We start from the raw sequence: 144179 nt of genomic DNA, 5'->3' as shown, positions 1-144179 counted from the left end.
CTCTGAGCTGGAGCATTTGCTCGTTCTCTTAAAGGGGAAGGGGCAGGCCTCTTTAGGAAGGACCACTGCTTTGGCCAGAAATGAATGACCTTGCACACCTGAGCAAGAAGCCATGACTAGGAAGCGATCGAAGTTTGCTGGGGTCAAAAGGGCTTTGGTCTAGATGGCAGCCTCATTCTCCTGAACCCAAGTGAGGACCATTTCAACATGAGCTTTCTCTCGCTCCGACAGGTCAACAACCATCGATTTGTCATCTGGTACTCTATGCCAATTGGTACGAACAGGGAATTCGCCCATTAAGGCTTCATTACTAGGAAATTGCCATTCTTGGCCTAAAATGAAGACAAATTTATTTTGCCATTGTTTGGCATTAAAGTAGCGGGACTCAAATCGTGCTAGGCACCCAGAGCGCGTGCGGTCAAATTGAGGTACTCTTCCTTGGCAGGTTCCAATACCATCCGCCAAATGATGCAGCTACACAAAAGAACTCACCAAGCATGAGAATGAAGTTAGGCAGGCACCAACTTCAGGAGGTCAAGAATGTTGCATAAGGGGCATATGAAGGGAAGGGAAGTCTTAGGCCATGTGTAAAAGCACAAATTGGTAAGGCTATTTTCTCGATGAAATCTTCTCCGTCGATGGCACCTTGATGGGGGAGTTCAAGAATCACATATTCAAGGATCCTTTAGGAGCTCCACAACTTGGGAAGGTTCTAAGGGGCTGACGAAGGGGTGCCCTGAGTGGGAGGACATGAAGAGCTTCGTTGGGCCACATTGCAAGTCAATGGAAAGCGAAAGGGAAAGAAGATATGCAAAATAAAGTGCAAAAATAGCAGGGACTAAGGGAGAGAGGAAAGAATTCTAATGCAAGTAACGGGAAGAAGGGAAAGGAAGGTTATGAATGAGTAGGGGTGACGGTTACACAATCGAGTAAAGGAAATCAGAGGGGACTAACAACATCATCATTGCATGATCTGGTGATGTAAAAGAAAGGAGAGGTTGGCTAAGTAAGAGTGATGTGTGTCGCTAAAATGTCATTGACATTTGAAATCTCCAAGGCCATGGAAAATGAATCGATAGGCCGGGTGTTTAATAAATTCCCACCCAGAAATGGCATCGGTCAGGTGCCCACTAGATGATCGCCGCGTTTGTCCAGATTTAGCCGTTGTAGCCCATGTCTGAGGTAGATCAACTGGCAATCGGGGTAGCATCGTCAACAATTTAATTCTCTCGCGACCACGCAAATGGAATTAGCAGGGTAACTGGAGGGACTCGTTTAGCCCTTAATAAGTAGCGGGCCCAATTTAGATGTCCAACCCAACAGATGGTAATAATCTAGTCGGTGGAGTTTTAAAGACTCAATCACTCATACAACCTCCATATTGTAACCTCCAAATAAGTTGAAATGGATAACTAAACCAGGAAGTTGGGATGAATCCAACATTCTCGGGATGAGCATCAGGTCGAAAGAACATGAAGATAAGACCCAACGGGATGATCATCGTTACTGTTTATAAACAACCACCTATGCCTATATACAAGAAGCAGGCAGCATGTTCAAGTAACACAAATTATCTTGATCACTATCTTGATGATAACTTATTCTACATATCGTTAACTTAGACATCATAAGTGCATTAGATACACCAGGTCACCTTCTCTATTTGTTGCAAGCAGTGGATTCTGGCATATCGTGGAACACGTTTCTATCATAAGATGCCGAATCTTTGAAAGCTCCAAAGATATTAAACGTGCCAGGGAATAAACTTACACCATATCAGGTCCATATGCATTTAAATTAAACTTTTCACATGCCACGTGGCCAAATTTAGAAAAAAAAATACAAATAAGCAAAAATTATATTCTTAAGAATATCACATATATTATTTATAACTTCTATTGACCGGAATTTTTTTTTTTTTTTTTAATGAATATATTTTGGTTGGTAACTTGGTGACCTAGATATTTGACCCATTTGTGGAGGCCAGACTTAATAGACCATATCTTACGTACGCACGTACAACAGCCACATACTCTAAAGTACTTGCAGAAAAATCTTACAAATTCTCTATGTTTCTTCACCAACGTATCCTTTGTGACGTGTTATTAGTAGTTTCGTCCAACATCTTCTTCCTTTTCTCCAAAAAACAAAAAAAAAAAAAAAAAAAAAAAGACTTTAAACTCTAATTCAAGTTGTTGGTCATGGATCATAGGTAGTTGATCCGTGATACTAGTTGGTACCATGGAAAATAGAGAGAGATGTTTACACAGGGATCTGATAAAACTGAAAAACTAAACCTAATTTGATAAACTAAAAAGCACTATGGATTCTCTATCCTATCATTTAAAATATATCATCAAAATTTATTTTTTCCTATCTTACATAATGACTTTTATAATATATCATACATCAGATCATCTATTTTTTCTTCATATTATTTAAATATTATATTTTTTATTCATTTCAAATATTTTATTTAAACTATCAATGATATCCCCATGTCTTTTGATATTTGTAATATCTTCTCATATACAGTATTATATAATTATGTTTTATTTTAAATTAATCTAAATTTATAAGCTAAACTAAAATATAAATTAATTCAAAAAATAAAAAGAAGAGATTATATAATAAAATTAATCCAAATTAGAGGGTCATTTCTTTCCAGATAAGAGTATATATATATTTAATTTTTTTTTGTATAATTTGTAGCAATTCTAATATATATATATATATATATATATATATATATATATATGTATGATATTAAAATTAACATTATTGATGAGAGTATCGGAGACACGCAAGTATATTTGATATTAAAATTAACGTTGGAGATGCAGAGTGCGTAAGAGACAAGTAGATGAGATAGAAATGATTAAAAATTTATTTACAGCTGTAAACAGTTACCGCTAGATATAACGATAAATTATAGTCAACTAGAAATTACAAATGAAATAGATAATCCAGCAGATGCCACTTTTAAATTATTTTCTTCAAGTTATACAGAAATAAGAGTTCAACATAACCCGTTGGGGGTGCTTTATTCTGTGGACGAAGCACATTCCTTACATAATCTCACAGAAATGATGGAACTTTAATGAAAAATCGTCACAAATCTAGGAGCGAATTGATAAAGTTTAAAAATAAAAAAAAAAAACAAATTATAACATAGGAAAGATAGACATGAAAGTGGTTTTGATTTAATTTATGTTCGAATTGTTTATATATATAATTGACGACTGGAAATCAAAGCTGAAAACAGACATGAAAGTGGTTTGGGACAGTCGTAGGTCCGATTATTGAAAAGCCTGGAGAGATTCCGGTTGATATGTGAAAACAACGCCGGTGTTTAGCTTTGCTGTGACTATCAGACTGACCCGACAATATCTCTGCAAACGTAAAAGGCTCAAAGCACACTATGGTGGCCGCTAATGGTGACTCAATGCTTTGGTGGAAGTGGAGGGAGCATTAAAGGAAGGAATGAAACGGCAGCGTAATAGGGTGGCTCTGGTGGGTACGGTTGGCGTGCTTTTACCTGTCCTTTAATCGTTTTCAATGCAACTGCCAAGCCTCCTCTTTCCCCTCTCTGTACCCCACACTCCCTCCATATCTTCCAGCTTCGTCCCCACCACAACTGATAAAGAAAGTAATAACGTAAGGCATTATTGTCTCTGGTCTCTTTCCATCTCTCTTTTGTTTCTTCTGCTCGTCTCTAATAATCTACCCCAAGATCCTTTTTTGTTCGTCAAGGTTAGGTGGGGCTGCTCACCTTCCTTTTGGAAGGATTCTCTTCTCAGTCCCTTTTCAGTACTGCAAAGCCATGACTAAAAGGCCAAGAAAAATTAGAATAAAATCAGCTCTCTGGATACTATAAACACAAGTGAATCTGTTTCTTATCTTTTTCTCATGGCTAACTCTCCGTAGTCATCACTTCATAGTCTTCCCCACCAATATTGAGGAGTTTGCCTCTTATTGGTTCGTTCACTTGCCCAGATGAAGCTCGTCACAGCCAAGAGTATTCCTCATGACTGTTCTTTCTCTTTCTCCAGGAGATACTTCCACTGGAAAAAGAAGACTGATGATGAGGATGATGAGGAAGAAGTACTGACCTTCAGCTCGTCTTCTCATTTCTGTGAGGAAGGGATCAAAGATGAAAAGGTTGGAATCCCCCTGCCTGCAGAAATCTCTTCTGTATCAGCACCAAGGAATAAGCAGTCAAATTCTAAGCTCCGATCTGCTCTCACTCTTTTCAGTAAGAGCAGATCAAGCACCCGAGTGATAGGTACCCTTTTCGGATATCGCAGAGGGCATGCCCATATTGCATTTCAAGAGGATGCCAAGCAGGACCCAGAATTTTTTATCGAGCTCGCAACGCCAACAAGCGTCTTGGTCCGGGAAATGGCATCAGGGCTGGTCCGCATTGCGTTGGAGTGTGAGAAGAAAATGGACAGCAAGAAAGGTAAGAAGTTAGTGGAGGAGACCCTGTGGAGGACATACTGCAATGGTAAGAAATGCGGGTTGGCGATGAGGCGTGAGTGCGGGGCTGAGGAGTTGAAGGTGTTGAAAGCTGTGGAGCCAATTTCAATGGGTGGTGGAGTGTTACCAGGGAGTGCTAGTGGGAATGGAGCTGGGTCCGAAGGCGAGCTCATGTATATGAGAGCCAAGTTTGAGCGTGTTGTTGGATCTAAAGATCACTCGCAAGCCTTTTACATGATCAACCCTGATGGTGCTGGTGGTCCTGAACTTAGTGTGTATTTGCTTAGAGTTTAGGCTGCCCATGCAACAGCACCACTTCCCTGGTGTTTGTTTCTCCTTCATCTTTTTTGCTACAATATTTTGGGAAATGGGCTATGGGCCGAAAGTACACAAAATGCGTCATATTCATATTTATCTTATATTTGGAAAAGCCTATTCAGTTTTGAGGGCATAATAGTATTGAGTTTTGCCATTAATATGACGTTGTAAGAGCTTCCTGAGCATTGCTGCTTCATCGTGAAGATCATAGGGTCAAGTTTTTGTTGGATGGGTACTAATACCCTTACGACGTACCCAATATTTTGAATATCGTACCGGACGTCGTACCGGTCAAGGCACTGTAACGAAATATTTCGGTACCAATACTGTTTCGGGATAGCGTTTCGGGATAGTCGATATATAAATAAATTATATATATAAATATATATAAAAATTATATTCCAAAATAATAGTCTATATATAAATAAATTATATATAAATACATATATATATAAATTATAAATAGTCTAGTCTGAATTGGGAGTTAAAAAATGTGCTTGTAGTTTGACAAAACGAAAAAAAAAAAAAAAAAAACACAGGCCGAAATATAGGCCGGTACAGGCCGAAATTGAGGCCAGTACGACCGGTACGAAAAATTTCGGCCGTACCGGCCGGTACAGTACGAAATTTAAAACACTGCGTCTACCCCTTTACTACGCATCTGACGTGTATTTGTTTTTTTTAATTTTTTCTCTACAGCGTTGCCTACTTCTTTACGCAAGTTTCCATCAACACCTTTATGTGTCAGAAGCTTTCAGTGAGACACTTTATTCAAAAAAAAAATTATTTTAGTCTCTCTCAAAGCCCTCCCGTGAAAACTCCTCGAAAGGCTACACATTTTCTTCTCTGCTTCCCACATGAAATAGGGAATAGGAAAATAAATTACTCTGATTTCATATCTTTTGTGCAATCACATTAATTATAGAGGCAAGGAATTGTAAACATGGATTTTCAGTAACTTTACTTGTTTGTCTTGTAATATTTTCAGGATCATGGCTTGTTTTGTAACCTCAACTTCGTTTCAGCGATTATAAAGAAAGAAGATATGCAATTGATATCAATGAAAGCTCAACTATCTAAAATTAGTGCAGTTTTTTATTCTCTTGTAGTCATGTGCTTATGTAGAATCTTGTTTATAAAGAAAATGGGGCTATGCCTGACCCCACTAAGTGGGATGTTTATGTACCAGAAAAAAATTATAGAAATTTTATTTCTTCACTAATGAAATCCCATAAAAGTGTTATTTATGATTTACTTGGGCAGGTCATTCCCATTGTACATTTGGTAGGATTGTGTACAAGTCAAATTGTGCACAACTTTTTACAGCATTACAATGATGAATCCTTGATACATCCCACATACATATTTGGGTCATGAAAAATGGTGATTACGTACAAGTCATATTGTGCAAAACAATCCTTAATACACAAATAAATACTGCATTGACACTACCATCAAATAACAATCCTTAGATTAAGTCATCTAGTAAATATTGAGTCATAATATTCATTCCAATTAGATACAACATTACAATGCAGCTTATTACAACCTTAGTCATAATATTTCATTCCAAGAATAAATGAGAATCCAAGATTCTAATTTAAGTAGTCTCATTTTCTTATTTCCTCCACTGTTGCATACTTTTAGCACCAATCTGGCTTTTCCTCCACTGTACAAAACATCAAAACCACCTGAAAATATCACAAGATAATGTAAATAAACTTGGTATTCTAAAAATATTACATTTAGTGCAAGGATTATTAACCTAGCATAAAGCAAGAAATCTAAGCTTAGAAACCACATAAATGTCCACCAATCCATGTACATAGATGAAAAACTCCTTTCAAAGAGAACTATGAATCTCATACTTACGGTTGTCCACCAGCTGTAAAATAGATCATTAGAATTCAACTATATACACCATCTTAGCAACCCAATGGAGGCCTCATAGAAATGGTTTACAACACCTGAAACCTAAAGACTTCACGTGGGAGATCCCTCAACCATCCCAATCCAATCCAATGATGTTCCAGGGAATAGTTTGGTAAGATTATCATGAAACCAAAATTATATTCTCTACACAATTGGATTGCATACGTGATTTTCTCAGAAATGAACCTCAAAACCAAGACCATGAATCGATATTGAACATGGCTTATAGATATGTAAGTGGCCATATCAAAGTATAGGCCTCATGATAATCTAACTTCTCAATGAGGAATTATTGATCCAGAAGCAACCTAAGCTTATAGTTCTTCATTTTTTGCTTTTCTATTGAGCTAAGTTGCAGCATAAGTGACCACTCATAACTTCCCAATGATTCAAACTAGATCTTTTCCTCAAGCTCTAATCCCCCTATAACCTGCCATAGCAAAAATAGATTTGATTCCTCTATTTGTTTTGATTGCCTTCACAGTATCATCAAGATGAATAACTTCAAGAAAACTGCCCCTCACTAACCCTTCATCTTCTTTTCTTAATTGTAAATGTACCAACTGTATTCCGACAAAACTAAAACAATCGAGTACAGGATGGTTTAAAAGTTATTTCATTTTGTGTAAGCAAGTCTAAAATTTTCAATTTCAGTGGTGCGGCGACAATATAAAAATTCAATTTATTTCATATTGCGTTACGAGAATCTGTCTACATATCAGATTATATGTCAATGGAAGGCAAATGAAAAGAAAGACACCAAAAGAAAAGTTGTTGAAGGGGTGAATGACCAAGCACCTAAAGGAAAAACTGATGTGAAAGGAATCAGAGGACCTGGAGGCTTGGGAGGGGGGGTTGTGTGAGGCGACGACAGTAGCAGCACCCTTCTGTGACAAATAGCCCAAACTCGAGATAGATAGAAATACAAGAAGAGAGTTAGAGAGAGAGAGAGAGGCAAAGTAGATTTCTGGAGAAGTATCCTCACCTTCGAAGGCGCCCGAGAGAGGTGGAGACGAAAGGAAACGAAAATGGGTCTCTCTCTGAGATTTGTGGTTTTGAAACCTTCGACGGCGCCATTGTTCCCACACCGGTGGAGGTCTAGGCTTTCGATGGAGGAGGTCTGAGTTGGGTGGACCGACACATTGCACGGTGGCTGGCCACTAAAAATGAAAGAAGACAGGCAAGCTTCTGAGGGAGAGTAGAGGAGGGAGGGAGGGAGAGAGAGAGAGAGAGAGCAGAGGAGAGAGAGTTAGTCACGGGGCGCTTTAGCCTTTGAGAGAGACCAAAATAATTTTTTTCTTTAATAAAGCGTCTCAACTGAAAGCTTCTAACACATAAGGGTATTGATGGAAACTTCGGTAGAGAAGTAGGCATCGTAGAAGTAGGCAACGCTGTAGAGAAAAAATAAAAAAAAAATAAATAAATACACGTCAGATGCATAGTAAAGGGGTAGTATAACGTCATAAGGGTATCATTACCCTTATTGGATTGTAAGAGTCATGTTTGTTTATCATCCATTAAAAAAAAAATTACAGCTAAATTTAGGTGAAGATCATAATGAAATCAAGGCATTGTCATTGCAAAGAAAACTCACCTATTCTATTTTCCGATGTGGAGAATAAAATAAAATAGGAATTTGATTCATACAGACTAAAAATGTAACAGCCCACTAGAAATTCACTAGTGGAATTTCTATTGACTTTATGAACCTCGTGAAAACCCCATAAGTTTTTACAAATCGACCAATCGCACAGGTTTTAGTCTGTCAACATAGCCAGTGTTATCACTCACTATGGTGCTAGAAATATAAGTTTAATTATTTGAGATAGTTAGAAGTGTCAAAATGTGTTTTGGTCTACACCATTAGACTCAGTTGATTATTTAGGATTTTATGTTGCAATAACTCATTTTCATAATTTCGGACGAAATGTATGTTCGAAATTGTGAAATTATTTTTAGGGGCACTTCGGAGTTGAATTTCGGTAAACGATTTTCATTAAAGGTTAATATGAATATTTAGGATTTTTCAGTACTAAATTTATTATGCATTTTTTTAGTGAATAGTAATCTCGAAAAGCGCACCAAGTGTAGTGTTTTCAAAATCACAGTGTAGAATGTCCAAATTAGTTTAGAGAAATTTTATTTGGACACTTGGCAAGATCTTAGCCACACATAGTGAATAGTACTAGACACTTTCCACCATAAGGAATCATTAGATGGATTTGTAAAGGAAATCAAGATGTGAGATCATGCCACCTAAGCAAAACTTTATTTTATCTGATCAATCAAATTGTGCCAGCCCAAAAAGGGTTTCAATTTTAGCAAAATCTTAAATGGTTGGAATCCAATTGAAACCCCAAAAGCTTGGTTGAAACCGAAACCCTAAACGGTTTCCCAAACCCTAAAGTTGGCCTCCAAACCCTTTTTAATCTGATTTCTTGCATTGTGTTTAATCACTTGATTAAATTACTTCCACATGCTATTAATTAATTAAATCCATGTTATGACATCATTATCCAACCTTTTAAACCTTAAAAATTTGATTGGGCTAATAAAAATTAGATTTGGGCATGATAGCATCCCAAACCCTAACCAAACCCCATTTAAATCCTAAATTGAAGCCCACTTGGTTGAGGCCCACCAAGGCCCAAGAATTTGGCCACTTTGGCAAAGATTCTTGAAGAAGTTTCCTCCCCTACATTGCAGACCATCCACTGCTCTTGGCTACACCCAATAGTGTCTTGATGTGAAGGAGAAATCCACCACACCAACCTCCATACCTCACAGCTGCTGTAGGTAGTCTTTGCTCCTCATTATTCTCCACTTTATATCACATAGCCACCTCCAATCAAGAGTCATTCAAGCCCATAACTTCCTCCTCCAGTAGTATAAAGTCGTGCAAGACACATTTCACTTCCTTTCATCACTTCTTCACCCCGTTCTTAGAGAGAAACTCAAAAGAGCTCTCTTGGGCAGATCTCTAGGTCTTCTTGTGTGGAGATTTTTCACCATTTGTAAGTATTTTTGTACGATAACTCCTTCATAAAAGTTGTTTGTCTTTGAGTTTAGTTTTTGTGGATATCTTATTAGTCTTATTTCATGCTTATTGGATCGGTCAAAATTATTTTTAACCATGGAAAGGTCATTCTGGGCATGAAACTGGAGAGTATGTTATTTTTAGAATTTTTGACCAAGCTAATGGACATATCTTGGTCTGAAAATTTAATGGAGTGTTTTTAACAAGTGTTTATGATTGTTCATTGAGGTTTTATTTCAGGACTAAAACTTTTGATGATAGATTTCATTAGATCTAGAAACTTGAAAAATGGAAGTGGAAAAACAGTTTTTGTTTTGAGAAAGTTTGAATATTTCGTGGTTTAATCTTACTCCAAAGGTTTTGATATTTTTATGTAATGCTCCTAAGCCTCTTATATACTTGTTAGGATGTTATTTTGAAGATATTTAGTATTAGTTTTAAAGATATGATTTTTCTATGCAAGAGGATTTTGGTTAGGCCTAAGAATTGATGTTTTGGGTTAGATCCATATTTTATTGAGTTTTAGCCATGTGATTTTAAGTTTTATGGTTGGATATTCTTTAGGACACATCTTTAAACCATGTGATGTTTTAGTTTGAAGATCACATGTCTTTAAACCATGGATCAAGAGATTGATCAAAGTTAGTTGAGAGAAAAGTTTCTGTTTTTGGACTAAGTGTAAAACCAAAAGCTCCAAGTGTTATTTTGTGATTTTTGGTGACTTTTGTTTGATCGTTAAAGCATGGTTGATCTTAGGATAATGTTATGAATATATTAGAAGTAAAATTTGATTTTTTGGAACTCTTGGAGATGTTTTGAATAAGATCAAAACTTGTGATTCAAATGTTTGTTTTTAGTTAAAAAGTTTAGAATTTTTTACTAGAAAGTTTTGGATTGATGATTAGTAAATTCTTGTTGATGTTTTAAGTATGTTTTTAAACTTAGGATAGGAAGATCTTTGTTGCAAAAAATTGGTTTGATCATGAGTTTTGAAATTAGAAAAAGTGCGACAAAAATCAAGGGAAAAATCATATGGATGTTTCGGTCATAGTGTGTTTTCTATAGTTGTGATTTGTTTTAAATTTTTTCTGAGTTGATATTTGAGTTTACTACAAAATTTAATTAAGGAATGTAAATTTTAGAAATTTTTGGAGTTAAGATGTGAAATCCTTACGTTATGGATAAAATGGTCATTTTCTCACATGTAGAAGATTAAATGGTAATTTTACTCTAAGTTAGCTTGTTTCATGCTTCTAATTGTTAGTGATTAAATTTTTAATTTTTAGAATTACTATGCCTCATGTCATTTTCCCACATCGAGGTAAGTTAGCTCTTAACTTACTATCAGTTTACTATGTATGTGTGATGGGTAAGGAAACTACAATTTATGTTCGTATGTTGTTATATATGCCATGTCATATTATTACATGTTTATCTGTTATAAGTTGCAAGTGTGTCATGTTACGTTATGTCATCTGTAATGTATACCACGTCACATAATGTTCACTGTTACATGTATGTCATGTCACGTAATATTCATTATTACATGTTATATCATGTTATGAAATGTTTTCTGTCACATTTTATGTCAAACTACAAAATATTTTATGTCAAGTATGTCATGTCTTTCAACTTACGTTCATGTATGTTTTTGTACAGTTAAGTTATTGTGAAATCATGGTAATCCCATGAGATAAGAATATTTAATCATGATAACCCCATGAGATAATAATACGCAATTATGATAACCCCATGAGACAAAAATATGTTTCAAGTTCATGTTTATGTCATGTTATGTCCAGGTTCATGTTATGTTCAAGTTCACGTTCACGTTCATGTTATGTATGTTCACGTTAATGCTATGTTTCAAGTTCACGTTCATGTCAGGTTATGTACATGTTCATGTTATGTCATGTTCACGTTCACGTTATGTTTCAAGTTCATATTATGTTATGTTCACGTTTACGTTATGTTTCAAGTTCACATTTATCTTATATTATGCTCAGGTTTATGTTACATTCAAGTTCATGTTCAAATTATATATGTTCACATTGATGCTATGTTCCAAACCCATGTTATGTTTCAAGTTCACGTTTATGCTATGTTGTCAGTCCATATGTTATGTTTTAAGTTCACGTACATGTCATGTCACGTCAAGCTAAATTTCAGTTTCAGTTCAAGTTATGTCATTTATGTCATGTTATATGTCAAGTTATGCTATGCTTACTTACAACTTTGATTATGCATTCAAGTTTTTACTGTCATGCATGCATCTTAACCTATGTGGAAGTTTCCTACTAACTTGTTGAGATTTATAATCAAATCTCACCATGGTAGTCCCATCTACCATTCCTGTCGATTGGTAGGCGATGTGTCAGGATCAGAACAGGGAGCAGACACTGGCAAACTGGAGGAGGTTGATTAGACGCCGTAAATGCAACACGGAGCTTGCAGCCTCTATAGTTAGGTCTTCGGATAGTATTCCGGTATCGTTAGTCGAATTATGCGAGTTACTCAACGAACTAGCCCAATAGTGTAGTTTGGAAATGTAATTATGGAGTCAGGTCTCCGTTGTTTTGAGATTATAGTCTTCTGAGACCCGTGCTGTAATTGTGGATGTTTATTTTGTTATGTATGCATGGATTATGTTTTAACTATTTGAGATATTATAAGTTTGGTGCATAGTATTTTTAAAAAAAAACTATCCGATGTGAATATTGCATAATGCTAGATGCATATTAGGAATATTGCATCTTATATGTCATGAGCGAGTTCAGGTAACGTTGTGTTGCATGTCCCGACACCTCATATGTCCATTCGATCACAAGCAAAATCTGGGAGCGTCACAAATAACCTTGTAATAAAATCAATAAATACAAATATAGAGGTAAATTTCAACATGTTCGCCGTACTAATTATTTGTCATCTTCCTAGCGAATCTGGTTACATTTCGAATACTCCTTACCCTTCAAGTCAGCTCCTAATCCTTGTTGAGTACTCATGTGCCTTATAAGGTCCAACTAGGGGGTTACCCGTCCAGTGTTGGATATATTTTATAACCAAACCGAAATATACCAATTTTGAGATTTGAAAAATCGATACCGCACCGATTACACCCCTATATCGATACTTCTAATTTTACCGGTTCAGTCCAATTTTTCCGGTATATAATATATATAATATGCTACATATATTATAGTGTATAAAAATAATATTTTGTAGTATATAATTGCCTACCCCAAGAAATGTGCCTTGGGATAGGCAATAATGGGGCTCCAATATCACATGGACTAGGTTAAGTTAAGTTATTTTGAAGTTAAATATTTTTGGGTTGGGCTCCGGTTTTAAATTATTTTTGGCCAAGTAATATTTTATTGCAGTGACTTTTCATTATTTTAAGTGGGTTAGGTTTGATTTCTTAAATGGACTAGGGTTTGTGTTGAAATTAGATTAAGTATATTAAGTGGATATTGATGGATTTGGAAAATGATGGCATTTTAGGAATATGAGAATTTTAAGTTTTGAGGAATTAAAATAGGACGATTTTTAGCATTTCAGGTTTAAATATCAGGATACGTGTTCGGTTGAAAATTTATGGACATTACGTGACAATCTTATAGGTGACGATTGATTTTCATAGTAAGCGGGGTTCCTATACTAGATTTGCATAAAAATAAAATTGACTGGGGTCAATTTTAAAAATATGCATATTTGTTATGAAAAGATATCTGACAACAACCTCAATTATTTATTCTGCATTACTCATGAAATTTTATATAAGAATAAAGTATTTTCTGGCATGACTGGTGTAGACATGAGATATTTTGGTATTTTGTTTCTGAATTATGAAAAAGATAATGAATATGAAATTTTGTGCATAAATTGTGTTTTTGTGATCTAACTATGTTCTATTCTGAAGAATATTTTGTACTCTGATATGATATGATGTGATTTTTGAAAACCTCTGACATGACATTCTGTTTATGTTTCTGTTCCATTCTGACATTACCACGGGTGCTAAACTGTGGCATCTATTCGGATTGGTATCAAATTTTCTGTTTCCGGTACACCCACTTTGGAAGCAAAATGGTTTTCTGCGTGGTCTTTCCTATGTGCACACTAGGAGCTTCGAGAATAATAAAAGGAAGATTCATATTCTGTTTCTACTCGGTTGACCGCCCGGGTTCACATTACCCTACCCACGGGGGTTAAACATGGTCTCTGTTCTGATAAAATAAGATGTGATGTTTCAGTTTATGCTATACCAAAAAAATTTTGAATAAGAGTATTTTTTTATCTTTCGCTCTGATATTTTTGATAACATGTTCTAAATCTGCATTCTGAAAATAAAAAGTATTTTGTTCTACATTATGAATTCTGTAAATGATCGTGTTTGCATACCAGTATATGTTTTTTTATTACTGAGTTGTTGATGACTTACCCATTATCTCCAAACATTTTTCAGATAATATTGATAGTTCTGCTAAAGATCAAGAGTAGGCAGTGTTAGAGAGGTTTGATGTTCGTAAAGGAATAAGTGTTCGATGGTACAAGTACTTATTTGAGAGCCATAGTTAGTAAATTGATTATTTTTTGTTATTTTGATATGATGAGTTAAATATATTTTCGAGTCTTTGGGGAGTTTTTAATTTATTTTATTGAGAATTTCATTGTTATCCCTATAAAAGAACATGGATATTTGGGTTGAGCAAATTATTTAATATTTTATAGAGTTTTTTGGATTTTATAGTTGTGGTATTGGAGTTAATTTTTAAGTATTAAAAGCTAACTCTCCAAACTTCCAAGAACGAGGCGTTACAATGAAAGTACACATCATATATATTCCTAGACTATCAAATAATTCATCTTGTCTTCTTTTTATAGCCCTAGCCAAACTAAAACATTATACATCATCCGTGCTTGATCCAAACTCAAACGTGAAAATTTTCTACTCAAATTGACCTCAAAAAATTCCAAACAACTCAATTCGAGTTTCAAATCAAGTTCGACCTTTATTTAAACCAATATTCAAACTCAACTCAATTGCAACCCTAAGCACATGAACCACTACATACCAGCAAAGTGTTCCTAAAATCTTGATATAAGTTTTTATACCAGTATGTGAATTTGGCTACATATGCTTTAGGGTTGTGCAAAACCATTGTTGTTCCAACTCTATCAGACGCCCGCTCTGATTTAGATTTCATTTAGTCAAAAAATTTGGAATTCAGAGTCGAAGTTGAAGTCCTAATCTTAAAATGGTTGGAGTCAGAGCCCAGAGCCCTAGTGAGCTCCAATGCTCAAATTCCAACTCCGATAAAAAAGAATTAAAACGACATTGTTTTGAGTATAGGGCTAACACAATTGTTAAATAATAGAATCAAATGTCGTCGTTCTATTTAAATCATAACACCGTCATTTTATTTGGTACTTAGATCTAAAACAACAACCCCCCCCCCCTCTCTACCCCACAATTACACAGAGTCTAACTATAATAGCCTGCCATAAATTCTGTGGATGAATTTCTTTAAACTTTATTAACGTCGTGAAAACCACATAAAGGTCTTACAAATCGAGCAATCGAGTAGGTTTTAGTCTATCTTTCTTACCCAATTTGATGACAAAAATGAGATTTTATTTATTTGAGATATGTAGAGTATAGGATTGAGAAACGGTTTGTACCATTTGTCTCGGATGAATATTTAGAATTTTACGGTGCAACAAAATAATTTTCGTTTTCCGGATGATAGTTATTCAAAAACGCATTTTGGTTTTTGAGGCGCTTAGGAATCAAAATTCGTGAAACAAATTTCATGTCTAGTTTAATAGGATTATTTATGAGTTTATGGTGCAAAGTTATTTTCGCCATTTTCGGAGTAAATAGTAACAACAGTGTTAGCACTTAGTCTAGTCTTTTTCAAATCACAGTGTGGATTGTCCAAATCAGTCTAGAGAAGTTTTATTTGGACACTTGGCAAGATCTTAGGCCCACTTGGTGAATTGTTTGCTACAATTGACATCAAGAGGAACCATGAGATGGAAATGTGAAGGAAATGAAAGAAAATAAAGCATTGTGATCATGCTACCTAAGCCAAACACTATTCTATCCAACCATCTATTTTTGTACCAAAACAAAAAGGTTTCCAACCCTAGTGAAAATCCAAATAATTGAGATTCAATTGAAAGCCTAAATACCTTGTGAAAATCGACATCCTAAAAGGTTTCCCCGAGCCACAAATGGTTTTTTAAACCCAAAATGTGGCCAGTTTTAGCCTATTGTTTAATCACTTGATTAAATCACTTCTACATGCTATTAACCATTCAAAATCATATCATTACACTTTCATCCATTCTTTTATACCACAGTATTTTTATTGGGCCAACAAAAATTAGATTTGGGCTTGTTAGAAATCAAAACCCCAAACTAAACTCTATTGAAACCCCAAATGAGGCCCAATCAGTTTAGGCCCATTAAGGCCCACCGAAAATCTCCACCTATGCAAGGCTTCTTCAGGATGTTTCCATGCTACCATGAGTGTACTTCCACTGCCCATGTCACCTCACTACTTACAATCAGCCACCTCACAACCACCCCATCACACGGCAACTTCAAGGCTGAAAACCGTGTGTTGTATAGCCCATGGTTTTTGTTGACAACACATCATTAAATGTCACCCTCACATCCCCTATGAGCACCTCCTTCATTATATGAATCATCCATGGCTTTTCCCTTGGGCTTTTTCCACTTTTGATTCACTTTCTTAAAGAGAACTCAATGAGAGACTTCAAACAGTTTTTCTGGCCATTTTTGCTTATTTTTTTGAAGCCATTGTAAGTGGATTTTTAACTCACTCAAAAATAAGCAGCACAAAGGTTGTCCCATGTGCAGGAGGGTGTCGCGCATAATAATTAGGAATAAAATTCCTAAATTATCTCATTGGGAAAAGTTGCTTAAAATCAAACTCGTGTAAAATTGTGAAAATATTCATAAAGAGAAAATAAAAGTGGTGATATGTGTAATGAATGAAAGAGTGCAACAAGAATGAAAAGGGCACTGATCATGGACCATATTCATATTTTTGGACTTTTAAGTGTTGCAAGGAAAAGTAAAAGACTAATATACAAAACAGTAAACTAATAACTAAACTAAACTTGCTGAAATTAATTAACCAAGAAGCAACTTACTAAACTAATTTAATTAATAGCACATTAAATATTAAATCCAAAACTAATTAAACACCAAATTATAAAGCAAGCTAACTAATCTAACATTAACCAACTAATGAGGCAAAACAGAAAATTGAATCTAAATTACCCACCTACTAATAAACGAAAATTGCCAAACTAATTGCAAGACTCAAAATTAACAATTAAATCTAACAAATTGAAATTAAACAATCGAGAAACCAACTAAGCTAAGCAATCTTAATTAACAGAAAATTAATTACCAAAATTGAAATTAATTAATCTCTAATTAATATTTAATCAATCTAATGTCTAATGGAACTAAGAGATTAATAAAACTAAGCTAAGAAATAAGCTAGATTAGAAAATAATTGATAAAATATGAGCTGAAAATTGAAAAGCCCTAAATCAAAATTCTAGGATTCATCCTTGTATTCAAATCACAAAATTCTCAAAATCAATCCATAACAATTGTAATATCTGTCAAACAGAGGCTTAAAGGAGCAAGGAAAACAACTAACATCAAAGTCAAATAAGCATGAAATAGAATACCCAAAATTGAATGGTTCTAAGCCAAAAATCTCAAAAATACACGATAAGATTGAAACTAAAACTAAATAGAAAGTTAGGGAATGGGAAGAGTAAGCAAGATGGTTGGAGATGGAGACGGCAGGCGATGAAGGAAGGTTGGACAGTGGTGGTTTGGACCCATTGTGGAGCTCTTCAAGCTGGCAGCGCTAACTCTTTTTTTCCCTTCCGCCTACGTGTTTTTTTTCCCCAGTGTCGTTCATCTTCTCTTTTTCGTGTGCATCAGTTCCACTTTTTTTCTTTCCACGTGAGTTCCCCTTTTTTCTTTTCACGTGCCACCTTTTTGGTTCCAGCCCACATGCATTTTTGCGTATGTGAGTTATTCTCCCAACCCGCGTGCGTGAGTTTTTCTTCCTTCCGCATGCATGTGTTTTTTTTCTAGCGATGTGAGCTTTCCTTTTTCTACCCCCTTACATCAATGCATTTCTTGGCCTATATGAAAAGTAGAAATCAGAAAAAAAAAATTAAAAGGAAGAATAAAAATCAAAAATGTGTTATGCATGTGAATAAATATTGTCCAATTAAATCACAAGTTATAAAATTAAGCCTAAACCATGCTATCAATCAATTTAAATCACAACTTTGATTTATACCTCTTAACCTTTTTTTCATCTAAAACCAATAATAATATCATGAAATATATTAGTTCTAGATGTATAAATTATGCAGTAATTCAGCTTAATCAGTTCTCACAAAACTCTCTGCGTATAAGTTGTTTCTCTTTAAGTATAGTTTCCATTGATATATTTTGTATATTTTCTATGGGCATTTGATTGGTGAAAAGTCTATCTAAGCATGCAAATGTCATACTGGACGATAATCTGTATAGTGTGTGATTCTTTGATATTTTTTATGAAGTTCTTGCCAGGATATTGGTCCGATCTTTTTATGAATTAAGTTTATCATGTTAACATGCAAGTTTGATATGGATTTGTTACATGTTGAAAGTTTTTAGTAGGAGTTTTCTATGAATCTAGAAAAGCTATAAACTGGAGGTGTAAAAACAGTTTATATTTTGAGAAAGCTTGGATCGTTTGTTATGGAAGCATGCTCCTATGGTCTTGATATTCACAAATGTTACTCTTAAGACTTTGATCTATGTGTTAGAAATTTATTTTGAATATTATGGTTGTGATCTTGAGAAAATTAATTTTTATGCATGCTAAGGTCTGGTTAGTACACAAACTTGAGGTTCACGAATTGTGTTGTGTTTCTATGCAATTTTTTCCATGTAATCTTGAGTTTAATATTTAGATAAATTTTAGGACTTGAATATAAAGCATATTATGTTTTTTCGTGATGGTTTAATTCATGAAAAATTCAGATCTATTGGTTTGATCAAAAATCAAAACATGTAATACTCGATTTTGGAGTAAATGTGCAAACCGATTGTGTTAGATGATATTTTGCGACTTTTGTAGTCTTTGATTTATTTTTTTCAAGCATGGTAATCCTTAGGATTGATTTATGAACACGTTAAGAGTATGTTTTTAAAATTTTGGAGCTCTTGGAGTTGATATGAAAAATGATAGACCAAGAACATCAAGAGTTATTCTTTGTGGTAAAAAAAACTTGATGTTTCAACATGAAGGAAATTGTGATATTTATGATATGTGTTTTCTTAATGTCCTAACATGATATTAAAGTATAGGATGTGGTTTTTGTATGTTGCAGTTTTAGCTTGAAAGTTAAGAGTTTGAAAGAATTACAACAAAAATCAAAGATTTTAACATTTGTATACAACAAGAATCAAAGATTTTAACATTTGTATGTTTCGGCCTATACTTGGTTCTTATCGCTATGTTGTGTTTTAAATTTTCTAATTAGATATTTGGATTTATGACAAAAGTTCTATAAGGAATGTAAATTTTGGTGAGTTTTGAAGTTAGGATGCGAAATCCTTAAATTGGGGGTAAAATAGTCATTTTCCACATATAGAGGAGGTAAAATAATAATTTTTCCATTATCCAATGATTTTATATTTCTAAGTATGTTAGTGAAGAGTTTCTAAAATTTAGAAATATTTCCTTACAGTTCCTGTTATTTCACGCTTTATTATGTCACACTATAATCACTGTTAAGTTAGCTTCTAACTTACTTTCAGGGTATCTATATGTGTATAGTAGTAAGAGAAACCATCATTTATGTTATTTATGCATATTTACATGTTACGTTAGCTCATGCCATGATTTACTTACCATACATATTATCTATTGCACGTTATGCCACGTTGTGTTATGCTTAACTATTGCTAGTCACAATTATGCCATATTTATCTATTATGCATCATGTTATGTCAAATCACTATTCTCATATACACATCACACCTTGTCAAGCTATGTCATCTATCGTTTCATTTCATATCAAGTCATGTCTCGAGTATAGAGTATGTCGCGAAAATAGTATTTCCAAGTCAGTCAAGTCTTTTGCATTTGTCACGACCCTAAGTGCTATGATGAGATAATATCCTAATAGAACTCCATTGTTCATGCTAGAGTGTTTAAACTAGTGTGAACTTATCTGGGTAGATAAAGTACCGTCAATGGTCTTGAATGGGGCCTAAGTAATTAGTCGTCAGAGCGAAGTCAAGCACCAACGTCGATGGTGCCAACCACAATTCACGTTCATATTATACATACTCAAGATACATGTTATGAGATGAGTACATTACGTATGCAGAGAAAGTGCAGATACTAGTGGTGTGATGCTTATGTTAATGTACTCACAGCTGGTGCAGATACCTATGATGTGATGAGGTATCAACAGGGTCACACGGCTCAAGGGGACCTATGTAGCATCCACAGTTAATGTTTAATTAATCAGTTATTTATATACAAGATTCCAAGTTCATGTTCAGTTCATATGCAAGGTCATCTTCAAGTCTCAGTTTGCATGTCACGTTATTTCATGTACAGTTCAGTTCATGTCAATTTAGTTCAGCTCATGTTAAGTCAAGTTATGTCAGTACATGTCATACTATCTACCAAGTCACGTCACGTCTATTCATGTTCACGTTAGCATTTATATTTTCACTATCATGCATGCATCCTTATACTGTCAATTTAAGTTAATTTTTAACTTACTGAGATTTATAATCAAATCTCACTTGGTAGTGCCAACTACCATTTCCCCGGAATAGTAAATCATGTGTCGGGATCAGGAGATGCAACAGAGAGTTGACTAGAGGAGGTCGACTAGGCAGCAATGCAACAACTCGGAGCTCATCGCTTCAATATTCCATTTTATCGATAAGCTTTTGGCTACCTTGGCTGAGTTGCGCGAGCTACTCGATGGGTAGCCTAATAGTTATATTAGTCTTTGTATGTACTTAAGGAGCGTTATCTCCAGTACTCATGATGTTACAGATCTTTTGGACATACACTGTAACTTTTGAAACGTCTGTGATCTTAAGATTATGAAATATGTTTAGACGTTTGGGATATATCTTATCTGGTAGATAGTATTGCTCAAAGAAAAAAAAAGTATCCGCTCTGAATATTGTATATTATCAGATGCATGCGAGGTGCATTGCATCTGTATTTTTTATGAACAGGGCAGGTAACCTTGTGTTGCATATCTCGACGCTTTAGATTCCATCCGATCCCAAGCTGAATCTGGGCCCATCACACTAACCCTCAGCCTCGACTTCCCTTTTCCCTTCCCCTCTTGCTTTTGTCGCTACCCACCTAATTCCACCCTTGAGTGTCGTACCTATGCAACTATGCACCCTATATTCCATTTCGTCGTCAATCCCGTGATGCCTTCAAGTAGCCATGCAGCTTCAGTCTCAATAAAATCATTCAAACAGCTACTCCGACTTGAGACCCCGAGTTTGATCATCGAACTAATCAAGCAATAGGTAGACTCCTAAATTTACTTACTAACTTACACAATTAGTCAATTTCTCTACTTAATTTTATTAAATGAGCATATGTTAGTTACAATAGCCTAGGGTTTGATTTTTAGGGTTTAGTGATTTTATGTTTGTGGCACACTTGCACGCACGCACACACACATATATATATAGAGAGTTTGCACAATTGAACAGTTGTGTGCAATGCAAGATTAGTAAGGACTTGGTGAATAGTGATCAAAAGAAGTTGAGTTGTGAGCAACGACTATGGAAGATAGTACGAAAACTAAGAGGCTAGCAACCCCTCTTGAGAAGAGAGTGAGAGAGTTTATTGCAACTATGATTTTATCGGATGACATGCCCTTTCCAGTTGAGAGAAAATGATTCATAATTTAATAGAAAATCCTGAGTCTCAATTTTCCATGCCTTCACAATATACAGTCATACCAAATTGTTTAAAGACACAAGCAAATGAGTAGGCCCATATGAAGGATATGTTTATGCCGAGTGGGTAAAGAGCTTCTTTTAGCACTGATACATGGATCTCAATTTAGAACTTAAGATATATTGTATCACAACCCATTTTATTGGCAGTGAATAGAACTTGAGATATATTGTATCACTGATACTAATACATGGATCTCAATTTAGAACTTATAAGATATATTGTATCACAACCCATTTTATTGGCAGTGAATGGACGATGCATAAACGAATTCTCTCATTTTGATGATTTCAAAATCACTAAAGGGTAAGTATTGGAAGGAAGTGGACGATTGCATGAGCGAGTGGGGATTACAAAATTTCTTACCATCACAATCGACAATGTGAGTGTCAATGACACCACAATTGAATGGTTGAAGAGGAATCGATGGTCAATGAAGATACAATTTGTGATCACTAATTTATACATGTTAGGTGTTTTTCTCACATTATCAATCTCCTAGTCAACAAGTGTTTGAAAGAAGTTGATGAGTTCATCATCAAGGTCCACAATATTGTCAAGTACATCAAGTCTTCCCCCCAAAGGTTTCACAAGTTTAACTTGCATGTCAAACAACTAAAAATTCTTTGTGATAGTATGTTATCTTTGGACATTCCTATTAGAGAGCCTTCTAGAGGATGGAAAAGGAAGATGGACAACTCTGTCATACCTTGTTTGAGGACACACCGGGGAGAAGATGGCTAAGGCCAAAATTTCATAATTGGGACAATGTGAGGTGTTTTGTTTTTTGAATTATTTTATATTGTACTGACAATTTATACTTTGAGAAGCCATCGGAGCTTTATAAGCAAAGAAGTGAAAGTAATGATAGGTTGTTGAAGGGTATGGCTATGAGGATGAAATCTAAGTACGATAAATATTTGGATAGATGTTGCGAAAATAAACAAGTTATTACTTGTGGCTTTGATTCTTAATCCCTAATATAAGTTGGTTATTCTAGAATTTTGGATTAGAGCTATCCTTGGCAGTAAGAGGGATAATGAGTTTATTACAACCTTAAAGAAGGATATTGAAGAATTATATTGTCATTACAATAACATTGGTCGATCTTCAAGCGAAGTTAGGAGCCCCCCAAGTGTTGGTGGATCAACCAAACCTACTTCATTAGATGACACACATACCTTGAGATCATTAGTTTTGATGCGAAGATATCATCTAATCCAAGCATCACAGAATATCATAAAGTGTAAATATGATATTAAATGATATTTTATGGAGGTATTCAGGCACCAAGTGATACATTTAATATCTTAATTTAGCAGAAGGTTCATTCCACCAAATTTTTAGTCCTTTCCCAAGTAGCCTAGGATGTGTTTGTCATTCCTTCACAATGGTTGCCTCCAAGTTGGTATTTAGCATCAAGGTCATGTGTTGGATGCTTATCGGAGTTCATTGGCTCCGAGAACTATAGAGGCCCTTATTTGTTTGCAAAGTTGACTAAGGTCTACGCCTATTGGGATGATGTTGACAATTCCAAGAGATATAAGCTTGAGTTGAGTAAGTAACTAACTTTTTGTGATGGTAGTTTACTAGTTTTAATGACTAATTAGATAAATTTATATTTTCTTTATTCTTTAACTTATATGAGATTAATTTATTGTTTTATAGTTTATCTTATTTTGTAGAGCTAACTATGAACCCCATAATACTTTATAAGGACTGAGATATTGTTTTAGTTTGCTACCGGTCGATCAATGGTATCATTCTCTTTAATAATTAACTTACTTATTATCCTTTAGTTTGGTGGTGTATTCTCAAATTGGTTTTTTTTTTTTTTTTTTTTTTTTTTTTAACTTGGGAAAGTGAAGATGACCTATCTTATAGTTACTAGTTGTGGTAGTTTAACTTTAAATTGCTTAATTATGATACTTTTGTAGCTTTTTTTACTTGGTTGTGTACAGTGACTATGTGGTGGATTGTCGTTTGATTGTGGACTGTGTAGTGGTTTAGTGATTTACAGTCTAGTTGTGGGCTATGTGGAGGGTAGTCAAAGTTGTCGAGTTGATTTGTTGTTGGAGTCTGATAGTAGGCAAATGGGCTTATGGTCCATTGATCATTTGTTATATTCAACTACAAATAGAGTGTTAGTGGGTGATGTTTGCATTGTCATATTATGTTGCATAATTGTGTTCTAATAAGTTAGTACTATATTTAATTGATGGATTTAGATTATGGGTTTAGAATATCTTTGATGACTATGGACTAATGAATTTCATCATGTCATATCAGTCCTTACGTCTACTGTAGTTTACTCACATTGCCAACTGAGATCACGTGAGATATTTCACGACCTGCATTGTAAAATACACGTTGCAAATTATATGGCCAGACAGTTTGTATTTCATTAAAATACCTTGGAACTATATTCAATTTGATATACATGATCGAATTACTAAGGCTCTGTGTGGTGCCAAATTGTTGGTAACACCAATGCTCTTCACAATCTCGGTATTCAACAGCTCACAATCATAAATATAAAAGAGCTGCCAAAAGACGAGGAGACAATAAAACCCTTTACACAAAAATTAAGATTATCATTCAGCTTTTCTTTCTCTTCCACACTTCTCACGTTGTTAACATTACCGTCACGATTTCTAAAGAAGGAAAACAGAAAGGGACCCAAAAAGTATTGAGATAACTCTAACCCATCTAACTCATCCTTGAGCTGTTTCTTCTTCCCCACCACTTTCTTTTCAAGACAGTACCATCTTCATTTCCAAGCTTATGCAAAATTACCTTTGTTTCCCTTAGTCTTGCCCCATAATCCTTCTTCCAACCTTCAAACATCTGCTTCAACCTCCTAAGCTCCCGGTCTGGATTCAAATTTGCATCGACTTGACCAGATTTTACCTCCACCAAGAACTTGGCATCATCACCAAATACTCGACTCCTCTGCTCAAATTCTTCAGACAACCGGCTTATTACACTTAAACTGGCACTCATTGGCCTCAGCCCATTACTCTCAACTTGCTTATGATTACTACCCATTTCCGAGCTGTAGTCTCTGTCATCACTTGCATTTACTGACGCATCGGAGTTTCTTCCAGAATCATCAATGACTAGGCTCCTCTTTGCAATGGAGATGCTAGATTGTAGAGATCTCATTTGCTTCTGCCACACTTCTTCCATGGATTTCATTTTCAACTCATATTCAGACCACCGACTCTCATACTGTTGGAGACGCTGGTGAAGGATGTCATTCTCCTCTTCTTTTTCTCTTAGAGCAGCCTCGGCCTTAAGAACTCGGCGCTGCAATTCAGCAAGGAAAGAAGACTTCACCAGCACCTTGTCTGACTCATTATCCTGTTTCGGATTCGTACTTGTAAACTCTTGAATTAAGAAAAAAACATGGGGTACTCCAAAAAGCATTTCATGCAAAGTCTTATATTAAACTAGAACACCATCAAGAGCCAAGCTGTCCATACAATATTAGCAAACATTTTTATGCAGAAAGTAGTGATTCCATATGATTTTCTTTCTTAGGGATAAAAAATTGATCCATATAAATGGGATCTTACTATCAAGTATTTCCTTTGGGGAACAACTTGGTAGCGTAAAGGGAGATAAAGAATGGCAAATACAGCGTCCAGTGATTTTTTGTTTTGTCAGGAAAAAAAGAGTAATGATTCTGATTCTGGCAAACCGGTCCACTAGAGTAGAGAAGTTATAAATATAGTTCAGAAAGAGAATAGAGTCAATGAGTAAGGAGTACCTTCATCCCCCCCGATTTTAGTAATCCTGAATCTCTTGAGCATCTTCGGACCAGCCAGCCACGAATAACTGCCACATGATCAACAAAAGCATGAATAATCTTTTTTTTTTATATAAGTAATCAAGAATATATTAATAAAGATAGGCAAAGCCCGAGTACACAAATGGTATACAAGAGATAAGACCTATCTAGGTCGAAGTAAGGGAAACTAAAAAGTCATGAAAATTCAGGCCATTAAAATCTAAAGCAATGGCCCATAGACATAAAGTGCTGAAAAATAGAGATCGAAGTTCCTCTTGAGACTGCTCCTTGTTTTCGAAAGTCCGATCATTGCGCTTTTGCCATATACACCACATAATACAGATCGGGATCATTTTCCACACCGCCTTGATTTGTTGAACTCCACTTGGAAGTGTCCAGTTGGCCAAGAGATCTACCACAGAAGCAGGCATAACAAAAGATAGTTCAATCCGGCTAAAGACTTCCACCCACAAGGCTCTAGATGTCTCACAATGTAACAAGAGGTGTTCCACTGTCTAGCCAAATCTCTTACACATACAACACCAGTCAAGTATAACTATCCAGCACTTCCTCAAATTATTGGTCGTCAAGATCCTCCCCAACACTGTTGTCCAAGTAAAGAAGACCGCTTTAGGCGGCGCCTTATTTCTCCAAATTCTCCTCCGTGGGAAGGGAATGTTTGCGGCTTGGCTTATAAAAGGATTGAACTGAGAAAATGCCCTTACCCGTTGGAGTCCACCACATCCTATCACCTTGTAGTCTATTGGGCTTCACAGAATATAGAAGGCTGAAAAAAGCCTCAAAAGTGTCCACTTCCCAATCTTGCGCTGCTCTACTAAACGTGACATTCCACTGCACTTGGTCTCCTGATAGAGTCATAAGGTCCTCTATTGAGGCATCCTGGTTACGTGCCACTTGGAAAATAGTTGGAAATGCATCCTTTAGAGCCTCATTCCCACACTATATGTCTCTCCAAAACTTAATGCGAGAACCCCTCCCTAACACCAATATAAAATGGCTACTAAAAGCCCCCCACCCCTTCCTAATGTGTTTCCAAACCGCCACACCACTGACCCCAGATATCTCTTCAGTGCACCAGCCCCCCAGCATGAATAATCTTATGGTAATATTGAATATGTATGGCAGTTGAAATTTAGAAGCCACAACTCAAGCCAGTAGAGGCTAAACGGGGTTCAACTTTCACTTGAATTGACAAACATAGTAGAGCAGACTCCGCTACAGTTATTAATTTCGAATATAATAAGGTACTCTCAACCAACTTAGACCAGATTAACTACCCAAATTGAACCCATTAGATACTTCTCTAATAAGAACGCTATCACCATGATTGAGAACATAAAATAGATTGCATTACTGAAACACACCCATGCAGCAGGGTAGATTCTTCCTTGCTCGGGCCTACATCTCCAACCCCGATGACGTCAGAGCATGCGGAGGTATAAACGTAAGTTTTTATACTTCTATTTTTCTAAATTTTTCAATGGAAGCGTTATAGATTAATTTCATGTTTTTGTGGGGTTTAAAAGCACAGAGGTCCTTGATTTAACAGAAACAAAGTTTATATCTTAAAAGAAAAAGCCCAAAACACAGGTTATCTATGTAAATGCGATCAATGATGGCTTCGAGGACCAATTCATGGCTCTTCTTACAGCCATAGAGTCTGGTCAAACAAACTCAGAAAATGAGTTCAATTCAGCAAAGAAAAGAGCAAGAGAACCAAAAAGACTCGACTGGACAGTTAATTACAAAGCTCGAGAGAGATGTTCGGGCCGTGCAGGATTGAAGGGAAGGGCAACGGATGTAGTTTTATGAAGCCAAAAACCATTTCGTGGAACGTAATGGAACTGAATGAGATTAAAAGCACCTCAAAATCAGAAACCACCTTCAGAAATGGAAAGTAGACATTGTATGTTTACAAGAAACGAAATTAAAACTCATCATATTAAATGTAGTTGTGGATGGATTCCAATGGGCCGTTGCAGGTGTTTATTGTCCTAATATAGACCATGCAAGAGAGTTATCATGGGATGAGCTGGCTGGTGTAAACAGCATATGGGACCTACCTTGGTGTATTGGTGGTGACTTCAACATAACAATGTTTCTGAGTGAAAGATCGGGTGGCTCTAGTCTCAATTCAGCAATGGTAGAATTCTCAAACTTGGTCGAACACTAGGTCCTACGCTTGGTCTTCCTCTTGCAGGTGGCTCCTACACTTGGTCGAACAACCAAGAACACCCCTTGGTCAAGACTCGATCGATTCTTGGTATCACTTGAATGGGAAGCACACCACCAAAACCTTATATAGAAGAGACTATCCAGGCTTTGCTCCAACCATTTTCCCATCCTCCTTGAGTGTGGAGGTAATCCTGGAGGCCCAAGGTACTTTAGCTTGAAAATATGTGACTGAAATCAGAGGGATTCATTAAGAGAGTCTGACAGTGGTGGTCTTCATACCAATTTCAGGGACACCCAAGCTATGTCATGGAAAGTAAATTGAAGGCTTCGAAAAAAGACCTAAAGGCTTGGAATGAGCAGGTGTTTGGCAATGTGGAGGCCAAAAGTATACTCTGTTTGAAGCACTCAAGTGAGGGATTGGAGGGTGTGGAGGAGGTTAGGGAACTATCCGAAGAGGAGAGAGCTCTTAAAGCCCAAGTGTCTACAGAACTTGAAAGAGTTTCATTATTGGTGGAAATATCTTGGAGACACAGATCAAGAGCCTTGTGGTTGAAAGAGAGGGACATATGTACCAAATGTTTCCACCGGGTGGCAAATTCACATACAAGGAACAATACCATCGAGACATTGTTGGTGAATGGGAAGGCTACTTCAAATCAATAAACAATCACGAGCCATATTGTAAAGTACCATGAGCAATTGCTTTTGGAAGAATTTTCTTGGAGGCCAAAATTAGAAGGACTTACCTTTGATGCTTTCGAGTCGCAAGAACTAGCACGGTTTAAGCGACCCTTCGAAGAGATGGGTGACAAATCTAAAGGTTCAGACGGTTTCTCTATGGCTTTTTTTCAAACTTGTTGGAAAGTGATCAAAGATGACATTATGAGCGTCTTTCATGAATTTCATTAAAATGGAAGGTTTGAAAAAGACTCAATGCAACTTTTATTGCTCTCATTCCCAAAAAAAAACCAATGTGGTTAAGGTAAAAGATTACTCATTAGCTTAGTGAGTGGGATATACAAGATCATGTCAAAGGTGTTGGCAAATAGATTGAGCCTGGCGATGGAGAAGCTAATATCCAAGTCTCAACATGCCTTTGTTAGAGGTAGGCAAATTTTTGACTTGGTACTTATCACAAATGAATTGTTTGGATAGTAGATTCAAGTCGGGAGAGCCGGGACTTTTGTGCAAACTAGACATGGAAAAAGCTTATGACCAGGTCAATTGGAGCTTTTTGCTTTACATGCTCAAGCGATGTGACTTTGGTTCAAAATGATGTTCATGGGGTTTAAGACGAGATCCTCTTTCTCTGCTACTATTTGTTTTTGTAATGAAAACATTTAGCAAGATGATCTTAGGAGTTGTGAAGGCCGGTTTCCTTTGTGGATTTTCAGCGGGGGAGGCAAGTATTTCTCACCTACTATTTGCCGACGACACACTAATATTTGTGGGGCCAAAAATGATCATATTCATGCTTTGAGGGCCTTTCTTCTTCGCTTTGAAGCTACTTCGGGATTGAAGGTGAACTTGACCAAATCAAAAGTAGTTCCGGTAGGAGTTGTTACTAACATGGAGAGAATGACTTCCATCTTGGGATGCAAGAAATCTCATTTGCTGATGAAATATTTTGGCCTCCTCTTGGGTGCACCATTCAAGTCGAAATCAATTTGGGATGATGTATTAGAGAAAATAGAACGGAAACTGGCTAGTTGGAAGATGATGTACCTATCCAAGGGTGGTAGGATTACTTTAATTAAAAGTACTCTATCCAACTTGCCGACTTATTTCTTATCACTATTCTCGCTTCCTACCAAGGTGGCCCAAAGAATTGCGAAACTTCCGCAAGATTTCTTGTGTGTGTGTGGAGGGGGATATGAATGATGAGTTTAATTTTCATTTGGTAAAATGGGGCACAATATACTCTCCCATCTCAGAAGGAGGTCAGGGTGTCAAGAATTTGCAAGTTTTTAACAAGGCTTTGTTGGGCAAATGGTTGTAGAGATACAAGCAAGAACGGGGGAACTTGTGGAGAAATATAATAGAATCGAAGTATGGTGAAGCATGGGAAGGTTGGTGTTCAAATGAGGTAAGTGGGCCATAAGGGGTGGGGCTTTGCAAGCACATAAGAAGAGGATGGGATGCATACTTTAGAAATACTTGGTTTGAGGTGGGTGACGAATTCAAAATCAAATCTTCGCATGACATATGGTGTGGCGACAGGACACTCAAATGGTGCTCCTCAATGGAACGTCACTTTCTTAAGAAACGCACCTGATTAGAAAATCGGCACTATCGGAGTTTTAAGATCTCATATATTCCACTCGCATGAGGAGGGAAGTTGATAACAAGATTTTCTGGCATCACTCCAAGGAAGGGAAGTTCACTGTAAAATTTTCTGGCTTTTGCCTATTCTTATGATCAATACCGGAGATTATCAAGATGGCGGCTGGCATCAAGAAGAAAGGACCAACTGTCAATTCGAGCATCTATCACTCTTATGCTCATTTTGTGGGAGATTTGGATAGCTAGAAATGGTCATTATCACAATAAAAAGGAAACAATGGCTGCTGTAGTTATTCACAAGGTCTGTCAATGGATATCTGAGTTGAATATGTTGATAAAACCACCCAAGGTTTTACCTTTTGATGCAAATCTATCCTTGCAAACTTTGGGTTTAAATTCCATACGAGTGATGGTTAAAATGTCTATTTTACTCAGTTGGCAGCACCCATCTTCTGGGATGCTTAAATTTAATATAGATGGTTCTGCTTATAATACTCCTGGGAAGATAGGGTGTGGAGGCATTCTCAGATCTGATACAAGTAATTTGGTTTTTGGGCACTAACACATGCAGAACTAATGGCTTTTAGACAGGGTTTATTATATTGTCTACAATTTGGTCTATTGGGAGTGTGAAACAGATTTAGCAGTTCTTGTACAATGGTTTACAAATTCTATTTATCCTCCTTAGAAGTACTATAGCATATGGGATCACATAGAGAAAATAACTCAGGGGTTGATGCTTTGGCTAAAATAGGGGCTGCAGGTATTTCAGAAATTTATTTCCTAGCTTCCCAACTTCCTAAGGCTGCATTGGGTGAGTTTAGGATGGATTACATGTGCTTCCCTCACTTTAGACATTAAATACATTTTGTTTCATATAGTTTTCTAAGCTGTATACAATCTATAATACCTGATTGATGTTTGTAAATATGAACTTGTAGTTTTTTACATTTAGATAGTTTACTTTTTTAAAGCCGTAGTTTTGGGATTTTTGTGACCCCCAGGCTTTCTATTGTACATGGTATTCCTCCACCAAAGTGAGGGCTATCAATAAAATTGGGTGTACCATCCCTCTTCTCTACAAAAAAAAAAAAAAAATGTGGAATTCTTCATTGGATTATTTTGGTATGAACATACTTATAAACTAAAAATTATTTTGGTATGAACATAATTTTGGCAATGTAGAATATCAAATAAATTCCTTTGATATTAGGTGTACTTAATGGAGGGATTGTTCATGAGTTTTTGTTTTCTTTTCATGATCCTAGAATGTAATTAGGTGTTTCTTTCGTATACTTCATGTGTACATGGGCTTCACCTATTTCATTCAATGAATACAATTTTCTTACTTATCAAAAAATTAAATAAATAAATAAATTCCTTTATGGAAGAGCTGCAAGCAATTGATAGTGTGGAAGAAGCGAGAGTTAGTGCTGAAGAGAAGATGAAGAAAAACCCTAGTGATAAGTGATATGAAACGGACTACATTATCAAAGAATGTGTTGGAGGCAAAAGTTTTAAATGCATCAGTTTACTCAAAAAACTACTTCTAAGAGACCATTTTACCTTTGAGACTTGTAATGAATCAGTTTTTCCACCGAGTGGCTAACATGAGTAGGAGAAACAACTCTATTGAGATTCTTTTGGTTGATGAATATATTTCTACCGACCAAACTAAAATTCGGAATCATTTTGCACAATTCTATGCCAAAAATTTTCTGAACAATTTGCATGAAGGCTTAGTTTGATTCCATTGGGGCATTGGAGGCATCCTGGCTTGAAAGGCCTTTTGAGGAAATGGAGATTCTGAAAGTTGTGGAAGCGTTGAACAGTGAAAAAGGCATTGTGTCCGAATGGGTTCTCTATGGCTTTCTTTCGAGCTTGCTAGGAGGTGATTAAGGTAGACATAATGCGGGTGTTTCATGACCTTCATACAAATTGCAAGTTTGAAAAAAGTATTGGTGCCACCTTCATTGCTCTCATTCCCAAGAAACCAGGGGTTGTGGACAGTAAAGATCACAAGCCTATTAGCTATGTGAGTGGCTTACACGATCATTTCTGAAGTTCTTGCTAATAGATGGGTATGGTGGAGAGAAGATTGTCTCAAATCCTAAAATTACCATTGTTACAAGAAGAAAAATCCTAGATTATGTTCTTATAGCTCACAAGAACCTGGACAGTAGGCTTAGATCTAGAGAACAAGGGGTGCTTTACAAAGTAAACATTGAAAAAGCCTATGATCATGTCAATTGGTGTTTTCATTTTATACTTGCTGAGGAGATATGATTTTTGGGAAAAAATGGTGATCTTGGATGCTCCTTCTCTCTCTACAGTGCGACTCCGGTTTTGGTGAATGGAACCCCATCCCTTTTAATCAGTAACTCTTCTGTTTTGCAGTAGAGAGATCCTGTCACCTTTGCTTTTAGTTATTTTCATAAAGGAGCTTGGAAAGATGCTGTCCGCTTGTATTGATGGATGTTTGTAACAACGCATTCCCAAATTGGGAAAGCATAACTCACATATGGTGGGTAAGTTAGAAAGGAAAGGGTGACAAGTCTCACATTCACTATTTACTTCTTTTATAAGATAATTTTGTATGAATATGAAAAATGGGTGTTAACCTAGTACATAGGAAGTATACAAGAGATCCACCTGGTTAGCAAAAGGAAAAGACACTATAAATACTTCAAACATTGAAATAGAATGAGCTGCACTATTTCAGATTACTATCTACTAATAAAGGGTGATAAGAAAGGATAAATTTCCCTTTAAGTGATTACAGGGAAATTTCAATTGAAGTGTCTTTTTGGGGGTTATAATGCAAATGTGGTTATCAGATTAGCATTTTCCTAGGTCGTTATATTTTTTATTGGATCTTTTTGTGGGTGCTCAGAAATTTGTGCCCTTGACATATCAAATCTTCAGTTTAAAAATGATAATTTGTTGTTTTGTGGGGTTAACCCAAATCACCTACGCTATGTGCATGGTTTACTCTTGTGTTCCAAAGTAGTATCCAGGTTGAAGGTTAATCTAGCTAAACTGAGTTGGTTCCACTGTGTCAAGTTATCAATGTGGAAAGTCTAGATGGCATTGGTATCTAGGGTGCAGGGTCTCCTCTTTACCATAAAGTACCGATGCCTTCCTTTGGGAGCTACATTCAAGACAAAAGACCAAGAGAAACTACAAAGTGACATATTGTGGAGCGGGTTAAATGAAGAGGTCAAATTTCACCTAATAAATTAACGTATGTGTGATTTGTTTTAACCACTTTAAAACAACACAGGAAGGAACATCCACTAGAATATCAACTTCAATCGGGCAGCACAGGATTAGGAGATGGGGAGTTTTGTAGATTTTTATAGTCTTTTGTATTCTTGTCGCCCAGATACCCAGCATGCAGATGATCTGTGGTAGAGACCAACAGGGAAAGGGGTGTTCACTGTTCGCTCTTTTTACAAGGTACTCACACAAGTTACTGAGATACAATTTTCCTGGAGAAAGCTTTGGAGTAATAAGGCTCCTCCCAAAGCTTCCTTCTTTGTGTGGACAGCGTCTTTGGGAAAGATTCTTACTATGGATAATTTGAGGAAAAGAAACATAATCATAGTAGATTGGTGTTGTATGTGTAAAAGAGGGGGTGAATCGGTGAATCATTTACTTTTACATTGTGAGATAGCCAGGACTTTTTGGGATGAGGTGCTCAGCAGAATGGATTTAGCGTGGGTTATGCCGAAAATTGTGTTGGATGTTTTGGCTTGCTGGACCTCGATTCAAGGTGTGCGACAGATCAAAGCGGTTTGGAAGATGATTCCAATCTGTATTATGTGGTGCTTGTGGCAGGAGCGCAATGAGAGGATTTTTGAAGACAGAGAGATCTATGGCGGAGCTAAAAATGTTATTTTTTAGGACCTTTTGTACTTGGGCCATTGCTGTGGACTTTAATGGCATGGACTTTCATGAGTTTTTAGTTTCTAATCCCCCTACATAAGTAGGGCATATTCTGATTTTATAATTGACAGTTGTTTGGATGAATATATACTTATTTTACTTATCAAAAAAAAAATTAAGGTATGTTCTCTGGTCCATGAGTGTGGGTTGGGAGTGCAAGACCTGCTCCTGTCTAATCATGCACTCTTGGGTAAGTGGTTTTGGCACTATCAGAATGAGAAAAAGGCCATGTGGAAAGTTGTAATAGATTCTAGGTACGGATACATGTGGGGTGTATGGTATTCTAACGAAATCCATGGACCTCAAAGAACTGGTTTATGAAGAGACTGGGAGGTAGGAAACGGATCCAAGAATAGATTTTGGCATGATTGGTGGCGTGCAGATAGGATTCTCAAGAAAACGTGCTCATATATAATGTTGTTCATGCCAAGGATGGTTCTCCAACGGATCATTATGAGAGCTCAAGACCGGTAGATACATGCCTTCATTGATGTTTTAATCAGTTGCATTCCACTTGCTTGGGACGAGGAGTTGAACATTGAACATCCTTCTCATGGAAAGAGCCTAAAGAAGTTTCAGTCTGTTCTTTCTACAACATCCTCATCCCCCATGATAACCATCCCTTTCCTTTGAAAACTATTTAATGGACTAAGGCCCCTTAGAGAAGAGCAGCATTGTTTGCATGGACATTAACTCTAGGAAGATTCTCACGTAGATAATCTAAGGAAGAGATGCATTGTGGTGATTGATTGGTGATGTATGAGCAAAAGGAGTGGGGAATCTTTTGACCATCTTTTAATCTATCCAAGATGGTTAATGTTTGGGTAGTGACTTCTTCAGACGGGTTTGGTTTGGCTTGTATTATACCCAGAAGAGTAGTGGGCCTTCCTTCACTAAAGCAGATGGTTAGGAGAATGCCCACAAATTAAAATAATGTAGAAGATGGTTCCCACTTGCCTAGTATGATGCATTTGGAGGGAAAGGAATGACAGGAATTTTCAGGAGCTCAGAACCTAATTTTTTAGGAGCTTGTTCTTAGCTACAACTCCTATATGATTATTCTTTCATAACCAAGCAGCTATTTTTTTTTTTTTTTATAAGTAACCAAACAGCATATAATTCGATCGGAAACGCTTGAAGGGGGAGTTTTGGGTTTTTGCAGAGCCCCTGAGATCTTGATCGGAGAGCACAAAAATGCCAAGCAGCTCAAGCCTTTTTTTCATTAGGACCAAGAATATTGAGGTCGATTTTCACTTCATTCTAGATAGGATATTAAGCAAAGATATTTATACACTAATTGTTAAGTCTAAAGACCAAATGTAAATATGTTCATAAAGATTTTGGATCATAATTGGTAAGATATTTTTTTTTTTTCCCAAGTTGGACTTATATGATATTTATGCTCCAACTAGAGAGTGGACTTATATGCCTTGTTGCAATGAAGCACGCCCTAAAGGACATAATAGTCTATTGCATTACTTTTGCAATCTATACAATTCAACCCCGGGAGGTAGAAGGGTGACTATTCCTCTCTGATTTAGTAAGCCCTGATCATAACATCATTCATTAAAGGAATTGGTTTGACAAATTAAGAACTCTAATATTCTTACCTGATTGTATCACAATTGAAGCATCATGCATACTCTTCAATTTCCTCCTACCAATCTTTGCTTTCAACTGCTTTTGTATTACAATAGCAGCTCTGTGTCTCTGAAGCAATACTGCATATTCCTTTCTGCTTTTGTCTCCACGAACAACTGCATTGATGGATGTAGCAATATCAATTCTAAAAAGCACTTCAAGTTTCTGCTAAACAGATGAATCATTTCAGAGAAGCAGAGTATATGGAAAGGGGACTACATGACTGAAGAGTGGCTATTCCTCTCCCAAGTTCCTTAATGTATTGGCGTGCTTGGTGCCCTCTGAAGCAGCTTTGAACCCGTAAAATGCCATGGAGGGTACGGTTTCTCGTGTCCTCCAGCACCCCAATCTGTAGCATTGTCCTTAAAATTGTCATATTGTAAATAGTATATACATGGATTCATTTTCACAATATCGTACCAGCCAAGCCAATGTTGAAGTCAGCCCTTCAATACCAGCTAATGATAACTAAGTTTAATTTTTAATTAATTCAAGTCGGCTTCATGAATCATTTTAAGTATTAATGGAATTCATCTGAATTGGCTGCATGAAATCTCACCTTCATATTATCCAAGTAATGAATAACTTATCTCACCTTCTAGATATTTTTTTTTTTTTACAAGTAAACCTTCTAGATATTTAGGGTGTTTAAGAAACCTATCTGCCCAGAGATCAAGGGTGACAACATGACCTGTTGCTGCATTTAATTCCTTCCCACTTGCAACAATCTTCGTATTGTCCCAAGAAGACAACCAATGGGAATGATCTACAAGGTGTTGTTTGAATTGGAGGAGTGCTTGTTCTTCTTACACTATGCATCTGACTTTAATCATGCAAATTGAAACTAAATGATTTCTGTTGCCGCAATAAAGAGTCCAAGTAGAAGCAAAAATCCAACATAACAACCTCTCATTGTTTTACTCTCTATTTGAAATATAAGAGATGAAGCTGAACCAGATAACTATTCTTATTGATACTCTTGGTTTTGATATCCCAAGTGAACTACTTGATCCATTTTTATACCAGTTTTATGCAGTCTGGACTTTCCTTCAATGACGTAACTATGTTATTAAAAGTGGGGTAGTTTGAAAAACCTAGTAGTGCTTTTGGTGAGGACCATTTCTCATTCCTCTTTTTCTCAGTCTCCGCTGGGCAACTGGCAAAAAATTTCAACAAGCGGGTTTTTGGGATAGGATTTTCCTCCTTGAGTTAGTGAGATGGTGACAGAATTCGTAAAACCTCGGCATGTAATGTATCTATCTAGTTCATGGTAATGGTAATCCATGCCACATCTGCCAAGTTCACCAAGATATGTTCCTAAACCGCATTTTCTATCATCCACCTAAGTAGCTTTGTCTAAATGATCTAAAAAGGAGGCAATAACAGATCTTTTTTGGTAAGTAAAATATGGAGGCAATAACTGACTTAATTCTGGTACTTCTTGTGGTGAAGGAAAATAAGCTGATGGGGATGACTGATCCCAAGGGGAGGAGGCACTTCAAGCCTAGATCGAAGATCAAGTTGAAAGACAAGCTTAAGATGACTCAATTATCTAATCAAGATGATGTGACTTCAAGCAATCAAGCTTTTCCAACATGTTTTGAGATGTATTTATTTTTTAAAATATATAACTTCAATAAGAAGCACAAAAGGTGCAATCCATGTACACAAGATGGATACAAGAGCGAAGTTTATCTAGGGGGAGAAAAAGATACAAAACAATCATTAAAGTTTCCATTTGATAAGATAAAACAATCATTGAAGTTTTTTTTTTTTTATAAGTAATAAATTATTTCATTGATAAAGAAAATAGGCATAGCCCAGGTACACTGAAAGTATACAATCATTAAAGTTAAGCCCAATTAAAGCCTACAGAAGCTGTTCAAAGGAAGAGGGTATAGAAAAAGAAAGTTTTGCACTCCCTTCAAGATTCGTTTGGAGCTCAAGAAGAAAAAATGTCATCTGGCTTTGTCATCTCAAGAAGAAAAAATGTTATACGAGAATAAAATGCAAATCTGATGTAGGTTTGATGCTTATTAAGCTTAAACTACACCAGATCTACGCCGACGAAACCAAATGAATGGTTTCCTGAGAAAATCCTCGTCGCCAGAGGGAGGATTGACGCCATAGTGCCCTCAAAGGAGTCACTGGAGCCCGTCGATCTTGTCTATGGCGGTGGCAATGGCGAGGTGTCTTACCTGAGTGTCACATGCCAATCAGTGCCTTAGGGTTTGAGTGAAGGATGACGATGGGGTTCTCTCTCGCTTCAATAATTTATGAGAACTTATAAGCTTATGGGTTATGCAACTACTACTATTATTAAGTTTTATTAATAAATTTTCAAAATGTTTCTTATGTTTATGGAATTCTCTTATACCTGGCTCATGGAGTGATAATATTAGTAGCATCTCTAACACTAGAGAAAGGGAGTGTTACACGCCCCACACCTTAAATATAACATGGTTAACAAACTTTCTTCAACCTTTTCTTGTGTTCTTCCATAATCCCACCCCATGAGGCCTTTGGACCTAGTTAGAACACCACCCACCCAGTGATATCCATACTTACAATCTACTAAAGTTCTCTATAAGGCCTCACTCATTCTGAAACCACCAAAGCCACTTCCCCAAAATGCTTTTGAGATGCATCATGTATTAGAACACATAAATGTGTTCACACTTTAGATTCCAAATGAAATTGCAATAAAGGGAATATGCAAGTCACAAGTATAAAACAAAAGAATTTAGATGATTTCACAAAGCTTCTCTTATGTCATTTTGATCTTTTATTTTTTTTATAAGTAAAATAAGTATTTATTAAACCACCAACTGTCAATTACAAAGGTAGAAACAGCCCTAATTATGTAGGCGCATTAGAAACTAAGAAATCATGAAGGTCCATGCCATTAAAATCCACAGCAATGGCCCAAGTACAAAGAGTCCTAAAAAATAACAGTTTTAGCTCCGCCAAGGATCTTTCTTTGTCTTCAAACGTCCTCCCATTGCGCGCTTGCCATAGACACCACATAATATAGATAGGGATCATCTTCCAAACCGCTCTAATCTGTCTCACACCTTGAATTGAGATCCAACAAGCCAATACATCCAAAACAGTTTCCGGCATAACCCATGCTAAGTCCATTCTTTTAAACACCTCATCCCAAAGAGTCATGGCTACCTCGCAGTATAAAAGTAAATTATCCACCGACTCACCCCTGCTTTTACACATACAACACTATAATGAATATCCTCTTTTTTCTCAGATTATCCATGGTGAGAATCTTGCCCAAAGACGTTGTCCACACAAAGAAAGAGGCTTTGGGAGGAGCCTTATTGCGCCAAAGCCTTCTCCATGGAAACTGTATCTCAGGAACTCTTGTGAGGACCTTATAGAAGGAACGAACAGTGAACACTCCTTTTCCTACAGGACTCCACCACAAATCATCTTCATGCTGAATATTTGGACAACAAGAGTACAAGAGACTATAAAAATCTTCAAAACTCCCAATCTCCCAATCCTGTACTGCTCCATTGAAATTAATGTTCCAATGAATGCTCCTACCTGACACTTCCATAACCTCCGCCAATGTAGCATCTTTGGCACTTGCAATCAAAAAAAGAGTAGGAAACAGATCTTGTAGAACACTGGTACTACACCAAACATCCTTCCAAAATCTGATCTTGGAACCTGACCCCAATTGCAGTCTAGTGTGTCGATGGAAAGCCTCCCATCCTCTTCTAATATATTTCCATAGCCCAAATCCAGAGGCCCCTCTAACTTCTCTAGTACACCATCCCTCTCCTAAAACACCATATTTGTTCTCGATCACAGTCTTCCATAAAGCATCTGGTTCCTTGGTATATCGCCACAACCATTTCCCAAGTAACACCCGATTGAACGACCTCAAGTTTCTAATACTCAAACCACCATTAGAGATAAGATGGCACACCATCTCCCACTTGACTAAATGGAATTTAAACTCATCTCCTAGACCCCCCCCCCCCCATAGAAAATCTCTTTGTAGCTTCTCAAGTTGACCCGCCACACTTACCGGTAAAGGGAATAACGAGAGGAAGTAGGTGGGTAGGTTAGAAAGTGTACTTTTGATTAACGTGATCCTGCCCCCTTCGACAGGTACATTCTCTTCCATCCTGCCAATCTCCTCTCTGTTTTTCCAATCACTGTATCCCAAATCAAGCGTACCCTCGATGCTATACTCAGTGGTAATCCCAGATAAGTCATAGGAAGAGACGCTATTTTACAACTCAATGTGCTCGCCAACTCTCTCATATTCTAAACTTCTCCAATCGGCACCAACTCGGATTTATCATAATTCACTTTTAAACCAGACACTGCTTCAAAACAAAGCAACAGCGCCTTCACAGCCCTCAACTGGGCTTGATCAGCCTTGCACATAATAAGCGTATCGTCAGCAAACAGCAAATGAGAGATAGTAGTAATACCTCTACTCGGCAATCCAATTTGTAAGCCACTAACAAACCCATTAGTCATTAAAGCCGATATCATCCTGCTTAATGCCTCCATAACAATAACGAAAAGTAAAGGAGATAGCGGATCCCCTTGTCTCAAACCACAAGAGCTCGGGAAGAAACCCTCTGGACTGCCATTGATCAACACAAAGAATCGTACCGTAGAAATACACCAACTGATCCAAGACCTCCACCTTTCTCCAAACCCACACCTACCCAGTAAATATAGAAGGAAATCCCAATTAACATGATCATACGCATTTTCCATATCTAGCTTACACATAATCCCTGGGTTGCCAGCCTTCAATCTACTGTCCAAACATTCATTGGCAATTAGAGCCACATCAAGAATTTATCTACCCTTAACAAAAGCATTTTGCGGCTTAGTAACGATCTTCCCCAAAACCCCACTTAACAAGCACTTTTGCAATGATCTTATACATGCCATTCACTAAACTAATGGGCCGAAAATCTGAGATCTCAATGGCCCCTACCTTTTTAGGGATTAATGCAAGAAAAGTGGTGTTGAGACTTTTCTCAAATTTTCCTACTGAGAAGAACTCCTGAAACACCTTCAAAAGATCTTCTTTAATCACCTCCCAACAATCTTGGAAAAAACCCATTGAGAAACCATCCAGACCGGGGGCCTTATCTTTGGCCATCTTCCTTACTACATCATAGACCTCTTCCTCTTCGAAAGCCCTCTCCATCTTAGCAACGTCCCCTGGCTCAATAGTATCAAAAACCAAACCATCCAAAGTAGGCCTCCACCCCTCTTGCTCGGTGAGAAGCTTTTCAAAGAACTCGATCACGTGGTCCTGAATAACCTCTTCATCTCTGCACTCAACCCCCTCAATTTTCAGCACTTCAATGTTATTATTTCTTCTATGAGAGTTTGCAATTCTATAGAAAAACTTCGTGCTTCGATCCCCTTCCTTTAACCAAAGAGCTCTTGATTTTTGGCGCCATGACATTTCTTCCTACAGGATTATCCTCTCAAGATCTGCGACCAACAAAGTTTTCTGTGCTTGCTCCTCCACTGTAAGTGGCCTCCCTGCTTGTAGTCCTTCTAAATCTTGTATTTCCATCCACTTAGTGTTTTTGTTCTCCTCTACATTGCCAAAAGACTGTATATTCCACTCCTTTAAGTCTCTTTTTAAGGCTTTCAGTTTATTCGCGAAAATGAAACTAGGTGTACCTTTGAAGTGATACGAAATCCACCATTGTTTAACTCTTTCCACAAAACCTTCTAACTTCAACCACATGTTCTCGAATTTAAAATACCTTCTACCGCTACAAATACCTCCACAATCAAGTAAATTAGGCCAATGATCCGAGGCTAGGCGTCCCAAACGCTTTTGCCATACATTCGGAAAATGGCTCTCCCACTCAGGGGAAATTAAGAACCGATCCAAGCGGGACCAAGTCTGACTATTTGACCATGTGGCTGAACCCCCAGCAAGCGGAAGATCTATCAAATTCAATTCAAAGATACACTTTGAGAACTCCAAATTTGCTGGCCTCAATCTTCTACTTCCAAAGCTTTCACTCTAGAAACGAACCACATTGAAATCCCCCCCAATATACCAAGGGAGCTCCCACCAGCTATGTACCCCTGCAAGCTCATCCCATAATAATCTTCTATCGACGTCTAGGTTAGACCCATACACCCCTACAAATGCCCACAAAAAACCATCTGACACACATTTAAAAGAACATGCTACCATATATCTCCCTATATAATCCTCCATTTTCTCCACCACCTGCCTATCCCACATCACCACAACTCCTCCCGATGCCCCTAAAGAGGCCAAGTATACCCAGTCTACATAAATATTGCTCCATAGACTCCGAACAGTCTTTCTACTGATCATCTTCAGCTTCGTCTCCTGTAAGCATACAATGTCCGCTTTCCACTCACGGAGTAGATTCCGAATCCGAATACGCTTCGCTACCTCATTTAGACCCCGGACATTCCAAGATACAATCTTGGGTTTCATTGGGGAACAAATAGCCCCTTCCCTTTTGCCCTATTCCTGCTGGAGCTACCTCCGAGTTCATTGACCACGTTAATCTTTTTAATTCCCGACTTTTTTTCGAGTCCCACTTCTTTTTTTTTTGTGATGTCCAGCTTCCAAAGTAGTTAACAAAGCTATGAACTGCTCTTCATAACCATCACAGTCAATTCCCACAACATGTTGAATTTCTTTTGCTTTATGAATTACCCAATCTGAGGCTTGATCTGGAAAATAGTAATTTAATGGGATAGGATTCCCCATTTTGTTGTTCTGGAAGTTCTGAAACTCACTCCCCATCGAGAAATCCTCCAACCCGCAAGCCTCAGAGATGAAAAGTTCGTCCTCCACAGAATGCATCAGATCATCCGAGTCATCTTCTACCTCAACCAACTCAAACTCCTCCAAAGCTTTCGGAGACACTATCGCCGGAGCCACAAACACCCCACCACCACTCATCGGCAAGTTCTAGGCCTCCCTTGGAGGAGAAAATGTGATTCAAGACCCATCAGAGCCTATTGCGTACATAGCACCAGCGACACCTCGTCGGCAACCTCCACAGCCTCCATCGGCGTCGTCTGTGTGGTCGCCTCCTGACCACTTGCCGTCGGCACGCTTTCTGGCACGAATCCGAGATTGAGAAGCTCATATGAGATTATAGGGTTGGGACTCGGGTTTTCGGCACCCTTGTGCGACACAGGTTTGATGACCTCGGGCTGAGACAACCCGGGTCCTTGCTCGCGACTTTGGGCCCTAGGCTGAGACAGCCTAGCACCACCCGGGTCCTGCACGTTGGGCCGAGATGGCCCATCCATCTTTCTCCATACATTCCAGCACTTTCCCCTTTTAGCTCTCTGTTGAGCCCCTTTCTGAGCATTACTCGGCCCACTACCCATATCCTTCATCTTGGCTTTTAAATTAGAAGCAAGATCAGTTTCCTTAAACAAAACCCTAATCCGCTTTTATTGTATCGTGTTCGTGTTGGGTTAACAGGTCGTGTTACATATTTTCACCCCTAATTCCTACCATATTTTCAACTCTTGTTGAGAACTTACAATTAAAAGAAAAGGTTAAGTACATTACTCCCCATGAACTACCACATCAGTTTTTAACTTACATCCATAAAATTTTACTCAATCAACTCAAAAGCTAATTTGAATTTTTTGTCAGTTAAGCCCTCCTCAAAAATTGATGTTGAGTCAACCAGAAATACATAAGTTACACTTAGATATATTACTCTACAAATTAATGATGGTCTTCAATGGATGAGGCAAACTAATACCAAAACCTTAAAATGGGACGTAAGTTACACTTAGGCCTCGTTTGAATTCAAAACCCACTTCAACTCATCTCATCTCATTATTACAATTTTCTCAAATTCTCATACAAAATATAATAAACAATTCAACTTTTTCAAATCACAAAACAACTTTCCCAATTTCTCATACAAAATATAATAAACAATTCAACTTTTATTCTACTATTCACAAACCATCTCAACTCATCTCTGAATCCAAACCACTCCTTAGATATATGTGTAAGCGAGAGCTATGGTAGTTCATGAAATTAAATGTAATTAATCCAAATTGAGAATCAGCAACGTAAAACCCATTGCACCTATTGTGGAGATACAACTTGTAATCCCAATGGAAGCAGGACCTGAATAGCTTTATGAACCTATGCAACTTCATCTTCCAAAAAATCTACACATGGATTAACGCAGAGAAATGCTTCCAAAAATTTTGTGAAGTTATTTTAACTGCAAAGCAGATCTAATGCATCACATCAAGCCATGTCAATTTGTGAGTTTACTTTTGTGAGATCCCTTTGTGGATTTAGTACTTCTCATTAACTCTAAGCACGACCATCCCCCCCCCCCCAACAACCCTAAATGAAAATAATTTACTCAACAACCAATATAATATGGAAGTTACCTGTCCAGTACGAAAGAACAACTTCGTATAGCCCACTTGATACATTTCGGGCAAGATATTGAACTGATGAAGAATTGCAACTGAAACACTAAGTGGATCCTGGTATGCAACATTCTCCAGCAGAAGAAACCCATATCTGGCATAAGATTGAAATACCCCCCCCCCCCCCCCCCCCCCCCCCCCAAAAAAATGAAAAAAATTTAGCAACCAACCATGAAATATATAAGAATTTGTAAAGTTGTAACTGAAGATAAAATAAGATCCTTATTACCTCCGGGCAAACTTCTGGTGGGACATTCTGGTGGGAAAGCCAGATCTTGATATTCGAACTACTTCTAGGACTCCGCAACATCTTAACTGCTGCAGAACAAGTCCTTGCTCATACAATCCAGGAGACTGGAAGTTATTGGCCTTAATACAACGAATGAAATGAGGAGTCGTGCTCTCTAGGCGTTGCATCAACTGGAATAATTGACCCTAAATACAAAAACAAGAAAAAAAGTGTATAAAAGAAATAAAGTGAGCAGAAGAATAAACTGTGATGAAAAGAAAATTCTCTTCCTAGCACAAATGGTAAGCTTTACTCTCTCATAAAGGATGCTTATATAATGCTTTCAAACCTAATACCTATTCAAGTATGAATTACATAATTAAATTTATCTCTTCCCAACAGTTTAAACTTTTGAGATAATTAATGATTTAACTTGGTATCAAAGCAGGTCGTGCTCTCTGGGTGTTGCATCAAAAAGTGTATACAAGAAACAAAGTGAGCAGAAGAATAAACTGTGCTGAAAAGAAAATTATCTTCCTAGCACAAATGTTTTCAAACCTAAGACCTATTAGAGTATGAATTACACAATTAAATTTATCTCTTCCCAACATTTTAAACTTTTGAAATAATTAATGATTTAACTTGGTATCAAAGCAGTGGTCGCGAAATATTCTATCCTAATTTTAGTATTCCACATGTAAAGCCCACTTATTAAAAGGGAATCTAGCCCAGACATAAGATGAAGCTTTAGAATATAAATTAAATAATTAAACCTCATCTCTTCCATCAACTTAAACTTTTCTGACAATTGGTGATTTAATAAGACCATTGCATCCTAAAAACTGCTATCTTAGTCAACTGAGTGAGACATGTCCACATACTAATGGAATGACTGGCAAACCCCATGAAAAAAACAAAGAATAACACCATATAGATTCTTATTAGAACAATGAGATAAGAGAAATGCAAGCAGTGTCAAACTCCAGCAGAATAGTTCCACTTCTGGGTGAAAACATTTTCTTTCCTATGTCATAAAAAAACCTTTTAGAAAAAGTAGAAACATTATGTACATGGTATATACAAAAGTTATCACCTAAAGACAATCTAAAGTTAAAACCCGTTAAAAAAGAAAAAAAGAAAAGTGTATTCTACCAAAAGTCAAGATATCAGGAACAAGCATTTCAGTTCAATTGTGGGAGGATCAGGGTCATAGAACTTGTATTTGAGCTTCTGTAACCACCTCTGGGTGCAGTGACAAAAGTTCAACTAATGTTCTGGCTTGTTCATTTACATTGCATAAACCATCAACATGAGCATGCCACTTTTATAGAATTTTAGCCAAGTTCAAAGATTAGGCCTCGTTTGTTTTCACAGATGAGATAAAATAAAATGAGTTGAGATAAAAGTTAAAAGTTGAATAAAATATTCTTAGAATATATTTTTTTAATATTACTTTTGTTTTGGGATTTGAAAAAGTTAAATTATTTATTTTATTTTGTATGAGAATTTGGGAAAAGTTGTAATAATTAAATGAGATGAGATAAGATGAGTTGAGAAGTTTCTTGAAAACAAACGAGGCCAATAGGCAGGTTTGGGGGGTGAGACAAAACACAATTCTCATCTCACCCCCCAAACCGCCCTAAAGACTTCTTAATGTTGCCCACACTCATCAATATCAACACAAATAAACTAGCCTTCCACAAAACCATAAATTTCATATTATTTTCAACTGAGTTTATTGCAGATTTCAAATCCAAATCAAGTACAGAAATATTCACAAATCAAAACTAGTGTACCTTAAATTTTGTCGTGACACTTAGCTTTTGGGAATCTGCTCCACCTGATTTATATGAAGGACCAACAGCAGGTTTCTCAGATTGTGCAAGCAAACTGGAAGCAAATATCTGAGGAAGGCGGCAAGAGCATGACGACAAAAGTTGAATTGAATCAAGATGCAATAAATCCCTGTTCTTCTCCAGGAATCCAGTGGTGTCATACATAACCTGAGTGGAGGGGCAAGTTGAACTATCTAATAGTCAGGTAGCAAGGACAAAATCAACCAAAAGAATTAAAGTTTTTTTTTTAAGAAAAATTTTATTCTCAAGCCGGTGTGTAGAGCATGCCTAGTAAAGTGCTTAGATGGTATAATTTGATTTGGAAGATAAATTTTAAAATTTGAATCTTACAAATCAAATTTTACCATCTAAGTGAAGTGGATGGTGTGCTCTGTACACCGACTTTAGAATAGAATGACTCTTTTTTGAATTGGCCTTTTGTCAACAGAAAGAATATTTGGTACTTGACATTCTGAAAACATCGCAATCATAAAAGCAACGGACATTGGTTCAAATGTGACATAAACAGGGTCAGACAAATGATTTACTTATTCTAAAATGAAAAAAAAAAAAAAAAAAAAGCAGGTTGCTAGATCAGATCATTTGATGATAAGTGCTACCGATTGAGACATTACTGAAGTTGAGAAAATGATCAATCAAGGACAAAGAAATACCTCCCCTGCATAGTGACAGACGGAAAAGGCTTTTCCTCGTTCTCCTCTGAAACTAGAATTTGAATTCAGATGCTGCTTCAGTTTGTTGGCAAAGGTCAAATCCGTGCCATTTGGGAAAGTTGACTCCTCATCTAACAGGGATAATAACCCCAATGGTTTCTGCATATAAGATTGAAACCATTTCAAGAGATGTAATTTATAAATTTATTTTGCCAATGATAAAAGGCATTATTGCCAAAAGGCATTAGAATATCAGTTATCATTAATGATCATATTTTTTTTTACTTTTCATATTAATATTTTCATTTAACACAGACAAGAAAAGAAAGGAAAAACTCTAAGTTCTGCATGGCTCAGTTCAATTGCAGCCTCTCTTCAATATTCCCAATGTACCAGGAAAGCAGCCTTTTCCACTGTTCATAAATTAGAACAATTAAAGACTACAAGGGCTCTGTTCAATCAATTGCTATCAATGCCAGCATGCAGATCAAGATTCATGAGAATGATAACCTTTTTCCGAGAAGAGTATATAGCAAGGGATAGAATAGATGAATAGGTTTAAACCTTTATCCACTTGGAGGGATGAATTTAAAAGTTAAAGGCTTCGTTTTTCTCCGGCAAGCAGCTAGGGAAGCATTTATTCCCAAGCGATAGGGCTTGGAATTCAGATTGATGCCATCCAAGAAATCACCCCTCACATGCGAAATTATAGAAGATCCTTCAGATTACTTGAGAAACGTAGTCATAGGCAGGTTCAGAGCCAGACCGACTACTCCAAGAGCACTCATCCATAAACCGGTTACTGGTACAAATAACATTTCTTTTTTTTTTATAAGTTTAAGGGCTCTGATTTCTACATTTACATAGGTCTCTATATGAATACTTTTCGGTATCTAAGAGAAAAACACTTCAACCAGCAATGTTGATAATGTTCTAAATATCTAACAGAGGTATTGAAAGAGACATGAATCACTAAAAGAAAATGGTGTTGTTCTGGTTATATGAGAGTTTGAGAAGATTTCTCTGTGAGCAAGATTTTCACCTGAGTTTGACAAAAGCACTAGGATCATGCTGTATCAAGGCTTGTTATTAATAAATGTAATTAACATATAGTATTTACTTAAGCATAACTGAAAAAAGATGTAGACATGGTAGGCTTTTGCTCTGTTGCCAAACCTTGCGAGAACTAAATTATATTTTAATGGATAGCAATTCCCAAGTATTACTTTACTAACATCAAAACAGTTAGCAGCAGGCTGAATCTTGATGCGAGATTTCCAAGCAAGGATTGTCACTTCAAAAGGTCCCAGTTGAGAATGAAAAACTATCCCATTACTGGAACAAAAGAGTCCCCCATTACTAACATTGGAAATCCTAGAATATAATATTGGAAATGCCAATGAAGTCAAGAACTTTTACCAGTGTCACAAGAGGGAATAGCCATAGAAATTATCCCCAAGATTTTTTGCCGGGCAACTTAACTCTTTTGGATTCAATCTACATGTTTTATAAGCCACTTATTCTTATGAGTATTTCCCATTTTTTTAATGCTATAAAGCCATCAATAATGGCATGTAACAAAAATTAATCAATCATACTCCAAACCCAAAAAGGCAACCAGGATCTCTGGAACTTATGATAAACAAATATGATTACAATTTCAGAGAATATCTTTCCCAACTCGTTCACTTAATTTCTCATACAGCCAAAATGGCTTAGTAATGGCAAACCCCAACAAGCAACATAGAATATTCGCAGACAAATATTTGTTAAAGTTTTCTTTTTTAACAAAAGATAATATGCAGATCTGTCAACTTCATATGATGTATCAAACAAACATCTATTTTTTTATATAAGTAGGAAGATTTCATAAATACGTAAACATGTAGTGAACTAACTTATCTTTCTCTGGGGACATGTGACCAAATAAAATACGAGGACAAAATCACATCCACCCACAATATTTCTACAATTTCTGAAAGCAAGGAAACCCCGACTTTCCTAATGAAATAACCTCTACAGAACAGTAACATGAAAATTACTAATTACGTTCCATACTAGGAATTGTGAAATAATGCATACACCAGATATGATGTATCAAGTTCTGTACCTTTTCAAAAAGACTAAGACAATCTTGGTTGTCTTCGAAATCAACTTTTGCCCAGTCAATGCCATCTTGGATATATTCCTGAGAAAGAACATGGATAATCACTAGAAGCAAGCAAGCTTTCTGTTAACATACGTCACAACTTCATGTTCAATTCTTTTTCTGGTGATATTACCAAAGCTCAAAATTGTTTTTATAGAGATCATAGAGTTTTTATGCTTCTGCAAAAGAGCACTTTCAGATTATAGAGGTCAAATATTTTACTTTTTGCTTTCTTTTCTCATACATTTTCTGAACAGTTATCTTAACATGTCAATACAAAACATTGCGAGGAAAAAATAGAAAAGAAAAAGCTTTGTCCTGTGTTTACTAAAGATAATACAAGAAATCAGAATGGAAATTTGGTTTTAAACTAGGCTTTTAACAATAAGTATTCCAGTTTGGCTTGTGCAAATATTTGAAAGAGCTCATCTGAATTCCATGAAAGCCAAAGGAATCAAGGGTTGATCAACTCTGTTTGGTTTTATGCTTGCATCCGTTTCGTACTTATACAAAGAAAATATAAGATCATACCTCTTGTTCCAACTTGAATAGATGACGATTAAAGTGTTGCTGCAATCTCTCATTTGCATAATTTATGCAGAACTGTTCAAAGCTATTCCTCTGGAAGCAATTATATAGCATAATAATTACAACATGAGAGAAAAGAGACGGGGGAGGGGGGATTAGAGAGAGTTACAAAAGAAGCATACATCAAATGATTCAAAGCCATAGATATCAAGAATGCTGATGGATCTGCCAGTACGCCTTTTGCCTACTGCAAGAGATTTGTTGATCTGTTCTACAAGCCACTCAAACAAACAAGCATAAATTGACTTTGCTAAGGCGTCTCTTGTGTCAATAGCCTGAAAGAAACAACCCAGTTTTTCAATCATCAAGCCATTAATAGTGGTCAGACTCAAAACCAGTCTACATCATTTCTATAGCTTGACATGTATAAAATGTCTAAGATTCCACAAACTGTGCTTATAAAAAAGGAAAGATTCCACAAACTTCCAAAATTGATTCCAACTCTAGAATATGAGTGTTTCCCAATGTTTAAGTAGCAAATAACTTTGCATATGCATAGAACTTAACCAAAGAAAAAAAAAGATTGTGCAAAAAAAATATATTTCAAAGCATCAAAGACAAACACAACTACCCTTACTTATACTGTTTTCTCTTTGTTTAATAGGTAATCTAACTGGCACACTCATGGCATTTAACCTGTGAGTCTGCGACAGCACCCTTCAGTCTCTTTTATATGAGAGAATGATGGTGTTTGGTCCAAAGACTATTAGCTATATTTGCATATACAAACAACAATTTCGATAAAAAATTTACTTCTTGAATTTTTACAAGATAATTATATTGAGCAAACGATGGTACCAAGTATATAGGAAGTGTATATGAGAGACACCAAGGTAGAAAGAGCAAAAAGATATAGATTTAAAAATGAAATCCTCTAACTCCTCCATGTTGTTCTCTGAATTCTCAAAACTACTACCAGTCCTCTAAATCCAAAAGCACCATAGTAACAAATTGGGATCATCCACTATGCGAGCTACCAAATCGAACTTCCCAGTAAAGAAAGAGATCCACCACCTGCCATGATAGTACCCATCTCAGTCCAAAAAGACTGAAAACAGCCAGTCAAAATGCACTAGCTACTTCACACTGTAGTAAAATTGTCTCCTCATCCCTCACACACATGCAGCACCAATTTATGACTATTTCTGTTGCTTCCTCAAGTTACCAGAGTCAGGATTTTCCCTAGAGCCGCCTCCCAAGAAAAGATGTCATTATAAATGGGCTTTACTCCAATCACTTTTACTTGGGAAAGGAGACCAATCATGAGGATACAATGGCTTGTATAACAATTTCACGTCAAACTCCCCCTGAATAGGGCCCAAATTATATTGTATTCATCTGGTACACCTGGACAAAGAAAGAGGCCAGGATGTCTAACTCCCAAATGTGCACTACTCAATTAAAATCCACTTCCAAGTGACTAGATCCATTTCAGTTCCACGAATTGTCAGCCATCGAAGCATCCTTTTCCCCTAAAGTTTTAAATGAGACCAATAAAAGCATATTGTGATTTGGAGATAATCTTTTAGAGCCCAATTTTAGCCTATTAACAAGTACCTTGGCCAAGATTTTGTAGACACCACTTACAAGGCTAATTGGTCAAAAGTCTCCCTTTTTCAAAGGCATCTAAGACATTTAACTCAGTCAAAAGCAGCAGTTTCTGTCACCCTGCATCTCCAACAGTTTCCTTGTTCCAGGTTCCTAAATCAACTTTCAGGGCCTTTCGTTTACACTCCAAAGCAAAACTTGGGCTGCCTTGAAGAAAGGGAAAATAAACTTCTTGAAAAGGCAGATTTATGAAAATTTTATGTTCAAGTCTTAAAGAATTTCTGAAACTTACAGTAGCCACCATCATCATCTGTAACTGCTCAAAATATTTTCTTATTAGTATCATATTCTACCCAATGCTATATTCTTAAATTCAAGATTCTATTTTATACTTGACCAAATATATGCCGACCACTGCTATGGACAGCAGCCAAAAACAAATGTGTGCATACCTCAAGTTGTGTCAACTAATTTGAACTTATGAAACAAATATTCCCACAATGAGATCTCTCTCTTCAAAATAAGGGGTGGGAGCGGGAGGGAGAGAGAGAGAGAGACTTTTGATACTAGACCCTTATCTTAGCAACTCAAAACACTCCACCAAAATCTTTAATACTAAAGAAAGATTTGGAATGTGCCACATGTACCTAATGTGAGACATGGAGGACTTTAGTGCCGGAGTGATGAACCGGACATTTGACAGAAGTCTCAGAAGTCTTAGGTTTTGAACCATGATCCAACCCCAACATTATACTCATATCTGTAAACAGCTAAAAATTTTACTCAATGACTATTTTCAATTCAAAGTTCAGCCTGATCAAGCGGCTGACATCCATTCTGAGCAGTCTTTACATAATGAAAGCGGACTTTGACGTAATGTCCAAAATCCATTGGAAGACAACTACAACATAATGAAGATACAGCTAGTTAATAACATCAAAGAAATGCAAAGAAATGTTTAACAATCCAAAGACTCTCACTCGATCTCAGGAAGTTATGCCATCTCTGCCTATATTTTTATGCCAAATATACAATGTTAACAATCAATACTCCGACTTATAATTTACGATCAGTCTTTTTACCTGCGATAGAGTTAGCTTTTGGACGATATTATCACCCCCAACCCTCATCTTGCGAGTTGACAAAGCTAACTTAAGCTCCCCAACATCACATCCAATTAATTTAGCAGCATTATCTAGACCTGAAAGTAAAACAAATCAACTTCACATTGACAACATTTTACAAAAATAAACTGTGGGCGGGTAAATAATCATGAAGGTTAGATTCATAGATAGTTTCTTCCAGGATTTAATGTTTGAAGAAGATGCAATATCACTGGAATGATGGAATAAGAAAAACAAAGGACCAAAAGATCATTAAATACATGTCTGACAAAGAAACTGGTTCGAGGCACCATAGGATTCTAAAATGTAGCAGAATCCATAGCTAATGATGCCCAAGAAAATATGCAGCTGAAAGTCCTGAAACAAGAAATAAATGAAGCTTTGAAAGCCCCTTTTCGTCCTATCATACTCTCAAAAAATTGAACAATGTCCACAGCAAGTATGTGCCTCAGCCGCTGCGACAAATACAAATGTTGAAAGAGAAGTCACCTCCTGTGCAATAGCTACAGAGAAATCAAACTAAACCCACAGAAGTTCAATGTGATATCACTATGCTTTGTACAATAAGATAAACAACATTTCAATTCATATCCAGCAAAGATGATGACAGCAGGGATAAAAAAACCTCTTTCTTAGCTCCAAGCCCTGTACAAAAATGAATTGGTTGACTCGAAGTTCTTGACTTGGATGAGATTTACATCTCCTGAGCTGTGTAGGAATTTATCCCATTTTCCGACTCCAATTCTAAAAATCTATTTCAGAAAATTAGGATCACAAGAAACTCTGTTGAAAGCAACAAAGAATCCATAGATCACCTTCTTCTCCATTGTGACAGGGTAAGACCATTATGGATTGTGATTTTTAAGTCTTTTTGGGGTTGAATGGGTCATTGCCAAGTTGAGTGATAGAGTTGATAGATTGTTGGAGAGGTCAATTGGGAGATTGCTAAGTATGGTTTTTTGTTTTATTCATGCAAGAGGTTATCTCTTGTATACATGTTGTGTGCTAGGATTGTGCCCCCTCTACGCCTTCTAATGAAATGAATTTACTAATAAAAAAATTATTTCTAGACAAGCCATGGTAAAAAGATCAAATTCCATCCGACCCAAAGCTTCCTCTATACTACAGCCCACCAAGAATAAAATCAAATCTAAAAAATATTTGATCACTAGAACATTTGATTCAAGGAAATTATGCAACTCGAACAAAGCATTCAGATTATAAAAGGATCCTTGTATCCATATTACATCTATTCCGAATAGACAGAAATACAAAATGGAGGCACAAGGGATATGCAAGATAAGATAGGCAAGTACTTCTTTAAAGAATGGGAATCAAATGTTAGAGGGACATATAACATAAGCCTAGGGGACCCAATCTGGCTGAAAGTCACCACTTTTATACCAAAGCCAACTCGTGCAGCAGTTTCAATCTGAACTAACTTCAGCCCAATGAGTAGTACTGGTAGTGCACCTAGTGCTGCCTCCTAACTAAAAAGGATTCTCAACCTGTGGCCACAAGCGGAGACCAGGTCCAAAAGACCGCTAACCCTAACACACGGGGCGTAACAATGTGTACTAGCCAATAAAAAGTGATAACAGTTTGATTGAATGTTGTGAAATCGTTTAACTCTTTATGATGGAATGTACAAGGTGTGGAAAATATTTTTATGAGGAATGAAAACCTTTTTTAAAGAAATAACTCCACCTTGTAAGGTTTTCAAAGGAATAAATGTATTGTGTAATGTAGGTATAGGAATAAAGAATGTATGAATAAAAAGCTATGTTAGCATATGTTTATAGTATGAAGTTATACTTACTGAGTATTCAACTCATTTTGTTTTTATTGTATGGTCCTCCCAAGAATGAAATGAGGACGAAGCGTCAGGACGGACATGGCTCAAGGAAAAGGTGACAAAAGCCTAGGCATATTTTATGTAACGTATGAACTCATATTTTGTAAAAGGGACTTTCTAATTTAATTTAATGAATTTTGCTGCAAACTCTCTTTTTAACTTACAAAGCATGTTTGAATTTTTAACTATAGAATCTTTTATATCCTTGGAAGAAATGCAAAGTTTTAAAAAGTTCACTAATTCTCATCTTATTTTCTAAAACTCTCTTGCGTCCCACCACAAGGATGGGCGTTACAAACAAACTCCACTTCCCATTGAGGAGAGTCATTTAAGAGTTCTAAGTCGATTGTTACCAATGTATTCTCCATGGCAATGTTGAAAATGGATCTTGGAAATCCCTCTTAGTCTATGTTTGGTTTAATGTTTTTCAAAATTGTTCAACTTCAATCCATACATTTTTTAATCCCAAAAAAATATATTTCTCAAAAACCCTTTTATCTAATCATTTGCCTAGGTTTCTATAAAAAAAACACAACATCAAAACAATTTTAACAAATACCTAATAATACAACATTCACATAAATTTTTCCAGAAAATTTTCCAAATCTACCCACCCACTTTCACAAACCCCAATAAAAAATATCTAAAAAAATAAAGATCTTTGAGGGTAAGGGTGTTCTTCCGACCCAATCCTGGTGGAAATCAGCTCTCCCAACTTCCAACTCAATCATAGTCTGAATATAATTCTCTGTTCCAAGTTCCTCCTGATCTTTTAATATTTCAACTCGATCCTACCTCTGAAGTTTAATTGAGAAGTCATTGACCAAGAAGCCTTCCAGAGGTCGTTTAGCTCCAAACTGTGTCCTCTTCAAATTGCCATGAATGAAGCTTTGAAGAGCGGCTTTGAGATCCTAAAAATTCCATTTTCTTTTCCAATAGATTTTGGAGTGTTGCTTTCGACAAATTTTCTAAGAATTTTGACTGGCCCTTATTGGCTAGTTCATAAGCACTTTTATCCAAATGTAATCACTTTCTCATATAAAGAAGCCGTGCATTTGGGAAAATACTTTTTACTCTTATATTATGAACTTTTCTTGATTTATTGTAATGCTGGCCTACATAGGCCTGCCCTAATTTTTATTTAATCCTACTACGCTGTTAGTAGGGCATATAGTTATAAGAAATTGAAAATTACTCTTTTACTAATTAGAACACTCTCCCTCTCCCTCTCTCTCTCTCTCTCTCTCTCATTTTTTTTATCAGCCACTCTCTTATTCCCATTCCCAAGATGAAAAGACTCTTTCCATATTCAACGTTTAGCTCGGAGGATAGCTGCGGAGACATCTTTTCCTTCAAAACCAACTCAAGAGTCCCTCGCCTTGGCTATTGCTCCTTCAAACTTCAAACTTCAAATCAAACTTAAGAGCCATCTTTTTTTGCAGATGATGATGACAAGAAGCTAGAGGAAGTTGACCTCCTGAAATCCACACGCGCACACACATATCTATATATAGCTCAGAAGTCAAAAGACAATCCCTTAGTCCAATTCCACTGACCGACCCAATTGTAGTCCAAAGAGAAAATGGTTCCACCATGTGTTGAAAGCCATCAGTGCAGGTTGGATCAGAATATCAACGGGCATGGACAGCCCCCTATTTGGAGGATGGGGCCAATGCCCACCATAGCTTCATTACTGGCATATATATTTGAGGATGTATCTATGCACATTATACAAACCATACCAAAGCAATCCAAACAAGCATTTGCAAACCATGCCTCAGATGGCAGGCCAACTATGCCTGGCCCTCAATGTTAAGCATACTTAATCTAGGAGCATAGTTGTCCCCTTACAGTACCATAAATTCAACATACTAAATTCCAAGTAACTTTGCCAGAGCCCTTATCATATACCACCGAAAAATATGTTCTCTTCCCATCTTGGACTCTTCCATTTTCTCTTCTCCTCTCACCTCTAAGGTTATTAAAAGCTTCTAACACTTAGTTTCTCATCAAAGAGTTCCAGAAATCGCTTCTTTACCTCAATAAATGTCTCATTTTTCAAGTGGTTACAATCTCTTAGCCGAATTGGCTATCTACAACCTTTTATCCCTTTTAACTCTTGTGACTTCTAAATCTGCGAAAAGCATAAGAAAAAAACTATAGTTTCTGTAATTTCATAGCCTGTCTCATTGCATAGTGACACTCAAGAGGACCATAGCAATTCAATGACTATTTCACAACCTCAATGTTTTTGTAGACTGCATTTATGCTATTCCATAACAAGAAATTCAATTCATTCTCTAAGTGGTTTAACTGAAAGTATCTCTGTTAGCAGATGTATTGACATATCCTGACTATACCATACCCTACTTATCCAAGAATTTGACATGTTGGTATATCCAATTTGAATATCGCGCCAATATCTGGGCTCCATATAACATCCTCATTGGGAAATGATTACAATACAAAAATGTAAAGTTCCAGAAGCTTCTTACCTTCATCTGTCACAGCTTCAACATGATTTTCATTGTCAATCACGGTAAATGAGATGTTTCCAAGCCACAAGACAGCAGCAAGCATTGCAAATACACTCTGTTGATCTTCTTTGCTAATATGGACAACATCCAGAGCTTCCTAGAAAATGGTAACAATTTTATAGCAAATTCAGTTGCAATCACTCTCAGACTTCTAAAGACTAAATTGTTTTCCCTCAGATGAAAAAGTCACATCAAGGCTAAATTTGTCTTAATTCATGATAGAGAAAATTACCACAACAATGCGAAATTGTTCAGTATCATTAACCCCACCAATTGAATAACAATTGCTCAGCCTTAGATATTTATACTCATCTGCACTCTTCAAGTTTATTTTCTCTGTTTCAAAATCAAGATTGACAAAAACATATCAGGGAAAAGAACATATCAACAAATACAGACTACAGGTATGCAAACTAACCAAAGCAGAACGCTTATCAAGACAATTTTACATTAATCCTCGGTTTTTTATGTCCTTTTATGAAAAATTGGTGAATCAATTTCATGGAAATTGTATGAGAGACACTTGGATATTTTTTAATGGGTTGATGATAAGTATTGCCCATAACTTATCCTTGTGATTTTAAGAATTTAGTAATATGCCTATATTTGTTTTCTTAGTTTTGAGGTCAGGAGACAGTGAACGTTATATTATTTTTGAGAACACATTATGTGAAGATATATCTTGAAAATGATGTAATGAAATAACTGACAACATTACCTCGTAGAGCAGTAGGAGCCCCAGCACAGAGCTGATAAAAGATATGATATGACCTTTCTCCCTCGGTGCATTGGACCACTCTAGACTGTCGGTATGGAAGTATGAATACATGAGTTAAATGAAAAGCAAATGAGCCAAAACAATATATCAGAGGAATAAAGAATTACCTTTTCGAGCAAAACTGTTCACAATAAAACAAGCAAAAGAAAGATTAAAATTAAGGTCCGTTTTGCACTTTCATGGAAAAACAACAAATGAATAAGCTAAAATTTAATTGAGGGAGTTCAGCAATACATGGGAACTTACAAGTTTGAATATTGGCACCAGATATTTTTCCAGTTTCACTGAAGTGAATTTCAATCAGCTTTCCCTGTGACATTTTCACTAAGATTATCACTGCAGTGAATTTCAAAACGTTGCAGAGGAGAAGGTCATAACTTCAACACCTTCACTTTTGAATAGTCATTACTAATTAACCCTAGTCATAGGGTTGATTAGTTAAAATTAACCCTAATTGTAAGTATGCTAAAGTAGCTCATGGGGAAAACAAGGGACTTACAAAACGACTTGAATTGTCATTTCTCAATGTTTTTGCATTACCAAAAGCTTCTAGAATCGGATTAGTCTTCAATATTTCATATTCTATTCCACTTCCACCACCAAGAGCAGCCAAATATTGCATTGCTATCTTTGCTGTCTCAGTTTTCCCAGCTCCACTTTCACCACTGAACAATTAAATAAACAATTACAACGAAGGAATATTTAGATATATTAAAGCAGCAAAAATTCAAAGTATCCCTACTAGTATATTCATTTTCTCATTTTGTATCATGATGAATAGATGCGCTACCTAAATTTCAAACCCAGTAACATTGTATGACAAAATTGACCCTAAAAAGTGAAAAATAAAGGAAAAGCAATTTAACCACAGACAGATACAGGGGTCCTTCAGACAGCAAGCAATTGGAAATCATAGATAAGTCCATAATACCAAACTAAAGCTGATTGGAATTGATGTTTAAACTTGCAAATTCCTTGATACAACAGACCCATGAAATTATTCTTTGGGGCTACTTCTCTTCAACCACTACAAAGTATGATTTCAACATAATGGGAGATAAAGAAAAGTGGTCAATCCCATACTTTAGCAAATTCAAACACATGCACAATGGCATAAGATAAGTACCGAAGCCTATATCTACGAAAAGAAACAACATTGAACAAATACAAAACATAATAAAAAGTGGCAATTCTCCCGTTAAAGCTGTAAACATAAGATTAAGTCATCTGCAAAAAAAAAAAAAAAAATTGACTAACAGGAATCACAAGAAGTTAGTAAAATCTACTGACCTTATGATGATGGATTGATTTACTTCATCTGAGGAAATAGATCAGAAGTAAGAAAACCATAAACTAAAAACATAGAATCTTGTTAAGTTTTTTATAAGCAGAATTACCTCGTATCATTTCCCGGATAGCCGTGTCAGTAATGGCATACACATGTGGGCTCTCAATAGATTTACGCTTATAAGCTTCAATGTAATCATTTTCGTATAAAGGAACTTTCTTAAAGGGATTTATAGCAACCAAAACAGGGCCTGCTTTTGTCTGTAAGCACAAAATTTTACCCAAAAATCCATACCATAAAGATAGAACATTAGAAGCAGAAAACAAATACAAACATATTCAAAAGAAAAATATATAAATCCTTACATATATCAGATCTTGATTGTATCTATACTGAAGATTGTATAACACTGAAGGTTCATTTAAATAACTTAGCTGCATCAGATCATCTACACCATCAAGTATATCAGGATTTGCTTGTACCAAGCTTTCAGTTTTTACGTTTAAAACCTACAAAAGAAAATATGAAGTGAACATCTGATTGCAATACATAAAGGATATAATTCTCAATCCCCAAAAGTTCTCTTACTTTCCCATCAGGCAATGAAATAACAGACTCAGTTGCAGAGGTTGATAAAATCTTTCCAAGCTCCCAATTTCCATTTGGAAGTTGAATCCATGATTGAAGCTTCTGTAACAGTAAAACTTCAACATCACAACAGGTAATATGGCAAATAGGATGTTGAAAATGTCGACTCAAAATCTCAAATTAACTATAATTTGGAGGAAAAAGAAAAAAAAAAACTTTTTTTGATAAATAAATGTAATTTTATACAATCACAAAAAGTGGTGGTATCCAAGTACACAAGATGTATACAATAGAAACACCTAAACATTAGAAGAAACGAAAAAGAAGAAGAAGAAATCCTAATATCAAAGATCAGCATCACAATTATCACTCTTTTTTCTAAACTCCAAGTATAAGGAGTCCTATAATCCAACATTTTGAAAATTGAGGGCAAGATTTTCTCTCACTAATGAAGAATGAAGCAGACATGGAATAAAGGTCTAGTTGCTGCCTTTAGAGTGATTTTCAGTTTCAGCAACCAAAGAGTTTTTCATGCATTTAGCAATGATGAGCCAACCACTTAGAGAAAGACCTATATGATTTTAAAGATTATAATAAGTGTTGTCTTAAGGTTAAAACAGTTTTTGAATGTAAAAATCAGTTCATGAGTAATGGGTATTTTTATGTGCAAAGACAGGTCTGAAATTTCTTGAAGTTCCTGCACATAATTCCATTTTTACATATGTTTGGTCTTGATTATATTAGATTTTCTAATAGTATGATGTCTTTAACTAGAGATATAGTTCATTACTCAAATCAAGAGTCCTAGTTCTAGTAGGATATGAAATGGATGATAATCCTATATGTTCAGGCTTCACTAGAGTAAGAAAAAAAGACATTGATGATAGAATTTTGAGTTTTTGAGTGTTTCTAAACATGCCTAGCATGGTCTTCTTCTTCTTTACTGCGTACAATACTGTTCACGGGTACTCCCCTGAACAGACAAACTTTGTTCTTTTCTAATCTGATTTCCAACCCCACATTCTTCTGTACCAAATAGCCTATAAAACCAGCAATGAGTACCCAAACACAGTCACTGTCTGGAATTCTCTAGGGAACTGTTCAAGAAACAATGCTCTTTTCATTTTACTTGTCAAAAAAAGAACAAAGCTCTTACTCTTTTTCCCTATCTTTTTTTTTTTTTTTTAATCAGTAAACAAAATTTTATAAAAGCCCAAGTATACGGAACATATACAAAAGCAATGCCTGTGCGTGCTAAATTAGAGATACAAAGACTTCATGAAAAGACATGCCATGAAAATCAATTACAATCGACCAATGAAGCAAGGTATTGAAAAACAAATTTCTAAGCTCTTCCATCGATCACTCTTGATCTTCAAAGCTTCTTGCGTTCCTCTCCCTCCAAATGCACCACCATAGACATATAGGTATCATTTTCCATATGGATGCAATTTGACGGTTGCCCCGAATACCTGAGGCTGCCTCACCAACTGTCAATCCTGATAAGAAACCACCCATCACTGCCCCTGCAATCATCTTACTAAAAGCTTCCATCACAAAAACAAAGAGAAGTGGAGAAAGGGGATCTCCTTGTCGCAATCCTCGGGAGCTTTTGAAAAAGCCTTTTGACATGCTATTCACCAATACAAAAAACAGGTCGTAGAGACACAGTAATGGATCCAAGTACGCCATTTAATGCCAAAGCCACATCTCTCAAGTATATAAAGTAAGAATCCCCAATTGACGTGATCATAAGCTTTCTCCATGTCCAACTTGCAAAGAAGTCCAGGCTCTCCCGACTTAATACCACTCCAAGCATTCATTGGCAATAAGTACTGAGTCTAGGATTTGCCTACCTTTAACAAAGGCATTTTGAGGCTTCGAGATCAAACTGTCCATTACTTTACTCAGCCTGTTTGCCAATACTTTGGACAAGATTTTATATAACCCACCCACCAAGCTAATGGGACGAAAATCTTTCACCTCTACTACACCGGTCTTTTTAGGGATGAGTGCTAAAAAGGTTGCATTGAGGCTTTTCTCGAACCGCCCACTTCCATGAAATTCTTAGAAAATCCCCATGATATCTTCTTTAAGTACATCCCAACAAGTCTAAAAAAAGGCCATGGTAAAACCATCGAGACCTGGGGCTTTGTCGCCCGCCATACCTTTAACTACCAATCTAACATCTACCTCCTCAAACGGCCTTTCAAGTTGTACTAATGCCTGCAAATCAAGAACATCAAAAGCCAGCCCATCAAGTCTCGGCCTCCACGAAAACTGTTCCGAAAACAACTTATCATAGTAATTGATAATGTAATCTGAGATCTCGGTTTGGTTGGATGAGGCCGCCCCATCTATCATCAGAGTTTCTATAGCATTGTTCAGCCTATGTGAATTGGCCACTTGGTGGAAAAACTTGGTGCACCTATCCCCTTCCTTCAACCATAAAGCACGTGATTTTTGTCGCCAAGATATTTCTTCTAAAAGAGAGATCCGTTCAATGTCCGCAGTTACTTGAGTTTTGCGCGCCCGCTCGGTTTCAAGTAGTACCCGCTCCTCTTCCACACCCTCCAAGCCCTTAAGCTCCTCCAAGAGAACAATTTTTTGGCTTTCCACATTACCAAACTCTTGTGCATTCCACTCCTTTAAGTCCTTTTTTAAAGACTTTAATTTACAGGATAGAATATAAATAGAATTGCCATGAAATTGATAAGATGACCACCATTGACGTATTCTATCTAGAAAACCATCAGACTTCAACCACATGTTCTCAAATCTGAAGTATCTTGAACCTCTTCTAATGCCTCCGCAGTTCAAAAGGATGGGAAAGTGGTCCGAACATAGTCTGGGTAATCTCTTCTGAATAAGATCCAGATAATGAGCCTCCCAATCTGGTGAGATTAGAAATTTGTCTAGCCTAGACCAAGATGGAAAATCTCGGTTGCTAGACCAAGTGAAAGAGCCACCTGCAAGAGGAAGATCCTGTAAATTTTGCTCAGAGATGAAGTTAGAGAAATCTACCATAGGTGGGTTGAAACCCAAACCACCTGATCTCTCACTCGGAAAGCGAATGACGTTGAAATCACCACTGATACACCAAGGTAGGTCCCATATGCTGCCAATACCGGCCAACTCATCCCATAGTAAACTTCTAGACCGATCAAGATTAGGCCCATAAACTCCAGCAAACGCCACTGAAACCCATCCATGACATTCTTAAATGAGCATGTTGCCACGTAATCTCCCAAAAAATCCTCAATTTTCTCCACCACCCTCCTATCTCACATTACTAATATGCCCCCGGATGCTCCAACAGACGGTAAATAATGCCATCCCACTTAACTACATCCCCACAAACTTCTAATGATACGCAGAGAAATAACTGCAAGTTTCGTTTCTGTAAACATACAACGTCCACCTTCCATTTACGAAGCTGATTTCTAACTATAAGACGTTTGTCTTTCTCATTCAGCCCCCTTACGTTCCAAGAAACAATCTTTGGTTTCATAAAACCACATCTTTTGCCCTTCCCCTCACTCTTCCCCGATTAGAGCTATTTCCATTTACTCCATCATTTACTGTCCAGTCAAGTCTACGGAGTTCTCTTGCTCACTTCTTAGCTGATGCGAGCTCCCTAGGTGATCCCAAACTATTCTTTCCAGCTTCTATAGCTGCAAAGAGGGCAATGAGTTGGTCCTCAAAACCATCGCATAAAATCCCCATGTTGAATTGCATCTCCTTTGCCTTGTTCAGGACCCAGTTTGAAGCCTGAGAATTGTTGTTTCTTAAATGGATGCAGGGATATCAGTGGGGGAGGGTCTTCCCAGCAATACTCATCTTCACATGCCAAGGAAACTGTGTCTGCTGTGCCTACACTAACAATCTCTCCTTCAGTCTCTATGTGAGCCTCCATGTCAGTCTCACCATTGAAAGGAACCAACGCCAAAGTGCATCCCATTGCCTCCGTTTCAGCTCAACACCCCTCACCTCAGTAAAGTCCATTTGCAATCTCAAGAGGGCAGTCATTTCAGCCGTCGGCGTGGTCTGTGGATATTCCATAACTGTTGGACCAGGTTCGGCGGCGTTTTCTACTTCGAGAACCATAACAAGTTCCTTAGAGCTTGACAGAGGCGCCGCCGTCGCTCCCCCCTCGTCCGGGCGACCAACCACCAGTTCGTCTGTCCCCGTCGACCAAGTCTGTGTTTGTTCGTCGCCGGTAGAGAAGCGTTGGATGAGGACCCAACCTCATACGTAGATAGGCCTCAGAGCTTGGCCCTCCAACTCCAGGTCTGCTTCTCGGGCCCTCCAACTCCAGGTCTGCTTCTCGGGCCTGTATGCATTGTTGGGCCTGTATGCTGACCAGCCCACTCCTTCTGCGGGCCCAACATCTGCACTTGAGTTCTCAAAGCCTCAGGGGCTCCACGTATTAATTCAGACCCGGTCCAACTCAATGCTATGAATTAACTTCGTGAGCCTCTCCATCTCAACAATTAGTTCCTCATTTATTCTATGTAGGGAAACCTTCTCAGCTACTTTCCCCTTGATCAGAGGACCATCATCCCTTTTTGTGTAAACATCTCTGCCATGACATTTCACTCTGCCCTTTTCCTTCAAAATTCCATCATTGCCCTTCAATTCAAAATCTGGACTACTAGCAGCTCCTCTCATGGCTGGACCAACACTAACTACGACCTCTACATAGGTCTTGATAGAGGTGTTGTTCTGTACAGGAAGGTGATTAGGGACCTCCCTCCCATGCTTCTCCCCTGTAGTTTTCACCCCACCACCACTCATCTCACTGATCTCCAACGCCAACCTTCTCCATCCTAGACTTCCAGCATCTTCTGGGACAATGATGATGCTTCTCCTGCCACGACCTCTATATTCCACAATGGCCATATGCCTACCGAAAGCATTAGAGGATCTCTGAGCAACATAAGCATTGATGCCATAACTAAAAGTTTTTATGTAATCCTTCTTGGCATCTGCTTGACCACAGCCTTCAAGAGACTGCACAACCCATTTCGCAATGGTGAAACTGATTACCAACTCTTTAGTCACCTTCCTTCCCCTCTCAATGATACCTAAAGCTCTACTTCCTACATGCACTATAACAACTTCGATTCTATAAGGACTGCCTTTCTAAACCCCATCCTTAACTAAAAATACTAATACTCAAAAATCATGTGGATATCAATCAAAAATCCATGGAAACCTTCTTCAGTTTTTTAAGAAAAAATGAGGACTGTTTAGTTTCTTTTTCTCTCCATACATAAAAACCATATTGAATCTTTGAAACATAACCCTTCCTTCTAAAATTCTATACCCTATCCACGAACTCCCATAACTCTAAGCAATAAGCCCACCACAAGCACATATAGACAGTTTCCATATATCTGTCCCACATTTCTGACAACCACACAGAGGTGCAGCAATTCATTGCTTGTTAATCTTGCACAGAATATAGAATTGTGTTACCTAACTCCACTGTTCCTTCAGAGAAACATATACACTACCAGCGGTGTCGTTTCCATCCTATCCTATAATCAAACTAAGTTTCATTGTATCTGGAAGTTATGTATCTAACACTTAATGTCAGAGTTTTTGCCCAATTTTAAGGTCTCTACGTAACAAATAAAAATAAGGGAACAAAGACAGGTTTTGAGTATGGAAGTATTATTGTAACAAGGTTAAGTCCCACGTTGGAAAGATGTCACAAAAGCAAGTGAAAAATATTATATTATGGTCAGCTACAAGTTAGAGTGGTATCCCTACAAGTTATATTATGGTCTCGTTAGAAAACTCCCCAAGATGTTGATCCCCCTTACAAAATCAATGACTCTCAAAGCCACTTTTGAGATACGATGGTAGGAGCAAATTAAACATTTGCAACAAGCCAACTGCTACTTCTCACTAATGCGTAAGAAATAAATTAACGATTGTTCTTCATTCAAGGGGTGAGACTATTCATGTTGCTTCCTACATTCTAAATTCATGGAAAAACTTTACAAATACTACCTTCAAAGACGGAAGACAATTTTCACTAAAGCTTCTATTTTTCAAACCAATAAAAACAATGCAGCAAAAACATTACCATCTTGAGCCACAAATGCATCTCGTTTTCTTTTATTTTTCATTAGCAATCTGTTTTAGCATGTCAAATGCCCCTTATCATAGACAGTTATTTCCTTCAGAAATACATTGTAACACAAATGTATTGTATAACACAATGGGCAAGCTAGACTAAGCAAAAAACTGAGAATTTAGCAATGAAGACAGCACAGAATAACAAGGATGTCTATGACATCCTTTCCTAGAAATTAAAAAAACTCAATTGATCGAGCAAATAAAATATAATAATACCATGCTTCTTGAAGAGATATATGAGCTCAGCTGGAAAAGAAGATATTAACTAGAAGTCACAAAATACCTTTTTTGCAGCAAAGGAGGTGGTGTCATCCCACCTATGTTCTCGACGAGATGCCGAGATTGAAGGTAAATGTGAAGCTACTGAATCCAATTCTCCATCACCCATTGAAGGCCTGTATTCAACTGCATTCCCACGATAGGGTGAATCCTCAACAACCTGATCGATGTCACCCACAGGACCCTCGACAGCCTTAGCCCCTAAATCACCGTTTTCAGAAATAGTCAATGGTTTCACATAATCATTTCCCAAATCCCCATCATCTGATTTTTCAAGTTGATCGGAAGCTGGAGAACCCATGAATCGAAAATCCCCAGGCAAGGAATTTATCGAGAGGAAAGAACGTGGGACCCGAGAGTTCAGCGACATCTTCCTGCCAATTTTATTCAAAAAAAAAAGACTCAAGAGTTTGAGATTATTGGAAGAATTGGGATTAAAAAAAGAGATCAAAAGGCTTACTTTTAAACAAGAAGGCCAATTAAACTTTAACAAGGTCCCACTCAGTGACTTATCCAATGAACATAATGGAACATGGATTAAGATACAGACTCTAGAGCTCCTGAGTTTTCAGTAACCATAGACATTTTCAATATCCCGAAAAATTCTTAAATTTTCAATTAACTCTACGGATCTCCGGCAGTATGATTCAGTCAAATATTGGAGTCCAAACACTTCGAAGTGGTTAATACAATTAGGATAACAAAAACAAAAAAACCCGGAATCCTTCACAGCCAAATCGATAACCAAACTCAACCTTATTTGGCAATGCCCTTTTGTACAAACAGATCTTTTCAGTTTAATGCATCATTCTTTTGCCAATAACAAGTACGTAAATCAAAGAAAATAACACTTGACTTGTGACAAAATGCGGAGAAATCGATTTAGAAAGTTTTCATTATCTAGGAACCAAAAGAAAAGCCTCTTCAAGAGAGCAAATTCTTCAAACCAAAAAATAATACAAAAAGAAACTACCCATGAAAACAAGATTCTAAATTTCTTATCTTGAAACTCATTTTACACAGCAGCCAAAATAGGAGTTAAAATTATAACTAGCGCCAAAAACAAAACCTCACAGAACCCCAATAATCAGGTTCTTTTCCGTTCCGTCATTTTATCCGCGAGGAAACAGGGAGCTCAACCTGAAAAGAAGATAAATTCTCCTAAACCATAAACCGATCTTGTACTTACCTCCAAAAAGATGTCAAAGTCACTGCAGATTTTCACTCCAAGCTCCGATAGAAAACCAAAAAGAAACCCGAAAGAACTCAAAGAAACAAGTTCACAAAAATGTGAACTCCCGAAAGGAGATTGATATTTGATAAAGAACGTGGAAGTGACAAAGGTGAAATCTTGGAAGCGTGCAGAGAAAGACGAAGCACAATGAAGATGATCACGATGGGTCTCTGACGAAGGGATGTTGGTTTAGATTCCGAAAAAGCGTGGGAGAGAAAATGAAAGAAATTAAAAAAATTCGAGGCGTGAGGAGAGGATGCAGCTTTTCTCTGCCTTTTGCCTTTTTCTCCGCTTCACACACAGGCTACGACTGTATGAGACTGCATTTTTGTTTTTGAATCATTTTCGTTTTAGGAAAATGCTACTGTTGGAGATAACTGCTTTTTCTTAATTAAAATTTTGAAAGACTAAAGAATTAAAAATAAAAATAAAAAAGAAGGATCCTTGGTTTTAACTTTATTATATATTTTAAAAAAAATAATACTATTTATCATCTCAATTCTTATTATCCTTCTATCATTTTAGGATATCGCATTAGATGATTAGAGATTATTTATTATATTTCACTTATGAATCTAACATCTAATGACACATCATGAGATGATAAAAAAATAGATGATGAATAGATTTTTTCATTTTAAAATTTTATTACTTATTATCGTCCTCACACGTCATACACCACACACCATATTTATTTTAATTTTTAATTTTAATTTTTTTATTTTATTCTTCTTAAAGTAATTTAATTTTTCTACTCATAATCTATACACTACATATTTAATAAAAAAAAATCAAAAATCAAAAAATTATGTGTGGTATTTGATGTAAGGATAATGAGTAATATTTTTTGTATTTCAATATTTGTGCCATCCAAATTCTCTATCCGCACACATGTATACAATAAGTATTTTTATATATAAGTAGTGCTACATGTATTTACAATTTATTTAATATCTTACTCACAATACTTATTTTGTTAATTTTGTTTTGAAATTTAAATTTCAAATTTTAAATATTATAATTTTTAACATATCAATAATTGAGATATCAGTAATTCGTGTTCGTTTAAAAATAATATTTGCAGATTAAAGAAAAACTTCAATAGTTAATAGATAAAGCTCTATTAATATAGTCGACATGAATGTAGCTAATAGCACGACTCTCTCACGAATATATTGACAAGATTATGTTCTTCACTCTAAATTTTCTAGATTTAATTACAAGGAAGTGAGAGATTGGCTTTGAAGCTGTACAATAGTAAAGACTTCTTATGTAAATCTCTAGATTATAAAGAGAAATTTAAAAGTGAAAAAAAAAAGTTACAAACTCAATTGATTTAAAAAAAAATATTATTAGATGATACGAGATGGGTTGAATAAAATATTATTAGAATATTATTTTTTAATATTATTATTATTTTAAGATTTAAAAAAGTTGAATTATTTATTATATTTTGTATGAGAATTTAAGAAAGTTATAATGATAAGATGAAATGAATATAAAGTGTTTATATATTCAAACAGAACCTAAATATACACACAATTGATGATAGTTTCAACAGGGGAGAAAATAAAAAATAAATAGAAAATTCCTTTTAGCTGAAAACTTAAAAAACACAAAGCTAAAATTAAGCTTTCTGGTACAAAGCAATTTGATTTCGACACCTTATCTAGCAGAGGCTTATGTATGGATTGTTTGATTGATAATCCATATCTATTTTTCTTTTTCTTTTTTTTCTTTTTTTTTGGTTTCAAGGTGAAATTCTAAAATATTCACTGTGGTTTGTCATTTTTATCATAAAAAAAACTAGAATTTGATTTTAAATTTGTTTAAAAATGTTGATATTTATACTTTTCAAGTATATTTATTTATGAATTATGCTATATACAGTTACTTTTGTGTACTTATTACGTATTCTATTAATTTGATTAGTCAAAACAGTTATTTTATATTAAAAAAAGTGATACAGTCAATCACATTAGTAAAATAGTACGCAAAGAGTATATAAAAGTGACCATACATAAAGTTTTTTTTTTATTTAATCTTTCCATGTAAATAAATCTCTAAAATGCTAATGAGCATATCATCACATTTATAAATAGATTTTTGTCACATAGGCATCTTCCTTGAAATTAAAAAAAATAAAAATAAATAAAAGTGAAAAGACAAAATAACCCCCATAAACTTTGACTTCATAAAGGTGGCTCATACGGCAATCTGGATGGGGGGATTTTCTTATGTGGTGGCTAGAATAGAAGGAATGTTCCTCCACTTTTTATTTATTTATTTATTTTAAATTTAGGTTGATGTTGATCTGATCAAAACTGTACACACGACGATCTGTGTAGGGGGTTCTACATAACAATATATCCATTAGTTTTGAAGATAATAGTAGAAATTAAATTAAAAAAATTAAAATATATATATATATGCACTGATTTTATGGAATGCATATATTTCACTCGTGGCAATCATTTATGGCATTTACTTTTCATATATAACTCATGTGCTTTGTCTCGATTGATGCTTGGTTTGGTTATTAAGATGTATCTAATATAATTATTACGATTTTTTTAAATTTTAAAAATAAAAATTATATTAAAAAATTATATTCTAATAATCTTTATTTAACTTTTAACTTTTATCTTATATCATCTCATCTGTATAATCAAAAAGGCCTAAAACATTACAAGAAAAATGAGTTTTTATAGCCATTTAATTGTGACGAAAAAATCATTTGTGATCAAAACAGACTCATTTTGGCTGTAAATAGTCATTTCGCTAGAATTAACTGACTACAAATAAGTAATTTTCTTATAGTAAAATTTGATCCCTATAAAATTTTATTTGTTTAAAAACAACCCACGTGCTATAATAAACTTAAATTTGATTCTTTAATTACATATTTCATCCACCATGCTCAACAAAATATATGAAAAGTGATAGTTACGGTCGTAAATGTGTAAACGCCGCACAATTATTTTAAAAAAATTAAATAAATACATGACCGAGATGAAAAGAAAATTAATTTTTTAATAATGGACCCTACTTTTTTTTCAAAGCGACTGCACAACGTTTGCACACTCCACGACTGTATGTAGTATTACTTTAAATATATAGATAATGACATACATGAAATATTTTGTTACATATTTCCTTATTTTTGTTAAAAAAAAAACTTGAATGCAAACTAATGGTGAAAATCGACGTCGTCGGCGTGGTTTTTGGGTAAAACAGACGCCGACTGATGACTGAAAAACTGGAGGAGCAACCGATCTTAACCGGTCGATGGGGAGGATGTAACCGATCGAGGCGGTTCTCGATCGACGTCGGTTCCCCTAGCAACGTGATTCTATTGAGAGAGAGAGAGATGCAGATGAGATCGAGAAATAGAAGAAGGTTGGGGAAGAAGAAGACCCCATACCGAAACGACGCCATTCCACATAAGTTTAAGTGGAACGGCATCGTTTCAGATATAATTTTTTTTCTTACGTCTTTAATAAAATGACGCCGTTTGCTTTAATACCAAACATCGTCGTTTCTATTATCTATTATATACTTATAGATATAGAATGACGACGTTCCATTTAAACTTAAGTGTAACGGCGTTGTTTTGATTAGTATATATTAAAAAAAATTAAATTTTATTATATCGGTCCGTTCAGCGGTCTGGCCCAGCCTCAAACCGGGACCGAATCGCTGAACGTCGGTTCCTGTATTATTCCACAGCACGTCGGTCGGTTCTCCATTGGTTCCGGCTGATTCCTGACGCAGCCGGCAGGTTCGCATCGGCGACGGCCGGTTGTGTCAGTTTCTGTACAGCCCTAAAACAAACCTCCTTCCACAAAAGATGTGAAATCAATTAGACATTTGACCTCATTTGGATAATAAAAGTGTTTTATCACATTTCATCATTTCAACATTTTCAAATTTTCACACAATATATAATAAACAATTTAATTTTTTCAAATCTCCAAAACAATAATAATATTAAAAAATAATATTCTATCAATATTTTATTTAACTTTTATCTAAAATCATGTCATCTCACTATCCAAATCGCACCAAAATCTCAAACACCATGTCCAGCTCACATTGTTCAAACTCTTGCACCAACATTACTATGGCCTGGTTTGGTTTGGTAGATCTCATTTAGTTATTACAACTCTTTCAAATTTCTATACAAAATATAATAAATAAATCAATTTTTTTAAATCTCAAAATAAAAATAATATTAAAAATTTATATTATAATAATATTTTATTTTATTTTTAACTTTCATCTAATCTCATCTCATCTTATCTGTGTAATCAAATCAAGCCTATATATTGTACGGTATTTTATCTATTCATCTTTTGAATTGTGCCATTTAGTTCGGATAAAATTTAAAAACAACTCTTTTATTAAAAAAAAAATGAAAAGGGAGACGGAGCAAAATGAAAGCTTGGATGTATTTTTTTAGAATTTTTTTTTTAATTTAAAAAAAAATCAAAGGACAAAAAAAAGTAACGAGTGGGACTAGATGTCCAAATTAGTCATTCAATAAATATCATTTAATGATTGGCTTGACGAAATTGACAGAAACAAAAGGACAAAAGCCTTTGGAGGGAGTCAAAGACATTTAAAAAGGTGGACAGCGATTGGCCCACGGGAGGTGAAGAACACGTGGAAGTGAGAGCATGCGATTATGGCACCTCAAGTTCAAACCTCTGGCCGGCAATTGTTCGCTGCCACTCTCTTCGTTTGTCGTTTCCAACGGGGTTAAAATCCAATGTTTCGGTCTTACTGTTCCTTATATTAGGCCTGCCAATCCGAGAACTTTTGATGCAATACCCCTCCGAAAAATCAGGAAAATAATTAATGTTGCCTGCGTGTAAATAATTTGAGCAGTGCTACGAGGGTGTAGCACCGGCACGACATGGTCCCGTAAAATAATTTTTATTTTTATTTTTTTATATCTTTAAATATAATTAAAAAAATATTTCTTTAATCATTAAATAACAAAATTTGTCAAGACTCAATCGGGACGATGAGAGTAACATTTTTAAAATAATTTAGCACCTCATTAAATTCCAAGCAATTATGACTATGACAATAAAGCTCAGATAAAATAGTTGGATGAAACTTAAGATTTTATATTTTTTAAAAATTGATTCTATAATAATCAAATTACTAAAATATCCATTATTTTATATTAAATTGATTCTATTTATTTTTCGTATAGAGTCCACTCAATGTGCTTATCTCTCACACGTAAAAACGATCTTTTTTCTTTTATAAGAGGGTTGATAAAGCCAAAGGTCCTAGTGGTGAGATACCAATAAAGTGAAAGACATGGCTCACCATAATTTAAGTATAGTAATATTATACATCACACTTCTATTTTATTATATAAAATGTGATACTTTTATCATTATTGGATGATCTTTTATTTTTTAAACAAGAAATATGAGGATTTATGAAGAATGTCAGCTTATTATAGTTGGATGAAAGTGGAATATGAGTGTGGAGTATAAAATTTTTCATGGGAAGTTGTTATATATCAGCTACTATGAATCCTTACGCTCTATATCTTACAGTTTTTTTTTTTTTATATGGTGTGAGATGTTAGATTGTGAATAGTAATTAATGAAAATATTAATTCTTTTCCATTTAAGTACCATCCACGAGGGAACTAGCTCCTCTTCCATTTTTATACAGCCCAAAGTTTGATAAAAGGGCATTTTTGAAGTTAAAGATTCCAATCATTTGGAATCTTGGATCAATAATATCTAACCTCTTCTTAACTAGAAGTAGTATTTTTGGACCATCGTTTTCTTTTTATAGGATTCTTTGAAAGTTTAATTTTATCCTTTTATGTCCATAAATTCGACAATATTTATCATTTTTGGACCATCATAAAAAAAGTTGACAAATTAAAACTCAAGTTGTGGAGGTCGGATAGTACACACCTTAGAAGTAACAATTTATTTAAGCCATGATACACATAGCAATGCTGCTTATAATTCATTTTACAACTATATTTTAGATGGAGTGTAACTATATAAAATATAAAATTAAAAAAAAAAATATTTTTTCATAAAATGACAACTACCACATTGTTAGTATTATTAAGTTTTCCATGACACCAAAAAAATAATTTTACTAGCTAAAAATATATTATATTTTCTCGAAAATATATACATACGAGTAATATCAGGTACAAGTTTCAAATAGATAAATCTTATATAAATCATTTATAAAAAAGTGGGTCCCACTAATAAAGAATAATTTCTTTTTATACTTTTTAAGGTGAGATCTACTTATTTACAAAGATTTATATGCCACTTGTTTATTTTGAAATTTATACAAATAATTTCTCTATACATAATTTCACAGATAATTAAGGACGGCCACCATGGTGGCCTAAGTGCTGCCCTGTGGGGACTTTTTTAGTCTATGATTTTTTATAATTATGCTAACATGATATTGTGTTTTATTAATTTTTTAAATGCTGATTGTGTATAGATATGACAAGTATTCTCTCTTTATTTTCTCTTGCTTGGTCATGACGTAGTAAATATGTTCTATATTAACATTTTGGCCGGCACTACAGCGGTAGTACAGCCACCGATATTTTTGCTTTTTTGTTTTCATGTATGTTTTTAACACCCTTAAATATTTTTTTTTAAAAAATAATTCAAAACATCATTAAAAAATACTTCATTAATCACTAAATAAAATAATAAAAAAAATAACAATCGGAATACATTATCGGGACCAATCACCGATGGATTTAGCATTTCTGTAACAATTTTTTTGGTACCAAACTAATATAAATATATACCTTTTTAAATCACATGTATCAATTTGCAAAAACTCTAAACTCCAAAGACCTCAAAAGTAATTTATCCAATAAAAATTAAAATTAAACTTGTTGTATGGAATGTGAAAGTCAAATAATTAAATGAACAAATTTTTGGCAATTAGGTGCGCATTCAAGATTGGTAACCGACAAAATATCTTTATTACTATTATTTATTTATTAATTCCATCTAAAATGGATTAGGAACTCTTGAAATTTATGTCTCAATTTTAAGATCTCGTTTGTTTTCACAGATAAGATGAAATGAGTTAAAATTAAAGTTAAAAATTAAATAAAATATTGTTAGAATATATTTTTTTAATATTATTTTTGTTTTGGGATTTAAAAAAATCGAATTGTTTATTTTATTTTGTGTGAAAATTTAGAAAAATTATAATAATTAGATAAAATGAGATGAATTGAGATGAATTATGAAACCAAACGAGACGGAATGAGAGAATTGTAGACAAAAAGTAGAAAATACTTTTTTTGCAGTGATTTTCCACTCTACCCCTTAAATTTATAGGTCTAGTTATCATGAAATATTAATTATTACCTTCCAAGGTGGCCACCACTGGATCGTGACCTTTCAATTTGAAATGGAAGCATGCATATTCCATGCACCAAATGCAAAGAAATCAATTCTCCAATGGTCATTTAATTTGATGTAGATCTGGCCTGCCTCTCATCACAACTTTATTTTCTGAGGACTCCCAATTAGACAATCAACAACCAGAAATATAAATGTTGACAAGGATTGCAACTTCAACATCATTCTGATTTATGGGAGATCAGTCATTTAGATAATTACATTAGACCTTTAGTTCATAAAATCTAGATGAGAACAAATGGTTCTTTTAACTATTATCCTTTCAATATTTGTTTATAGAAAATCAAATAAATAGTACACAAATAAAACTAAATAAATAGTTTTTCAGCCGTTGAATGTCATGTCACGAGATAACGAGAGAATTATAAATAAAAATAATAATGAGTAGTATTACTTGATAATATTATTAACTTATGCTGAAAAAAAAGGAGAAAAGATTTTTGAAATTATTACAACATTGCCAAATACAACCACCAATAAATATATTTCAAAGAGAAAAGTCCTTCCATCACTAATATGGTATGATATGGTTTATAGATCTCGTTCACTTTTACAAAACTTATCATCTCATCTCATCTAATTATTATAATTTTTCTAAATTCTATATTTTCAAATCTTAAAACAAAAATAATATTAAAAACATATATTCTAACAATATTTTATTCAACTTTTAACTTTTATCTCAACTCATCCCATCTCATTTCATCTCATCTGTGAAAACAAACAAGGCGAATAAAGAATACTCATCCAAATAGAATTTTCAGAAAAAAAAAAGTTCCCTATCATCAGATGCACTCTAGTGAAGCATAAAAAAAAAAAAAAAAAAAAGGAAAGATTAGATGCAGCAACAGCTTGTAATGGTAATATTACACCAAAATATGCATATTTTTAATTTGTTCCTTGCCAACCTCCTCACCTACACATAAATAGTCAAACACAGAGGGGCCTCAGGAAATCAACTTAATTATATATATATATATATATATATATATATATATAACCACATGCTAGCTACATATGCCCCAACATGAATGATCTGTCTGTCCTATTTTTGTATCAACATGATTGAACCAATCGTGTGAAGCACAGTGGATCTATTGGCTTTTCTGAATGGCTGTATGTGTTTGAAATTTTCTAATTCCATAGCTTGGATGGTGTGGTCAGACTTCATAATTAGTGGGTTTCATAGATGTGACAATGTCGATGATGTGAACCAAAACAATTTAAAAGGACTTGATATTTGTTGGCATGTCTATCTATTTGCAGGTAGCATGAAAACTAAATTAAATTTCCTCTGCACCAACCTTAATGGGTGGCCCAATGACCCAACAAACAGCTTTAGGCCATTCTTGCTGTCGAAGATAATTAAGTCGGGTCCAAACTTCATCATTCTCTTCAATCTTCCTTGAGATACTTTGCATGACCTAAGTTCTATATATATGGATTACTACCTACTAATAAGTAAAACAACATTCTTAGATGATAATAATGTGAGAGAAAAATTCACATTAAGAAAGTCAAACTAATAAGAAACTGCCTAGCTTATTAGTAAAAGATAGTATGAGGTAAAACATGAATTTCGATAACTTATAGTTCCAGAAAGATAAATACATAAAATACATCTCATTGTATTTCTTATTCTCCTTATGAGTAACCTGAACGATACTAAATACTCAATAAATATTATGAGACCTACTTTATATGTTCATTTCTTTCCCATTATAAACTAAAAAGAAATCATTTTGTTTGGATAGTAAGATGAGATGAGATGTGAATAATAGTGAAATGATTTGTGAATAGTAGTGAAATTGTTTATGAATAGTGATGAAATGATTTGAGTTAAGATGTTTATGAGGTTTTGAAAAATCAGAGAGAAAAAAATTGAATAAAAATATTATAAAGTTAAAATATTGTTAGAATATAACTTTTTAATATTATTTTTGTTTTGAGATTTTAAAAAATTGACTTGTTTTTTGTATTTCTTTTAGAAGTTTGAGAAAGTTATAATGATTAGGTAATGATTAAATGAAAAAGTTAAAAATTTGAAATTAATAAGTGTTTATGTTTGTGGTGTTTAGATATTGAGATGACTCGAATGAGATGAAATGAAATGAGACGAGATGAGAGTATCTAGTCATCCAAACTAGGCCTTATTCTTTCGACAGATATATATTACTTTAAAAACAATCTCCTTCATGCAATATTGGTCAATCAATTCATGTTGATTATGAATTGGTGTCTTGCTAATCAATATAAGTATCATTATTGTTTGTTTGATCAAAATATTAAGTGAAAGCTAAGTTATCATCTTACTCTTAAAATATCTCATCTTTTGCAATCTTGTTCATCCAAAATTCGATCGTTAGAGATTATGTTATATCTTCTATTTTTCATCAATTTCAATCGAAAAGTAAATACCATTTACATTTAAGTGACACTTCTTGTTTTGCTTAAGAAATGGTAGTTTTGAGAGAAAAAGTGTGAATTTCCAAAAAAAAAAAAAAACAAAAAACCAAAATCCAAGCAGCTACTAAAGTTTTTTTTGGTGTGAAAGCATGCTTCATCCATTGAAGGAGATTCTTGTCCATTGAAGGGTGACAAATATGGCTTTCTGTTAAATATGAAAGACTCCATCTGTTTTGTTTTAAGTGTGGAATTATCAAACATGCAAAGAAAGGCTGCTCTGTGGAAAGTGATAGTCTTGTTTCATCAGAGGTTAATCAACCTTAGTTTGGTTCATGGCTTTGTGCTAATCCAACCAAGATGAACGAGGATTCCTTTATAAAGTATGGAGGAAGAGGAGTTAAGCAGCCATGTCAGGAACACACTAGGGCAAAGTCCGGCGAGAAATCCAATGTGGAAAGTGTTGAAGTTCAGGCATTTCCTAAGCGGCTAGCAAAAGTCTCAACGAAAATTCAGGAGGACAACAGTTACTTTGGAAAGAGCACAATTCCAAAAACAGAATCTTTCCTTAACGAAGAGGTGTCAATGCCTGTAACTGAAGACATTTCCTTAACTGATACTGCTTTCAATAAGGACAAACCGAAATTGGAGGAGAAGATAGACGTTACTAAGGAAGATCCTATGGACACCAGTGAAGTCAAGGCTCGGACGAAATTGATTTCCTTTTCTGATAGTACCAAACAAGATCTGTCCATCTCAGATCATGTAAGTTCCCTGGATCATTTCCTCACTGCCCAGATTCAAACATTAGCACAGGCTAAGAAACAAGCCAGTTGGAAGAGAAGAGCTTGTGATAAATTCTTTCAAGCCTTTGTGTTTTCTAATAATGACAATAAGAATAATGTGGTGAGTGGAAGGTCCAAGAGGGAGGGGGGAGAGGGGGGGGGGGGGAGAGCGAATTGGAAGAGGGAAAGGAAGATGGAGGTAGTTCTAAGAAGGAGGAAACTGAAACCTTACTTGGAGGGAATGATAACCAGGACTCTAAGGTGGAGGTTGCTAGGCAGCCCCATCAACAGTTATGATTTGCCTTAGCTGGAACTACTAAGGGCTTGGGAACCCTCAGACAGTCAGAGAACTTCATCTTTTGGTGAAGAACAAGAGCCCAAGCTTTATTTTCCTTATAGAAGTGTAATAGAGAGAAAGTTGAAAATATAAGAACAAGACTGGGTTATGACTGTAGTTTTGTGATTGACAACAAAGGCCTCAGTGGAGGTATTGCTTTCTTGTGGAAAAGGGTTAATGATGTGAAGCTGTAATCATACACCAGAAGCCATGTCTCGTTGAAAGTTACTCATCCATCTCTAGAAGGATTGAATTCTGACTGGTTTTTATGGACATTCATTGACAGCCAAAAGGTTTGATAGCTGGAAGCTCTTGAAAGCTCTCAAACCTCATCCGGGTGTAGCTTGGCTGTGTGGGATATTTCAATGAGATATTACACTAGCATGAGAAATATGGTGCAACATTGAGGTCTTATAAACAGATGGAAGAGTTCAGAATTGCAGCTGAGGATAGTGCCTTGAGTGATTTAGGCTGTGAGGGAGACTTATTCACTTGGAGTAATAATAGAGAAGGGGGACAGTTTATTAAAGAAAGGTTGGATCGAGCCTTTGGGAATCAAATTTGGATTGACATGTTTGCTTCTTTTTTTGTCCATGTTGAAGCAGCTCAAACTTCATATCACATGCCTATTTCAATTTATATGACCTCACAGAAGAAAACTGCCATTAATAGAGAAAAGCCATTAAGGTATGAAGCTAATTCAGCTCTAAGGGAGGAATGTTTGCATTTAGTGAAGGAGGAATGGAAGATACCATCGCTAGCTACTCAGAAGCTGGTTGTAGCTACTGAAGGACTTGAAAGAGGTAAGGCAAAATTGATGAGCTGGAGTAAGATGCAGTTTGAGAACTCAAACAAAATCATCAATTCGAAACCTGCTTAGCTCTTTAGATTGCAGGAATCTAATAAGGGTGAGATGGGAGAAAGTATAAGGGAGTTAAGGAAAAATGTTAACTGTCTATTGGAAGGAGAATATGTTAAATGGAAGCAGAGGGCTAAATAGAAATGGCTTATAGAAAGAAACATGAATACCAATTCTTCTACCAGTGTGGAAACCAAAGAAGGAAGACTAATGCCATACACAAAATACTAGATGACTCTGGAAATATGGTCTCAAACCCAGAAGCTATCAGTGCCCAGTTCCATAAATTCTTCCAAGATCTTTTTTCAACTAGTAATCCTGAAGATATAGAGGGGTGCTTGAGATTTACGAAAGGTGTGGTAAGTACAGAAATGAACAGCCTGTTGACAAAGAAATTCACTGCAATGGAAGTAACGAAAGTTGTTTTTCAAATGAACCCTCTTAGCTCACTTGGACCTAATGGTTTTCCTCTAGCCTTTTACCAAACTCAATGGGAAGCTACGGGAAATGAAGTCACTGAAGCAGTCCTACATGTGCTTAACTCTTCTGGTATGGTTTCTGACATAAATGACACTTTGTTGGCTCTTATCCCAAGGGTTAAATCCCCTAAAAATGTGTCAGATTTCAAGCCAATTAATCTTTGCAATGTTCTCTACAAAATAATTTAAAAAACAATTGCAAACAGATTGAGAAAGATATTGCCTGATATTATTTCACCAACTCAATCATCTTTTGATCCTAAGAGGCTCATTTCTGATAACATCATAGTGGCTTATGAGGCAATGCATACCATGAATAGTAGATTAAGAGGTAACACTGGTTTTATGGCCTTAAAACTCGACATGAGTAAGGCATATGATCGTGTTGAGTGGCTGCTTTTTAAGAGCTGTTATGAGCAAAATAGGGTTTGCATCGTCTTGGATAAATTTGATTATGAAGTGTGTTGATTCTGTCTCCTATTCCACACTCCTTAATGGCAAGCCTCATCCCACTTTTAAACCAACTAGAGGAATTAGGCAAGATGATCCTCTATCACCTTACATTTTTATTCTTTGCGCTGAAGCTTTGAGCTATCTTTTGAACCATGCTGGAGACACAGGTGCTATAACGGGTATTCCCATTGTGAGAGGAAAGATCCACATTAATTTCCCTTACACTGGTATTCCAAGCACTGCCAACCTACTGCATGTGAGTTTTTAAGCTGCCTTACACACTGATTTGAGAGATTAATAAGGTGATGCAGCATTTTTGGTGGGGGCAGCAAGAAAGGGAAAGGAAAACTCACTGGATCTCTTAGAGTGCAATGGGGAAATCAAAGGCAGTGGGTGGTTTAACTTGGCTAGTTAGCTAAACAAGGGTGGAAGCTCTTCCAAGATCCACAACCTTTAGCATCCCAAGTGTTAAAACATAAATATTTCACATAGTCTCATTTTTTTTGAAACTAAACTGGGAGGTAAACCCTCCTTCATTTGGAGAAGTATTTTGGCAGCTAGATCTCTAGTGGGAAAATGTTCTTATTGGAGAATTAGTAATGGGAATGAGGTTCAAATCTGGAAAGACAAGTGGCTACCAAAACCAACCACTTTTAGGATTCAAAGTGTAGTGAATAAGTTGGAGGAGAAAAGAAAAGTCAAGGAACTCATTGATCCTACTACAAATTAATGGAGGGCTTCTCTTATAGTAGAAATCTTCTCAAGGGAGGAAGCTGAGATGATAATGAAGATTCCCCTGAGTTTTTCTAATCAACCTGATAAATTGATTTAGGCAGGCTCACTTAATGGTCTTTTATCAGTAAGGAGTGCTTATTATTTTCATAAAGAGGTAGCTGAGCAATCAAGAGGCCAACCAACTTGTTCAAACTTAAGAAATGTGGTGCAGTTAGCTATATGGAAACTGAATATACATCCAGCTGATAGGATTTTTTTTGTGGAGGGCTTGCTTAGAAGGTATCCCCATTTATTTGAATCTTTACAAGAAGGTTGTGAATAGCCCTTGCTGTCCTTTATGGTCATGCCCAACAGCTCAAGATGTTTGGAGCCAATGCTCTAAACCACTTCAGAAAAAAGCCTACTTGAAAATGTCATTCCTGAATCTGATGGAGGATTTTCGCTCTAACTATGAGGTAGAAGTAATTGAAGAGGTTGTAGTGCTGGCTAGGAGAATATGGCAAAGAAGGTCCCTATATGTTTCTCAAGCAAAACTTCAAAATCCCAATGTGGTGGTTCAACATTCTCAGCAATTCATTAAGGAAAAATACATTAAGGAAGATACAACAAGTTCTTAGAATTTCTCCTCTCTTTTCTCTGTAGGAAAAGAGGTGAAGTAAAATTCGTGCTAGGCACATGAGGCCATTATAACTGAATTTTCAAGCTTCTGGGATGTGGTCCCAAGGGTGAAAAGGATTTTGACAAGGCGGGTGTTGGTGAGGGAAACCATAGCAATGTGGTTTATAAAGTGGTGACGTCGAAAATTCTGGCGTTGCTGCCCTAAGGAAGGATTTTAAGGAGGTGGGCGTGAGGAAGAGAGGATTGCCGCTGGGTGGTTTGCAGAGTGCGAACATTGTGATATTCGAAGCTTCTAATGCTATGAAGGGGCTAGTTCTGAGAGAGAATTTCACAGAAGTCAGTGGGAGAAGCTGCGACTTACTGAGGAAGAGGACCAGGTTCTTGTAGTTGATGAATGTATCCCGAATGAGTTTGATGATAAAGGTGAGCGGAGTCTTGTGGGGAAGGTGCTGACTGAAAGGAGTATTGGGAAGGGTGTACTGGAAGCTACTATGGCGAGGGTATGGAAAATCTCCAGCCCTGCTTCTTTTCGGGAGGTAAGAATGAATGTTTTTGCCATTACCTTTGCTACTATGGCTAATAAACAGAAGGTCTGGTATGGAACACCATAGTTATTTGACAATTGCCTAATTGTCATTAACCTGTATGATGGTTTTATTCAACCAACAGAAATGGCATTTACCATAGAACAGTTTTGGGTACAGCTCCATGACCTTCTGTTTGCTTGTATGAATAAGGAATGTGGGCGGCAGATAGGGAGTGTGATTGGGCAGGTTCTTGATGTGGTAACTGGTGAGGATGGTTGCGGATGGGGTTAGTATTTACGTATCCGTGTGGAAGTCGATTTAAAGAAGGTATTGGTAAGGGGGAGGGTGATTTCTGTGAAGGGGAAGAATGTGTGGATTCCATTCAAATATGAGAAACTTCCTAAAATATGCTTTGATTGTGGGAATTTTTCTCATTATGGAAATGAATGTTTGAAGAGGGAGGACAGTTTAAAGCAAAAACAAGGAGGGGATGGGAAATATGGTTCCTGGCTTAGAACATATCCTTTTTGCTAGGAAAAATGTAGGGACAGGTTTCATGAAAAAAATGGGGAATGAAGCTAACTTTGGTGGGGTTGACAGTAAGTCCAGATACCTCGATGGCTCCAAATGAGGTGGATAAGGACACTAGAGAAGACCTTGTGCAGGCTCAAAAGGTGGCTGATAAGGAGGGATTGGGGAAGAATGAAGGGGAAACAATGAGAGGGCTAGGATTGACTAATGAGGAGGGAAAGGGGCATTGCAGCTCAGAAGAATCACAGAGTTTCAAATCTGGTTAGAAGGTAGAAACTCATTCAATCACAGTTAATCTACATGGGACTAAGGTGGATGGGAAGGAGATCTTGGTATGAATGAGTTAACCCCACAGAGAACAAGAGGAGGAGGGAAGTGGAAAATGAGGGTAAGGGAGAAAGGTGGGTCTTTTGAGACTGCTATAGTCTAAGTTAAACCAAAACGTGGTAGGAATGGAAATGAGACTGTTGTGGTGGGAGGCATAAGAAAGAAAAGTATAAATGAAGAAAAAATTGTAAGTAATGTACTTGTATTGGCGGAGGTTGTTAGAAACTTTTAAGTTGGAACTGCCGAGGGCTTGGGAACCCTCAGACAGTTCAGGACCATTGCTTTTTAGTAAAGGATAAGAAGCCCAATTTTATCTTTTTAATGGAGACAAAAATGCACAAAGGAAAAACTTATTGGTTAAAGAGGAAACTTGGTATGCCTAACTGTTTTGAGATGGTTATAATTGGCAAAGGTGGAGGCCTAATGTTGTTTTGGAGTAGTGAGATGGTGGCTGACATTTATAACTTTTCTCAAAGACATGTTAATTGTTGGATCTCTGATGCTATAACCAAGGAGAGATGGTTATTCACTGGGTTCTATGGTCACCCAGAGGTGCAGAAAAGGAAAGAGGTGTGGAGTATGCTTGCTTCTTTCAAACCTGTTAGTGGGACAAATTGGTGTATTGCAGGAGACTTCAATGAAATATCTACACATGATGAAAAAGTAGGTGGTAGGCATAGGGGGGAGAATCAGATGGCACAATTTAGAGAAGCTTTGGAGGTGAGTGTATTGTTTGATCTGGGATGGTGTGGATATAAATTTACATGGAGCAACAAACATACTTATGGTACTTTCACTAAGGAACATTTGGATAGGACTGTGGTCAACTCTAGATGGTTAGAACTCCATCCAGAAAATCAACTTGAGGTATTGCCTTCGAGGTGCTCTGACCATAGACCAATCATGCTATGCTTTGATAGGCTAAGAAGAGAGAAAAAAAAAAGAAAAAATTGTTCAAGTATGAAGCTGCTTGGGCATTGTAAGAGGAGTGTAGCAGAGTGATTGGGGCTGAATGGGGGCATGGCAGGAAGGGTAGTGATACGCTTACTACCCATCTACTACTCAAGTGTATTTCAAGTTTTTTTTTTATTTTTTTATCATTTTATTTTAAGTATTTTTTTAACATCCTTAATCACTAAGAAAAAATTAAAAAAATATATAAATTTACTAATAATCACTTCCTTAATCATTAAGTAAACAAAAAATTAAAAAAAAAATCAAATATAAAAAGAGTAGTAGATGGGTAGTAGTAAAGTAGTAACCCTATCATTATTCTGGCAGGAATGGTGGAACTTCAACTTCTATGGTCCAGAATTTGCTTTCCAAATGTAGTTATGCTTGAGCAAGTGGAATTATAAAAAGGAAGTCAATAGAGGCAATGAGATAAAGAAGAAGACTGAGATCTTGAAAAGCATGCAAGCTGAGGAAGGTAGAGAGAATATTGCAAAAATTAAAAAGTACAAGAAGAGGTGGGGTTACTGCTAGACCAAGAAGACCTCAAATGGAGACAAATGGCAAAAAGAAATTAGTATAAGCTGGGTGCCAGAAACACCAAATTCTTCCATGCATGTGCTAATCAAAGGAGAAGGAAAAACAAGATTACACAGATCAAAGATAGCCATGATAGGCTGGTAAATGAACCTGCCACTGTTGAAATGGCTTTCAACAATTATTTCAAGACCCTTTTCACAACTTCTAACCCATCTGAAGATGATATTGAGGATTGTGTTCAGAACATGACATCAAAAGTCTCAGTGGAGATGAATGAGCAATTATGCAGACCATATACAAGAACTGAAGTGGAAGAGACTTTAAAAATGATGGGGCCTCTAAAGTCCCCCGGGTCTGATGGCTATGGGGCAAGCTTTTTCTAACAACATTGGAGTATTGTGGGTGATAAGGTTGCTGTAACAGTCTTGGAGTGCTTAAATGGTGGTACTATCCCTCAATCTTTAAACTACAATTACATTGCTTTAATACCTAAGGTTAATATGCCTATATTGGTTAGTGAATTTAGACCTATTAGCCTTTGTAATGTGAAAGGCTGGAAGGGAGAGTGAAAGTGGCAGAGGCGGTCGTAAGAAAACACGCCAGGTAACAGCAGCGGTGGTGGCAACGACAGAAGCAGCAGCTGTTGCAAACTCTTCTGGTATGGATTTAGATCTACCTGTGGATCCAAATGAACCTACATACTGTTTATGTAACCAAGTTAGCTACGGTGAGATGGTTGCTTGTGATAATCACGATTGCAAAATAGAGTGGTTCCATTTTGGTTGTGTTGGTCTGGAAGAACAACCGAAAGGAAAATGGTACTGTTCAGATTGCGCTGTGATGAAAAATCGTCACAAAGTTAGATGATGCTGGAAGGCACTTATAGGACATAACAATGTTATGGTTTTTACTGCCGTATCGTGAAACATAATTATGCTTTTATGTATGCTCAACTTTATGTTTACTTCATAGTTGCAATTTATTGCATATTTTATAAATTTTTTTTTAAAAAAATAGGTTAGAGTTTGTACTTCCTTTTGTAATTTCTCCTAACCAAAGTGCTTTCCTCTTAGGAAGATTTATCTCTGATAATGTAATGATAACCTATGAAGTACTTCATACGATGAAAACAAGGCTGAAAGGTAAGCAAGGGAGTATGGCATTGAAGTTGGATATGTCGAAGGCCTATGATAGGATTGAGTGGAAGTTTCTTGAAGTTGTTCTAAGGAGATTGGGGTTTAATCAGTGGATTAAGCTTGTGATGAGTTGTGTGAATTCTGTGCAATATTTAGTGCTTTTGAATGGAAAACCAGGGAGGAAGGTGACACCTACTAGGGGTTTAAGGCAGGGAGACCCAATCTCTCCCTACCTTTTCATTCTTTGTGCTGAAAGCCTTAGCCCTTTACTGAATTTTGCTAATCAGAGAAGAGTTATAAGAGAGGTGTCGATGGCTAGAGGGGGACTAAGAGTCAATCATTTACTCTTTGCAGATGATTGTGTGTTATTTGGAAGAGCTAATAGGGAGGAATGGAGACAGTGGTGCCTTATGTTAAAGAGATATGAGGTGCCTTCAAGCCAGGTTTTAAACAAGGAAAAATCTTCTTTGTTCTTTAACACAAATATTGATGCAGCAAAAAAAAGGAGCATTATTCATGCAGCAGGTGGGGTGGTCTGTGGTAATTATGAAAAATACTTGGGTTTACCTACTATGGTGGGCAAGTCTAATATAATACCTTTAGAGGGAAAAAGATAGAAAGCTGGAAAAATAATTTATTGTCTCAAGCTGGGAAGGAGATTCTCATCAAAGCAATGTTGCAGGCTATCCCCTCTTATACCTTGGGGGTTTTTAGATTGCCAATTTCTCTGTGTAAGGAACTTAACTTTTTGTATGCTAGATTCTGGTGGGGTCATAGAGAAAATGGAAGGAAAGTGCATTGGTGGAACTAGAAGAGATTGGGGATGCAGAAAGCTAAAGGGGGAATGAGCTTTAGGGATATTGAAACTTTTAATGCTGCTATGCTTGCTAAACAAGGATGGCGCCTCTTTAAAAATCCTTCATCATTGGTTGCTAGATTCTATAGGGAAAAATATTTCAGAAACTCTGATTTCTTAAATGCCAAAATTGGTCTTAACCTTTCTTTTATATGGAGAAGTGTTTTGTCTGCAAGACCTTTACTGAAGGAATGTTTACTTTGGAGAGTAGGTAATGGGGATAATATCAACATTTTTTTTGGGGGGGGGGGGGGGGGGGGGGGGGGGGGGGGGGGAATGGCTACCTACTCCTGTTACTAATTGTGTGTAATCCCCAATTTTGAGTCATTGGGAAGAAGAGAAGGTGTGCAAACTGACAGAACCAATTACTAAGACTTGGAATGAGGCTTTGATCAGAAACTTATTTTCACATGAAGAGGCAAATGTTATTCTCCAAATACCATTGAGCAGGTTGGGAACAAGTGATAAACAGATTTGGGGCTATACCAAGGATGGTGTATTATTCATAGTGAGGAGTGCATATCACCTTGGTATTAATATAAAAAGAAGAATGTAAGGGGAAGCCTCAAAAGTTGATAAGAATGATGTTGTGTAGAAACAATTGTGGGGATTGGATGTGCCTGCAGTGGTTAAAATGTTTCTTTGGAAAGCTGTTAACAATATTCTGCCTACTAAAAGTAATCTTTTTAAGAAAAAGATAGGTGATTGCCCTTTATGTCCAATATGTGGATTAGGTGAGGAATATGTGGTTCATATACTCTGGAGTTGTTCCTCAGCTGGTGATATATGGGCAGAGAATAACATTCATTTGAAGAAATGGGCTATTGATGAAGGGGATTTTATGACCCTCTGAATTAAAACGACTAATGGTTTGAAAAAATAGGAACTAGAGTGGATGGCATGATTATGCGAAGAATTTGGTTAAGGAGGAACAAGTTTATTTTTGAAAATAAATTCTACAGCCCTAAACAAGTCATTCTGATGGCTAGTGAGAGATTGGAGGATTACAAAACAGCACAACTGAGCATAATAGGCTGCAGAGAAGGTGATGTTCTTAATGGAGTGTAGAAGAAATGGGAAAAACTTGGTGCAAATATGGTTAAGGCCAATTGGGATGCGGCTATTGATATGAAGAAGAAGAGAATGGAGATGAGAATTGTGTTTAGAGATGAAAAGGGGGAGGTTCTGGCTTCTGTTTGTGATGTGAAACAAAATGTAAACGATCTTGCATTGGCTGAGAGTATAGCCTTGTGGAGAGCTTTTGAGATATGCGATGAACTTTTTTTGTTTCTTATTCCAAGTTAATATTTGAAGGGGATGCAGCTACTGTTATTAACAAGATCAACAAGGTATGTGAAGACCAATCGTGGATGGGGCATATTATTGATGATATTAAGCATGTTCTTCATCATAGGGAAGGCTGGACAGTCTGCTATGTTCCTAGAGAAGGAAACTCTGTTGCTCATTTATTGGCAAAACATGCTTTAATTCTTGGGAAAGAAAGGGTATGGATCGAAGGGGTTCCCTTTATAATCTGCAATGCATTGGAAAATGTGTAATCTTCAATCTGTTGAAGCAATATAACATCTGTTTTCAGTTCCAAAAGAAAAAAAAAAAAAGGTCCTCAAGGAACTCAAGGCGGATCAAGGGCAGAAGACAAACTCTACTGCTGTGACTCGTAACATAGTCTCAAGTTGGGAGCCCCCCCTCCTCTGAACCAAACTAAGATTAATTGGGACATTGCAACAGATAAGGATAAGGGAATCATTGGTATTGGAGTTGTGGTCAGAGACTGGGAAGGGTCAGTTCTTAGCTGCTTGAGATTCAATAGACCATTACTGTTTGATCCTTTGCTGGCTGAAGCTGTTGGTGCACTACATGCCACTATGTTTGGTCTGGATCTAGGATTGCAGAACATCATCCTTGAGGGGTACTCGTTACAGGTGGTCAATGACTTATCAAGAGACTCTACAAATTTGGCAAGTTATGGAATGGTGATCAACGACATCAAGCGTAAGTTATAGATGTTCTCAAACTGGTCTACACATCTTGTTCCAAGAAATGCAAATAGTGTTGCTCATGCCTTAGCAAGATCTGCATTACTCATTTCTGATGTAATTGTAGACATGGAAAAAAGTCCTCCTTGTCTTGTTTCTTTGATCTGAGATTATTGAGGAATAAAACTGTTTTCCTTTCAAACAAAAAAAAAAAAAAAAAAAAAAAAAAAAAAACGACAATCAATACGTATAGCGACATTCTCATTTTCACCAAGATTATTTTCCATGCACAGAGATGACTTGGCAATTCCTTGTACCGATTAGCAGTAAGAATCTTCACCCTTCCATAAAAACTTAAGGACTGCCTGATAATTAAGAATCCATCAATTTTTGTAAAGCCCAAGTCTCAATTAATAAAGCTGTAGGATCCATACTAAACTCTCTTATTTGTAATTTCTGTCGGGTTTTTTCCAACCTAATACAACAACGTTGTGGATTGACTAGAACTTCTTCTACTAACATAAACCCTATAGCCGTTTGGTGAATTTCTAATCAGATTTTCTCTCCCAATGTGAACCATAACAAGAACTAAGATTGAGAATACCAACAAATATAGAGCCACAATAATGGGAGTGGATAACTTGGCCATTCCTGCAAGCCATTGATCAGTTCAGCTTCAAAGTAGTTTCTTGTTGCTTCATGAAGACTAAATTAAAACCTTATTAGCAATGATGAGGCAGCTAGCTAAATGCAATCCACATAATCTATAGATTATCAGTTCACAAAGGGCACCCCGGAAGGAACTCGTTGGGCATATTCCGCATACTGTGACCCAAAAAATTGCCTCAAAAAATACTCTTCGTATGGAATCCTTTGCGCAAAGAAGCGCCAAACAACAATAGCAAATGCGATTGTTGATATGGGATTACAGAGCATTATCTGAGTACCAACTGACCAGATGAAGAAACCGCAGTATCCAGGATGTCGGACAAGCCCATAGATTCCATGAGTAATCAGTTCGTGATGCTCCTCATGATAAATCTTGATAAGATGTGTGAAGGCCTGACCGGCTGTAATGATCGCAGTTGTCCTTACGATTTCACCGATTATAACCACTGCCAGTCCCAAGTTACTTACCCACCAGTATTCCTTCAGCTCAGGAAAGAAAATGATTTCAATTAAGTACTCCACAAATGAAAAGAACATTGCCAAAATATAGTTTTTGCTGATCAGAAGAGACTTAAGAGTGACACTTGATCTCCCATGGATGGCAGCAGCTAAAACGTATTCAGAACTGTGAAAGAAGATTATTGCAAGGAACATCTGAGATAACTGTCTGCAAGCTGTGTAACTGAAGATTTCTGTCATTTTTGGAAAATAATACTAATTACTTTTGTTTCGGATGCAATGTAGTGAGACCTCTAGTATTTTAGTTATCTCAGGGACAGACTAGGATGAAGAAACTTCTCGAGATTCACTTCAGACCTGATAAAGATGCAGAATGATAAAACATTGATACTTTAAGTTGAATCTCCAAATCACCCCAAAGATGCTTCAACCAGGACATCTCCTGCAAAAGGAACAAGGATCACAACAAGACTTAAGAGACTTGGGTACAAACTGTGCGGATGCAATGTTGCAAGATGGATCTTTTATCACCAAAATGGAATCTGCATGAAAGCAGAATACTTTCAAGGCAACTTGAACAAAGGTTGGGTACCATAGATATAAAGACATAGTGGACAGAGGAGAGGTCTTGAACATAATTATTACTATGACCAAAAAAAAAAAAAAAAAGAATTGAATTTATATGAGACCATGAAGGAATTGCTTATAACCTTAGCAAAGCCAAGATAACTAATACACTTTAAAAGTGAAAGTATCATGCCCACAACAACAGAAATACTTTTATGTATGGATTTGAAACAATCTCTGAAGAGTAAAGAATAAAGCAGTGAATACTTGACTGCTCCAAAATAGTCCGCTCAGCGAAAGGAGGATTAATTATTGGTAAAAGATGTTTGTAGGATTTAATTCGGGTGTTTGAGGGTGCATTTGTAGGATTTAATTATTGGTAAAAGATGTTTATCAATATTGAATCAAAACTGTTCGAGGTGTCAAGGGATGGGAGGGCCGTGATTCTTACAGAGAAGGGATGGAAAGTGATAAAAAAGATGAACTTGGGTTTGGGGACAGTACGTTGGTTTTATAATGCACTGGAGGTGTGCTTGAAGGGGGAGGGTAAGGGTTTTTACACTGCACACAGGGATGGGGATAGGGGCTATATTGCTCAATGCAGTATCAACTTGCGGGGAGAATACATGGCATTGGTGGAGTATTGTGGAGGGGGACGTCGGAACTTAAGTCTTCATACCAGGTGGTAGAGATAGAGTGGGTTGGAGAAAACTTGTGGTGGCGCTGAAGGAAGCTGGAAGTGGTGGTGGTTCAGGGCGACAGTTACCTCCAGTCACGACTGTGCAGAACTCAAAGTTTCAATCGTACAGTGATGTTCTCCGGAGTAGCAGAGAGGTGGAGAAGCCTCGAGACGTGAACTATGCAGAGAAAGTGGGTCTGGTGAAGCAAGGTCCTGTCACTTCTCCGGGTAATGATCTGTTGCGGGATGGAGATGGCAGACTTGCTGTTGCGTTGAAAGAAGAAAGCGTGCTGAAGGCGTTATGTGATATGGAGGAGCAGTTGGGAGAGTTGACAATTAAAGTGGGATGGTTAAAACGGTGTGTTGAATTAAAAGGAATAATAGGATTGGGCCTGGGCCTGGACCTGGGCCAGGGAAGGGAAATTGAAGACCAATGGGCCAGGGAACCCATCGGTAAGGGGAAAGAAAAAATGAGGGGCCGTGAAATTGGGTTTCAGCCCAATAAGACCCAAAAGAAGTCTGGCTCTTTTTGGAGGAAGGCGTGTAATCGCTTCCAAGAGAAGGAAGCTGGCCCATCGTGGGGTGGGGCCGAGCCACTGCTTGCGGTGATGCCGGCAGACAACCTCGCCGAAGGTAGTAGTCACTACGACGGAGGTGGTGGTGCAGGCAAATGTCTCGGAAATCGCACAGACAAGTGCGACGGAGGCAAGCGACTCTCTGGCGAAGTTTTTGAGGTCTGAAATTCATGCGAGGGAGGAGAATGGTCCAATCCTCACGAGTGGGTCGTTACAGGGGTCAAATACGGGTCGGATGGCAGCACTCTCTCCATCATGCATGCGCAAACACCAAAAAAGAGCGATAATTCGTTCTTTATTGATGCAATTGGCTCAGATCTGGCACAGAAGGTTACGATGAAGGAGGGAGGCACTTTTAAAAAGTCTTTGGGGCTCGATGGTCATGCAACTGGGGAGAAAACCTTTACTGGTTCAATCCCTACGGGTGGATTGCTACAAGAACCAATTTCGGGGGTGGATGGAGAAATTTTTGATGGGCAGAAATCGAATCGAGAGGCCGGTGAAGTAGTGGGCTCAAACAGTGATGGAGTAGCAAGTTTAGAAGGAGATAATATGCAGTTGGTCTTATGCGAAGGGGAATGTATGGATAAAAGAGAGGCTGAACCATTACGAGTGCTTCCTCCTAGCCGCAATTCTGAGTTTATTCCTGATTGGGTACTTAAGAAAGTGGAGGAATTGCAAGTTTGTGCTGGGGTGTCTTGTACAGGTTTTGAAGAGCAGTTTTGGGCTCTTATTATAGCCATTGAAGAGAGTAGATTGAAGTTGGCTACAAAGAGAGATAGGGAGCTTAAAAGGCTAAAATGCTCTATAAATTATGAAGGGAAGGAGGGAAGCTGCAGTAGGGATAGAACAAAAGGGAGGGGTATGACTATTGTCCATGAAACCTAAGATTCTATCATGGAATGTGCGGGGGCTTAATGAGCGCAACAAGCGCCTTCGCATAAAAACCTTGTTGCGAATGTGGAAGGTGGATGTAGTGTGTCTTCAAGAAACAAAATTAAGGTTTGTTGAGCGAAGTCTTATTCGTAGCTTATGGGGATGTTCTTATGTGGGATGGTCATACTTGGTGTCGGAAGGAGCATCTGGGGGGGTGCTTTTGATGTGGGATAAAAGAAGTGTGGAGGTGGTGGAGGAGTGTGTTGGGACTTTTTCGGTGGCTTGTTTATTTAGAAATGTATTTGATGGGTGGGAATGGGCATTTGCAGGCATTTATGGGCCAAATCAAAATAGAGAAAGGAGAAGGCCGTGGGAGGAGTTAGCGGGTGTATATTATCTTTGGGATGTGCCGTGGTGAATGGATGGGGATTTCAATATCGTTCGTTTTCCAAGCGAGCGATTAGGGAATATTCGCCACTCAATAGCAATGGAAGAGTTCTCTGAGTTCATGTTTGACTTGAATCTTATGGATCTTCCCCTTGCTGGGGGTGAGTTCACATGGTCTAATAGTAGGGGGTGGTCGAGACTGGATAGGTTTCTTGTTCCTCCTTCTTGGGAAACCCACTATTCCGAGTTGTACTAAAAGAAACTGGCCTGTTGTTGCTCGGATCATTTTGCTATTATGTTAGATTGTGGAGGCATAAATAGGGGTCGTCAGTACTTCAAGTTCGAAAATATGTGGTTAGCAGTGGATGGTTTTGCTGAGAAAGTTCGTTCTTGGTGGTCTTCTTATGAGTTTTCGGGTACTCCTAGCTTCATTCTCGCTGGGAAACTTAAGGCTTTAAAGCAAGACTTAAGGAGGTGGAACATGGAAGTATTTGGCAATATTGACAACCAGAAAACTAGCCTATTAGAGGAGCTTCAGGACTTGGAGGTACAGGTGTTGAGGGGAAATGCTTCGAAAGAGGCACTGCTGAGGAAGAGTGTCGTGGTGAATGAATTAGAGAGGGTCTTGTTGATGGAGGAAACATCGTGGCGTAAAAACTCCAGGGCTCTTTGGCTAAAAGAAGGGGATAAATGTACAAAGTTTTTTCATAGGGTGGCCAATTCTCATAGGCGTAACAACAATATTGAGTCCCTTAAGGCAGGTAATCAAGTTCTCTCTTCTCCCTCTGATTTAGAGAACCATATTGTGAATTACTATGAGAATCTGCTCACGAAGCCGACTGGTTGGAGGCCAAAGCTCGATGGTTTGTCTTTTGAGTCCATTGATACACAGAGTGCGAGTTGGTTGGAAAGTCCCTTTGAAGAAGATGAGGTACATAAGGTCATTAGAAGCATGGCCAAAGACAAAGCACCTAGACTGGATGGGTTTTCGATGGGGTTTTTTCAACATTGTTGGGAGATTGTGAAATGCGATGTTATGCAGGTTTTTTTGAATTCCATGCCTTCCAAAAATTCAAAAAATGCTTCAATGCGACGTTCATAGCCCTTGTTCCGAAGAAACAAGGAGTGTTGGAAGTTGATGATTTCCGTCCCATTAGTCTAGTGAGTGGGGTCTATAAAATTATCTCCAAGGTGCTGGCTAATCGTTTAAGTGTGGTAATGGAGCAAATCATCTCGAAGTCTCAAAATGCCTTTGTACGGGGGAGGCAGATACTTGATTCAGTACTTATTGCCAATGAGTGTTTAGATCAGAGGTTAAAGGAGGGCAAAACATGCATACTTTGTAAGCTTGATATGGAAAAAGCCTATGATCATGTAAACTGGGATTGTCTCATTTACTTACTTGGGAGATGTGGTTTCGGTAACAAGAGGATCTCATGGATTCGATATTGCATATCTACTGTGCGTTTCTCAGTGCTTGTTAATGGTAATCCGGCGGGTTTCTTTTGCAGCTCCCGCAGATTGAGGCAAGGGATCCATTGTCTCCATTTCTATTTGTTATTGTTATGGAGGCACTAGGCAGAATGGTGAAGGCAGTTGTTGATGAAGGCTACATAGCGGGTTTTTCGGCAGGCAACGGTACTTTTGGTTTTGTCATGATCTCACATCTTTTATTTGCAGATGATACACTTCTCTCTTTGCGAAGCGGAGGTGGGTCAAATCCAAACCATACGGGCACTCTTGTTGTGCTTCGAGGCGGTGACGGGTCTTAAGGTGAACTTGGGCAAATCAGAGATGGTGGCGGTGGGTGTGGTGCCTCATATCAGTACATTAGCAGAAACGTTGGGGTGTGTAGTGGGTTCTTTGCCGATGAAATATTTGGGCCTTCCTTTGGGGGCCACTCTCAAAGCTAGAGGTATATGGGAAGGGGTTATTGAGAGAGTGGAGAAACGATTGGCAGGGTGGAAATGACTGTATTTATCGAAGGGAGGGCGACTAACTTTGATCAATAGCACTTTATCCAACCTCCCAACATATTTCCTATCTCTATTCCCGTTGCCGGCAGGGGTGGTGCATCGTATCGAGAAGTTATTCCGAGAGTTCTTGTGGGGTGGTTTAGGGGAAGAAACCAAATTCCATCTTGCTAGTTGGAATAAAGTTTGCTCCCCAGTTTCGAGTGGTGGTTTAGGTGTGCATAATTTGAGGACTTTCAATAAAGTGCTTTTGGAAAAGTGGTTATGGAGGTATCAAGAAGAATGGGAGTCATTGTGGAAGGAAGTGGTAGTCTCCAGACATGGAGGTGCTTGGGGGGGATGGTGCACTAATGAAGTAAGGGGGGGTATGGTGTGGGTTTGTGGAGATATATAAGGGGGATGGAAGTGCTTCAAAAATAATGTTAGATTTGTAGTTGGCCAGGGCACTCGTATCAAGTTTTAGCAAGATGTTTGGTGTGGATAGCGTTCTTTGGAGAGGGCCTTTCCAGCTCTATATAACATTGCGGGTAATAGGGAGGCTTCGATAGTGGATCTGTACGTGTTTGCCCAAGACTCTTATCAGTGGAATATTTTATTCACTCGGGCTAATCATGATTGGGAGTTGCCTATTGTTTCTGAATTTTTTAGTGTGATAACTCTTCAGGAAGATTAATGGCACAGGATGATAGGCTACAATGGAGGTGAAGGACAGCAAGAAGTTCTCAGTCAAGACATACTATAAAATTCTGGTATCACAAGGTAATGAACATTTCCCGCGGAAAAGTATTTGGAGGACACATGTACCTTCCAAAGTGGCCTTTTTTGTGTGGACTGCTGCACTTGGAAAAATTTTAACCACGGATAATTTAAGAAAGAGGGGCCTCATAGTGATGGACTGGTGTTATTTGTGCAAAAAACATGAAGAATCAGTGGACCATCTACTATTGCATTGTGAGGTGACGAGTGAGTTGTGGAATGAGATATTTAGTAGGGTGGATGTTGCGGGTTATGCCGGCAAAGGTGGTGGACCTGCTTGCTTGTTGGAAGGGTCTACAAGGTTGTTCACAGGTAGCAGCAGTTTGGAAGATGATATCATTGTGTATTATGTGGTGTATATGGATGGAAAGGAATGCACGCTGTTTTGAAGATAGGGAGCGATCGATGGAGGAGCTTCAGAATTTTTTTCTACACACTTTACTCTTATGGTTCTCAGCCATTGTTCTTAATGGAAACAGTGTACATGAGTTCCTAGCTCTAATTTAGTTTTTAAGAATGTATTTAGGTGTTTTCTATTGTATACTCCCTGTGTACATAGGCCATGCCTATTTTCATTCATATTAATGAAAATTACTTTTTACTGATTAAAAAAAAATAAAAATGACATGGATATACAACAAATGTCTAGAGATATGAAAAGAAACAGAGGAGAACTGAAGAATTAACTCAAAAATGGTAGAATATATAACATGTGCTTTAATTTTCTGAGTAGGTTACTGAGAAATATTATCAAAGAATTAAAGAGACATTATTGCTTAATGGTAAAGAAGACAAAAGCCAAGAACAAATCTGGAAACAAGACAAAGCACTAACAAAGCAGTACATATGGAATGACCGACCCAAACAAGCAGAGTTAGTTCAATAGCTGAAGCACTAACTAATAATTTAGGGGATGAAGAGAGACTAGCATGATTAAAGAATTGGGTCTGAGTTGTTAATCAGCAATTAACTATACCAACAATCCTGTGTATCACAGAGCAACACCAGATGTCTGATCGACTCTTTTTTTGGTAATGTTGAAGAATGAAGAGGAGATAAATCAAAAGCTTATGTGTCTCCTATGCAATAGATTTCCTACATCAAATCAGAGAGAAACATTCCTCCTTGAGAGAAACCAATGAATGCACTATTTTAATCAAGTAGTTCATTTTTGCCACATGCGGCATCCATTAATTACTATTGTCACCAATAAGATGACTATACAATTGAATGAAGTTGACCCTAAAATTGGGGAAAAAGGAAAAGGAAGGTGGTAACTCAGTGCAGGAAGACTGAATCCTGTAACATTGTAATTAATTGAACACTAAATGAAAGGAAAAAACACCGGAATTTATTTCTCAATGAATTGATGGTCAGAATTTCAAAGAATCGTAGATATTTGGACTGAGTGGAGGTAGCCTTGGCCTTCAAAGCTTCAAAGGAAGCCAAACTGATTCAAACAAATTCCAAAAGCAATTACATGGCTAATTATGAATGCCTCTAGCATTACTCTAACAGCTTGAGAGTGCAAATTTGAAAAAAAGCCAGTTCAAGAGTTGAGAGAAATCGTTTGGAGATGCAAGGTGCCTCTTAAGGTGGCTTTCTTGGGGTGGTTGGCTTCTCATGGGAAAATTCTTACCATTGACAAGTTAAGGAAGCATGGAATCGTTGCAATGAATTGGTGCTTTATGTGCAAAAGATGTGGTGAATCGGCAGATCATCTTCTTCTTCATTCTGATGTGTTGAAGGCTTTGTGGGACAAGGTCTTTGCTAAGGTGGGAATTGCTTGGGTGATGCCTAAGAGGGCGGTGAACCTCTTGGCGTGTTGGAGAGGGATTCTGGGAAATCGTCAAATAGCAACTGTTTGGAAGATGGTACCTCTTTGTCTTATGTGGTGTATTTGGAATGAGAGGAATGGGCGTTGTTTGGAGAATAGAGAACGATCGGTGGAAGGGATTAGAGCTTTCTTTTTTCATACTTTGCTGATTTGGGCTTCAGTTATTGTATTGGATGGGAATAGTCTTAATGACTTTTGTACTGTTTTTCAGGGTTAGCTTGTAATTAGGTGTTTCTCTCTTGTACACTTCCTGTGCATTTGGACTATGCCTAATTATGGTTTTTAATAAATTTCTTACTTGTCAAAAAAAAAAAAAAAAAAAAAAAAAGGAGTTGAGAGAAACCAGCTAGTTTAAATTCAAGTGTAGCTGATCTCCATTTAATGTCATGTACCACACATGTTTTTAGCCTAATGGATCTCGCATCTTCACCGTCCACTCGCTTCTTTTTATATCAACTCCTCTTCATTTTTTACAGAGGCTTAGATTCCTGCCGTCACCTTCTATTCTCGTCTGAACCCAGGTCCCAGTCTCCTTGCCCTGATCCTGCCTTCATCTGCCTAACTGCTTCTCAATCTGAAACTTTGACCATGACCAACCTTCTCCTCTTCAAAAACCCTAATTTTCCTACATAATTGTATCGCCCACCCTTGTTCTTTTTGGGCTGCCTACGACTGAAGGCTTCCATAGACATGCCCCAGTCCCCTCTTCAGAAAACCTTGCCGCCAAGATGAGGGTAAGTTTAAATCAAACATTTTTTCTTCACCTAAACAACATCTTCGCGTTCCCCAAGGATGAGATTGATAAAGTTAGGAAATATAGAAGGATGGAAGCAGAGTGTTGATTATCAACCGGTAAACCGGCTTCCGGTAAATCTTTTGAAGCTTCAGTTCTTCTTGCCCCACTTCACTAGTTCTTTCTAACTCTTCTAGTGACTTCTTAGATTCCCCATCAACAGGAGGGAACCTTACCCTTCCACCCAACCAAAAAATCCTTTTCACTTGTTTCGTTGTTGAACTTCTGTCCCACCCCAAACCTCTAAGGTTAGGAGGTGAAACTACTCCTTCTCAAGTCCAATACGCAAACGCAAAAATCAAATTTCAACAATTGCCGTCATTCCAATGAAGCAACAATGAATAAAAGGCAACAAACTCGAAATTTAAGAACCACTAGTAAAGAGAAAGATTTAATCAAATAATAGAGCTAGAGGTTTTACCTTGGAATCCACTGATGTAATTTGAAATAAGGAAGGGAGGTGCAGCAGTGACGGCTTTGGAAGGACGACACCGAGAGTGAGGAAGAGAACGAAGGAGGAAGAGCTCGCGGGAGTGGTTTTTCGGTGACTTTGTCAGTATATATTTGCGTACTTTTCTCCGTCGGTTTAGATCACGAATAACTGATACAGTTGAATAAAATATTATTATAATATTATTATTATTATAAAATTTAATAAAATTAAATTATTTATTATATTTTATAAGAAAATTTAAAAAAATTATAATGATAAGGTGAAATAGTTTATGTATCCATCTGAACCTTATCTAACAAAAATCTAATTTTATCTATTTTAGGCTTTTAGCTAATAAGCTTAAGAGCAATCGGAATGGTTTCCTATTTTGCATTTTTATATAAAATAACTAACAATATATCAAAGTAAGTGTTATAAATGTATACATAATCTTGATAAATGATAATTTAGATTCCACATTTTGGAATTCTAATCCATTCGTATATCAAATTTTGGAATTTTTAAATTCATGAACGTATTTTATTAATTCATGTATCACCATTTCTATGACGCCTGCAGGATCTATTTGAGATTTGATAGAACTTGAAATGTCAGAATATGCAACACAAAGTCGCATACCCATTCATAACAGTTAAAGATACAATGCACCTATCATGCATATAACATTATGTGATAAACACAATGGATATTCTTTTTGAACAATACCTAATGTACCAAAAATCCTATGTTCCAAAATATAATCATGACTCCATATTCACTTAAACAAATAATCACATAATTCAATTAGAAGACTAAGTTAAAACATTCACAAACAAAATTGCAGTCCCTAAAACATGGGCCCCCTTGAACTTCAAAAGATAAATACTTAGTACAAGTTATGAGATCTTAATCCTTATCTCGTACTTCCCAAAATTTTGACGATCTCATCCAATAGCATTGAATTTACTTCCATAAAATGGTTGACTAATACAAAACGATTCTCAAAGGTGAGAAACTATTCACAATATGGTATCCATTGGGACTCAGGATTCTCCCTCAAAATTCCTTCAATATCACTCACTAATCCTATGATAATCTTCATATTAAATTCTATCAACTGGAAATGCCCATCCACTATGAACTCTGTACCACTTGGTTCTAACCACCCCGATCTTATCCTCGTCTAGTTTGATTCCATCGATCCCTGTCACAACTTCTACCATTTTGGGGGAATGATAGTTGAGATTACCAAGTGAGATTCATAAAATCTCTGCAAGTAAAACTCCTAAACTACCAACAGTATGAATAAACATGCATGATAGTAAATGACATATGATTCATGACATGCACTTGGACATGCGTGACATAACTTGAAAATAACATGTCATGGACTTGATTTGAAAATAACATGACTTGACATGAACATGAGACCTTGTTAATATATACATGTTTGATTAAAAGTGAACTGTAGATACTCCATGACTCCCTAAGGGTCGTGTGCTCCTACCGGTACCACATCACATCACAGACATCTACTCCAGCTGTGAGTACGTCATGATAATTGAACTGATAAAACTGTTAAATGTGTAGTTGGAACCACCGGCGTTGGGTGCCTAGCTTCGCTCCAGTGACCAGTTACTTAGGTCCCATTCGAAACCTTTTGACTTTACTTTGTCAACCAGGAGATTCCACAAACTAATTTAAACACTCCAGCATGGACAAATGAGTTACAGTAGGATAATTCTCTATCCTAGCAATTGAGGTCGTGATAAAATAAAAGTTACATGATGGCTTAGGCTTAACTCATGACATACTCATATAATAGATAAACGTGTACTATAATAAAGACATGACATGACATATTAGAACAATTTATAACAAGCATAATAAACATAAAAATGATTTCTTACCACCACACATACTTAATAATACCGAGAGTAAGTTAGAACCTACAGTGATATAGCGTAACATAAAAGCAAGTGTAAAAATGCGTGAACTGAAACGGGATATTTTCTAAGGTCGGAATATCTTACTAATTTCTTATAAACATAAAACTTGCTAACTTAGAATATATAACTAACTAACATAACAAAAGAAATAATATACCTACAAAGCTACTGCCCGTTGTTGGACGTAGAGTCCATGGGCAATGCGGCTTCAAGTATGTCGAAATCCATTGGAGTGGTATCCTAAGGTAGATAGCATAACGAGTTGTCATCGAAGTCATAAATCATGTTGGTGAAATGCATCGGGTCAGCTTGATGTATAACCTCCTCATCATCATTGTTGTCAAGTACATGCCCCTGCATGAGCAGACATCCTCAATGTGTCAACAACATTGATGATCCGGATGTCTAGGGCTCAGGAATGACAGCACAACTTGATTCTACCTCGTCGAGTGGCCTCCTAGCATGGAAACTATCCTTATTGACCCATGTAGATGGGTGGCGAGGTGGAAATCGCTCCTCATGGGAGATGGCCCTTCGCTCGTAACCCTTTTCGTGGTTGTCTATGTCTATGACGTGGGTGCGATTATGTTCCCACTTCTCTATCGTCTGCTAGTAGGCAGCGATATACCTGTCAAGCTCAATGAGTCGCCTCCGACGGTGCTCCTCTCTCATCTCTTTTGTTGGGCAGAAAGTGTGGACTTCCTTGCGGTCTTTCTCTCTCATGCCATAAAAGTTGCAACAGGTAAAGTTAATGACGAAAACAAACCCCATAGAGCAAAACATACAAGAGGCCATAACAAATCTTAGTTGAACATACTTTACTTGATATCCAAACAAATGAAGTATAAAAACTGTCTGATGCAATGCAATCCTGTACAAAAATAGTGAATACAAAGTCGGCTAAGCTGTGTTCACAGACAAAATAGAAACTATACAATAGTCCAAATGGATGAGGGTACTTGGCTTTCATAGCAACTTCTTTCTCCCAAGTTGTTTCCTGAACATTAAGATTCTACCATAGTACTTTAACCAGTAGAATCTTGCGGTTATGCAATTTCTTCTCTATAAAATCAATAATTTTCACTGGTTTTTCCTTATATGTCAGGTTCGATTACAATGGTATACTCTCGGGGTCCACGGCTACTGGAATTTGATCCCCAAAGCTCTTATTCAAAGAGGACACATGGAACATATTATGGATTCCATGAAACTCAGTTGGTAAATCTAAATGATATGCAACTGCTCCTACTTTTTTCAATATCTCTTATGGTTTCAAGTACCTTGGACTCAATTTTCTCTTAACACCGAATTAGGTCACTTCCCTCATGAGAGACACTTTCACATAGACCAAGTCTCCGACTTCAAAGTCCAAATTTCTTTTTCTATTGTTGGCGTAACTCTTCTTCCTACTCTGCGACGTTCTCATCCTTTCTCTGATCACTAGAACCTAGTCATTTATCTTCTGCAAGACTTCTGGTCCGATCACCTTGTATTTCCTGTCTATTGTCACCAATAAAATGGGGATCTACACTTCCTTCCATACAAAGCTTAATAGGGCACCATCTAAATAATGGCTTGGAAGCTGTTGTTATGAGCAAACTCTACCAAAGGTAGTTGCCTTTCCAAATTCCCTTCATGCTTTAGAACACAAACCCTAAGCATGTCTTCCAAAGTCTGTATCATCCTCTCAGTTTGTCCGTTTGTTTGAGGACGGTAGGCACTACTGAATTTCAAATTGGTGTCCATCAAACTCTGCACTCTGCCAAAATTGAGACGTGAAACAAGGGTCGTTGTTTGACATGATTGTTCTAGGTACTCTGTGCAATCTAACGATCTCTAACACATAAGCCCTTGCCAATGTTTTTAAAGAATTTGTATTCTTGATGGGTATGAAATGGGCACTTTTTGTCAACCGGTCAACTATCACTCAAATAGTATTATTTTCAGTGGTAGTTCTTGGAGAGTCCACTACAAAATCCATTGTGATATCTTCCCACTTCCATTCTGGGAATGACAATTGTTGCAAAACACCTACCGGCTTCTAATGCTCTGCCTTAACAAGCCTATAGACAAAACATCTATTCACAAATTCTGCTACATCCTTCTTCATTCATTCCTACCAGAAATGGGGTTTTAAATCCTTGTACATCTTTGTACTACTAGGATAGGCCGTATAGGGAGTATTACGAGCCTCCCTTAACACCATATCTCTTAATCCCAGATTGGCTGGAATTACTCTCTTGTCTTTGTAATACAGGGTCCCATATTCTCTAACCTTGAAGTCCTTTGGCCTTTTAGACTTCTCAATTCTACTTATGATTTCCATCATTTTGTTGTCCTATCTCTAATGATTTTCTAATTCTTCCCAATCCAACGTGACAAACTCATGGGCTGAGGTCAGAATGGTCTCCTGACTATAGTCTCTAATTAATACTCTCCCCATACTGTTTAAAAGAGATCCCATTATTGATGATGAAGCAAACGAATCCTCACCTCTTGTGACTTAATGCATCTGCTACCACATTTGCATTCCTAGGGTGGTACTTTATGTCGTACTGATAATCACTGATCAACTCCAGCCACCTTCTCTGCCCCATACTCAGGTTCTTCTGCTCAAACAGGTACTTTAGGCTCTTGTGATCAGTAAAAACTTCACACTTCTCGCCATACAAGTAATGTCTCCAAATCTTCAGAAAAAAATCATGACAACTAGCTCTAAATCATGGGTAGGATAATTCTGCTCATGGTCCTTCAATTGACGTGAAACATAAGCGACTACCTATCCTTCTTGCATCAGTACCCACCCGAGTCCTACTTTGGATGTGTCACTATACACCACATAAAACATATGAGGCTCTGACAGTCTCAGTACTTGTGCCATTATCAGTATATTTTTCAGCTCAAGAAAACTAGTCTCACACTTATTGCTCCAAACAAATTTTGCATTTTTTTTTGGTTAAGGCTGTAAGTGGTCCAAATAATCTGGAGAACCCCTCCACAAACCTCCTATAATAACTAGCCAATCCTTAGAAACTCCGAATCTCGTGCAAGTTGGTCGGCCTCTGTAATTCCCTGCTCCTTCCTTCTTACGTACGCTTCTCTCTTTCTGACGTACGTTCCCTCTTTATGACGTAAGCAAATCCCAAGGGCAAAGATTATGTGAATTGTCTGCCCCTTCTATCTAGCGACTGCGAGACTCGTTAGGCATGCCGAACCTCGAAGGCGTGTTTCAAAAGATATTATGTGACTTCTAGGGCACGCCCAATGTTTTAAATGTGTTGGAAACATTTATAAGGAGTATTTCCAGTGTTATTGAACTAAGCTTGGTTTTAAATACGACAATTATAATATTTTTGGAGCTCAATATTCTTGAAGAGCTCCAAAAATATTATAATTGTCGAAAATCATTTTAATATTATTATTAAGATGATTTCAGTTATTTAAAATATTATGAGATTTAAATTATGTTGAAAGTTTTAATTAATTAAATGGTTTTATCCTTTTAAATATGTTAAATAAGACTTCATCATTTATTGATGATGAAGAATATTATTTTATAAACTAAAGTTAGTTTAAATAATATTCTACCTTAATTCCTCTAAGTGCTTTTAATTAAGTTAATGTTTACGCATTTTCAAATCAATGTTTTAATCTCTCACCATTAGATCGTTTCAAGGATTCCAAGATGAAGGGACTGGATTAAATACCCAGACCCCTATCTTTCTCCCTCACTTTTCCCCAGCCCTCTCTCTCTCTCCTCCCTCTCCTTCGGCTTACGCAATACTCCTTCCCTCTCTCTCGCCCGATGCTCCACTGCTCAGCCTGGCGCCGCCGTGCATCGCTAGACCTCACCGTCGGCACCACCAGTTCCGCCTCACTCCGGCGAGCCTCCCCACACCGGCCTCTCTCTCCCATGCTCTCTCTTCCTCTATCTCGGTAGTGCACAGTCGAATGGGCTTGGTGCTCACTGCATTGCCGTGCGCCTCCCAACGGCACCACCACTCCCACGGCAGTTTCTCCTCCCGCCGGCCATCATCCTCTAGCAAGCTCAGCCTCCCTCTCCTCCTCCATCGAGCACACGCACCATACCCATGAAAATGGGTTCACAAGGCTTTAAGGCCACCGATGCTCCTAGCGCCGCCGTGTGCGGCCACCTTGGCCACCGGACACCACCACAGGCACCTCCTAGCCTCCCCCTTTCCTCCTCCACGTGACCCATGACCCATAGCCCCTCCTCCACGCACGGGCTCCCCCGTCCTCTCACGCACGGGTTTCACACTCTCCACCGCCGTGTGCTGCCACCCACGGCGTATAAACGCCATCTCCAGCCTCCTCAAGCCACCACCGATCCATCCCAACCGCCCATAGCCCCGATCTGCCACCCATGCACGCACACTTTCTCTCACTCTCCCATGGCTTCTCCTCCATCGTGCAGCCAGATTCGCTGTCGTGAGTCACCATGGTGCCACCTCGACGCCACCACAAGTTCCACCGCACCTCCCTTAGCTGAACCCAAGGTCCCAAACCACCACTTTATGTGGTGGGTAACCACTGCACTTGATGGACAGTCACTGCACGTGACTGACCGCCACTGTACACGACTAGATCCGCCGTGTTACGCTCCTTGCCACCATCACAAGGCCTTCACGAGCCCTTTCCAGACCGCACTTAGCTATCTAAATGCCCAAACAGTCACCGTACGTGGGTTAGCCGCCACGTACAACCCTTCCGGCATGATCGACTGTGACGATCAGCGAGCAACGCACGGGTTATCCCGTCAATGGTATAACTCTCTATCCCTCGATTAATTATGTTAGATGTTAATTAGTTGACTAGGTTGTGGACTGTGCTGTTAGTATTAGTGGAGCTGCTGTGTAGTATGGAGATGTGTTGTGCTGTGAAGTGTTGGGCGTTCTGTGGAGCGTAGTTGGGAATTGTGCTGTGCAGTGTGGAGCGTAGTTGGGAATTGTGCTGTGCAGTGTTGTGGACTGTGCGGTGCAGTATGGTTGTGGAGTATGTGCTGTATTGGTGACGTGGTATGTGGAGTGGGAACAGTACACGTTGAGTGTACTCTGTGTGTATGTGTGTGGCGTATTGTGGAATAAGGAGAGTATATGTAGAATATACCCTCCTGGCATATTGTGGAATGGGAAGAGTACACATGGAGTGTACTCTGTGTGGTATGGCGTGTATGAAGGGAGTACACGAGGAGTGTACTCCATGTGGTGGAGTGACGCACCATATAGCGGGTATACCATCATGGTGATGTAGCGTAGCGTGTGTGAAGAGAATACACGAGAAGTGTACTCTATGTGGGGGAGAGATGCACCATATGGCGAGTATGCCATAATGGTGATGGGTCGTAGTGTGTATGAAGAGAGTACACCAGAAATGTACTCTATGTGGTAGAGAGATGCACCATATGGCGAGTATGCCATAATGGTGATGGGTCGTAGTGTGTATGAAGGGAGTACACGAGAAGTGTACTCCATGTGGTGGAGTGACGCACCATATGGCAGGTATGCCATAATGGTGATGTGGCGTAGTGTGAATGGAGTACACGTGAAGTGTACTCCATGTGGTGGAGTGATGCATCATATGGCAGGTATGCCATAATGGTGATGTGGCGTAGTGTGAATGGAGTACACGTGTAGTGTACTCAATGTGGTGGAGTGACGCACCATATGGCAGGTATGCCATAATGGTGATGTGGAATAAGGAGAGTATATGTAAAATATACCCTCCTGACGTAATGTGGAATGGGAAGAGTACACGTGAAGTGTACTCTGTGTGACATAACATGTGTAAAGAGAGTATACATGGAGTGTACTCTATGTGGTGGAGTGATGCACCATACGTCAGGTATACCATAATGGTGATGTGGCGTAACGTGTGTGAAGAGAGTACACGTGGAGTGTACTCTATGTGGTGGAGTGATGCACCATATGGCGGATATACCATAGTGGTGATATGGCGTAAAGTGTATAAAGGGAGTACACACGGAGTGTACTCCATGTGGTAGAGTGATGCACTGTATGGCAGGTATGCCATAATAATGATAGGTTGTAGCGTGTGAAAATGGAGTATACGTGGAGTGTACTCCACGAGGCAGCGACACTCCGTGTGGCGTGTCGCAGAGAAAAGGATGGTTGTGTGGTTGATGGGCGTAGAACGTGGTGAATAGTGTCAGGAATTGTGGAACAATGTCCCGAAGTAGTTATGGTGCAGCCTGTAGTCTTAGGTGACAAGTGTCACCGTGATGGACTTATAGTTAGGAATATGCGTGAAGTAGCAAAATAAGTGTAAGAGTACTCAACGGAAGCATGACTAGGCAACATCACGAAGTGACGTGGTTACTGACAGTTGTGCTTATGATGGGTGAGTTAGTGTAGAAATGGTGTAGCAGGATAGTGACGAGATGTCACGATGTGATAGGAGTACGTGAGGAACCGTACTCGTGATGAGTTAAGGAGTTGATGTAAGAATGACGTAACGGGATGTCAGGTGACGTGACAAGGTCATAGTATAGCTCGGGTATAGTCTCGAGCTATATGACGTGACATAAGGCGTAATGGTGAATGGAGCTTTGTCATGTTAAGTGTTGGGATGAACTGTCACAAGGGACGGGTAGCATGAAGAGTCATGCTAGCCGGGTTAAGAGAAGGTTGGTATCAGAGTATGACCCTTGTCCCTGCGAGCAGGTGATCAACGTGTCATATGTTGATCTTAGGTGATAAAGGGGTAAGGTACATGTGTAATCTGGTTAGACACATGTGCCGGATGGATTCACCATATGTAATGGGTAATCTGTCCTGAGTACAGTTACACAGTGCTTAAGCCTCAGAGTTGGCTTAGAGCCGTGTAGCTTGTATGGATGAGAATGAGAATTTAGTATGGGCTAAGGTGCATGAAGTTAGTGACGGGTGTATTGTTAGGATTGAGATGCGTGATTCCATTGGTCGGAATCATGTGTCGAATGTGGTTAGTAAGAAGAGTAAGACTAAGGTTTTAGTGTCTTAGTCCTAAGGTGAATCATGGGTTCACTTTAGTGGATGAGCACCCGAGGCAAGACCTTGAGTTGGAAGATGTGGTGACCGTAGTGGTCCCCGAAGGGTTTAGCATAGTAAAGGGCACGTAAGTGTACGAGATAGAGGGAGAGTGTTCTAAGTAAAGCGTAGTTCTATTTCTAGCTTAAGTTGTTTATGCATTAGATAGAGAATGACGATAAGGTTATGTGTATGCATGTAGGTTGCCATTTGACACGCACATGAATGGACTGCATGATATGCAAGTAGCATGGAATCCAGGTAAGTGTTATGTTTATACTCTTCTAGAGTCTTTCTAAAATATAAAGAAACGAAAAGAAACGCTTTTCCTCACGATGCTTTACAAAAAGACACGAAAGACGTTTTACGAAAGAGAATGCTAAGTGTTCAAAGGTATACGTATGTACGACCCTCATTGGCAGCCCCCTTTTACACAACGAAAGTATTAATTGTACGCATGTGAATGGATGACTATACGATATATCTATTGTATGTATTTTCCACGAATTGCACGAAAGGCATGAAGACGGACGCTTTTACGTATCCTACGAACCGAGGCTTTCATGTGCGCCATGAGGTGATGCTCGTGGATGCTGTGAAAGACGACGTTTAAGGTGACGCTTATGGATGCCACAAAAGTCGATGTTTAAGCTCATGTACGTTTTAAAAAGAAGTTTTCCACGAACGAACTGTTAACGATGTTTTCTCATGAAAATGAATGTTTTCTCATGAACTGAATCTTAAACGAAAGAAAGAACTGAATGAAAGTTCCAGCTCTTTAGAGCTGGCATGAACAAATGAAAAGTCATGAATGAATGAAAGCATGAAATGTATGAAGATACGTAACGGCCACATGAAATAATGAAAGGGTACCAATGAATGGACAGATTGCAATGCCGGGTAAGGAGTGCTCGGAGTGCACCCAGTGCTGCCCCCTATGAAAGGGATTCCCAACCCATGGCCACGGGTGGAGTCCAGGTCCAAAGGAAGACCGCTAACCCCAACACAAGGGGCGTAACAGTTTGTACTGGCCTATGAAAGTGATAAGAAAGAATGTATGTACGCATGAACGCATGTATGCACGTAACGCACGAATGCACGAACTTTTAAGAAATGAAGGCACTGACGGGGGAAACGTTTTACGAAAAGAAAACCCATTTTTAAAAAGGAAATCCCGTCCAGTGATGTTTTCGAATGAACACACGTATGCAAGAATGCACTGCATTCTTGCAGAAGTGAAGGCACTGACGGGGGACATGTTTTACGAAAAGAATGAAAGAAAACCCCGTCCAGTGAAGTTTACGTATGCACGCATGCACGTACGTATAGTATGTATGAATGATGAATGCATGAATGAAAACCCATGTTGTTATATTTTAACCGTATGAAGTAATGTTTACCAGTCATCGACTTATTTTAGTTTTTATGCATGTCCCTCCCCCTCACAGGAACCGAACGATCAGGACGGACACGGCCCATGGGGAAGAGTATGGAAGTCTAGGCACGAGTTTTAATGACACGAGGGACCCTTTTATTGTAAGAATAATATTTTTCACTGTAAACCTCTTTTATTCTAAAAGCATATTTTATGATATAAACGTAGAGTCTTGCACCCTGGGTATGCAAGTAAAAAATTTTAAATCGGACGGTAATTCCCGTCGTCTTTTACAAAAATATTTTATAAAAAGTTCCACCACAAGGACGGGCGTTACAGCCTCTACTCCACTATTGTCTCAATGTTATTGGGTTTGATTGTTAGTCCACCACTAGAAATCACGTGATCCAAGAAATTTACTTCACGGAGCCATAACTCGCACTTATTGAGCTTGGCATACAACTCACGATCTCTGAGTATGGTCAGAGTCATACTTAGGTGATCTTGATATTCCTCTTTGCTCTTTGAATATATCAGGATGTACTCAATGAAAACGACAACAAAACTATCCAGATAAGATCTAAATATTCTGTTCATCATATCTATAAATGCCGCTGGAGCATTGGAGAACTCGAACGGCATCACCAAAAGCTCGTAGTGGTCATACCTTATCCTAAAGGCAGTCTTGGGTATATCCTGTTCTCTGACCTTTAGTTGATGGTATCCCGATCGCAGATCTATCTATGAAAACACCAATGCTCCTTGCAGTTGATCTAGTAGGTCGTCGATTCAAGCTAATGGATATTTGTTCTTTATCGTAAACTTGTTCAACTCCCTATAGTTAATGCACATCCTCATCAAACTATCTTTATTTGTCATGCAAAGTACAAGTGCACCCCACGGTGAAGAACTCGAACGAATAAATCCTTTCTTGGGCAATTCCTCCAATTGCACCTTTTGCTCCTTTAACTCTGCGGGAGCCATATGATATGGTGCCTTATGTGTTAGAGCTGTCGCAGGTTTAAACTCTATTCTGAATTCAATCTCTCTGTCAGGTGGCAATCCGGGTAATTCGTCAACGAAAACTTTAGGAAAGTCTTCCACTACGGGTATCCCACAGACTTCTCTGTCCTTGTTGACTTCTCTACCACCATTGCTAGAAATGCTGCTGCGCCATTCTCAATATACCTCCTAGCTTGTAAAGTTGAATACCTTGGAGGGGTGTCCTTAACTGAAGTTCTCACATAACTAACCTTATCTTCATTCAGGGGTCCAAACACAACTTCCCTCTCTCAATAGTTTATCTTAGCATAGTGCTTGAGCAACCAATCGATCCCCAAGATCAAATTGAACTCCATCAAATTGAAAACCATCAAATCAACCTTCAATTCTCTACCCTTTATTTCTACAAGACAGTCCTTAACTACTCGGGTACAAGCTACTGTATTCCCGTTAGGAATAGTTACTATTAATTTAAGGGAGAACAACTCAGTTTGGAAGCTATAGATCCATGCAAAGGCTGCAGACACGAAAGACTATGACACGCTTGAATCAAATAGTGCACAAGCCGTGAATTTTAACAGATTGATGTTTCCTAACATTGACAAAAGTAGTACTACTATTAACAGAAATTCTACTAATGCTATGTAGCTTAACGACATAGAGGTCTTAGAGAAATACTAGTAATGACACCAACTTCTTCTGTTTCTGGCGTGTTAGCATTAACATCTCCTAGAGTGATAGTATACACTCGTGCTTGAATGTGAGGCCTCGACTTCGGCTTGTTATTAGTGTTGGAAGCAGCTCCACTACTTTGAGCTGTGTTGGGACACTTTTTAATCATGTGATCGGGCTGTCCACACTTGAAACAAACTCCGTATCCAAATCGGCATTCTCCAGCATGAAACTTGTCGCGCTTTGTACACTGAAGGTTTGAGGGCGACATCTGCCTTCCAATTACAATGCCCTTGGCCTTGACTGACTTAGCAAATGACCTATTCTTCTCTGCACTTCCACTGGTAGCATATGAGAAAGCTCTCTTTCGTTCAAAATTGATCTAAGCGGCCAAGACCTTCTATTCTACCTCAGAAATAGCAATCACGTTTACCAGCTCCTGGTAATTCTCGATTATGAAACATGCCACTTGGTTGCGTATCATCGGCTGCAGCCTTCCTTGAAACTTCTGGTCTTGCATCATCTCAATTGAAATTAGATGAGGTAAGAACCTCCCCACTTCCATGAATTTGGCAGCATATTGCTCCACATATATGCTGCCTTGTACCAAAGACACAAACTCCTGCACCTATTGTTGCTTCACTAATTCTGGAAAGAATCTATTGTCGAACTCCTTCGTAATCTTCACCAATTTAAGGTAGTTAGGGTTCCCAACTCCTTTGCCAAAAGCTGCATTCACGTATCCCATCATATACCAGCCTCTCCTTGAAGTAGATACCCTGCATACAACACTTTCTGATCTTCAATGCATCCTCAAATCTTGAAAGTCCGATCGAGATCAATCATCCACTTATCTGCCCTCATGGGCCCTTTGTTGCCCAAAAAGTTTGGGTAACGGTACACCAAGAACTTCTAGTAGGTGTATCCCCTAACTTCTTGCCTGTGCTCTCGCACTTGTTGCTATTGTTGTTGCTATCTGAGCATGTGCGTCAGTAAACAAATAACTTTCATCATTTCTTGTCCTCCATCCTTTGGAGGATTTTGTTCCTCCTAGTTGTTGTCTCCACAGGGTTTCTTGGTACTCTACAATGCATCATGTGTTACATCCTGAAACACATGTTTACATGTATCAGATTCATGTACTTTTCTAGTACTTCAAAAATTCAAGCATAATAGAAGACTAAAATCTCAATCCTATATTTTGGTACCAACTCCTAGCAACATATGAGTTTACTCAGAGACGTATTGTTTTGATACTACCCTATGACACCCTCAAACTCAGCTTGGGATTTGACGGACTTTGAAGCGTCGAGACATGCAAAATAAGGTCACATACTTTTGTTCATGATAATTAAGGATGCAGTGCACCTAACATACATATAACAGTATGCAGTATTTGCAGCGAAATTTTTGTTTGAGCAATAAACAATGTACCAGAATGCTATATTCCAAAACATAATCATAATTTCATAATATTAACATCTCAAAAGTTATCCAACAAGTCTATATTAAAATAAGTACTGGAGATAGTGCTCCATAAGCACATACATGAAATTAAACTATTGAGCTAAATCACTAAGCCACTCGCGCAGGTTGGCTATGATCTCCAAAATAACATCTGGAAAATGGAGGATTGACTCCATCAGCTCCTCGTGCGTGCTCCATGGTCTAATTGACCTCATCTAGCTGGTCGAATCCTTGTTCTTCTGACACATCATCTACCATTCTGAGAGAATGGTAGTTGAGACTATCAAGTAAGATTTATAAAATCTCAGCAAGTAGAGTTTCTAAGCTACCAATAATATAAATAGGCATGTATGTTAGTAATATAACATATATGCATCATGACATGTACTTGAACATGCGTGACATGAATTGAAAATAATATGGCTACACATGACTTAACTTGAAAGTGGCATGACTTGACATAAACATAGCATGACTGCGTGAACATGAGACCTTGTTAACATATATATGTTTGATTATGTGAATTTTAGATACTCCACAACTCCTCAAGTGATGTGTGCTCCTGCGGTACCGCATCACATCATAGATATCTACTTTAGCTGTATGTAATTTGGTACCATCGACGTTGAGTGCCTGGCTTTGCTCCGGAAACCAGTCACTTAGATCCCATTCGAAGGTTGTTGACTGTACTTCATCAAAACAGGAGATTTCACATCCAATTTAAACACTTCAGAGTGGACAAAAGAGTTCTACTAGGATAACTCACCATCCTAACACTTGGGGTGGTCATGAAATAAAAAGACTCATGCATGATTTAGAACTATTTCACGACATACTCAATGCTTATGACATGGCATTCATGGCATGTAACAAAATAACATGTAACAGTATTATGATGACATGTCATTCGTGGCATGTGATAGATAATCATGTACAATAATAAGTGACATGACTTGGCATGCAATAAACAATTATAGTAAGCATAATAGACATGAATATAAAGTTCTTATAACCACACATACGTAAAACACTGAGAGTAAGTTAGAAGCTAACTTATAGAAATGTAGCGTTAACGCAAGTGAAGCGTAATAGAGTGTAGGCTGAAAGGAGATACATTCTAGGGTTAGAATATCTCACTTAATCTTCCTAATTAAAAAATTTACTAACTTTGGGTTAAATTTGTAAAGTTACCCCTGAACTTGTGGGAAATTACAAATTTACCCCTTAAAAAAGGGATTTTGCAAATAGATTCTAAAACTTACCAAAATTTACATTCCTAATGTAAATTCATCATAAATCCAAATATGAACTTAGAAAAGTTTAAAACTAATCCCAACTATGATAAACTCCTCTTGGTCGATTCATGTATAGGTAAAAGTCTAGGGTTTTATTGTTACTTGGCCGTTTAACACTCTAACATGCTTAAACCGAAAATAACAACTCCAAAAATCACATCCTTAGTTCTAAAATCATGTTAAAACACTAAATCACACATTCCATAAAAACTTGGACTCATTACATCAAAGAAAATGCTGAAACTTCAAGATTAGGTCAAATAAAACCAACTCTTAATGTTCTTGGTCTAATACTTTCATATCAACTCCAAGGACTGCAAAAGTCCATAAATAACTCTCGTAACATGTTCACCATTCAAATATAAGTGATAGCATAGTCGAACCAAAAATCATAAAACACAATATAGAGCACTCGATTTGCATGAAAACTTAGAAACTAAGTAAGCATATTTTTGGACTTGAAACAAAGTAACTAGATTCTTGATTTTCATTCAAAAAGTATTGAAAGAATACAACCATATGACTCACATTCAAGTTCTAACTAGATCAAAGCATTAAATCTAGCATGTCATAGCAAAAGGTTTCATTAAAATCAACATTGAACCCAAGAGTCTCTAGATTGAGTTCAAAACAAACTCTTGCATGATCATCATCATTCCAACAAATATATAAATTTCAAAAACTCACTATAAATACCTAGATCAAAGACTAAAGAACAACATTTATAAACATCAAAGCCTTAGAATGAAGATCCTGGAGCTAAAATCACAAACTAACCTAAACAAAAATCTGTTTTGAACCAATCGGTTTCTAATACCATTTTATAAAAACACTAACATGCTTTGAATCAAATAATTACTTGCATATAATCATGTTAACACTTCATCAAATCAAGATCTATCCAATATTTCATCAAAATATCACAAAACTTCCGAAATTCAACACAAACACCAAAAACCGTCAACAACGAACCTTTCCTCCATCAATACTAGTTTTCATCCATCAAAACGCTAAGAAAATTTTACCAACATACACCCCAATTAACTAGAATCAGTGCTAGATAAAATAAAAGAGACTAGATCCTTAGGAAATAACTTACAAAGCTCGGAATGAAGAGCACAAAACTACCCAATTTTGGTCTTTCTAGTTCTCTTTGTTTTCTCTTGAAAGAATGATTAAAATGTTCAAGTGTAGGGAAGCAAATGGGCGTGGGGTATAGGTGAAGGCCTGACTTGGTGGGTGTGGGAATGACCATTTGATGTGAGTTTGACTGTGATGCCCCGACTCCCACGTATAGAAACGCAAGAATCGTGACGTCGGGATGATGACAACACAGGTCACACATCCCAACGATAGTGCCAAGTGTGTGTACAAGCAACAATGTACAATAAACAAGGCAGCGGATAATTTAAGTAAGTCAACTAAGTACCAGAATTTTTAATATAAATTTACATAAGTAAAACGTTTAATAAGAGTTATACAATTATCCCAGGATAAAAATATAATACAAGTCCAAATACAAATACGAGTGATCCCAAATCACTCCTCGGGCGGAGCTGAATCCTCAGGCTCACCCTCAACTTCATCTGCATCGAAATCTGTGTTACCATAAATGGTACCGTAGGTAAGTATAATCCAAACAACCCTCGAGAATAAAAATGCATTAATGCAACCAACATGCATGCATATGATGAAATATGCATTATTCTCAAAACATCATTTTTCCCGAAAATGAATATTTTCCAACACATGCCAAAATCCCATTTGGCCCACAACATATCCATAAACACATTTTCCGTCATTTTCCCAGAAAATGACTCAAATCAATAATCCATCATTTTCCCAAAAAATGATTCACATAAAATCTTTTTATTCAACACACGCCATTTTTCCAGAAAATTTAATCCATTTTACCGTATGTACCATGATCTCCCCTAGGGACCATCCGCACACACTGGCTCTTTTCGCCACACCATGGGTAACGACCGTGCGTGTGACTTCGTAACGAGCGATGCCCAGTTCCGCGCCCAGCACCTTCGTGGCCAAGCATCTTCTAGCCCCCGCTAGCAAGAGGGGCCACGGAGTCGGCACGAGAGTGTTACCATCCCGTCCGATCCCGTTGTCGCCCAGCGACAACCCAGGGGACATCATTCAGTATATTCCGCTCCCGAGTGACCAGAGGAGCTCCACCGAGATAATGCCCCATCTCGGCTTGGGGTCGTGATATACACGCACCCAAAAATCATTTCTCACATGAAAATCCAGTTTTCATAAAATACACATGAACATGAATGCAATTACACGAAAACCCAGTTTTCATTTACAAACATGAATATGCGTGCAAATGCAATGAACAAGACACGACACCAATAACCAACAACCAACAATGTCAACACAATCCAATCACATAAATAACTCCATTCTCCAATCCATCCGACCCCCTTACCCCTCGGACTCAGTCCGGCACAACCAACCAGATCACAATAAAAATGAGTTAGTACAAAAATACATTTAAATCACGAAAGTTCTTTAGAAAAATACTTACTGCGCTATATAATAATTTTTGAAGGATCACGGAACTGCAAGAAGTGGCAACACAGCAACAGAATAGTGCAAAATGCATTGTGGCCGTGGGTCTCAAAAACTCACTTTTGAATATGGACAAACCAAGACCTAAGATTACTAGAGAAGAGCTTAGGGATGTTGGTGAAGCTAATGGTGGAGGTGGTTGGCCGTGGGTGGCGGCGTAGAGGGTGGTTGAAGGTTAAAATGTCCAAATTGAAAATGTTGATGAATGTGCTTCACCGGTGGCGGATCGGGGTTGAGGATGGGTGCATTAGGTTGCTAGGAGGTCGAGGAAGATGTGGTGAAGAAATGGTGGCTGGAGGTGGCGCGACGGTGGCGCTAGAGCGAAGAGAAGATTGCGGCTTCAAGTCGTGCGTGGGGGCTCACGGTGACGCGAGAGGGGTTGGGATTGAAGGTGGGTGGTCGTCGGCCGGTGGGGAAGGGAAGGAGAGGGGCGGTGTTGGTCACGGCGGCACGCGGCGGTGAGCTGGGTGGAGAAGAAGAAAATGCACGGGGGAGAGGGGAGGGGTGCTGCGCGCGCGGGAGAGAAGAGAGAGAGAGGAGAAAGAAATGGGGGGAAAAAGAAAAGAGGAAGAAAAGAAAAACAGGAAAAGAAAAAAAAATGAGAGAAAGAAATGAGATCCAATCCTCACATCTTGGGTCACAAAAATGATCCAACGAAGAAGATTTCAAAACAGTAAGTTAAACAAAATAATTTAAACGTAGTGATAAAATGAAAATAAAATAATTAAATCCAACAACACAGTAATTTTAAAACCCACAAACAACTAATTTAAATTAAAGAACAATTTAAATAATGAACACTTATTAATAACAAGAAAACACATTGAATTAACAATTAAAAATCTTAAAATAATATAACATAAATCATCTAAAATTTAAAACAAGAAAACTCATAATCTTAATAAATGCAATAATTTACTTAGTCAAAATACACGTAAATACGGGGTATCACATCGACTTGTGAAAAGAGGGTGAAAAGTAGAAGGGAATGGCTGCTATTGTTTTGTTGCTGCAGGCCGAGGTGGGGGGTGATGGTGGCTTGTTTGACTTGCCATCAAGGCAATAATTGGGGCTGGTCATGAGGTGGCCTTGTAAGGTGGTGAAATCTTGTTGAAGAAGCTAGGGGTAATTGGTGGTTTTCGGTTGACTAAAGGGAGGCTAATCGAAATGAATCTAGTTTGGGGTTCCATGGGGTTTTCAGTTAGGGTTAGTTCAAATCCTAATTTTTGTCTAGGTCAAAAGTAATTACCAAGATGTAAGAGATTTAGTGAGGGTGTAAGAGTGTGTACATGAGTGGTTGGATGCTTGTGGAAGTGACTTAACCAAGTGAGAAAACACTTAGTCACAACTGGCCATGTTTAGGGTTTGGAAACCATTTAGGGTTTCGGCTTCCCTCAAGGGGTTTAGGGTCTCGGTTTGCTTCCAATGGTTTGGGGTTTCATTAGGGTTGAATAATCTTTTGGTTGACCAAATAGGGTTTTGTTGGATGGAGTAGTGATTGGCGTAAGAGAGCATGATGACAAGCTTGTTTCACTCTCCATCTCTTACACACTTTGTACTCCTCTTGACAAGTGTCCTAGGGTTTCCAAGTAGATAGCTAGGATTGTGCCATGTGTCCAACTAAAACGTTTTCTAGTAATCCTAAGTGTATTTGAACATCCTACATGGCAATTTGACTGTTGTTTAAAACAGATACCAAATGGTGCTCTCCTGAAGGGTTACTATTCATCCAAAAAGCCCGAATCTTTTTATTGCACCATAAAATCTAAATACTCATACGAATCTAATGGTACAATTTGTTTCATAAAATTCTATTCCTAAGTGTCTTAATTAATTAGAAATGCGATTCCATCACCGGCTCACCATAGTGGATCGGGATTCGACTACGGTAATAGACTAAAACCTTTTAGGATTTTACGACGTTTCTAAGGTTTAAAAAAATTTGTCTATTGAATTTCTATCGGGTCGTTACAATTTTCCTATCTATGTTTAGATCGGTTCCCATTATCTCCATGCATATCGGTTGGGAAGTCCCAGTGTTATTAGAGGTTCTTGTCGTCTTCTCTACACAGTGAAGCCCTTAGTTTTTGGGCTTAGGGTACTCATGTCCATCCTCTGATTCTCATACTCCTCCATCCACATCCGGTATCATTCATCCCTATGAATAGGGAAAAGCCTGCATTCGACACTCATCTTTGGGGTTGGGGGGGGGGGGGTGGGTGGGGGAGAATCGACATCTGGTAGGACTTCCCAACAATGCAGCACCACTAAGAGCCGTGAGTCCTAGATTTCCTTTGTCACACCTCATGCGAGTTTCAAATCAAGGGTAAAATTCTAAATTTTATTTTTTTACTGTGTGGATTGTTTTACTTGTGGTTTGTGATGATTTTGATTGACGATAATGATTATAGTGTTTGTTTAGTAGGTTTATTGTAGGGATTTTAGATTTTAGGGTTTCTTCAAGATGCGAGGCATCTTGTAAAATTCCTTTTGACGATGCACTATAGGTTCCTTGCTAACCTTTTTATATTAGCTTTCATGAAGGTGAGAATGAACATAGGTTCAAGGTGTTTCAACTATGTCCCTACCTAATCCATTAAATGAATTCCATCTTTTTTTTTTTTGGAGTGTTTGTTTGATGCTACTCCAACCATTCAGTTTTTTTCACTTAATATGTAAAGTTGGTCAGATTTTCCTCAATTTCTTAGTTAAAAGTTTTCTTGAATCCTTTACAGCCATTTCTAATATTCCTCTTGCTCTTTTTGAACGAAGCCTGATTTCCATTTCTAATGTCTAGAAGTATACTCCAAGCTTCCGGGGGAAACTATTCTAGAATGCTTTCAACAGGTTTTTATTTGAAAAAGGGTCCCAACATGTTTGATAAGTTTTTCTTTTATGATTAATTTGTGTGCCTTTTTTTTTTTATGACAATCGAATTACATTTGGGTTACATAATTTTTTCGACTCAGAAAACTTTTATTCATACATGTTTTGTATATATGCATTTTTTTCCCTTGAAGCTTTGAAGCTTTATTAATTGCTGGACAGTTTGTATATATGTATATGAATGCTTTGGGGTTATGGCCGTTTGTACATACAATTGGTTGTTTGTACATTTAAGTTGTTTGTCAAGTTGCGTGGCTGTTTTTGTTTAGATTGTTAAGTTAGGTATTCAAGTTGTTTGATTCCTTAAAATTATATATTTTTTTTAAGGATGGACACATCCTTTAATGAAGATCTTTTCTTCACCACTCTCTTATAAAGTGGTGGACAAGGTATTAATAGTATTCCCAATGGTTAGCAAACAAGATAATGTTGTGCTCCAAGCATCACAACTCAAATGTCAAAAAATGCCACCCACTAAAAAATTTCAACAAGGTGTCTTTAACCATCGATGCTTGCCTTAACATTAGCATTGATGCTATACGGGGGATTAACAAAAAATTCACACAAATGTGAGAGAGAATTTTTGAATATTATAATGAGTATAAAAACCATAGCAGTCCGAATGTTTTGTTGTGTCATTGACTAATCAATGACACTCGATCCAAAAATGCACAAATAAATTTTGTGCCGCTATAGCCGATCGATTTCAATAATTATAGATATGCTTGTTGGATAGAAGAAATGTTGGCAAAAGAAGATTGTTGGTTAAAACATTGTAAATATGATTAGCGGATAGAAGAAAAGATTGGTAAAAGAAAATAGCTAGATAGAAAATTTAGATATTCGGTTTGTAAGTTAAGACATTTATATGGAATGAGTGTACTCCAAGGATTTTAGATATTATCTTCAATGACCATTTAAAATATGATTGTTGAAACAAAAATTTAATTAGAATATGATTATAATGAACATATGATTGGTAGAACTGCAAAATATGACATAAATAAATTAGATAAAAAAATAATACTATTTTATTATTATATAAAGTTTAGATAGATAATCCATTGTGGGATTAAGTTTTGAGTGAAATAGACAAAAGTAAAAAATGTGATATCAGGCAAAATTTGACTAATGGGATAGCCAATCCAATGCTAATGTTCTAAGTAGTGCACTGCATCCACTAGTTGTTGCTCACTAGAACAATCCACTGCTGGATTTGCTATTGTAGCCACTAGCGACACTGACCCTCTTTTATGTGTAGAACTTGGTTGTGTTTGTGTTGGCTCTATTGCGATTTTCAACAAGGCTTGTACAATCTGTATCTTTATTTTTTATCTGAATAAAATCTTGTGTAATTTCGTGGGATATAGACATGTTGCCAAATCACATAAACCTTGTATTGTGTATAATTTTTTCCGCTTTTTGTTTCCATAATCATGCCTAACACTATATAGTTCCATTTTCATGATTTTCTATTATAACTTTGTATTTCCTGTCTTCTTATGTACGAGTACCATTCCACCTACAGGTCTTTATATCCTAACTGGTTTATTTAATAAAGGTTGCTTAGCCCATCCATTGGAATATCCAGCGATTATACTTTTTCTGGCACCCGACGAAAGAGGATCTAATCTCATATAAAAAGAAAATGAAAAATGCTACTTTCCCACTCAGTTGCCTCTTCATTTTGACACCATGTATTTTATTTTTTTTTAAATTTTTTTCTTTACTTAATAGTTAAGAAAGTGACTACTAGTGTATTAATATTTTTTTTACATTTTTTTAAAATATTTTAAAATAAAAAATATGAATACAAAAATTGAAAAAAAAAAAAAATATGAATTTGGCCAAGCGGTAACTTGCAGCGGGCTACTCTGAGCGGCAGAGTAGCACCGCTCAAAGAAAAAATACCTGTAAACTATAAATGGATTCAGTTGAATTCATTACTACTATGATCATTTAATGCAATAAAAGAAAGGGAATAAAAAGGGAAGGGGAGAAGGGGTAGGAAAAAGGTCCCAATTCAAAATCTAAAACCAGATCTTCAGCCTTTTATACAAAGAAGGCATTGGAATTTGGAACTCAATAATGCAACAAGGCACTACAGCTCCCTAAGTTGAAGGAGATAATTGCTTCAATTTTGCCTGTAAGATTGCCCCGACTTCATCTGCTACGCTTTTCTTTTTAGAAGCAACCTGCATTGTACGATCCTGTCATTAGACGAGAGCAATAATACTACGTAGAGGATAACAGTGCAAAGGAAAATGTTATTTATCGTCTCTTGATTTAGCATCAAATGATTGATAAAGCCCGCTAGTAAATATTTAGAAAATTTACAGACGCCTCCAATTAAAAACATAGTTGTATAAATGACTGGAATAATGGTTGTATTTCTATCATTTTTCTTCATTTTATGACGACTCAATAGTTTACATTCTATTCCACAAATAGAAAAATATATAAAACTCAACATAATTTTTTTTTTGATTGGCACTGGGTGTCTGGGAACAATGTCCTGACTAATTCTGGGGGTGCATAAGCCCTCGGCAATGAGTTTCCCACAAGTGCACATTGGATAATTCAAGAAAAAAATCCTCCCATCCGATGGCCCCTAGAGATTGTTTGCACCTAAAGGAATTGAAACCTTAGACCTAGGGGGAAACATACCCCCAAGCCCAAGGCCTTTACCACTTGAGCCAACTCCTGGGGATTAAAAAAGAACAGTAATGCTACATATAGTCGTGGAATGCGCAAACGCCGCGCAGTCGCTTTGAAAAAGAGTGGGGTCCACTGTTAAAAAATTAATTTCTTTTCATGTGGGTCCCATATTTATTCACTTTTTTCAAAGCGACTGCGCGGCGCTTGCACACTCACGACTGCAAGTATCATTTCTCAAAAAAAGAAATTGAAAAATATGGTCCTCATCTTGTCAAACCATGGTCCCCATCTTATTAAACAAAGGTAGAAAGGTCTCCCAGCTTGTTGATTAACTGCATCCCAAATGAATGTCACTTGCCATATATAGTGAGTAAGAAAAGATGGAGAATTCCTTTCAACAAATGGCGTATCCAAGGTGGCGTTTGGAAAACTACAGAACTGATTCAGATATTTTCTAAATCAGAACCTAAAATAAAATGAGATCATTTTCATTTCACATCAAATATATATAGACTCAAGTTAAGATCTAATTTGGATTAAAAGAACTTGTCTAAGTTCAGTCTAAAACTGATGTGAGTTTGTATTTAGCTTATACCCATGAAAAATGCTAGCCGCATTAGTCAATTTGGAGCTTCTTTAGAATCACTTATAAAGCCTAGTTTCATCTAATAAGTAGTTAATATGGAACTTAACACCCCTAACCAACTTTATAACCTAAGTAAGCTATGTGAGTTATTCATATTCCTAATGTGGGACTCAGAGTGTTACATCTAAAAAGATAAATTTTATTTTATAAAGAAAGATAAATTTTATTAATGATCGAGAAAAAGAAGTATAAGGCCCCATTTGGATTGAGAAGTGATCTCAACTCATCTCATCTCATCTCATCATATCATATCATTACAACCTTTTCAAATTCCCACACAAAATATAATAAACAATTCAACTTTTTCAAATTTCAAAACAATAATAATATTAAAAAATAATATTCTAACAATATTTTATTCAACTCATCTAAAACCATCTTGACTCATCTCATCTCAGCTCTCAATCCAAACGGAGCCTAAGCATTATCAAGTTACATGGGGAGTATACTTCAAATACACCTCATGAGAGAAGGAAAAGAGGTAAAAAAAAAAAAAAAAAAAAAACTCACAAAACTGGAGTTAGGAAGACCGGTGGATTGCCTTCCATTGGTAAAGGGGAATAAAAAATAAAGCCTAGAATCTGTGTTATCTTCAAAACTTTGATTATTTGTTTCCCTTTATATGCACCCACATCAAGCAAATTGAGCTGATTTTCCACAAGGTCTCATTGTGAGGACTCTCAAACCACCTTTCTGAGCATGCAAACACATCCACCATCTCCCTAAGCATCAACCATATTAGCCCAAATAGTCTAAGAACCACTTGCCACAGAGAGCTGGCTGCCTTGCAACAAGAGGATCCATCGATTCCCCATTCCACTTGCACCTACAATACCATTAAACCACCATAACATGTCTCTTCCTCAAATTATCCAAGAGAAGGATCTTCCCAGTAGAGCTGTCTGGATGAAAAAAGCTACTCTCAATGGACCCTTACTCCTCCAGAGGCTATCTCTTTCATTAGCATAATGTCCAAAGCCATTTCCAAAAAGAGCTCTATATAAGTAATCAATCTTCTGACCAACAACACCATTAAACCACCATAGCATGTCTTCCTAATTATCCAAGATAAGGATCTTCCCAGTAGAGCTGTCCGGATGAAAAAAGCTACTCTCAACGGACCCTCACTCCTCCAGAGGCTCTCTTTCATTAGCATAATGTCCAAATCCATTTCCAAAAAGAGCTCTATTAAAAGTAATCAATCTTCTGATGCCCAGTCTGTCTTCTGAACTCAGGGAACACACCCTAAACCGCTTCACTAAATCAAAATTTTGCTCATCTCCCTTACCACCCCCATAAGAAATTCCTTTGTAGTTTCTTAATGCGGTAAGCAATGTCAATAGGGAGTGGGAATAGAGATAAACAGTAAGTCGGTAGATTTGAGAGAGTGCCATTGATCAAGGTTACTCGGCCTCCCTTTGATAGATACAACCTCTTCCAACCAATCGATGCCCCAACCTATCCAATATACCCTCCCAAATCGATTTGGCTTTAAAGTGAGCTCCCAATGGAAGGCCTAAGTATGTTACAGGCAATGAAGACTCTTTCCATCCCAAGATGCTAACCAGGTATACTACATTGTCCACATTGCCAACAGGTAATATCTTAGACTTGGTGAAATTGATTTTCAGTCCTGATGCTACTTCAAAACAAAGGTACATGCAGTGCAAAAAGCGTGGGTGTTCAAGGAGTGCCTCACTCAAGATCAGCGTGTCATCTGTAAACAAGTGTGAGATAAGAGATCTTCCTCACTTGGGGTCCCCACTGAGAAGCCTGATAAAAATCAAAGGATACAACGAATCCTCCTATTGCAATACATGGGAGCTATAAAAAAAGCCCATGGGACTGCCATTCACCAATTCATGTGATCAACCTATTACCAATGACTTTAGCAATGGTTTTGTGTACTCCATCCACAAGACTTACAGGTACAAATTCTTTAATGCCAATTGCCCCTGCCTTCTTCGGAACAATTTCTATAAAAGTTGTACAAAGGCAAATTACCTGAGTGTGAAAATCATGGAAAACCCTCTTCAAATCTTCTTTCACAACCTCCCAACAAGCTTGGAAGAAAGCTATGGAATAATCATCAAGTCATGTGGCCTTATCTCCATTCATTTCTTTCACTACCACATGAACCTCATTTTCTGCAATGGGCCTTTCTAACGAATTTGCATTCCCCTCTCCCAATGCCTCGAAGGTCAAGCCAACTTGGATCTCCAATTTAAGTGTTAAGTATTATGTGATCACTGATCTCTAGATGGTTGGAAAGTATTATGCCATTCACGGACAAGAAGTCAAAGAGTTGCTTCTCCAATACAAATTCGCCACTCAATAGAAAATCTTTGCACAACTATGCATGCTCATTAACTTTTAACAAAGATATTGAGCATAGATATCTGTATTGCAAACCGAAGTATCAAAATTAAATTGTTTAAAAAAAAGTGCACACATGCACATACATGTAAAGCTTCTAGGATTTCTACATTGTGTCGTGAAAATTTCTTATTCTCTTATTAAAAAAACAAGACCTATATCATACTTATAAAAAAGAATACCTTCCATTCAAGCGAGGTGAATGGAAGTTATAAAGTTGGATTATCAAAGAACATCCAAAGAGTCTGGAGAATTTTCCTAGCACATCACATATGAGTGGATTGGAACCAAGATAGAGTTTTGGGGTGATGTATAGTGTGATACCCCCATGATAATGATAAATGTAGGTAGTGTATGAGATCCCACATTGCTTGGGAAGAAGTTCTTGCACTTTATAAGGTTCCAATGAGGCTCCAATTGTATTATTGACTAGTCCTTTTGGAGCATGGCTTGGGCCTTCTATTGGGGCATTAAGATATGGTGTGTCAATCAGCCTCGCTTTCTGCTTTCCCAAACTTGTTTAACATTGTTAATGCACAAGTGGCAAACAACTTAGCATTCAAATGGCTCTCCTCAATGACAAGTGGAGTTTGACCAAATGCCTCATAATTGAGAGTTTAACCACTATACCTCCTTTATGATAGGTGATATTCTCTTCGATTGAGATTGGGTGGTGAAGAAAAGATGCATTGGAGTATGTAAACGATATGGGTGTTTTAAGTAAAAGTCATAAGCACAATGCATGACAACATTACATTTTCATGGAAGACCATCTGGAGGAACAAGGCTCCTTTAAGATAGCATTCAAGAAGATCCCTACTTTGGACAATCCAAACAAGCGACATTTCATGGTGGTAGAATGGCTTTGTATGTGTAAGCAGAATAGAGATTATGCGGACCATCTTTACTACATTGTGACAAGCTGTTCTCAACTTGCTTGGGCTTAGTTGGGTGTTGCCTAGATGGCCGGTAGATCTTTTTTTTTTATCAGTAAATAAGATTTTTATTAAAAAGGCAAAGCCAAGTACACGGGACATATACAAGAGCAACACCTATGCATGAGTGTCTAAAGATACAAGGAAATCATGTACGTTCATGCCATTAAAGTCAATTACAGCGACCAATGGAATAAAGTATTAACAAAAAAAGTTCTAATCTCGTCCATTGTCCATTCACAATTCTCAAAACTCCGACCATTCAGCTCCATCCATATGCACCACTATAAACAGATCGATATCATCTTCCACATAATTGCGATTTGAGAGTTATCCCGGATGCTTTGCCAGTTGGCCAAAAAGTCAATGATTCTTTGTGGCATCACCTAATGGAGCCCCACTCTAGCAAAGATATCATTTCACAAGCTCATGGCTACATCACAATGCAACAATAGATGATCCACTGACTTCCCACTTTTCTTACACATATAATACCAATCCAACACAATGATTCGGCGTTTCCTTAGATTATCCAAGGTGAGAATCTTCCCTAATGATTTTGTCCATACAAAAAAAGAAGCTTTTAAAGGGGCCTTAGTCTTCCATATGTTCTTCCATGAGAATGTACTTGAAGAGTATGTCGTTAGGGACTTATAGTACGATTGTACAGTAAATCTCCCCTTCTTGGACAGTGACCACAAAAGCTTATCAGCTCCTCCATTCACTCTACAATTATACACAAGATTGAAGAAATCTGTAAATGTGTCAATTTCCCAATCTTGGGAAGCTCTTAGGAAAATGATATTCCATTGAGGAGAGCCACTGGATAGATCCATGAGCTCTGCCACTAAAGCCTCTTGTCTTCGTGCAATGTTGTATATTGTTGGATAGGCTTCCTCAAGGATTTGGTCTCCACACCACATAGGTCATCCCAGAATTTAATTACGGTACCATCCCTGACTGCATAGCGTGTGCATCAATGGAAATTTGTCCAGGATCTTCTTATGTATTTCCAAAGCCTCACCCCATGTGATCCGCTCACCTCATTCGAACACCATCCCCATCCCCCTAAAAAAAAAAAAAAAAAAACCCATCATATTTTAGATCTATAATAACCCTCTACAGGCTCTCCTCTTTTCTTGGTATCTTCACAACCATTTTCCCAAAAAAGCCTTATTGAAAACTAACAAGTTCCAAATTCCCACCCCGCCTTCACGTATTGGGGTACAAACCAATGTTTTGAATACCGTTTCAGTGACTGTTTCGGTCGAGACATTGAAACGAGATATTTTGGTACCAATACCGTTTCGGAATAGTCTATATATGAATAAATTATATATATAAATATATACATAAATTATATTCCAAAATAATAGTCTATATAAATATATATATAAATTATAAATAGTCTGGTCTGAATTGGGGATAAAAAAATGAGCTTGCAGTTTGAAGAAATGAAAAAAAACGAAGAAAAAAATAAAGGCTGAAAATATCGGCCAGTACGGGCTGAAATATAGGCTGGACGGGCCGAAATATAGGCCAAAAGAGCTTGTAGTTCTTGCATCCCTTACTACGATGCCAGATAGAAATCCACTTTCCACAAGACATGCGATCATTTTACTAAAAACTTCCATGATGAAAACAAAAAGTAATGGAGATAGGGGATCACCTCACCTCAAGCCCATTGGAGTACCATTCACCAAAATGGAGAAATGTATGGTAGATATACAAAATTTGATCCAATAGCACCATCTCACTCCAAGGCCACACCTCTCGAGCATGTGTAACAAAAAGTTCCAGTTTATTCAATCATATGCATTCTCCATGTCGAGTTTGCATGATAACCCTGATTCACCCAACTTGATTCGACTCTCCAAGCATTCATTCGCAATGAGAACCGAGTCAAGAATTTTTCAACCTCATATGAAGGCATTTTGGGGCTTGAAAATGATCTTCTTCAATATCGTACTCAATCTATTAGCCAATACCTTCGAAAGGATTTTGTACATTCCGCTCACCAAGCTAATAGGATGAACGTCCTTAATCTCCACTGCCCCCGGCTTCTTTGGAATGAGAGCAAAGAAAGTAGCATCAAAGCTTTTTTCAAAATTACCCCGTTCATGAAACTCATGGAAGAAGCTCATGATGTCATCTTTAACTACTTCTCAACATGCCTTAAAGAAAGCCACAATAATCCCATCTAGACCCAAAGCTTTGTCACTTGCCATATTTCTCACCACCTTGCAAATCTCCTCCCCGAATAGCCTCTCTAGCCAACTTGCTTCTTGATGATCAAGGGATTAAAAAACAAGACCATCCAGACATGATCTCCAAGAAAATTGTTTCCATAGTAGTTTTCTATAGAGGAGGTTTGAGAGACAACACAATGAGACCATGTGAAAGATGACCCCAAGTTGCTTGATGCGGTCCATATGGAAGGAAAAATATGATTTGAGTTTCGTAGACACCTTAAAGAAAATTGAAGACCTAAAAGGTATTCCTTTTCAATATACCCTACCACTGGATGGCATCCAACTATGTCTCTCGCTTTACTTTCCAAGATTTTATTTTATTTTTTGATAATTATATGAGATTTTATTACCAAGAATAGGCATAGCCCAAGTACACAGGAAGTATACACGGAAAAATACCTATATACACTCAAGAAACTAAAAAAAGACAAACAAATCGAGAAAATCATCTCCATTCAATAAAAGAGCCTTAGCCCACAAACTCAAAAGTATTAAAGAAAAGCTCCCTAAGTCCATCGAGCGTTCTCTGTCTTCAAAACACCGCCCATTCCTCTCCAACCATAAGCACCACATCAAACATAAGGGGATCATCTAAGATTTTATTGCTCTTTACTATGCCCCTCATGTACATCGATTATGCTTAGTGTACTTCGACTCTGCCTTCTCTCACTTTTCATGATAAAAAAGTAAAATTCTCTTATAAAAAATAATGCCTGAATGGTTTGTACTCTACAATATGCTATAGCAAAATTCTAAGGATTTGAGATATAAAGATGCAGACTTTTTTCTAGTTTCAATCCCACAAGTCAAGTTTTGTTAATCCCAAAACATTAGAAAGAAAGAGAAATATATTTTAAAATTAACTTTTCTGCAAATGGTATGTGAAAAGGCCAAATTGAAAACTATATTTTAAGAAAATCAATTTTCCCTGACTTTGATTGAAAATGTATTGAATTATTTATCTATTTTTGCAGATTATACTAACTCGTGCTGCGCAACCCTTCCTCATGATAGGCATACCCTTTATATATATACCCCCAATTTACTAAGGTTGCGCCCCTAAAACATTTCAATAAAATGTTGTGCCTTATAAAAAAATCAGTTCTTTAAACTGAGAAAATTTTGTGAGTTTTCAAATACAGTTGGCCCAGTTCTATGCAATGCAAAACAACCCTGGAGGATTTCTTCAAAGGCTCCCACAGATATGTTCACCAATTTCCTTTTAACTCGTACTCATAATGGTGTCCCTCCCCCAATGCACAAGGGTCTACTCTTAAACAACTAAATGTTTAAGAATCAAACTAGCCAAAAAGAAATTGGAAGTTAAAGCTCAAGACCTTAGTACATAAAGGTGAAGGTACGTACTCCCGCTAAAATCTAAAGCAAACCTTATTGACTCCACAATTTTGTGAGAGTAGGTGCCTTCCCCTTTATATACTAAGGGTTGAAGCTCCACAAAAAAGCTAATTTCACCAGCGAGAAAAACTTTGAAAGACACCACAGAAAAAAATTAAAGTAAAAAGAAAATGCCACATTTTAGAGGGCTAGAGGCAGAACTCTCTTGGAAGCTATCTTGCAGTCTTGCCAGTGCAGCTTTATTTTGTCATTTTTCTATCATTAACCTCAGTCTCAAGAATAATAAACAAAATCCAAGGGGACATTGGTGCGAAGGTAGGTGTTAAATCGTCGATCATGGCTTACACTCAACACAAAAGAGCTCAAAGATACTTTTAAAAAAAACAGAATTCAAAGTTCTAACATATATTCCATACCATTGTGTTGCAACAGATATGCAACCAATATGCCATCAGCCAGGGTTTGAATTGAGAACAACATTATTATATAGGTACAGTAAACATACCTCAACAAGTTGATCAAAGTTGGATCTCAGCAAGTTGATTTTACGCTCACAATAATCTTTCCCTTCAGCCATTGTTTTCTGATCAAATACAATGAAAAATGAATACAAAATTGTGGATTAGTGATAAAATAAATGCAAAATAGTTTCCCTTCAGCCATTTGTTAAAATGAATATGTGTACCCTGTAGGTGAGTGCGGCAGATGCACTTGCGCATTAAAAAAAGTGTCTAGAACACTGCATTTGCAGTTTGCTAATTCTTTATCTTTCTAACACCACAATCAACAGATTCAACACATAACAATCACTTTTAGTAGAAAATAACAGAGAGAAAAGGTCATGAAACAGAGAAATGACAGTGAAAAAATTGTGACATGCCCAAGCTATATCTCATCTTGGCACAAGATTGGTAAAAGAATGACAAAAACCGGACTTTGAAAAAAATAGTCACACATATCTCCTAATTCTTAACTCTGTTTATCCCCAGAGAAAGAACAAGAGGCAAGTTACCACTTAATTAGGTGTAACAGCCATCAAACATGACAGCGAATACCCAAAAAAGGTTTCCATATATTTTGGAAGCAAAACTTTACTAGGAAAAAAAATGAAAGAAAATAAAAGTAGTACACGATTTAAGTACACGTGAATTCTAACAAAGGATGAACAAAGTTTACATCTTGAATTAGATCCGACTAATAAAAAAAGAGGACAATTGAAACGGTGATATCCCATATGATAAGCATGAAGGTAGGTGGTGTATGAGATCCCACATTACTTAGGAATGAGAAGTTCTTGCTCTTTATAAAGTTCCAATGGGGCTCCAATTGTATCATTAACTAGTCCTTTTGGAGTATATGCCATGTGGTTTGAGCTTTCCATTGGGGCACTACAAATCGTATTAAAGCCTATCCCAACTAGAAATGTGGGATTTAAGCCATACCACATACGACGGACTGGCCCGACGAGGATGTCGAGAATTTAAGAAAGTAGATTGTGATACCCTATATGATAAGGATAATGGTAAGTGGTGTATGAGATTTCACATTCCTTGGGAATGAGAAGTTCTTGCTCTTTATAAGGTTTCAATAGAGCTCCAATTGTATCATTGACTAGTCCTTTTGGAGTATAGGCCATGTAGCTGCGTGGAAGATGATCCCTTTGTGCTTGATATGGTGCTTATGGTGGGAGAGGAATGGGAGGTGCTTTGAAGATAAAGAACACTCGATAGAAGAACTTAGGGAGTTTTTCTTTAGCACTTTATGTTTTTGGGCTAAGGCTCTTGTAGGGAATGCAAATTCTCATGATTGGATTTAGTCGTTTCTTGCTCTAGTTTGTATTTAGGTGTAAGCTCTTGTATACTTCCCATGTACTTGGGCTATACTTATTTACTTGAAATAAAATTCTCTTATTAATTATCAAAAAAGTATAGGCCATATGGTTTGGGCCTTCTATTGGGACATTACAGTGCCCAAAGCCTAATCCAATCAAAAGTGATATTAGAAACATAAGCTTAAGCTTAATGCAGGCCGGCTCAAAACGATCAGAAGTTAAAAGATCAGACAAAGCAATTCAGTAATCACATTAAACTAGTGCTCCGCTATGAAGACCTACCTTATAACACTCAAGCAACTCAAGTAATGACCTAGGCATCATCTAACACAGTGGTCTTTTGGTTTGTGTCGGGATGCCTCTGTGTCGGATCTGTTGGTCTTTTCTAATGGTTCTTACCAGTGGTATGTTTGTTTTAATAGAGCTGTACATGATTGGGATATTGATGAAGCTTCTCCAATTTTCAGTCTTTTATAGTCTATGAGCCATGGTAGCAATGATGGGGATAGGATGCTGTGGAGGCCCAATGGAAGCAAAATGTTTACAGTTTGATCTTATTACAAGCTTTTGGCATCACAAAGTTATATTCTTTCCCTTGGAAGCGTATTTGGAGATCTCATGTGCCTTCCAAAGTAGCTTTCTTCATATGGACTGCCTCTCTCGAGAATCTTGACTATGGAAAATTTGAAGAAGCACAATCTCATTGTTATGGACTGGTGTTACATGTGTAAGAAGAATGGGAAAGTAGTGGTTCATTTAATTTTGCACTGTGAGGTGGCAAAGGCGTTGTGGGATGAGATTTTTAGTAGAATTGGCATGACTTGGGTGATGCCTTTGAGGGTGGCGGATCTATTAGTTACTGGAATGGTCTTCATGAATGTTCTTAGGTGGCTACGGTTTGGAGGATGAATCATTTGTGTCTTATGTGGTGTATTTGGATGGAAAGGAATGATCGATGTTTTGAAGATAAGGAGCATACAATGGAGAAACTTCGAAATCTTTTTGTAAACACCTTATTGCTTTCAGTTTCTGCCAAAGTGTTCAATGGAACTAGTGTTCTTGATTTTTTGTTTTCGTTTTCAGGTTCCTAGAATGTATTTAGGTGTTTTTTTTGTACACTCCATGCGTACATGGGCTTCGCCTATTTCATTCGTATTAATAAAGTTATTTTTCTTACTTATAAAAAAAAGTGATGTCCTAGGCATTATCTAGCACACCCCCAAGACTGTGAACAACAATGACCTTAGATCTCTCACAAGTTTTTTTTTTTTTTATAAAGTAGTTGCTTGTGTCAACATCCAACCATAAAGAAGATCCACAATACTGTGTCAGCACTGATTAGAAAGTCTGAACTTAAAGGCAAACTAACTCCAAAGTACCATACTCCTAAAAGCAGTTATTCCTCTACATGTTATATTTTTGGCCAAAAAAAAAAAACCTCTATATTATCAATTTGTGCTGTGCTTCAAAATGAGATAATACATATTTTCCTTTTGACGAGTCATCTTTAACTGTATCTACTGACTCAATGCAGAATATCATATATAACAAGATACACACAATTATAAACTGATCGAACATCGCCTTTTCTTTTCTTAAAATTCCTTCAGAAAAAAAACCCAAGAGATAAAAGCTTCATTTTAAGGCTTGGCCTGGGGACCGGGCCACTGGTTATGAACAATTCCAAGTGACACCAATCTGGCTTTTGTCAGTCATCCCAACAATTCAGAGTACCTCCTATTAGCTTTGATTGCTATAAATCCATCTGCAAGAATATTGGATTTCCGTCGTGCGCTCTGTATGCACAAGTATCTCCAAGAGTAAGTAGGTCAAACAAGTACTTCAGAAAAGGGAAAAACTTTTAGACATGTGAACTTTATTTTGCTTTGATTTCCATCTATTATCTGACATCCTGTTGAACATGATAATGCTGCCGTCTCCTATCTATTGAGGATGGCTCATTTGTGAGAGCGAACAAGGAGTGCTCATTTGTGAGCAAACAAGGAGAAAAGTAAACATGGAGGCTTGTTTCTAAGCCGAAGGAAAGTTGGGGGAAAAAATGAAAGCAAACACTTTAAGTCACTAATATGCAAAATAAAACATACATGACTTTAAGAGTGTAAGTGGGAGGGAGGATAAAAATAAAAACCTGAACCAGCATTGAAAAAATAAAAATTGGAAATAAAAGTGGAAAACCCAGAGACTACTCACATTTCTTATCTATTCCTCTGCTTTCTTCATAACCAATCAGACTAAATAAATTTGAGGTGCAAAAATTTGCAAGAACAGTAAAAATAAGAAACAATACTAATGTCATTATAGAAGAATCTTACTATACAATTTCAGAAGCTAAGAACTGACCTCAATGAAGTAACCAGTGCCAACATCTACCAAGACTTTATCCGCATCATCAAGTCTGCCAGGTACATACAGAGAAGCAGTAAGAGGAACCAGCATTTTCTTTCCTATCAGCAGAGAAAAATACATAGATGTTAAGGCAGGTAAAGAAATAGATGCAAATGGAAAAAACTCACTTGCACGTGCACACAAAAGCATATACAAATACATACATACATACATACATACATACCTATGCATGTGTGTAGAGAGAGGGGGGGGGGGGGGGGGGGGCAAGGAAGTGAGTCATGTTCTGGCATGATGTGTGCTGTGGGGATTAGTCTCTTAAAGCAGCTTATTTAGAGCTGTTCAACATTGCTTGCCTCAGGAAGCCCCACCAACAGTTTTCTAGTGATACTCCCAAATGGGATGTTAATTTTGTTAGAGCAGCACAAGATTAGAAGGTGGAGGTGTTTACATCAGTTTGTAATCTATTGTATCTTGTTCAGTTGAGAAAGGCTAGTGATGATAGGCTCTGTTGGCCCTCCCTGGAAGTAAAGGGTATTATAGTCAAGTCATTTTCTAATATCTTATCTCATCATGATACAAATCCAATCCCTTGGCCGAAATGACATCTTTCTGTGCTTGGAAAATTTTCTTAAGAAAGCATGGTGTTGAAGTGGGGAAACGATTTCCTTGTATCTTTAGACACTTGTGCATAGGTGTTGATCTTGTATATGTCCCGTGTACTTGGCCATGCTTATATTAATAAAATTTTTATTTACTGATAAAAAAATAACTAGGGAAACGGTTGAACATTTGATTTTGCATTGTGAGGTGGTTCACCGGTTTATACACACTTTGCAATAATATTTTTGATATGTTTGGCTTAGATACAGTCATGCCTCACAGCATGATGGGATTGTTGGCTTGTTGGAACAAAAGGTTTAGCTGTCCCAGAGTGAAGCATTATGGGAGATGGTACTGGGTTCTTTTTGTGGAGCATCTAGAAAGAAAGAAAAGAATGTAGCAGATCTTACTTTAAAAAAAAAAATAAAAATCTTTACTGTTGGATAGCAGCCTATTTTGGCAGTTATATCTTAATTTTAAGTAACTTAACCAAAAAAGAAATTGCATGCACAGAGAGCTATGGGAGAAATGAAAAGAAATTGAAATTCTGGAACCCATTGTTTATGATTTACCCATTTCCATTTGGATGATGATTCCTATTTTTCCTTTTGCAATCGTTTTGTTTTTTTTTTTTTTGGATCCCCCCGCCGGGGGGGGGGGTGTTGCAGGTTGAAAGTGTCAGTTTATTGACTTTTTTTATGAGTAGTTTGTAAAACTCTTTTTTGGTAAGTATGAGTAGTTCATAGAATTAAAGATGAAACAATAGACATCACTTGCAAGAACTGAGTCATCTTCAATCTTGAGGATGGCTCATTTGTCAGCAAACAAGGAGAAGTGGAGGTATTCAATTGGAACTGATTCAAAAGCCATTTATGAATATTTATAGAGTCAGGTTATGGTAACACCAAACTTGAAAGGTTTAGAAAGTCTTCCCATTAAAGGCTAACCATTTTGCTCACGCAAATAAATCTCTAACTAACTCTTACCTATAAAAAATTCTCCATAGGAGTTGACGAAATTCTCTCATAACTACAGCATGACAGTCCCAACAAAGCATGCATTAACATAATCCATACGCTTATTTCTTCACTTGGGTGGGAATAACTTGGGTGATACCGAGAAGGGCGATTGATCTCTTAGCTTCTTGGAGAGGTCTTCAGGGTAACTCTCATATTGCAACAATATGGAAGATGGTCCCAAAATGCTTATGGTGGTGCATTTTTTTTTTTTATAATTAATAAGAGAATTTTATTCCAAGTAAATAGACATAACCCAAATACACAGGAAATATACAAGAGAGTACAACTAAACTTAGAGAAAAACACGACGAAAACCAAACATGAAAATGATTTACAAGAGTCTTAGCCCAAAAACACAAAATGCTAAAGAAAAACTCCTTAAGATCTCCCATCGAACGTTCTCTATCTTCAAAGCACCCCCCATTCCTCTCCAACCATAAGCACCGTATCAAGTACAAAGGGATCATCTTCCACACAGCTACAGTACTTTGTCTCCCCACGAAACCTCGTCAACATGCGAAAAGGTCCACCGTGTGCTTAGGCATCACCCAAGCAATACTCGTCCTATGAAAGATCTCATTCCTCAAAGTCTTAGCCACCTCACAATGAAGAAAAAGATGGTCAACAGATTCACCATCTGTCTTACACAAAACACCAATCTACCACAAATAGACCTCTCTTCCTTAGATTATCCGTGGTTAAGATTTTTCCAAGAGACACCAACCAGTGGAAAAATGCAACCTTACTAGGCACCTTAGATCTTCAAGGTAACTCTCATGTTGCAGCAACATGGAAAATGGTCCCAATATGCTTATGGTGATGCATTTGGAGGGAAAGGAATGAAGAAAGCTTCAAAGATCAAGAATGATCAATGGAAGAGCTTACAAAATTAATTTTCAATACTTTACTCCATTGGTTGGTTGTAATTGATTTCCATGGAATGAGTTTCCATGAATTTCTTGTATCACTGAACTAGCACGCTAAGGCAACGCTCTTGTATATGTCCCGTATACCAGGGCTTCTGCCTATTCCTTAAGATCAAGAAAACCTTGTTTACCAATAAAAAAAAAAAAAAAAAAAAAACATAATCTATATGCTTATTGCTCAGGTGCAACAAGCCAATCCAAGAACATGATGTGGTTATAATCTGCAATTAGACCGAAAAAATGCTCAAATAGATTTGTAAACTCATGACTAATTGGGTTTTTTTTACCAAAGACAAAAAATGTTGCACTAGCCAACCAATAAGAGCACTCTCATTGGATTAGCTAAAGTTAAAGTACATTTTTTATGAATGTAAGATGAATTTAGCTTTTAGCTATTCCATTCACATAAGTCTCCACATTGGAATAGCCATTTTTTCATTATATGATAATAAAATAATAAAAGATAAATTTGGCTTTGGCTATTCACATTAAATCTCTACATTGGATTATCCATTTATTCATGAGTAATTAATAATTTTAAAAATATTTTAATTTTTTAATTATGAAAATATTTTATTTTATCATATTTTACTATTCATAATATTATATATTAATTAGTAATCATATTCTAATTAAATTATGGGTTAAAAAAATTATATTTTTTCAATTGTCATTTAATGCTATAACCACAAACGTCTAATTAAACTTATCTAAAATTCCATATAAATGTCTTAATTTACAAACCAATCCAATATTTCCCATCCAACTATATTTTTTTTTAAAAAAAATTTTTATTTTTAATTTTCAGGTTTGTAGAAAAGAAATAATGGTTTTTATTTTTGTTTTTTTTTTCTTTTCAGGTTTGTAGAGCTTCTTTTGGCTTTTTTTTTTTTTTCTTTTCAGGTTTGTACAGCTTCTTCATTTCGAGCAAAGTACAGAAGATCTCTCTATCTGTACAACTTCAAATATTAAATACAGCTTCATTCACAAAATACACAAAATATAGCTTTGTATTTCCACAAAATACATTCAGGTCTTACACCCACAAAATACATTCAGGTCTTAACTACATTCCCACAAAATACATTCAGGTCTTATCCACATTCCCACAAAATACATTCAGGTCTTATCCACAAAACACAAAATACATTCAGGTCTTAACTACATTCCCACAAAATACATTCAGGTCTTATCCACAAAATACATTGGTAGGACTTTGTATTTCCACAAAATACATCTATGTCAATCATCCACAAAAGGAGCATAAAAGAGTCATCTACTATGTGGCTGCCCAGTAACATATTTTCAGCATATGTGACTAGGCAGCCACTAAAATCAGCACAAATGGTGCAACCATCCTTCATTGTATTATAAGGATAACGAAAAACATGAGGATTTTATGGTTTGCATGCACTGACAATTGGTAGTCAACAAGGAAATATTCTATTTTCATAATCTATCAAACTAGTAGCTGCATGTGTAATCTATCAAACAGATTCTTCCATCCATTTACACTAAAATCAGCACAATGGATGGAAGAATCTATTTTGTTTTTGTTTTTTCTAACTTAGAGGTAGCATGCTATGCAATGCAATAGCAACCAAACAAGCAAGTTTACCGTAAAGAAATACCACAAACTTCAAATTTCAAAGTAGAGACACTACCGTAGTTGTAGTTTATTCAAATGTAAACTTGAAATTTAAATTCTTGCTATTCTATTACAACAAGTCTTGTATAAATTCTGTGCAATCCTCATGGAAACAGAGTAGAGAAATATACACAAACAAATTTGTAAAAATTTTTGCTTTTTCTTTGTATACACAAATAGAAACAGAGTAGCGAATTTTTACACAAACATATTTCTATAAATTTTTGATTTTTCTCGCAATACACAAACAGATGTGTAATCCTCACGAAAACAGATTTACATGCAACCCCTCAATCATAAACAGAGACAGAATTCAAGATACACAAACAGCTAAACCCATCCACAATAAAAGATTAGGGTTTGGAGAATAGGAATGCGAGGGACGCCAAGGTGCGGAATAAAATTAGGGATCATCAAGAGAATCGAATCTTATAAATGAAAAGAGATTACCTTAGCTTCAGAGAAGCAGATTGGCGAGAGAAAGAGGGGCTTTGGTCGTTTTCGTCGAGAGTAGGAGTGCGGTGGCGCGGTGGTGCTGTGCCGTTGTTGCCGACGAGACGTGGGGTGGTGGTGCGGTGGTGGGTCTCTATGGTCGAAGATGAAATACTCGGGGTCTTGGTGCAAAGGGCGTCTGGGTTTTGCGAGGGAACGAAGAAAACCGTGGGAAGGGGAAAACTCGGGACTACCGTAGTTGATGGAGACTTCAGGAGAGAGAAACAAATAATATAAAATGGATTTGATGAATGAATAGTGTGTTTCAAATTTAGAAATTATTTTAGATATTACTGTAGATATTTGGAATATAGCTATTCCAATGTGATACATTTTATGGCTCAATAGCTAAATTCTCATTGAATTTAGCTTTTAGCTAATCCAAGGAGAGTGCTTAAATAGGAAAATGCTTGCATATCCTAGCTATGACTTGCATTCTACTCATTCCGGCTAACTATTCAGCCTTCACTGAGATTATAAAAATCTGCACGACTAGAAGGTAAATTCTGAATAGTTTGGATGGTTAATATTTTATTCTAAGATGTTCAATGAAGGGCTGAGACCTTAATGTTGCCAGGGGTAGGCGGGTAGTATAAATAGCATCTAAAGAATCATTTGATACAACCTCATGTCAACCATTTTGGATCTGGAACAGCTAGTCTGTCATTAAAGCCAAGAAATTTGCAATTCCTACTTCTGAACTAAACTCAATTAGATCAAAGCTCTAGTTGCTGCTGTAAACAAGCCTGCAATGGGACATAGGATAACGAAATTCGGGATAAAACATGGAGTGGAAGGTTCGTAAGAAGGGTTCTTTTATAATCCTTTCTTGTAAGTCGCGCAAAACTAGTGAGCTCTTGCTTTTTCTCTTCCTCATTTTTTTTATTTATTATTATTTTTTTTTTATGACAGGGAACCACCCCACGGTAGCTCTTAGGACTTACAACCTAAACCCCCGGGGAGACTAGCACAGCAACCCACCACCATGGCCTCCCACTTAAATTGCAGTTTGATCCTAGGGGGAATTGAACCTGTGACATGGGGCTCATGCACATAAGTTCGCCCTTACCACTTGGGCTACCAATGGGTGGGTCTCTTCTTCAATAATTACAAGTGTTCTTATTGAAGAATACTAAAATGACGGTAACACTATAGTAAAGAGGAGGCATACAAGAAGGCCGCAAGAATCAGAAAGGGAAAAAATAAAAATATAACAACAAAGAGGCAAACCCAAACAAAATAAGGGTAAAGTAGGAAGTACTGGTTACAGAATTGGGAATCTTTTATTTTGATAGAGTGCCTACTTCCTTCTCCAGATACTCCACATCAAGGGCAAAGGGAAGGATTTCCAATCTACTCTGATTGTTCACTAAGGTGCAAAAATCCTAACAAATCTACAACCGTCGTTACGCATGACTAAGCTTTACCAGGAATTTCAGAGATTAATCATTACAACAACAATAACACGAGTAGTTCTTACTTAGAACCCGAAGTACTCTTGTTCTTTTTTTAACAAAATTAATATAAAATAAAAAATAGGTATTTTATTTGGCGCAATTCAAGAACACTTACACTGGAGAAAAAGAAAGTGAAGCAATCGAGAGAGAGAGAGAGTGCAGGGACCTTGGGGGCGGAGAGAGAGGTCGTGAAGGGCGGAGGAAGCAAGCTCGAGGCGAGTGGTGGCGGTGCGGACGTTGTTGAGGCTATCCTGGAGGAGATTAAGTTCGAGATCGGCCTGCTCCTTTACTGCTTTCAGCTGCTCCAAACTCATCTTCTCCATCTCCGATACCCTCACTGCACTTCTCGACGATGCCATTGGCAACACACACACAGACTCTCTCTCTTCCTCCCTTCTCTTTCTCCTAAAACGAAAACTGCTCTTTTGATCTGGCAAGGAACAGATACGAAACGACTACTTTTAAATTGCAATTGACTTTTTAAAACCCATACTACTATTAATTTGGTAAAAGGCGATGAAGCAAAGGCCCCTATAGCTCAGTGGTAGAGCGTCAGTCTTGTAAACTGAAGGTCTGTAGTTCGATCCTGCATGGGGGCAGTTTTAAGCAATACAAACCGCCTCCTGTTGTTTTTTTTTTTTCATTATTTTGTTTTTGAGTTGGGGGTGGGGGATTTTGAACTCTAAAGTCTTAGACTTTCATTTTGGAAGCTAAAGGTTATGTCAATTAGCGTTTGGGTAATGAGAATATCTAAGAATTGTTGAGAATATTTGTGAATAATTATGAGTAGAGATTGGAGTGGGTTTGTGGGTCCCAATTGAAATTATTTTGAGTTGTTTGGATGTATGAAGTATGTTGAGTTGTTAACTTTTGGATAGTTAGTTGAAAAAAGTATGAGTATCATCAATGATTGATTTTTTTTAATGATGATGAAATGATGATTTTATTTATATATAATAGTGATAAATATTTTAGTGATTTTATTTATTTTTTATATATAATAGTGATAAATATTATAGTGATTTTATTATTATTTTTTTCTTTTCTCACTTTCTCTCTCTCTCCTTTTGCCCGATTCTCCCCCACGCCCGATCCTTCTTCAGCCCAGCCTATCGCCGTTGTGCACCGCCCAACCAAGCCAACCACTACCGATCTCCTCCATGCGCAGCTCTCTCTCTCCCATGCGGTAACCCAACCGAAATGGGTTTCACCAATTTCTCCACTTGTGCCACCGTACGCGGCCACCCAGCCTCACCGCCACCACCGGCGACTCCCCCTAATGCTGGTGACCAAACCAGCCACCATCGATCTCCCCCATGCACAGCTCTCACTCCCCTGTGGTAACCCAACTGAAATGGGTTTCACCCATTTCTATGCACTTGCGCTGCCGTAAGCGGCCACCCAGGCCACCGCACCTCTATCACCTCTCATAGACCCAGCCATCACGAACCTCCATCTCCCTCTCCGTCAAACACTGGCATTCGCACGCGAGCAGTGAACTCTCGGCTTATAGTGAAACACAATGGCAAGAGACTTTGTTCAAACTACTTCAAACGTGTTTGGCATGTGGAGTCTCTTCATCTGTATGAAAATATTTGGAAAGTGTTGAGAAGTGTTCGTTACCCAAACACAGCCTGAGATTACTGGCAACTCCCTCTTCTGTTTTATTCTTGTGAAAATAACTATTATTTTCAAATGGTTATTTGAAATGGTGTTTGAAAAATAATTATACTTAGGGAAAATTTATAAAAAAAAAAATTAGGGGGAGGGGGGTTTCGAACTCTAAACCTCAATTTTAGAAACTGAGGGTTATGTCAATCAGACCTAAATGTTACTGGTAACTCCCTCTTCTGTTTTATTCTTGTGAAAATAACCATTTTTTTCAAATGGTTATTTTGAAAAATAATTATACTCTAGGAAAATTTATAATAAAAAAAAAAAATTTATTTTTCCACATGTCGTAAGTAGATATTACACTACTTTTTTATTTACTTTCTATTAACTGATATGCTTTGAAATGGTTGCAAAAGCTGCTTTGAAACAGTGTTTGAAAAATGTCGTAAGTACATGTAATAATACTCTTTAATTTACTATCTTCTAACTTATATGCTTTGCTTTCACAAGTCTAATGTTTGATTGTGAGACTTCACTCCCAAGTTTAAGTATTTTTGTTTTTTTTTGGTTTCCTAATCAAGCATATTATAGATCAAATTACAAGAGTTTAAGGTGGGTCTTTCCCACTGTCAATATACAGAAAACATCTAGAGAATTTATCTAAGGGTAGGCATCCAAAAGCGAGATTGGTTATTGCCCATTGCGCCACTAAGTACGCACATCGATTTTGAGATCAATAAATTTTGGCTAGTTTCTATCATTGATGGTGACAGAGGATTTGTTGAATGTCTGCAATAATGGGGGAGACTTGCTAGAACATAGAAGAGTCAGGACTTTCTACAGCTGTGATGACATTTTGGGCATCGCCTTCAATAATTGCTAAATTCTAAGGAATTTTCATTTTGGAAGCTAGCAAAGCCGCTGAAACTTCAGCTATCAGTGGATTTGAAGTTTGTATTTTTTTTCTGTTCTGATTTCGAGAATATCTCCTTCATGGTTCTTTCGTACCACTGATGTCATCGAGAAATTATTTCTGACTGTTGCGTCAAATGAGAAGCTATGAAAATTTATAGGAGGAGCCGTCCAATTTTCTTCTTGCCTTTGCTTCTTTTCCCATGCTTCTTTGTATTCTTGATAAATTTGACTCAGTTGACTATTTCCTTCTTCCAGAGATATGGTGGTGTGATTATGGATAATATCATTTCGTTGTCTCCAGATGAAGTCCATGATAATTATTGCAAATAGTTGGAAGCGATGTTTTTCCATGTCTCGCAGTCCCAATGTTTGTTTTGGATATATGATCATTCTTATCTACTCTGATATGGAGCTGATGGGTAGGTTTGCTAGATTTAATGGCCAGCTGCTTTGTTGCCAAAGAATCTCGGTTATTGGGCACTCTACGAAAAGATGTATCAGAGTTTCTTCCACTAGGTTGCACAATGGGCATTTTGTTAATTCAAATTGAGGGACAATTGTGCTGATTCTTGTTTTGTAGGGAGGATATTCCAGAGTAGCTTACAAAGTAGTAGCTTGTGTCGATCGTGAATTCTTAGTCTCCAGAAAGGCTTGAAAAGCTCCATTATTATGTCTTGCAGTTCAGGGCCCTGGTGGTTGAGTGTTTCGTGATAAGTAGTTTTGACCGAAAATTTTTCACTGTGATTTGGTGTCCAGACGATTTTGTCTTGTCCTTGTGAAATTGTTGGCAACTGGATTTTTTGTAATTTTGTGACACTTTCCTGATCAAAGAGACTTTGCATTTTTGCCGCGTCCCATGATCTTGGGTTGTTTACAATTATTTCTGAAACTGTAGGTAGATTTGGTCCATACTTGGATCGACTTTGTTTTGAAATTTTGCATGGAAGTAATCCATGGTTCTGACTATATGTCGACTGAGAGTCCATTAAGAATTTGGTAGCATTTTCCTTTTCTTGGACTTGCTTATTGATGTGCACCTTTTGATACCTTGGTTTTTGTAAATCAATCGTGATTTCGAGGTTTATATGAGTTTTCATTGAGGGAATATTGAGGGAGAAAATGAGAAGAGAAAGAGAATCAGGTGGTTTGACCATAAAGTCCCTTTGTCCATGGTACTGGAGGGATTACACTGTTGGTTTAGATAGTAAAACCATCTCAACTCATCTCATTTCATCTAATCATTACAACTTTATCAAACTTTCAAACAAAATACAATAAACAAACCAACTTTTTCAATTAAAAAAAAAATAATATTAAAAATAATATTTTAACATATTTTATTTAATTTTCATCTCATCTCAACTCACTATCTAAACCAGGCCTTAGTTACTACGTCTTGATTGTATTGACTTTAGAAGTAAAGTACGGTGAGGGTTATATAGCAAGCAAGTGTCAGTACAAATTGGATTTATAGACCATATGGGACAAGCTTAATAAATATGCTAATATCCACTTAGACTCGTGGTGTAAGAGAATTCAAAATGTGACAATTGAGAGAAAATAGGAGCAAAAACAAATAAGCTGAATTAACAATGTAAGAAAAATCGCGTAGGATAGAAATTTTCAAAAAAAATTAAAAAATACTTAGGAATCAAATTAAACAAAAACAAAAATAAATTAGTCTTAATTAGAGTATGAATATTAAAAGAAGAAAAAGAAAAGAAAGGCGTGACATGGCATGCCACATGACAACAACGTGTAGCCTTTCAGGAATCAATTAATGGTTCAGATTTGAGCAGAAAAAAGTAGCATTACTCAGTTCCTTGGTTTTTTTACATGTGGTATGAGGAAGACCAAAGCTGACTTAAAACTCTTGCTTCTCATCTTTATTTGTTGGCTTACTCCATTTCACTTCTTTTTTTTTTTCCTCCTCCACAATAACAAGTCAAGTCCCCTTTTTTTCATAGATTTTCAACTTTCATCTCATTTCCTCGTACTTAGACACAAATATTTAGAGCCTCAAGGTACATGGAATGATATTGATTAGGGTAGTGATTGCAAGGTCATAGGTGAGGTGTGACAACTAAACAAGGAAAGAGTGACATGTGTCATCTTGAATAATTGTGAATTCTAGAAATTTCACTTCAAATTAGGGAGTGAGGGAGTAAAAGAGAAAATGAGAGGGAGATAATGTGCCTCTTTGAGATGCATGCAATCCCATAAAATCAAGACCTCAAGTAGATTTCCACTCATCTACTTCCAAGATTGCTAATTATTTCAAAGTGGCCTATCAAATGAGATAGAGCATGTAAAAAAAGATGCTTCACAGAGTAAAACGAGAATGATTCTCAAAAGATCTCAATATGACCTAGTGATTGAGTATGATGTCATAAAATCAACACATACAAATACCCTGCACATACATATAATAAGACTAGACTCTCATACTTCATGTCAAAGCATTTCTATTATGGACAAAGGAAATTACCAAGAGAATCATCAAATGCACAACTACAGCAAACATTACACATGATACATCTAATCGATAGATTAAGGTGGATTTCATATAAAAGCAACGAATGAGTCTCAAACCTTTATATGCAAGAAACACTATAGTTACAAATGCAGCTCAGCTTGACTAGAATTCCCAACATATGATTTTTTTTTGGTGGGGGAGGAGGGGGGGAGGGAGTCAGTTTACATGTCATTTCTACTCATTATATTCATCTAATATGCATTAACTTGCTTCTAATACAATATGACACAATGCGAAGGCATT

At 37.1% G+C, this 144179-nt stretch overlaps 4 protein-coding genes and 1 non-coding gene across 6 annotated transcripts; 2 read left to right on the top strand and 3 right to left on the bottom strand.

Moving 5' to 3' along the window:
• The first annotated feature begins 3273 nt into the window (after positions 1–3273).
• Positions 3274–4982, top strand: LOC121258489 (protein MIZU-KUSSEI 1-like). Its single transcript, XM_041160013.1, has one exon. It carries the CDS (start codon positions 3997–3999, stop codon positions 4771–4773), a length of 777 nt encoding a protein of 258 aa, XP_041015947.1. The 5' UTR covers positions 3274–3996; the 3' UTR covers positions 4774–4982.
• A 19235-nt stretch (positions 4983–24217) lies between these two features.
• Positions 24218–67365, bottom strand: LOC121257751 (myosin-1-like). Its single transcript, XM_041158949.1, has 24 exons — positions 66991–67365; positions 65806–66175; positions 59373–59474; positions 59150–59293; positions 58894–59044; positions 58787–58814; positions 57996–58161; positions 57743–57806; positions 57604–57617; positions 57437–57521; positions 56951–57054; positions 56677–56815; positions 52285–52403; positions 49777–49929; positions 49598–49687; positions 49028–49105; positions 46918–47076; positions 46205–46411; positions 44409–44614; positions 44138–44273; positions 35918–36047; positions 35668–35814; positions 25610–25677; positions 24218–25200 (listed from the first exon to the last, which is right to left on the bottom strand). Exons 2-24 carry the CDS (start codon positions 66169–66171, stop codon positions 24547–24549), a joined length of 3510 nt encoding a protein of 1169 aa, XP_041014883.1. The 5' UTR covers positions 66172–66175; positions 66991–67365; the 3' UTR covers positions 24218–24546.
• A 21285-nt stretch (positions 67366–88650) lies between these two features.
• Positions 88651–98171, bottom strand: LOC121257876 (protein-S-isoprenylcysteine O-methyltransferase B-like). 2 transcript variants are annotated; one of them, XM_041159130.1, is made up of 3 exons: positions 98016–98171; positions 89509–89593; positions 88651–89384 (listed from the first exon to the last, which is right to left on the bottom strand). In XM_041159130.1, exons 2-3 carry the CDS (start codon positions 89588–89590, stop codon positions 88798–88800), a joined length of 669 nt encoding a protein of 222 aa, XP_041015064.1. In that variant the 5' UTR covers positions 89591–89593; positions 98016–98171; the 3' UTR covers positions 88651–88797. The 2 variants fall into 2 exon arrangements, with proteins under 2 accessions (XP_041015064.1, XP_041015066.1); XM_041159132.1 differs by having other exon boundaries at positions 88651–89593.
• A 22051-nt stretch (positions 98172–120222) lies between these two features.
• LOC121258076 (probable prefoldin subunit 5) lies at positions 120223–139318 on the bottom strand. Its single transcript, XM_041159421.1, has 4 exons — positions 139038–139318; positions 132724–132827; positions 129037–129114; positions 120223–120503 (listed from the first exon to the last, which is right to left on the bottom strand). Exons 1-4 carry the CDS (start codon positions 139228–139230, stop codon positions 120420–120422), a joined length of 459 nt encoding a protein of 152 aa, XP_041015355.1. The 5' UTR covers positions 139231–139318; the 3' UTR covers positions 120223–120419.
• An 80-nt stretch (positions 139319–139398) lies between these two features.
• TRNAT-UGU lies at positions 139399–139470 on the top strand. Its single transcript has one exon. It is a non-coding gene; the product is annotated as a tRNA-Thr (tRNA).
• Positions 139471–144179: the final 4709 nt, after the last annotated feature.

Source organism: Juglans microcarpa x Juglans regia, chromosome 3S (genome assembly GCF_004785595.1).
Source record: "Juglans microcarpa x Juglans regia isolate MS1-56 chromosome 3S, Jm3101_v1.0, whole genome shotgun sequence".
NCBI lineage: Eukaryota > Viridiplantae > Streptophyta > Magnoliopsida > Fagales > Juglandaceae > Juglans > Juglans microcarpa x Juglans regia.
Note: the sequence above shows the minus strand (reverse complement) of the source record. Positions and strands in the feature narration are given on the sequence as shown.

Coding starts and splice junctions, on each gene's coding strand:
- LOC121258489 (XM_041160013.1), top strand. CDS start 3,997: ATGAAGCTCGTCACAGCCAAGAGTATTCCTCATGACTGTTCTTTCTCT.
- LOC121257751 (XM_041158949.1), bottom strand. CDS start 66,171: ATGTCGCTGAACTCTCGGGTCCCACGTTCTTTCCTCTCGATAAATTCC. Junction 59,294..59,372: donor TTTCATTGCCTGATGGGAAA/GTAAGAGAACTT, acceptor TTTCTTTTGTAG/GTTTTAAACGTAAAAACTGA. Junction 44,274..44,408: donor CACCAGAAGTTTGCCCGGAG/GTAATAAGGATC, acceptor ATCTTATGCCAG/ATATGGGTTTCTTCTGCTGG.
- LOC121257876 (XM_041159130.1), bottom strand. CDS start 89,590: ATGTCCTGGTTGAAGCATCTTTGGGGTGATTTGGAGATTCAACTTAAA. Junction 89,385..89,508: donor TCATTCTGCATCTTTATCAG/GTCTGAAGTGAA, acceptor CAAAAATGACAG/AAATCTTCAGTTACACAGCT.
- LOC121258076 (XM_041159421.1), bottom strand. CDS start 139,230: ATGGCATCGTCGAGAAGTGCAGTGAGGGTATCGGAGATGGAGAAGATG. Junction 132,828..139,037: donor CCTCTCTCTCCGCCCCCAAG/GTCCCTGCACTC, acceptor CTCTGCTGATAG/GAAAGAAAATGCTGGTTCCT. Junction 120,504..129,036: donor ACTTTGATCAACTTGTTGAG/GTATGTTTACTG, acceptor CGTACAATGCAG/GTTGCTTCTAAAAAGAAAAG.